This window comes from Panicum virgatum, chromosome 2K, assembly GCF_016808335.1.
Source record: "Panicum virgatum strain AP13 chromosome 2K, P.virgatum_v5, whole genome shotgun sequence".
NCBI lineage: Eukaryota > Viridiplantae > Streptophyta > Magnoliopsida > Poales > Poaceae > Panicum > Panicum virgatum.
Window position 1 is genome coordinate 52394156 of NC_053137.1, and position 139761 is coordinate 52533916.

A 139761-nucleotide genomic window follows, 5' to 3' on the forward strand; every position below is an offset into this window, starting at 1 on the left:
CTCCTGACCCCCCTGGGGAGGGGTGCCGATTCCTTCCCCCGGGAGAGGGGTCCGGTTACTATTCAGGGGTCCGGGACCCATGAGGGGTCCGGGACTTCCGCGGGGGTCCAGACTCCACGGGGGGTCCGGGGCCCCGGCTGTTCGGGCTGAGCGCCTGCCTCTTCCGAGACACACGGTGTTCCTGGACCTTTCCCAGCCGTGAGACAGGTCCGGAACCGTCGTCAGGAGAATAGGACTCCGGACCGCAGGGGTCCGACTGTTTGGACGTAGTCAAGGATAACTACAAGACCCTTGCCTAGACACAGCAAAAGGGAGTACCCCAGTCCTGGGGTACCGACACATGGGCATAACTTGGCCAGAGCCCATCTGTCACGGCAAGCAGCACGGGGATGAACACATCGGCCACTATGGAAATGGAATGAGATTCCAGTGGTAAAACAAAGCAAGAAAAGGAGGCTTACGAATTGTGAACCATCCGATCCGATCAGAGCTGCCGATCGAGTTGCAGAGAAGAATGAACATTTCAGTGCTGATGATTTCAGAGCTGTGCTGCTGACTCGTGAAGAGGAAGTAAGACTACTGACCGGCAGCAAAGGTTGGATGAGCAGCAAGGGCCGGCGGCGGCGCTGCTCCGGCAGACGGTGCCCGGCCACTGCAGCGCCAGCACGAAGTAGTCGAAGCCCGGCGTGGAGGCAGACGACGAGGAGGCGAGCAGAGCCGCCAACCAGAGCAGGAGGAGCACCGCCATTCGCTCACCCTTCAGCAGGCGCCGGCACGCAGATGCGTCTAGCACTCAGTAGTCCCTGAACATGCTTAATTCTCCAGTACCGTGATGCTACATTTGTTATGGCACTGCACTGGAATGCTGCAGGGATCATGGACACTGAAGAAAGTTCCACTGGAAGGTGGTAGTAGGGTCGTATGGACGAGCTCTGGAAGGTGCCTGAGTAGTGTGCACAGCTTACATCTGGTCCAATTGGTTAAGTCCATTCAGAAGATGCTGAGCACCTGATGCTTCCATGAACCTCTTCAATCTTGAGCCGTAAAGGCAGTGGCGGATCCAGAATTTTTTTGGGAGGCTGGGCAGAGAATAGCAGAAACTTATCATCCATTAACCAAAACAAACATTACAGCCTGGGCAGTATATAATATCATCGACTAGAAAGGCTAGTGTGCATATGTTAAGATGGATACTATATCACATAAATTGTCTCATTATGAATTTATATGGCACTAAAATTAATTATGCGTTATTACGCATGAGGAAAACTCAGTCCCACCAAGCCGTCCAAATGTGTGCTGCGCCTGTAATTTTAGAAGCAGAGAAACTATGCACATGTTCCGTTGGCCGTGGCGGCTGGCTGGTACTGATTTGCTGTGAGAGAAAAATACTGCGGGCTTGTTGGTGGCCAGTGATGATTCTGCTGCTAGCAATTAGCATAACAAAGTGTATACAGTTTTTATAAATACAAATATAAAAATAAATAAAGAAGCTGAGAATGCGCTTGGAACGGGCCCCAGCGCACAACGGGCCGTGTAGTCAAAGCGTCGTCACGCAAGGCATGTCCGCGTGTTTCCTGGCTGCTCGCAGCCAAATAAAAGCTGAGACCGCTGCCGCGGATTGAACAAGCGGAAGAGCCAAAGCCCGTTGGGCTTGCGCAGCACAGAACCGGGGCCCCGCACCGCCCCCAAATCATCACGCTGTGCTGCAGCCGAACGTTGGTCAAAGACGGGACGCGCTCTCTCTCTGCAGCTGCTGCTCGCCGGGCAGCAGCCAGTAATCGCTTCCTGGTCCCCCTCGCATGACACCGCCCCATTTGGCACTGATCAACCACCCACGAGCGCGATTTGCTGTGCCATCACCGCCAATGCCCAGTTCAGCACAGGGGTTATTTTCTAATGACCCCGTCCGTCCTCGTGTGTACGCGACTGCGCGTGCGTGCTGGTGCGGCCGCAGCGGCGGCGCCGCAGAGGGCAGAGCAGCGTGCAGATATGCATGCGGCCGTGCCGTGCCGTGCCGTGCGCTTTCCTCCTCGGCTCTGCGGTTCTTGAGACATTAGACAAGTGTCGGTACACCGCCGGATTAACCACCCACACCTAGGTTGGTTAATCTTTTGGTCGGCGTTTAGCGGTTAAGTGACCTTTAATCAAGGGACACGCTGTCCTCGGCCTTGCCTTTTTATTTTCTTTGGATTGCACTTGTGCAGCTAGTAACAATATGTCTACAGTATGCTGGCTTCAAAAAAAAATATGTCTATGCTACAAAATATCGTATTCCAAATACTCTCACACCAATCTGCTCTACACCTAAAATGACAAATTTGTGGGGAGAAAATAGTCAAATCAAGTTTTGAAAACCGACGAACAGCGATTTTTTTTACCACCGTTAGCTTCTTTTTTTTGCTAATACTACTCCTAAGCCTTGTTTGGTTAGGGGGTCAAAAAGTTTTTAACTTTTTTGCCCCTTTGATTCTTAATTAGAGGTATTAAATGAAGTCTAATTATAAAACAACCTCCACAATCGTAACACTGTAGCATGTGCTGTAGGTAATAAGGTCTTTGAATGCATGATTAGAAAATGATTAGAGACGACTATTGTAGCATCACTATAGCCAATCATGGTGTAATTTAGCTCATTAAATTCGTCTCGATAAATTACATTTTTTCGTAAAAAAGTTTTACAAATAAATTTTATTTAGTACTCCACATATGTTCGTCTTTTCATAAAAAAAATTTTTAAGATGAAAATCAAACATGGCCCTACATCGGGCACCCTCCATGGAGCCGGTACTGGCGTACTACACTGCAGGCGAGGCCCGTGCCCGTGCCCTCGAAAGGGCGGCAGCGGCTAGCAGCACGGAGCCGAGCTCCTCAGCCGCCCATCATTTCTCACCTTCCATGTCTTTTTTTTTTTGAAATATTATTCTCACCTTCCATGTCACACAAACCGCAAGAAAAAGGAGAGGCAAGAATCCAAAACACACATTCCCATCACACCACACCAGTACGCACCCCTCCATGGCAGGGCATGCACCACTTCCCATGCCATGCCCCGCCCCCACTCTCCTCCTCCTTTCCCTTGCTGCAGTCACAATCACAGCTGTCCAGTCAGTCGCCTCGCCAGCGTTCACAAGCGCGTTCACTCCCCTCCTGCTCTCTCCTTCCCTCCCAAACAGCTACTCGTAGTGCTAGCAGCTAGCAAGAGCTCAGGCATACAGCTCACTTCTATCCGAGCGCGTGGGGAGCTCACCGACGCCGAGGCAGGGGATTGCCGTTCCCGGGCACGCCAGCGGCAATGCTGGCGCGGGTGCTGCTCGTGCACCTCCTCCTCTTCATCCCCGCCGCGTCCGCGGCCGACCACCGCCACCGCCACTACCGGAGCAGGAGGGCGCTGCACGAGCCGCTGTTCCCTCTGGAGAGCACGCCCGCGCTGCCGCCGCCGCCGCCCGCGCCGTTCTTCCCGTTCTTGCCGGGCGCCGCGGCGCCCCCGGCGCCGCCGCTGACGCCGGAAGCCGGCTCCGCCTCCACCCCTGCCGCCGACGCCGGCGCGGGCGACGCGTCGTCGACGTCGCCGGCCAACATCTCGTCCCTGGCCGCGCTGCCCGTCTCCCGCTCCGCGCTGCTCCGGTCCTTCCTCTCCTCCCACCGCCTCCTCGCCGTCGTCGTCGCCGTCGCCGCCGTCACCGCGGCGGTGCTCGCGGCCGCGCTCGTGTACATCCTCGCCCGCCGCCGGCGCCGCCCCTCTCCCAAGGAGGAGCCTGCGGTGTACGCAAAGCCCTCCTCGCTCCCACCCGCCAACCCCGCGCTCTACGATGGCGCCGACCAGCGTGGCCGCGGCTCCACGGCCACCGTCTCCAGCACCAGCTCGCCGGAGCTTAGACCGATGCCGCCTCTGCCGAGGCAGTTCCAGCAGACGCGGATGAACTTGCCTTCAAGTTCAAAAGCCGTTCTTGACTCGGCAACAGGGGGCAAGCGGGCGCCAGAGGGTGCTCCACCGCCACCGCCGCCGCCGCCTCCCCCAATGCCACCGGTGAAAGATAACAGCGGCGCCCAAGCGGCAGCTGCTCCTCCGGCGCCGCCCCCGCCACTGCCGCGGGCCGGCAACGGCAGCGGCTGGCTGCCCCGGCGGCTCGCCGAGCGCCCAATGACCACGGTGATCAGGGCCTCGGCGGGCGCAGTTCATCCGGAGGAGTCTCCGGGGCGCGCGCCGTCAGAGAAAGACGCTGACTCGGACGCGGCCGCTTTGCCGAAGTTGAAGCCGTTGCACTGGGACAAGGTGCGCGCGAGCTCCGGCCGACCGACGGTGTGGGACCAGCTGAAGGCGAGCTCTTTCCGGTGAGGCCCTGTCGTCCTTGCACAGTAGCATTACTTGCACACCGTTGCCTCCATTGCATCTCACCTCTGTAACTTGTTAATGTGTTTAACTCCTTGTATGATAATAGAGTGAACGAAGAGATGATCGAGACATTGTTCGTCTCAAATTCAACAAGGCGATCGTCCAAGAGTGGAGGCAAGGGGCCAAATTCCAGTTTGTGCAGCCAGGAGAACAAGGTCCTGGACCCGAAGAAATCGCAGAACATCGCGATAATGCTAAGGGCGCTGAATGCGACAAAGGAAGAAGTGTGCAAGGCTCTCTTGGATGGTGAGTGAGTACACTGACATGAGAGAGTCCTCACAAACCTCTCACTGAGCGTCAATATAACTCTTTCTGACCATTGAGCTTCATGAGCATTTGCGTGTACTGCTGTTGTTGGAAGCAGGGCAGGCAGAGAGCCTTGGAACAGAGCTCTTGGAGATGCTGCTGAAGATGGCGCCTACCAGGGAGGAGGAGATCAAGCTGAAAGAATTTAGGGAGGATGCTCTGTGTAAGCTTGGCGCTGCCGAGAGCTTCCTCAAGGCAGTGCTTGCGGTACCATTCGCTTTCAAGAGAGTGGAAGCAATGCTCTACATCACTAACTTCGATTCAGAGGTTGACTACCTCAAGACCTCCTTCAAGACTCTTGAGGTACTGATACGGATAATGTCCAATCTTTTCCTGCAAAGTTCCATTTATAGCTTTGAATGAAATAATAGTACAAACCCATAACAATGGTTCTGAATTGAATTTTAGTACTGCTCTTCATTTATGTAAGGCTCTCTTTCTGATCATCTGCTGTCATACACCATGTAGCCATTGTAGTATGGTTTGTCCTGATGGGTAAATGAACATCTTGATGACAAAATTATCTATTTAGGAATTTCTCGCCAAAATCAAAATCTCATTCACATATGACAAGAGATGCCTGATGAAAACTCAGCCGTTACCCTGTTTCATTTTGAAATAAATCAGTCTGAACAAATTGCTAATATTCATTGCCATTTCAGGCAGCATGTGAAGAGCTAAGGGGCAGCAGGTTGTTCCACAAGATCTTGGACGCGGTGCTGAAGACTGGTAACCGCATGAACACAGGCACGAACCGCGGGAACGCACATGCCTTCAAACTTGATGCACTCCTCAAGCTAGCTGATGTGAAGGGTGCTGATGGCAAGACAACGCTGCTGCACTTTGTGGTCGAAGAAATCATCAAGTCTGAAGGAGCCAACATTCTAACCACTGGCCAACCAGCCGACCAGGCGAGTGCCCTTGCGGATGATCTGCAATGCAAGAAAGTGGGCCTGAAAATCGTGGCCAGCCTCGGCGGTGAGCTCAACAGCGTCAAGAAGGCAGCGGCGATGGACTCCGACACGCTGGCCAGCTGCGTCGCCAAGCTCTCCTCCGGGGTCAGCAAGATCAGCGAGGTCCTGCATCTAAGCCAGCACGTCGGCTCCCAAGACAGCTGCAGGCGGTTCCGCGCCTCCATCGGCGAGTTCCTGCACAAGGCCGAGGCTGAAATCACCGCGGTGCAGGCTCAGGAGGGCCGCGCCATCGCCCTCGTCAGGGAGACCACCGAGTTCTTCCACGGCGATTCGGCCAAGGAGGAAGGCCACCCGCTGAGGATCTTCATGGTGGTGCGCGACTTCCTCGCTGCCCTTGATCACGTCTGCAAGGACGTCGGGAAGATGAATGAGCGGGCGGCGACGGGTGGCTCGTCGCGGCTGGTGGAGAGCTCGAGCTCATCGCCGTAGCCGTTGGGGGTGCAGCATTGATAGCACCAGCAGCCTGAGCAAGAATCTGCATCTTGTTGTCTAGAAGAACATCAGTGCAGGCTCAGACGTAGGACCATACTAAATATTTTGTACTACCTGGAGAAGATAAATGTAGAGTGAAGCCTATATGTCCTGCATAATTAAGCATGATGAACATCATCCCTGCCAATGGCCTACCAAAGGTGAAAGTGGCATTGTACATGATTCCGCATGCTGGTAATTTTACTGTTGGATGGGAGCTTTTGACGAACTGATGATAAAGCTCAGTCTCACGATTAAAGTAGGTAGTACTGTTGCTAGCTCTTGAGAGTCCTGACATGATTCGTCCTTAAACCCTTCTCCCGTCTTTTCACATTGTTTAATTTTCTTTTTTTGAAAAAACACATTGTTTAATTTTCTCTTCATACTTTCTAATGCATGCTGAACACACTTTGCTGAAATGACCACAAAAGATGCATAAAATCATTTGATCATGGCCGTGTTTGGTTATTTTCGTGCACGTTTTTCGAGAAGAGAATCTTGTATGCATGGAGTACTAAATGAAGTCTATTTGCAAAACCTTTTCAGAGACGAGTGTAACTTTTCGCGATGAATCTAATGACGGTAATTAATTGATGATTTGCTACAGTGATGTTACAGTAATCATTCTCTAATCACACGGTCAAAGATCTCATTAGATTCGTCTCGCGATTTACACAGGGGGTTGTGGAGATGGTTTTGTAATTAGACTTTATTTAATACTCGTAATCAGTGGTCAAAGTAGGTTGAAATTTTTTTCACCCTGCAACCAAACACGGCCCATTACAAAGTGCTCTACCGACAAGAACGTTTGACAAAGCGATGATGCAAAAAGGCAGTTGGAAAAAGAAACGCATGGAACGGCCATTAGTACCTTTCGAGGGCAAATAATAAATAAATAAATAACATGAAGGTAGTGCTCTCTCAAAAGAACATTTTGAGTCTCGAGGAATATGTTATTGTACACTACGTATGGTCTCTTTAAAAAATCACAAATATTTATAAAAAGAAAAAAAAATCACATATGGTGCCATGGAGCTACAGACTACAGCTATGCCATTCTATTGCCGGCATGCTACTTATATCTGCTGATAGCTGCTGCTCAAATCATCACCAAATCCCCCGTTAACTGGTACGACAAGTGAGATATCAACTTTCAAGTAACAAACGTCGGAAACAAGTGGTTCAGCAGAAGGACTGACTAGTTACATAAACCCTCTGCTTCCATGCGCTCTAGTATGCGACGCGCCTCTTCTTCGGTCGAGGGAACAACATTGCGAATCTTCAATCCTTTTTTCAACAAGTCGCTACAGACCGTGAAGGTGAAGTGAAATGTGTTGGAGACCTGTTCGTTGGACAGCATTGTCAGCAACCAAACAAGCAAAAGGATTAGAAGTATAGTTGATGAAGCCAAATAGTCTAGCATCACTTAATGCAAATTGAGTGGAATTCTGGGATTACCTCACTTTTCCGAAGCTCAGGCCTTGTTACATGAGCAACAACTTCAACATTGACCAGGGGCTGCTCTGGATTGTCAAGCTGGGTATACAAGACACATGATTTGAATCGAAGAAAATCTCCTACATCCACCTGTGTAAGAACAGCAAAATGTTTAAACCTATCCTTCATTGAAATGTATTGTCAATTTTCAAATGGGCTAGATTTCGTATATGACAACACGAAGCATCAATATTTTTTTCTTGCAGGACAACATAGAATGTAGGTTGCGGTTAATACCAGTCAAATATGACAAAAGGGAAAAGTACTTCGCTAACTATAAAACTGATGGCCCAGTTGACACCAGATGGATTTGAATAACTGAGAACTAGCCAAAAAGAATAAGGCTTACTGGTTTTAAGAAGTCAACATGATCAACTTCAAGAAAACAAGGTCTCTGTCCAACAAAGGCATATGCAGTTGAGAAGGCAAGCTCAAAAGCTCGGTGCATCAAGAAACCACCAAATATCCTTCCATGCAAATTTCGTTGCTGAGGCTGGCAGACGAGAGAGTTCTCCAGGCGGGTATCCTTCAACAAGATGCTATCTCTATCAGCTAAAGCAGGCAGATCAGAGAAAACACGACCCTCTGCAAGTAATGCATTCAGCCTCTCAGCCTCAGCACGAAGCTTATGTATCCCATTCTCAAGCCCTCCCTTCTGTTCTTCTCTCTTCCTTTTTCTCATCTTATCACGTGCTTCTCTCTCACTAAATAGTTGCTTCTCTCTTTCAGTTTCAGGTGAAAGGCGGTTCACTGGAGCAGATTTTCCAGTCTTAGAATCGCGTGCAACAAATGTGAAGTTAGCAGTCAATGCAATTGGATCAGACTGATTATCACCATCTGTTGCAAGATATTTGCAAGTCAGGTAAAGAAAAATAGAACATAAAAATCAATCAAACATCATTGTCCAACCCAATAAATAAACATCTAGATCGACCATCTACTGAGTCATAATTTCCGATCAATAATACCTTGATCAACCTGAGTCACTTCAATCTGTATATCAATTGATGAACGGCCAACATAAGTAACAGCTCCAGCAATCTTCAAATCAGTGTCCACACGAATAGGCTTTTTTAGCTCCATTTTATCAACAGAAGCAGTCACAACCAAAAGGGGTCTTGTTGTGCTATCTTCATCAGAACAATGCTGCACATCAATCAAGTTTTGTCAAAAAGGCTACAAAAAGCATGAACAACACAAAGTGAAATGAATAAAAAAAATTGTACACCTTCCACCCATAGTTATCAGTATGTACCATATTCAATCAACTAGAAGTCTGAAACAATTGGCAGTAGGGAACACAAACACTTGACTAATCGGCATCAGTGAGCTAGCTATGGAAATGGAACGAGTGAACAGCGCATCATCTGTTGCTTCCACTACCATACTGGCAACATTGATTCGCTACCACAACTTCCTAATAAAAATATTTTTCTGGTAGCAATTTTGGCTGCCGTATTCACAGGAGTCATATTTCACAATTTTGGTAGCAATTAGCTAGTAACAAAACAGTTTGCAGGGTTCACCAGAATCATATCCATAGAACCAAGATACCAGTACCAAGACATCATAGACTCCAAAAATTATGGCTGCAGCTCACCGAGGCTATAAGTTATAACATGGTGCCAGTCCTCTTGTTCAGTCCATAAATTGTAACGAGCTTCAGGTTCATAGTTGAGCTAGATAATTCTACCATTTCCATGTCGATGCAACCAATCTCAGAAAGAAATTATAGCAATTACAGGGACATTGTGGAACTGGCGAATTGAACCATATCCATATACATTTTCAAGATTTGGAGCCAGGTAGTAGGACCCGATTCATCTAATGTTGTGAAGTACACCATGTAAAATTGGAAAACAAGTAAATCTCAGGATAGTTGCAGCGGCAGCCGGCAGGAGATTACCCTCTCACCGATCTCCACACCTATAATAGAAGATCGAAATGGGCGTCGCGTTACCTTGACGGCGATGGTGCCGGCGAGCGCGTCGAGGTCCTCGAGCAGCTTCCCGATGCGCACCTCGTTCCAGGGGTCCCGGTACTGCTCCCGGAGGATGTCGTCGGTGGCGAACTTGTACACGATGCTGGTCCGGCTCTGCGCGGGCGTCTTGACGAGCAGCTCCGTCGGCGCGCGCTGCTCCCCCGCGCCGGCGTCGGCGGCGTCGGCGGCGGCGCCGTTCCCCGCGTCCATCATCCGCTCGAAGATGCTGGAGCGCGCCTCCCAGAGCGCGTTGGTCACGGGCGAGTGGTACATCCCGGGCCACAGGCTGAGCGGCCTCCGCGCCGACTTGCCCGCGTCGATCGCCGCCCCGCCCCCCTCCCCCGATCCGCCGCCGCCGCCGTTCCCCAGGTGGGAGACCACCTTGATCGGGGAGTCCATGCCCGGCGGTGGTTCCTGACCCGGGGGATCTCCCGAGGCGCTCGACCGGGAACGGGGGCTTCCCGCGGACGGTTCGAGGACGAGGGGCGCGAAGGGTCTCGGGGGGATTCGCGAGGTGGCGCCGCGGCGGAGGGTTCTGGAGAGCAGCGACGTCGCTGTCAGGCGCGTCGTCATGGGTGGTGGTGGTACTTGGCGGATGCGGGGCTCCCTCCGGCCATGTGGGAGTGGGAGGGGGGTAGAAGAGGGGCAGGTGGGCCACGGCTTCCTCGCTGCGTCGCCTTGACCGCGGTCAGAAGCAGAGAGATCGCTTGGAGAGAGAGTGAATGAATTGGTCGATGCTGGTGCGGGCTAGTTTACCGCGCCGAAGAAGATCGGCCCAATCGGTCCACGAGATTGGAAGGGCCTATTACATACGCGGCCCATCAGGGTTGCCAGGCGGAAGAAGCGTTTTTTTTTTGAGAGGCACCCACAACTCACTCCAGAAACATTCTCCCGTGAAGCAAAAGGAGAATTTTACCCTACCAAAACAGAAAGAAGTTAAGAAGAGAATTTTATAGAAATGAGGCAAGAGGCTTGTGCCGTGTGTTGCTCGCCTGGAAAGCAACCGCCAACCGGAGGAAGAACCGGATCGCGGGGGAATCGTCCGACGCTGACCGCCTCGCCTCGCTTGGAGTCCGGGTCCGACCGCCGCGACCGGATAGTGCAGGCTGGTGCCTGGCCGCCGCCAACCAGTCGACAGCCGTGTACGTGCGTCGTCGCCGGCGTGCCGTGGCCAATGAGTGCACGGTTGTTTGTTGTGGGCGAGCGGACGGACGGACGTCGCAAAAGGAATCGCCACCCGTGCTACAGGATGCACATCTCGGCTTCCAAACAAATTTCATTTTGCTATAGACTACACAGAGCCCTTTCGATTTAGGAGTATATGAAGAGCCCTTTCGCTAGTGTACGGTGCGGGTCATTTCTGTCAACTGCTATGCCGAGCGCCCACAAGCATACATCCTTCAGACACGGCACGGCAGCGCTTCGGCGATCGGCGCCACACAGGCAGTCCACTTCGCAGACGCGACTAGCCAGCGAAGGCACGGCCATGGGTTCCCACACCGGCGGCGACGGCGAGCGGACAGCCGCCGGCGGTGGCAGCAGCCACGTGCTCCTCCTGCCGTACCCGAGCCAGGGCCACGTCCACCCGATGCTCCAGTTCGGCAAGCGCCTGGCGTTCCACGGCCTGCGCCCCACGCTGGCGGTCACCCGCTTCATCCTCGCCACCTGCGCGCCCGACGCCGCCGCGCTGGGCGGCGTCCGCCTCGCCGCCGTCTCGGACGGCTTCGACCGCGGCGGCTTCGGCGAGTGCGGCGACGTCACCGCCTACCTCGCCCGGCTCGAGGCCGCGGGCTCCGCGACGCTGGCGGAGCTCCTCCGGGACGAGGCCGCCGCCGGCCGCCCCGTCCGCGCGGTGGTCTACGACGCGTTCCTGCCGTGGGCGCGGGCCGTGGCCCAGCGCCACGGCGCCGCGGCCGCCGCCTTCTTCACGCAGCCGTGCGCCGTCAACGTCACCTACGGGCACGTTTGGCGCCGCCGGGTGGGCGTGCCGGCGGATAGGGGGATAGTCCGCCTGCCCGGGCTGCCGGCGCTCGAGCCGGAGGGCCTGCCGTGGTTCCTCAGGGTCGGCCCCGGCCCTTACCCTGCCTACTTCGAGCTGGTGATGCGCCAGTTCCAGGGCCTGGAGGAACCCGACGACGTGCTCGTCAATTCGGTCCACGAGCTGGAGCCCGAGGTGAGCTGCATGCTCTCTTCATCGGTTCATCCCTATCGCTGCTTGCTGCCGTCGTAGATGCTTCCAGATTCCAAACACACCATCGTTCTCAGATGCATCTTTCAGTGGTGGACTGGTAGTGTGGTTGGTAGTCGTCATCTCGAATTTCAGTACATAGTTACGATCAAATCTGTCATGATCTTATATCTTTTTTTTCCACTCAACTTGCACACTACTAGTAGAGTAGTAGTACGCACTTGCTGACTTGCATCTCATCGTCAGAACAAAATATGAGTCAACTTTCAATTGGTTGGCATCTTGTTGTGTATCCCGAGTTCAATTTTCAAGTCGCCCGTCACCTTCCTGACAGCTGGAGCTGTTGGATTATTACTCTTGTGCTTGCAACTTGGAAAAAAGAATCTCGTGGAGGAGGCTGGGCCAGCCATGTCGACGTTACGATGCATCTATCGTGCACTGACGCCGTGCGCGGCCTCTCGCAGGAGGCGGAGTACATGGCGTCGGCGTGGCGCGCCAAGACGGTCGGGCCGACGGTGCCGGCGTCCTACCTCGGCGACGGCCGCCTCCCGTCCGACACCAAGTACGGGCTCCACCTCTTCGAGCTGACCACCGCGCCGTGCGTGGCCTGGCTGGACGCGCGTCCGCCGCGCTCCGTGGTGTACGCCTCCTTCGGCAGCCTGTCGGACCTGGACCCGTCGGAGATGCGGGAGGTCGCGCGCGGCCTCCTCGACGCCGGGCGGCCGTTCCTCTGGGTGGTCCGCGCGTCGGAGGCCCACAAGCTGCCCGCCGGCTACGAGGAGGAGGCGGCCCGCGGCGGCGGGCTGGTGGTGTCGTGGTGCCCGCAGCTGGAGGTGCTGGCGCACCGCGCCGTGGGGTGCTTCCTGACCCACTGCGGGTGGAACTCGACGGCGGAGGCGCTGGTGGCCGGCGTGCCGATGGTGACCGTGCCGCAGTGGACGGACCAGCCCATGAACGCCAGGTACGTGGAGGCCGCGTGGCGCGTCGGCGTGCGGGTGCGGCCGGCGGCCGCCGACGGGCTCGTGCGGAGGGGCGAGGTGGCCGGGGGCATCCAGGAGGTGATGGGCGGCGAGAGGAGCGGCGAGTACAGGCGCAACGCCGCCGCGTGGATGGAAGAAGGCCAGGGCGGCGAGCAGGGAGGGCGGCAGCTCGGACAGGAACATCGCCGAGTTCGTGGCCAAGTACTCCAACTCCAAGTGATCAGATGATAGAGCAACACGTACGTATCTTTGGCCTGTATTGAAGAAGAGAGGGGACAAGACATTCTATCATGCCTGTCTATTCCACAATTATTATCTCTAATATGAGTTGATTTTCACGCTCGAGGCGAAGTCCAATTTAATTTCTCATTTCCAGTTCAATGGTGCCACAAGAGTTGCATGGAGTAATCGACCACATGACCCTAAATAAGAACTCTAACATTTCAACTTAGCACAGAGGATAGTAAAAGGTTTTAGTTTGACGGCAGAAAATGCGGTAACTTAAAATTCAACATCATATCTTCTAACAATTTGGACATCATGATATGCCCTAATCATCATCCCTCTAGCTCGATCATTATGACAGAATGACAAGTAAGCCTCCTTCAATCAAGTCTCAATTTCTTGATTTGAGCTAGCCCTCTTCTTGTTTGCTTTCACTTCATTCTTCTTACCTTCTTGTTTGATGGCTCAGCTGTGAAAAAAATTGCATGATCGGGCACAGCAACAATAAATATAGGACGAACATTGATATGATGAAAGGTTAACATACCGTTAGGCTTAGGCACATTGGACGACTCTATTTTATCATACACCATTTGAAGCAACTCCTTAATGGTAGCCTGGTTATCCTGAAAAGTTGAAAACAGGAAAGTTTAACTAAAATAGAAAAAATATTGTATTAGATAATTGGAAGAAAAACTCTGCACCTTATAAAGCACTTCTAACATTAGACAAGCAAAAAAATATCTAAACATTTGACCTTGTACACATTTGTCTAGAGGGCACAGAGGGTCACGTTTTGGCATGTATCTTTCGCATTTTGCAATACCAATAATCTGTTTTCAAGAATGCATTGCAGTATTGACACTTAGATCTACAAGATTCATGAACACAATTAGAAGAAAATGAATATGTTAACTTACTTCTCCAACTCCAAGCCATTCTCTCAGCACTTGCAACATTGTCCTAGCAGAAACACCATCCTTCATATTCCTACCAAAAGTTGCTAGATGGAGTCCAATAACTTTACCATCTCTAAACAAAGGAGCACCCCCTAAACCTCCGGCGACACCAAAGCTATAGACGATCTTTTCGTCAGTGGCGGATCCAGACTAGAAAGGGAGGGGGGGCTCAACTATACAATATTCATCTTCAACCTTGAGCTTTCTTCAATGGCAGGGGAAAAAATCAAGGGGGGGCTCCAATGGAGTTTCCGGGGGCAGGGGGCTCGAGCCCCCCCAGCCCCCCTGCTGGATCCGCCCCTGCTTTTCGTAGTACTCTTGGATGTCCTCCCATATATATATGCGTCGGTACTGTGCATGACAAAACAAAAGAAACATATATGTTTTCATGCAAGAACCATAAGTACGTGGAGTAAGTATAAAATGGCGACTAAATGGCTTCTGTTTTTCATTGTAGTGTATACTTACCTAATTCTTCCTGCGTAAATTCCCGGCTCCTTGATCAGAAACTGGACCAATATTCCATTTTTGTCAGGTAGGATTGGGGTGCTATATCCAAGTAGTGCGACCATGTCATCTTGCTTTATTTCATCAATAGAGAACTCTACACATGGGTACTCGGGCACATTACCCTTAAGTGAAAACAACAACAGATCACGTGCACCATCTCGGCAATGGATCTTCTCAACTGGGTAATCCCTATCCCCATGATAGAACCTGATCACTTCACCCATTTTCTTTTTCATAAATTTGTGGTCACAGGTGAGAGACAAGCTTCTCTTTTCACCTCTAAACACGAGGAAGGCTGTCCCGGTTTCAACAACATCCTTCTTAGCAGACACTCGGATGATCCTCACTACACTTCCACGGAATGGAATTGTTGATTCAACTAGTAGTTGTTTGTGTTCCTTTGTTGTCAAGCCGAATACTGTAAATTCACCTATGAAGTAACAGAATATCACTTCAACATAACAATCATAAGTGATATATCTAAGCCACCTCAGTTGGGTCAAACTTAAACAATAGGGTTGGGCTGGGTGTCTAGGTTGCATGTAAACCAACCGAAACAGTCTTGTCGCGCATGAGGCGTGAGCAAAGATATACGTACCACGTGAAGAAGAAGAAGAAGAAGAAGAAGAAGAAGAAGAAGAAGAAGAAGAAGAAGAAGAAGAAGAAGAAGAAGAAGAAGAAGAAGCACCAGCAGCAGCTCCTCCTTCCATGTGGCCGGCTTCTCCTCCGAAATAAGCTTCCAAGCTTTCAGTTCCACTCCTTTCCTCTTCTTGATGCCAACCACCAGCGATCTTTGCTGAGCGAAAATTTGTGTAATTTAAAATAAAATTTTAATAAGCAGTTAAATATGCTCTACCTGTCTACCGATTGTTGTATATTAATTGAGCTACCTTCTTTTCACCTCTTTATAGCTTACTAAAAGACTTGTGGAAGAATTAATATATAATTTTTCTAAATTGATGTCTATCTTCAGGGATATGCATTCTAAAACAGTCAGATTATGGCACTTCTCACAAAATTCTCCATTATGCATATCCCTGAATTTTGTGAGAAGTGCTATAATCACGGTAATAATTCATGTTTAGAACTAAACTTGCCTTGGAGTTGCTGCAGATTTTTCACCCTAGCTAGCTTTCAGTTTTAGGTAGTCACTGCCACTGCTCTGCATTAAGCCAAAAATAAGATTACTCAATATGAAGATCACCAAGAAAACAAGTACACTAACAAGTACACCAAGACAAGATCAACGACTTTTAATCTTTGACAACTGAACGCAAATTTACTTTTTGCATCATTATCTCAAGGATATATATAACTCATACGTGCATGTGAACAGAGAAATAAATTAAACGAAACTGACACATACTATGCAGGTAATAAATTGATTTGGGAGTGGCTACAATAATATTATTAGATATTTGCTACAAAAAAAACGAAGATATGATTCAAATCTACAAAACCACAATGGTTATTCATGAAGCTAATTTATTAAATACTAATACAAAAGTTCCAGATGGATGAGTGTACTGCTACTGCCTACTAGTATCATCTGACAAAGTTAGAACAGAAAAGTACTCATCATCAGAAACTGATTCAGATACCCAGCAGAACAAAGAAAAGAAAAAGGAAAGAACTGATTCAAACAAAGGGAAGTGTATATTTTGAAGTCAATAACTGTTCATTTGTGCGATGACTTACATGATCTTATATAATTATAACACTATTAGTTGGTCCATTCTGATTCTTTGTTGGATTGGATCATTTGAACAAGGTGGAAACTGGTGAGTGATGACCTAATTAATGTTCTTTTCAGGTTCGAAAACGTACATGGCAAAGACTGTGAAACAGGAAAATTGCAAACCATAACGAACCCCGCTAGAAATTCACCAGATCTAAAATGCATCAAACATGACCAAATCAAAAGCGCGAGCTTATGCAGTTCTCCTCCAAGACCCAAAATCCCGGTGAAACCGCGCCCCTAATAAACAAGATAAAAGACGCAATAACACCGCCATCCGCGTTTCCCCGAGAGGCGAGGGCAGATCCGGGAAAAGATCTATCTGGAGCAAAGATCCTGCCAGTGCTACTACTAGCGCGAACACAAGCATATTGTGCTGCGTGGACGCGTGCGTGTAGCCGCATACCTCTGGCCGATGCAGAGCTCGTAGAGCTTGCGGTGGTTACCCGTTGGAGAAGACGATGATGAAGACGAGCGCGACCTCGGCGTCGCAGAGCACGGAGAGCTCGGACGCCTTCCTGAGCAGGCTGTTACGGCGCTTGCCCAAGGCCGTAGATCTTGTTCTCGAACCGTTTCAGCTCAACCCGTCCCTCCCCATGGCGCTAGCAGCTTCATCCGCGCAAGCCTAGCTAGCTCCTCGATCCAGCGATGGAGAAAATCGAATCGAAGCGAAGGGGAAAGTGGAGAGGAGCCGTGCGAGGAGGGTCAGAGGGTGAGGGGAGGGCGGCGCTAAAGAGAAAAGCGAAAGCGGTGGCCGGGGTGAGGTTGAGAGGTTAGGGTTGCCATTCTCGGCAAAGTGGTAGGCAAGCGCGTAGCCCTAGAGGCGCCCGTGATAGCTCGTACGTACGCACACGCAACCTTTGCATTCAACCAACCTTTGCACTCGCAGCCCTAGAGTGCAGCTTGATAAGTTTCTTTTTTTTAAAAAAAAGAGTGCAGCTTGATATCAGTCTCTCTCTCTCTGTGTGTGTAGAATTTATCTCCTTTTTTTTGAAATGCATAATTTATCTCCTTCAGAAGAACAAAAGACATGTCTAACATGTAAAAAAATGTTTCATCGTTTGAAGGATACATGCTACTGATGTACATATATATGTTGGCCTGTTGGAGTTGGACAAGATGATAGCAGCAGTAGCGCGACGAGAAATGAAGAGCAGCTAGCTAGGTCAGTGAGAGATGGAAAATAAACTCGATTGCTAGATCGCATAGAGGGGTACCGGTGGTTAACGAGATAGCCAGCGGTTCGATATTAAGGCCGGAGCCGACCAAACTCACGATCAACCCCACGCCGGCGCGGGAACGAAGAGCACGGATGCAGACACCGGACACGCCATGGTCTGCCGGATAAAGACACACCCCGCCCGGAAAGGGGGAGGGCAAAACGTCAAACATCCAACGGAGTACGGACGCGCCGCTGCCGATCCAACAGGCCACGGCAGCGCGCGTCGCTTGCTCCTCCGTTGGCCATGACGGAGAGGCCACGCCAGGCACGCGCGAGAGGCCTGGCCTGCGTGTGCGTGGGACGTCGACGGCCGGGCCGGCCGGAGGGCGTGAAGGACGACAGCACGCGCGCACGCCCGCCGGTTCGCGCCGGCGCCGGCCGGGACTGCAACTGCAATCAATGGGCCGCTGCGGGCTGCGGCGATCAGTCAGCCGGCCCGGGCGCCGTGCCGCGCGCTGCATCACACGCAAAGCCTGTGCCGCGGCCCGCGGGCGGGGGCGCCGTGCCCCACCGGGCCACTGGCCATGCTGCGTGTGGCTTTGTAGGAGTAGTTTTGCTGTCTCTACAAGCAAAACTACTCCTACAAGATTAATTATTACACGTTCCTGCCGTGGGCAGATAGAGAGGTTGGGGAAGGGTTCATTGGAGGACAGAGTTAATTATTACAAGATTTTAATTGTAACTTCGTCTCTCATTTTTAATTTTGATAGTACAAAATTTAGGAAAAATCAAATTCTAGTGACATAGCATTTCCGATAGCTTTTCTAATGAAATTAGTTATAGGCATTTTCCACCGGACAATGTTGGTGTCTAACTAACTGTAAATAATGCGCGCACCTACCTTTTTAAACAACTTATACCCACAAAACCCAATGATTCAGGCATGTATCCGATCATCATTATTTGGAGTGCGCAATAGTTCAATAATACCTCCTTTTTTATTTGTAGAAGAGAATACATGGTAGCACTCCAATAACTTTAAAATTCTTGGACCCTTTAATATTCTTGAACAACCCCCAGGTGCCTTTTGCAGCCTCACAAGTACTGAAGATCTTCTCATGGTTCTTGGCTTCATCTTGTAACTAGAAACCTTGGCGCGGCTTTGCCGCGCCCTTTTGAATGTTGAGCCATTGTTTATGTGTCAATATGGCTTGATAGCCTGTATTAGATACTATTTTTAAGTAGAAATATGATAGCATATATAAATAGTAAGACTTAGAATATATACTCTGAACTATGTATTATCAGAACTATGTATTCTCTGTGTGCATAGCATATATGCTAAACCTCTATGGCAGGATCTCTACCATAGTTATCTCCAGTTATTCTCGCATTCAAACAATATGCTATTGCACTCATCCTAAGTTGACAGTAACTACTGAAATTATATGAATTGTGAACTAACCTAAGAAGACAAAGAATTGGATTTGAGCTGTGATTATGAGTTTAGGAGGCCCAACTTCTGTAAATTGCTCTAAATGCAAAGACAATGAGGTTTGTTATGACATCAAGAGCTTTTCTCCTGTATACAGAAGAGGTTTAGCTTCAGCCATCAATATGATGGTGTCACCTGATACAAATACATCATCAGTGGGAGATGGTAGTTCTGCAGAGGTGAACTATTCTAAGCTTCAGCGGTGGCATTTAACATGGCCAAGAAACTTATGGTTACATCGTTAGAAGTATGCTAACATCAGAATATGTCCCTAACAAAAAATTTAACAGGTTTAATCTGAGTCAACAGTTAAATTTATGTCTGAGAATTGTTACCTTAGGCAAGGATAGTAGCCTGAATATCTCTGATTCCTATTTACAGCTTTCATCAGTTAGATCTCCTTGTCAGCTGCATATATGGACACTTTCATTCTTGTTTTTGCAAAACTCTGAATATGGTTATTTGGTCAGTAATTGAAACAACTGCATAGGCAAATCATCGAGCACATGGTGTGCATGGTCCACAAGTGAGGTGTTGCTGAGCATCAGAATATGGAATGGGAGCGGGAGCAACCACCATCGTCTGTCCTCGACTGCACACGGAGCTCCAACTTAACAATTCCAAATCAATGTTGTTGTTATTGTCTCTAGGCAGTACACCACGGTCTCAACCAGTGTGGTGGCGATTTCAGATGAGATAGCAATGCCACCAATGTGACCGAAGCCACCAAATGGGATCCCCTGGAGGAGCACGGCGAGGCCGCTGTTGTGAAGACGGTGACGGGCTGAGGGACGGGGCTTCCGGGCTTGGCAACTCCTGCTCGTGGGGGCGCGTTTCTTGGCGGTTTCGGCCTCTCCTCTTCACAGCGGCGCCCGAGCCCCTCTGTCTCGCTCCTTGGGACCGCCCCTACAGCTTACTTCCGCTGTGGCGGCGGTGCGTCAGCGTACACCATGGGCACCGTGGTGTGGTCCTCCTCCAGGGCACCTTTCCGCCGCATGCTGCGGGGTATGGGAGCGACTGGCAATGGCATCGGGCCTGCCTGCTGCAACGAACTGTGGCCGCAACTACTCGTGCTGCTGCAGGGAGAGCGGCGGAGATGGTGGCTGGTACCGGCACGGCCACACGGCCGTCGCGACTACTGGAGGCGGGGGCGGGTGAGGCGCTGTTTGGACGGAAGGTCGCGTGGAACGGTCCAAAAGGTAAACTGAGGTAGGAAGCTTCGCAAATTCGGACTACGTGGCCTCACCAATGCTCAATTTTGGCCCGATGGCAGGGTCGGCTTTCATCTATTAGAGATGGTCCAGTACTGTTCATGAAAAGATCAAAACAAACAGTAGTTTTTTCATGGAAAAACTACGTATAAGGAAAAAATTAGCTATTAAATGATCCTCTAACTTTCATGTGTCTATTTACACAACTATTCCAGTAAGAGCTATCGGTTCTTCAATCAGTACCAGTTGCTTCATTCAATTTATTCTTAATACGTAGGTCTGGATTGACACACTCAAGTATCACGACACTATCATCTTTCTTTACTTCATCCTTAAAGAACTCGAGACATTCGTCTTTGGGCACGAACTCCACAAAAAATAACAAAGTATCATGTTCATCGTCCCCACTTCGCTAGAGCATCTTCGCAATTGGGTAATGTTGTTGTCCATGATATAACCTAATATACTCTCCATTTTTAACTTTCCCAAAATTATGCTCACATGTGAGAAACAAACTCTTTCTGTCACCACTGTACATAAGAAAACCTGTGCCGGTTCCAACAGCTTGCCCCTTACAACACTTTCTCGAAACGGCTGTGTAAATTCAACAAATGCTTTGTGTTCGTATTGTGTCATTCCATAAAAGAAACCTACATATGAGGGGGAGAATAATGATAATGTCTTTTAGGAAATACCATATCGTTATTTTCACTAGGAAATACCATATATCAGTGTTTGTTTTACGAAAGGTATCACATTAGTGTTAATAAGCTATCTACTATATTGACAAAAGAAAATACTATCCAGATTATTTTGGTGTAGCTCAGTTGGCTAGGCTGCCTTAAAAATTTAAATCAATGAATAACTTAATATATGACAAGACTGTTGCACTATTTAAATAGCTACCATATCATGATACTACTACACTACATGGCAATCTAGCCATCTCCTACTACACTACATGAAAATCTAGCATCTCCTACTGAAGACCTCTTATGCCATGGTATGGTAAGGGAGACACCCCTATTTATAGGACTTCATGGCTTATAATTTTTTGTCATGTGTCCATCTTTTATACACTTCCTACAACATATCTAACTCTAGAGTTTTTATCATGCTTGTCTAACTATACAAATATCTAGTTTCTAGAGTATTCTATATTTTACCATGAAGAATGGCAATCATGGTTAATGCATACTCTTTAATCTTATAGAAGCTTCTCACAACTATGCATTGCTATTTTCAACAGGACAGGACTCTCGAAGGTCACAAGACTAAGCCGAATACAACCACTAGCACATAGGACGTAGGGTGTTACATTTTTTTAGCGGCCCGAATATATTTAAATCTCCTTGTTCTCCTATCATCTCACCGACATGATTCTATTGCGTGTTACACCCATAGCAATTTTTAAAATAATATTATTTTAATAATTAATTGCTGAAAAAATTATAAAAATAGGGGCATGTCGGCTTCTGCACAACCGACAGGCCACCTATCGGCCAATGGACGGCCGATTAGCTCTTATCGGCTACTCAACAGCCGATAAACGCTGCCACGTTGGCAGCGTTCGCGGGCCCGTAAGCGAATGGAAGAAGACGATCGAACGTGCTTATCTGTTTGTTATTATCCGCATGTGTGCACCGGGACAGTAGGTGAAGGGTGGTCCCACAATTGCCAAACGAGGACGGTGATCGATCAGGAGGTATGCTTTTACAACATGTTGTGGCGAAGTTGAATGCGGGTGTCCGCTTCGGTAGGTACTAGCAGATAGAGTGTTTGGGGAGGGGTTCATTGGAGGACCGAGTTGGGGCTAGAGGCCAATGGCCAGGTGATGTTTACACGATACATGTATAGTTCAACTTCTTCTCTCATTCTTAATTTCGATAGCATAAAGTTGAGGAAAAAAACAAAATCTAGTATGACCTATAGCATTTCCGATAGCCTTGCTGAAATTACTTATTGACAGTTACTATCACCTGAGTCAATGTTGGCGCATAACTAACTGTATATACTATGCACATGCCCTTTCAAACAACAACTTATACTAGTCATCCAAAAAATTTGGGTTCAACCTTATACACACAAAACGCAATGATCCATGTATTGATCATTAATTCGAGTGTGCAACAGTGCAATATACCTCCTTTTTCTATTTGCAGAAGAGAGTACACGGGAGCGCTGCGTATCTCAACAAGAAAAGGTAACGATGCAAGTACATGCGAATGCGCTCCGGTCCATCACCCATCAGTTTGCTTGATGAGTTGTTATACACGAGTAGTGTTGCGTCCAAAACTTGATAGGAATTCCGAGATGTTGATATCCGAGGTCCCGCCTTCGCTCATGGACTTCTTCGCCTTTTCACTCCACTCCAGAGCTCTCATCCGAAACTCCTCGCGCATTTCCCCTTCCATCACCTCGCGCACGCGCCGCTCCACCTCCCCGCTCCTCACCACCCCTTGGGCGTCCGGCCGCACCCGCACGCCGACGCGCCACACGTCCTGGATGTACTTGGCGTTCGTCGTCTGGTCCGACCAGTTCGGCATCGCCACCATGGGCACGCCCGCGCTCAGCGCCTCCACCGTCGAGTTCCAGCCGCAGTGCGTCATGAAGCAGCCGACGGACGGGTGCGCTAGAACCTCCAGCTGCGGGCACCACGACACTATGAGCCCCCTGGCCTTGGCCTTGTCGGCGAAGCCCTCGGGCAGCTTGGCGGTCTCGGTGGCCCGGACCACCCACAGGAAGGGTTTGCCGCTGCCGTAGAGGCCCTCGGCTAGCTCGTTCATCTGGTCAGGACCCAGGGAGGCCATGCTACCGAAGGAGACGTACAGAACAGACCGTGGCAGCTGGGCGTCCAGCCACGCCTTGCATTCCGCAGTCACCGGAGTGTGGAGGTGGATGCCGTAGGACACGTCGTCCGGGAGGCGGTTGTCGAGGAACGCCGACGGGACGGTGGGGCCCACCATCTTGGCTCTCCACGTAGATGCCATGTAGTCTGCTTCCTGCAGTTCCAGGTCGTGGAACGAGTTGACGAGCACGTGATCGGCGTCGTCCAGCCCCAGGAACTGGTTCACCAGCAGCTCCCTGAACGACGGGGGGTAGCTAGCGTCGGTCAGGAACGTCGGCAGGTCGCCCACCTCGAGCCGGCACGACAGCCCGCCCAGGCCCCGCACGTCCTCCGCCCGCAGCAGCGGCGGCGGCGGCACGCGGCCGGCCCAGGCGTGCGCGTACAGGATGTCCACGGCGCACGTCTGCGTGAGGAACGCCGCGCACGCCGCACCGTACCGCCTCCCCACACGCCGCGCCCACGGCAGGAACGCGTCGTACACCACCACGTGCACCGGCCGGCCCCGCTCCGACTCCGAAGCGAGGAGCGCGTCCAGCGTCGCGGACCCGGCCGACTCGAGGCGCTCGTAGTAGGGGGCGCCCATCCCCCCGACCTCGTCGGGCCCGCCGCCGTCGCAGCCGTCGGAGAAGACGGCGACGTGCACCGAGCTCGGGGTCGGCCTGGTGGAGTTGGCGACGAAGCGGGTCGCCGCGAGGGTGCACCGGACGCCTCCGTGGCTGGCGAGCCGCTTGCCGAACTGGAGCAGCGGGTTGATGTGGCCCTGGACCGGGAACGGGACGAGGAGGACGTTGATGCTTGTTTGGTCCGAGCTCGCCGCCATGGCTATAGTAATGTGGCTGTCTGTGGGTGATAGCTTGGAATCCTGAAGTGCAACGGCGATGTTGTTGGGAAGTACGTGACTGCCGATCCGTCTCCATATATATATAGGCGTCCTGGAGCTTCGGCGACATTTAATCAGATGGGAAGCAAAGCCCAAGTGCCCAAGTGTTTCTATTGAAATCGGCGAAGAAGAATCACAGGATCGCGGTTGGAGAAAACGACAGGATCACAGGACGCACTACCTTGTTTTGTCGATTGCAGGTCGCCACTTCGCTCGGCAGCTTCCTTTGGATCACACGTCATTAATGACTTAAGCTTTCGTCGGGTGCATGAGTTTGTTGCTGTCAGCAGTGACATGCAAATTATGACGACGGCATCTCTCTTGGAGTGATTATATATTGAAATATGGGAGAACTAGCTTGCTCCATATATTTTTCAGATGTTTTTTTAGAGAATAGAGGCCACCAAAATCTCCATGCCCGCAGGCAAACCATTCCATAAGACTGGCCACAGCAGTGGCTTCAATGGATGCTTGAACCAGGAGAGAGAGAGTATTGAGGCATCGAGTCATCCACTGCAGCACCGATGCTTGAATTCAAAATAACAGGCATCGAGGCAGCATGTGGGTGCACCGAAGCTAGCAACAACTGAGTGGTGATGGATTGGTCTGATGAGTCGGCCCCACTATTATTCAGCATCGATGCTACCACTGTGTGCATTTTGGGTTTCACGGCATCGGCACAGGTGACATGGGCTCAGGTACTTTTAGCATCGGATGCAAGTGGGTCGAGATTGGGTCAACCAGTGACCGACTCAGCCTACCCATAAGTATTTATTTTGGATTTTGGGTTAGTCCAATCCATTGTAATATTTACACCAATGACCCAATGAGTCAACCCAAAACGAAATTCAGCAAAGTATCCACTGGCAGCTAAAGCAGGTATAGCTAACTGAATGCTGACTTCTAGTTGCCGGTGATCGAGTCGTAGTAGTCCTTGCATGCACGTTGCAATTGCATACGTACGGGAGCTAGCTTAGCTAGCTCGAGCTTTGCGTATGTGTCCGTAGGAGATGGACGAGGACGGGCCGGACGCGAGGATCGCGGACTACTTCGACGTGATCGCCGGGACGAGCACCGGCGAGCTGGTCACCGCCATGCCCACGGCGCCCAACAAGGAGGGTCGTCCGCTCTTCGCCGCCAAGGGCAAGGGCATCAACGACTTCTACCTCGAGCACTGCCCCCAAAATCTTCCGGCAGGTAAGGATCCATATCCATTCTGACAAACCCGGCTGCAGCTTGCCTGTCTCCTTGACGTGTACCCATCCGTATTCCCGCACACTTTCCATCCGTTCGCTCCCCTCCAGAGCTCAGCCAATATTTTTTTTACGGTCCCTAATCCTACGCCACGAGATTGTGGAGTCGCACTCCGTCATCCCGTCCGGCTATCCCAGATCAATTTTGGTTTCCTTGCCTTCGTCGAGCCGAGATCAACGAGGTGGGATAGAGAGCTGGGCGGTATATCGATTAAGGCATCATGATATCCAACCTTGCGGGGTTCGAATTGGCGATGCGGGAGCTTGGGACATCAACTGCCGCGAATAAAGATGACGGTCTAGCCTTGATGGACCTATTAATTATCAAGATTTGGAGCTTTCTCCCTCCATTAATTTCTGCTAACTCATGTAATTAGTTTGTGGTAAAAGAGAAGAAAAAACACGTTGACGGTTCCGTTATCCTGTGTTGTGGGATTAGGTACTGTAAAAAAACGGATGGCTGAGCTCTGGAGGGGAGAACGTATCTGTTCCACGGGGATACGGATGGGTACATGCGAAGGGGAGAGGCAAGCTGCGGCCGACGAACCCTTACTGCAGCGTCGAATCAAAATGGAGCAATACTAAAAAAAAAACTTCACCTGCGAGGGACAAGCCGCCCCACTGGCGGGCATGAACATAAGAAAAAGATCTTTCACGTAGGTCGAGAAAATTCTCGAACCCGCCCCACCCTTACACGGGGGCGCCGTAACCCATACCGTAACCCGTGTGAGAGCGGACCGGGATGAGCCGGGATCTATTTTCATGTGCTTTGACGTGTAGACAGACGAGAGATTTTTTTTAATCTCAGCCTGAAATTCGCTCCGACCGGAAGTCGAACCCAGGACCTGAGGAGTGCTACTGAGGTCACCTAACCAATCCGGCTAGGCACCCTTTTGCTAAATGGAGCAATACTCCCTCGCAGAAACAAGCGGCGGCGGCGATGAATTCGCTTCAGCGGCCGACAGCGTCCATGCCCAGGGAGGCGAGTCTGGTAGGGAAAACCGGCGGATCCACCATGGATCCGGGGATTGGGAGGGGCGGAGGCTCGAAATCGGGGCTGGACAGCGCCCACTGGCCGAGCGGATAGACGGTCCGCTTGACCACACGAGCCCCTGCGTGGCCCAACGGCATGGTGTGCGGGGAGGAAGGACGTCGCAAGCAGGGCCATCTGGAGGTGTCAGAGCTCGGACGAGCTACGACGTGTGGTGAGGACGGGCAGCTCCGGCAATGACAGGTTCGGTCGAGCAGCGGCGCCATCACTGTCGCCCCAACTGATTGGGTTTCCCGAGTGACCCAGGTCCTTTGGCACCAATTAACACCAGATTTTTGTGGGTCGGCCTGATGAGTTTTTACACTAAAATTAAAATTTTGGGTACTAGGTCATTGGATTAATCTAGTAAAATCTACATCATGAACTGTGGGTAGTCTAACAGGTCGGCATCAGGAGAGCAACTATACTCACATGCTGCTAGAGCATGCGCCACTTTAATTTGTTATGCAATAAAAAAACTCGATTTGTGAGGGCCAAGCCGTCCCCGCCCAAGTATTAACGTAAGAAGAATATCTTTCACGCAGGTCGAGAAAACCTAAGCGGTGTCGTAACATATACTGTAACCGTGTAAGAGCGGCCGAGGTGAACCAGAACCTATTTCCATATGCTTTGGCGTGTAGGTAGGTGATGAGATTTTTTAGGGTTAATTGGATCTTTGCCATTATAACTCTTCCGTATTTGAAGCGCGCCACTATTTCTTGAGTAGCTATGCCTGTGCCATTACAATTTCGCACTTGTTGGAGATAAGCCATTACACACCCTTTCGATGTGTTTATAAAAAAAATTTGGACCAAAATGCCCTCATTTTCAACCTCTGCTCCATGTAGAAGAACGAAATAGGACAAAACATCGGATAATGGCCTGACATTCGATTATATTGATAGTCCTCCCAATAAGCTAAATAAGCTATGGTACATCATATCTATGCACATTAAGTGCACCATGTGATACTAATACACCATTAAGTGCACCATGATCACGTGAGAGTCCTTCCACGACGCCATTGGACTTCACACAAATCCTCCTCAAGTTCACCGTGATACCAATATGCTTTAGGCACTGCCCACCTGTCATCCAAAATATTTTTATCCAATAATGTAGGTTAGGTTGTTGAATAAAATAGTTTTAAGTCAAAGACAAGTAGAAACGAGAAAATCGAATGAATATTACCTGTTTTTATCCGCCCCTCTAATGGAATCAAGTAGCAAAGGATTAACTGAGCTGTCATCGAACATATTTTTTAATCACAAGTTCACGGGCTGTAACACCTACCCAGTTATAACTGAAACATGAAAAGAAAAAAAATACCTTTCCGATGGTAATATGGAATTATTTGCTCCTTTTAAAGCGTCGACAACCTTCTGCCTTGAAAGGAAAGGAGTTACATCGCTTCCATCGTAAAAGTTCATTCCAACAAAACTCCCATCAAAATCAATAAGAGGGCCACCAATCCCAGCCTAGTACCAAAAAAAGGCAAATGTTACTGGATAACTTCAGTGGATGAATTGTGATTAAAGAGATAACTCAGATTCCAATGAAATTATTTAATACAGGTTACCATGTAAAAAACAGTAAGAGAGATTCACCACACTACCTTCTTAATTTTACAAGTGGAACAGCGAAGCTCTTTACAATTGAGTTCGCCCTTGTTACTGCTTTTGGCTTCACCCATTGTGGCCATCAATAGTCCATATATAGTGTCACGCCCTATAGCTGCTACCTTTTTAGCTGACACTTTCTTTCCATTAAAAATGTCTTCTGGTCGAACAGCACTGAAGCCTTTCTTGACACTGACAATAGCAATATTGTAGTGTAAATTATACATTTCCAATGTCCCATCACAACGTTGATTCGGTGGGAGAAACACCTCGATCTAAAGTGATTTAAGAGATATCAGCTAACCACAATATATAACTTAAAAGACCAAGAGTGATAGGAGTACCAACCCTCAAGTTTCCATCGATTTCATCTTCATTACTACGACTTCTAACTAAATTTGCAGAAGTCAAGACAACAGTGCGTGTGGCTTTGCTTCCATGCCACTTTATAAGCAACCCTGTGCAAGCAAAGGACCTCGAATAATCACCGTTGAAAGAAGCAAGTGAGACAACCCTACGGGATATATTTGTCACAACTTCCTTTCGAAGTTTCTCCCAGACACGCTCGAGATAATAATTGGGCGGAGCACCAAAAGGATACCCTTTCCAAGCACGTAATTCACCAAAACGGTCTTCAAATGTATTAAGCAACTCACCATTGCCTGATTAAAAACCAAGATCAGAAGTTAATTATAAAGAAGAGCACAAGGGACATCAGAAATGTAAAAACCAAAGAACTTACATTCAAGCACAAGTGGTGGTGGCATTGGATAGCCTAAGGATCTTAGCGTGTAACTAGTTTTCATGAATCCTGATGCAACAAGGTGATTAATATGAGTACTCCGAATGACAACGCATAATATTCTGCAGACTATGGTCAATAGGTAACATTTATAATGATGGCTTGCAAGATTATTCACACCTGAAGGGACCACACTTGATACACCTTCAGGCAACGAATAATCCCGATAGTGGAGTTCTTTAGGACTGCGATACAAAATGTTAGTGCCGTTCTCATAAATAAAACAGTCAAACTAACCAACAGCAAAAATGAAAGTACACCCACACATGAAACAACTCATACCAAAGGAATCAAGGTACAGGGGAAAAACGGCAATCACACTCATACGTATTCAGCAAAAGACATGACAGGAGTAAGCAGATTCATAAGCCACAAATATAAGTATTGCTAATATCATCTGAATGAATTGTTTTTGCTCTTTCTAATTTATACACACTAGCTTCAAATTAAGCATGGGTGCTAATTTAACAATAGGAGAGAGCACTGATGATGCAAGTCTGCACTAGGTCGGTAAAAAGAACCAATTTGTTTCCAGCCCACAAATTATAGAGTGAAAACCCCACAAGACTCCAACGCAACACCAGAAAAAGGGTAACAAATACAATTAAGTGGGGAAGATATAGCTCACAGATACTGGAACTGCCAAAGACATACTTGAGTATCTGAAACAACTCCAAGCATTCATAAAGTGATTTCAGCGATAGGAACTTGGCACATTTCCTATTCTCAAAACCTTCATGACAAAGATCAACGATCATCCCATGAAACCTCTCGTCATTTCCTACAAGTGGCCCTCCAAGTGCAGCCTAGAACAAAAGCAAAGTAGCATGGTTTATGAAGGGAAAATGCATTTTACTTGTGTGTATGAATGACACATTAGACCAAAGGTATCATTCATATGCAAATATTAGTTTAAAGCTTTCCATCATGCCAAAAAGTAAAAATTAATTAACAACAAACCTCTGTGAAATCTTCACTATCAGAATGGAAGATGTTGGGAGATTCATTAGACAGAGATACATGCATGGCCATAAAACTGCCTGAATTGAAGGCACGCCCAGCAGCTAGTACATGGCCATCAGGGCAGTCAGGTGATGCCTGAAGATCGAGATGTACAGGTTGGACATTTAGGTAGTCAATGGATGAGACAATAGCAATATCTTTATCATATAGTCCCAAGAGCCCATCGGTAGTTGTGTTATCAGGAAGGCGCACTTTAATCTAGTGATAAAAGCAGCAGATCAGAACAGAATGGCCAGGGTTAGCTTGAATAAACAAATCAAAATGGAAGACAATGATCAGCAGCACTAACCCTCAATTTATCATCTCTATTTCTTTTGTCATTGAATTCTCTAACCAAACATGCCGAAGTGACAAAACTTGTTACGTCTAATATAGATTTCCCATGTTGTAGAGCTATGCCAGAGCATGCAAACAACTTGTTTTCTTCTGCACAAAATCATGATTTAATTCATTAACAAGCGGAAGCAAGTTACCAAACTAAAAATTAGGAAAAATCATAGCATACCAGCACAATCACCATCAAACAAAGCAAGTGAAACAACACTGGATCGACAAAGTTCTTGGTCACATGCAGCTTCAAAACCAAATGGTTTCTCTTCAAAGGAAATTTTTGGAACTTCCCGATCGGGAAGCCTGCCAAATCGTTCCTCCTCAATAGTACATCGTTTCTTATGAAAATCAGCAATTGCTGCCAGACTCGCTTGTACTGGTTAACAGATATGGTACACTAAAAGTGTTAGTGTTCTATTAGAGCAACATGGGCACAGAAAAGGAAGAAGCAGCAAATTCAAAAGCAATTACTCACATTTCCACATTTTTCTTATGCTGCGGCTCGTGCCTTTTGGAAATGAGCGTTTTGGGCCATCACTCCCACCTGAAAGCTGGAGTTTGCTCCTACTTGTAATTCTCTGTTTCGTAGTTCTTAAGGTCCTTTGCGGTCCTGAAGCCATCCCCTTGTTCTTACTGTCCTTAGCAGTCCTGAAGCAGAGAGTAAATGCAAATGTTTAGTAAAGCTACTTAGGCTAACATTGATCATAAATAATGCCCCCAACATCAATTGGGAACATTTGCTAACTTTTATCTTCTTAGGCTCACTGATATTAAGCAGTGTGTAATTTGACAGAGAAAATATAGAAAATCTCATTACACTGGACTGGAGAAGATTTGCTCACACAAGATTATCATTTGCCCCATGCAAAAATATCACTGGAATCCAACCCACTCTCTCTCAACCTAGCACTCTGTCAAGCCGTTAGCACCTTCTTCCTACTGACAGATGAGAATTGACAACCACCAAACTTCTTCCTCCTCTACGGACAGATGAAAATCACTACCACTGCGTCTTGTTTCCCTAACTGTATTCCCTGCATGGCAACTATCCCCTTCCCTTCCAGGTCGTACCACCTGTGGAGGAGTGGCAGCAACAGCGACTCGGTGTGGGCACCTTAGTGGAGAGAGTGTGGAAGGAGAAGCAACGCAGGATTGGGGATGTGGTCATGCTGGTGAAAGGATTTTAGGAGATGAGTTAAAAGTTAATAGTGGAAAAGGAATAAAGGATCGATGACTAATCTACTGTACAATATGGGTTTGACGAGATGAGTTAAAATAGTTAATGGTAGGACAGAATTCATGTCTAGTCCGCTGGGGTACAAACTACATGAAAAAGATTTGAGTCAAATAATCATGCTGTGAGTAATAAAAAATGGTGCGGGTGCTAAGTACTCCCTACGTATTAAATTGTATTAAATTGTAAGTCATTTCAACTTTCTCGTGGAGTCAAAATATTTCAAATTTGACCAAGTTTATACAATAAAATACAAACATTTATGACAGCAAATAAATATCATTAGATTCTTCATTAAATATTGGTGCTATAAATTCTTGTAATATTTTCTATAATTTTGGTCAAACATAAAAATAGTTTGACTCTCCAAGAAAGTTGAAATGACTTTTTTGCGACCGTGTCCGAGCACGTTTTTCATTAAGAGAGAAGAAGTAAAGAGTTTTACAAGAGACAACTATGAACCACAATTCATGCGACCTAAAAAAAGAGGAAAAGAAGAGTCCAGAGCTGAAAAAAAAGAAAGAAAAAGTTGGACTGACTTATAATTTGAAACGGAGAGAAATATGATGATATGCGAGTAATTAAAAAATAATGGAGTGGGTGCGAAACCGTTCCATTTATGCGCTAGCAATTCGTCGAAAAATGTATAGAAAGTTCTCAAATAAAACCAGTACCAAAGAACTGATTCTTTGCATAAATGTAAAAGCACCTCCAGTTTAGTGAAATGGAAAATTATCAACAAGCGGTGCAAATATCAGCAGCCACCTCCTCGCAGCTAGTTAATTAATATTAGACTCGGAATAGAAACAGAACAGACCCATATTTGACTGGCCACACCCCCACACGGCAGCTACCGAAACCGGCGACCAGAGGGGGGTGAATGGGAGCCGATCAAAATTTCTTCGAAATTCGAATCGTCGACCTATATCCCAAAATCACCGCAAGCCCTCGAACCTAGGTCAGCGAAAATAGCTATGGACAAGCTATCTCGAAGCAGAAGACTCGGGTCACAACGCGGAAGCAAAAGAGCCAACACGATGCAAATCGCAGAAGTGAACTGCTGAGACCGGTCAGACCGGTTGCACAGACCGGTCAGACCGGTCGCTCCCAGACAGCCCGCCAACAAAGCTCCAAATGTCAAATCTTGAGCAAACGAAGTTCAAATCCAACGAAACTTGGAGGAAAGCTTCGCATCTACCCCATGAACATGTTCCCAAAAGATCTTTCCCAAAAGATTAACAGATCGTGAGAATTTAAGGAAAGATCAAAGAGAATTGGGGTTTTCTCAAGAACACAAAATCGCCAATTCGTGAGAACTCTCGATTCCAGTAGGTTTAGCACTTGGCTAGAAGGATTAGAATTGTCACAAAGAGTCCATCAAACCACGAATTCACGGGTTGGTCTCCTCCAAACAAGAAACATACCAAAAGAGGAGAATTAAACCCAAAACGCAAGAGAGAAGGGGAGGACGAGATGCTCAGCACACACAAGTGAATCTCAAACAAATTTCATCCATTAATCTCAGAGGAATTCACCTATACAAAGGCTAGAGCCATCCGCCCATCATCCACCCACTAGATTGAAGAGAATAGCTATAATCTAAACTCTCTTTGCGTTGGAGTCCTTGGCCCTAACCTAGAGCAGATGCTGGGAGAAGGAAAAACTCAGAGAAAACAAAAGACTCAAGAGACTCACCCTCCCACGGGCTGGTGGGGGTATTTATACCCGGCTGCTGCGGCCAGACCGGGCAGACCGGTCCAGGGGACCGGTCAGACCGGTCGGGTCTGCAGCAGCCCGCTGTACACCCTCGATCGACGGCGGAGTTTCTTTCTTCGACTCGAAGTCTTTGCTGCGATGCCGCCACGTCGACGAAGTACCGGTCCGCGGTTTTGGAGGGTCCGCGAAACCCGGGTAGGTGGCCGGTTTTGAGAAAACCGTCAAAACCTCACGCGCGGGAAGATTCCCGCCTCCACGCCGTGGCCCTAGACGCCGTTCCCGCCTCAGCCTTCTGACGGCCATAGACGCCGCCCGACGCCCGTCACCTCCTCGCCCGCAGCGAGGCCCTAGACGCCGTCAACGCCCGTCGCCTCCGCCAGTCCCGAGACCGACGCCCGTCACCTCCACGACTTGGCGTCTTCAACCGCCGTCCGCCTCCTTGGTTTTGTGGCGCAAACCAAGAAACCCGTCTTCCGTCGCCGCTTGCACCCTCGATCCAGGAGTGGACGCCACAGCTGCCGCCCGGTCCGAGCTCCGGTCCTGGCTGCCCTTCACCGCCGTCCACCGCACGGTCCATCGGCCACAGCACCTCCACGGCAGCTCCCCGTCGACACTCGACGCCCGTGTACCTGCAGTCCAAAGACCAAGCGCACGATCACACCGCACGGTTGACAATTCACTCATCACAAGCAGGATAGAGTACTCAACATTCCTCAAGTGCAGCAGCACACATGCATGCTGGAAAGGACAGATCGAAATCGCGACGAAACAAGGAGGAAAAGCCGTCATATATTCATGCTCCGTGAGTCCGTGAGCAACGACAACTACAACATCAAGCAACCTACTCGTAAACTAACACAGATACTTACATCGCTCAGGCGCAGCTAGCTTGTCCCCGATGGAGCAGGTGGCGGTTTTTTCTTTTTTATATTTAAAAAAAATAAAATTTCAAAAATATATGTCCGTTTTCAAATATTTCAAAAATATACCCTGGTCGCCCTCCCATAGGGCGACAGGCCCAATGTGTAATTTTTTTTTCAAATTTGCAACGAAGTCCCTGGAGAAAAAAAAAACAAGCCCTGTCGCCCGGCCCACGGGCGACCGCCGCTGGGCCCGGCCCACAGTCGCGGCAGGGGCCTGTCGCCCCCCCCCCCCCCCCCCCCCCCCCCGCGGGCGACCGGGGTCTCCCCCCTTATAAAAGCCCCAGCCCTCCCCTTCCCTCCTCATTTGAGCCCGAAAATTCCACCAAAAATCCAGAAAAAAAGAGAGGAGTGAGGAGAAGGAAAGCGGCGAAGCCCTACCGGATTCAGCACTTGTGATCTGCAGGTTAGTACATTTAGTTTAAATATTGTTATATTTAAGTACTACGTATTTAAATATGAGTAATTTAATTTAATTAGTGCTATAGTAGATCCATTTAAGTAGGAGTTCAATGATACTTTAGTTTGTAGTTACGTAGTAGTAAATTAGTTTAGAAAATTAGTTCTACGCATTTATTATTACAATTGCAGTGCTATTAGAGACATGTTTATAAATTAATTATGATTTAGAATAGAATTTGGCATATGCAGTATAGAATTCGAGAGTCATCACGTAGTTATGAATACTTATACGTTGTAGTTGAATTCCATACTTAGTTTTTACGGATTATTGAATAAGGTAGTGAAGTAAAGAGTATAACTCGATAAGTATTATGTGATATACAGATATGTCGAGCAAGATGCAGTTTCAAGTATTTTATGGTGAATACAATGTTATGTATGGGCCAAATGGAGTAGATCTTTCTGCCTTTAAGCGCACATCTAGCGGCATAGATAAACCTCTGGAAAGGAGTTTTGGTTCCATATGTAAGTGGCTGCAGCGTGGGTTCCATGTTGATCCGTTGACACATGTGATCACTGTCCAGTCTCTTGTTAATTGGGAGGTAGAAAGTGAATTATGGGAATTAATGATGATACACAGCACTGATGACTGGCAGAAGTACATGCAAGCAGCTCTAGAGCGTGGGTGGCCTCTGGCCATTCTTGTTCAAATCCGGGAGAAGACACAAAATGAAATCCAACATTGTGCAGATCAAGGAACTCCGAGTATTCGAACAGAGACCAATTATGTTGAGCAAGATGAGTCAGAAGAGACAGAGAACCAGAACATGGGACCACAGGGCCTTGCTGATGAGGGAGAGAGGATACATAGCATTGTGGACGAGATGGAGGCAGAAGACCAAACCGCAATAGAGATGGAAGAATATGAGGACTCATCTGATGACGAGCAGTACTCATTGCCAAAAGAGTGGAAAGAGCATGGTTTTGGCAGTCATGTCGCAGAAGATGTACGAAATCAGGAGTGGGAGTACAGAGGGAATGAGGTAGTGCAAGGTGCAACATATCCAAACATTGAAGCCGTAAAAGATGCTGTGAGACTATGGGCAATCTCATTGAAACGAGAATTCAGAGTCGTGAAGTCTGGCAGTAAAGAATATGAGGTGAAGTGTGTGAATGCTGGATGTCCATGGCGAGTACATGCATTCAAGGGAAAATGGAAGTCAAACTGGAAATGTTCCATTGTGACAGAGCACACTTGTTTGCTGTCAGAAGTTCTTCCCTCGCATCGCAATATATCATGCAACTTTGTTGCAAAGCAAATGTATGGGTTTATTATGGACAACCTAAATTATGAGCCAAAAATGATTATTCGACACATTGAGCAGACTTACCAGTACACCATCAGTTATTTGAAGGCATGGCGGGCTAAACAAAGGGTGTTCGAGATGCGGTTCGGCACATACGAGGCATCATATGATAACCTACCTCGTATGTTATCCCAGGTTGCTGCTAGAAATCCTGGAAGCTTTTATGACACATACCTTTTACCAGCCGTGACTAGGGGACAAAGAATTATGCAACGAGCCTTCTTTTGCATAGGTGCTTCTGTTAGAGCATTTCAGTTTTGTCTTCCGGTGATCTGCATTGATGGCACATTTTTGACTGGAATGTATAAAGGTCAGATACTCACCGCAATCGGTGTAGATTGCAACAACCAAATTGTTCCGCTCGCATTTGCATTTGTTGAGAATGAGAACATAGACAGTTGGTTTATGACATCGCGGTTGAGGCATATTGCCCCTGGAGAGTCAGGAGACAGTTTGGGCAGCGCCAGGAGTTTCCGGTGCCCACCGCGTTGGAGCATGTCAGTCGCCAGGACCACAGGTAATTATGAATTAACTTGGCTCATACATTCGTGTCGAATCTAACGATTCTTCGTAATCCACTTTGTAGGTTGTCAAGGAGTGGCTTGCCGTGCTCTGATGATTGGCTCACCAAGATCCAGCCGTGGGTGGACCAATGGGAACAGGCAGACGAGCTCTTGGTCCAACCAACAGGACCACACACAGACAGTTCCTTTAGGGCTTACCTCACCTGGTACTTACCCCGGACTCGGGCTCGTCTGGTTTTTGTTGACACTCACCCGCAGCCACACCAGGCGAGGCCTCAGGATGGCTATGGCCGGCACCACGTGGAGGCACTAGCTGGCGCGGTGAGTCTCTTGATCATATTTGCATATATATATATAATCATATTCATAAGATAATTCATGTGTTTGTAACTTTACTGAATTGATGCAGTTTCGGCTTTGCAACATGATGGAGACGGACTGCTCGACTTACCTGACGAGGGTACGTGCCGGATCCCCAATGACCCAGTTTGAGCAGATAGAGGCATGGTCGAGGCAGCGTGATCAGTTGCGTCAGGTAACGCACAACTTCGGAAGCCGTGTGCAGTACGAAGACAGCCACGGGTCGTCTCAGGCGTCGTCGTCGTTCCCGTGTCCGTCGACCATACACGGGCCGACGTCGCAGTTCTTCCCAAGTGCAGGTAACGTACATATCTCTTTAAAATTACATCAAGTGTTCCTACATATTTACTAATATCACATACAGGATACGATCCAGCTACTGCGTTCGGCCATACTGGAATGTTTAGAGGGACAGCACCAGTTGGCGGACCGTATCCAGGGATGGTACCGGGGCCACAGATACCGGCGTACACAGGTTAATTTATGTTTCGTATTTCGGTTTCTACATGTCATTACGAAATATACGAGCGTACGCTAACATCCACATTTTTTGCGTAGGATTCTACCCCGATGCGGGCGCCGGACCTTCTTCTTCCTCCTTTCGACCAGATAACGAGACATTCACCTTAGACGACTTCGACAGCTTGAGTCCAGAAGAGCCTGCCGCGCAAGGTGACCCCGATGTCTTGGGGTATTCACAGCTAGGAGGAGCACCACTTGGGATCTCTCAGCAGCAGACACCGCAGCCCCTTGCGCGTCCTGAGCGACAGGTGAGGTCTCCGGATGTTCTCACCTACTCCGAGGGACATGTCCGTGCCCAGCAGAGGGCTAAGAGGGTCCAACGCCCTAGGGGTGGTTAGATGTATATGATGTTTATTTGTAATGAGATAGCTGTGGACCGCTTATTTGTATCCGATGTTTATGATTGTGATAGGTTACTTGTCATTTGTTTTTATAGATATTATTTATGTGAACTTATTATGTTTGTGGGTTCCATAATGCTCGTGAAATAAGGGAAGTTCTTGCGATTTTTTTCCGTGATTTAATGAAGGACAAGTTACGTGCGGTAGGAGTTAGCGGCCGAGATCTTGCCGACGATGATGACGAATACACGCTCGAATAGCTCAAAATAAGTCCCTGCAAAAATAAAAGTCCGAGAAAAAAAAGGGGGGGCTGTCGCCCCCCCCAATGGGCGACAGGGCTTGTTTTTTTTTCTCCAGGGACTTCGTTGCAAATTTGAAAAAAAAAATTACACATTGGGCCTGTCGCCCTATGGGAGGGCGACCGGAGTATATTTTTGAAATATTTGAAAACGGACATATATTTTTGAAATTTTTTTTTAATATAAAAAAGAAAAAACCGCGAGCAGGTGAATCTCGATCGGGCCGGGGATGGACGGGATCGAGGCCCGAGGGGGATCGCTAGCGGTGAGATGCGCCTCCGATCGCGGAACGCCCCGTTCGATCCTCGTCGCGGGCCGGTGTCGCCGTGAACCGTCGTCGTCGTGGGGTCGGAGGCCGTGCGCATGAGCGAGGAGATGCCGAGACCGGCCTGATCGAGAGGGTTTAGGGCTTAGGTCTCGTGCGCTCCACCACCCCACGCCTATTAGACTGGTTCGGCGGGCCTCGGCTACCCAGTGGGCCCTGGGCTGGCCAGTATCAATGGGCTTTATTCCTCTGTAACACCCCGAGCTTGTTCCGGAGATCCTATACATTTTCTGAAAAAAAATTTCTTGCTCAGCTTTCGGTATTTGAGATTCGTACAAAACGGTCATAGCAGTTAGATCCACCCAAATCCTACCTTTCTTCCTCACCTTCTTCTCTGCCCAACATTCTCTCTCCCCTCGGGCGCCGGCCGCCCACCCTGCCCAGCCGCGCCCACCGCCTACTCTCACTCGCACCGCCGCTGCCAGCCGCCACGCGCCTTGCTGCGCACGTGCGACGCCCGCTGCACCGCAGCAAGATGAGAGTTCAACATTTTTTTCAATATTAATTTAATATTTTTGAAATACTAGTTCAATATTTTTAAATAATTTTGGTTCGATATTTTGAAATGTTAGTTTAATATTTTTTTCAATATTATAATGAGTCTTAGTAAATTTTATAGATGAGTTACTTAATCGTCTTCCACGAGGCGGCATAAAAGGACAGGCTTCAGATGTCATCGCTGACATGTGACCACGATGGGTCGGTCGGCCGATGGAAGCTGGGGAGAGCCGTCCTGTGCCTGGCTAGCCGCTTCCTTTAGCTCCACGCATTACGGATTGCGTGTGACGTCAGATCTTACATCATCCTGTCCAAGCTGTTCCTCAACTTTTAGTAACCAACTAACCACACAGCTTGTCAGGTTCTGCCGCAGGCGTTGGTGTTGTCAACTTACAATATATATACACTATCATTATTGAATACGTGCAGCAGTATTTACGTGACGGGCAAGCACATTAATTAGTCCACGAAATCACGTGCTTCAATCGATTTCTTACGCGCCAACGTGGCATATATAAAAGATTGCGTCCTCCATCTATCTCATCACTCAGTTCACAGTCACTCGATCGCTCAGCAAAATCTAGCTGACAGGACAGCGGCACCACTACAAGCTGCACGCACACAGCTGACCGAGCGAGCGGAGTAGATCGAACCAGCCACAACCATGGCCGACGGATCAGAGCAGAGCGTCCACGTCCTCCTGCTCCCGTACCCGAGCCAGGGCCACATCAACCCGATCCTCCAGTTCGGCAAGCGCCTCGCCGCGCGCCGCGGCGTCCGGTGCACGCTCGCCGCGACGCGGTTCGCGCTCAGCCAGAGCCAGCCTGCCACCGGCGACGCCGTCCGCGTCGCCGCCATCTCGGACGGCTGCGACCGCGGCGGCTTCGGCGAGGCCGGCGGCGTCGGCGCGTACCTGCGCCGGCTGGAGGCGGCCGGGTCCGAGACCCTGGACGCGCTCCTCCGGTCCGAGGCGGAGCGGGGCCGCCCCGTGCGCGTGCTCGTGTACGACGCGTTCCTGCCGTGGGCGCCGCGCGTCGCGCGGCGGCGCGGCGCGGCGGCCGCGGCGTTCTTCACGCAGCCGTGCGCGGTGGACGTGGCGTACGCGCACGCGTTCGCCGGGCGGATCCGGCCGCCGCTCGCCGACGACGGGGAGGTGGCGCTGGCGGAGCTGCCCGGGCTGCCGGCCGGGCTCAGGCCGGCCGATCTGCCGTCGTTTCTGGCCCAGCCCGGCGACTGCCCCGCGTACCTGGACCTGCTGGTGAACCAGTTCGACGGCCTGGACACGGCTGACCACGTCCTCGTCAACTCCTTCCACGAGCTGCAGCCACAGGTATGTCAAATGGATTCGCTAATCGAGTAGTAGAATTAATCCTGGATATGCCTATTAAGATTATCAACAAATCGATCGCCGTCATCTTTGCAAAAGGAATCGGATTACATGGCGTCCACGTGGAGAGCCAAGACAGTGGGTCCGACCGTGCCGTCGGCCTACCTTGACAACCGCTTGCCGGACGACACGTCCTACGGCTTCCACCTCTACACGCCGCTGACGGCGGCGACCAAGGCCTGGCTGGACGGCCGGCCCCCGCGCTCCGTGGTCTACGCCTCCTTCGGCAGCGTCTCGGCGCCCGCCGCCGTCCAGATGGCCGAGGTGGCGGAGGGCCTGTACAACTGCGGCAAGCCATTCCTGTGGGTGGTCAGGGCCTCCGAGGCCGCGAAGATCCCCGAGGACTTCGCAGGGAGGGCGAAGGAGCGGGGCCTCATCGTGACATGGAGCCCCCAGCTCGAGGTGCTAGCGCACCCGGCCGTGGGGTGCTTCGTGACGCACTGCTAGGGGTGGTAAAGGGCCTAACATTTTGAACTAGAAAATCTAAGGATCGGGCCCTAAAAGGGCCGGGCTCTAAACATATGTATTTTTGAACTAAAAATTTTAAGGGCTTTATTGGGCTGTGAAGAGGCCATTAGGGCCATGGCCCATTACCACCCCTACGCACTGCGGGTGGAACTCGACGACGGAGGCGCTGAGTGCCGGCGTGCCGATGGTGGCGATGCCGCAGTGGTCGGACCAGCCCATGAACGCCAAGTACATCGAGGATGTGTGGCGGGTGGGCGTGCGGGTGCGGCCCGACGAGGAGGGCGTGGTCAGGAAGGAGGAGGTGGAGAGGCGCGTCAGGGAGGTGATGGACGGCGAGAGGAGCTCGGAGTACCGGCGAAATGCTGCTGGGTGGAAGGAGAAGGCTAAAAGAGCTGTGAGCGAAGGTGGCAGCTCGGATAACAACATCGTCGAGTTTCTTGGCAAGCTAGGATTAGAAGTCTGAATGAGCCGTGTCCAAATTTTAAATTCTCAATCTTCTGATTTTTCGTCTGTCACCTTTCCCTATAGCTATGCATGTGTGGTCGTCAAATTAAAGTCTCGGTTGTTAGCAATGTGTAACATTTGAATGCAATAATAAATAAATGAAGAAAATATCAGGAAGCCTTGCGTACTAGTTAGGCCCGTCTTAATAGGGTTTCATAACATTAAATATCATCAATTTTGCTGACATGACAAAAAAGAGAAAATGATGGAGTTTCATAGGATGTGAGGAGAGTTTTATAACCATGAAACTCATCTAGCACAGTTACCTAGTTCTCAGTTAGTGTATTAGAGCAACATGGGCACAGAAAAAGAAGAAGCAGCAAGTTCAAAAGCAGCTACTCACATTTCTCGTTTCAACAAAAAAGTTACTCACATTTCAGAAATTTTCTCATACTGCGGCTCGTGCCTTTTGGAAATGAGCGTTTTGGGCCATCACTCCCACCTGAAAGCTGGAGTTTGCTCCTACTTGTAGTTCTCTGTTTCCTTCTTAAGGTCCTTTGCGGTCCTGAAGCCCCTGACTTGTTCTTACGGTTGTTAGCAGTCCTGAAGCAGCGAGTAAATGCAAAATTACTTTGACCCAATTTCTAGAAAGAAATAATAACATTTGCAATACCAAATTTGTATAACTGGATCCACTATGAAATATATATTAATAGTGCATATGTTGGATAGCATAGTTGGTGTAATATTTTTCTAAAAATTTGGTCAAAGTTAGTCAAATTTGATTTAGAACAAAGCTAATACGACATGTAAATAAAAACGGAGGGGAGTATGTTGCTATGCGGGTAATAAAAAAATAATGGAGTGGGTGCGAAACCGTTCCATTTATGTGCTAGCAATTTATGGAAAGATGCATAGAATGTTCTCAATGAAAACCAGTACCAAAGAGCTGATTCTTTGCATAAATGCAAAAGCACCTCCAGTTTAGTGAAATGGAAAATTATCAGCAAGCGGTGCAAATATCAGAAGCCACCTCCTCGCAGTTGGTTAATCAATATACGAGTGCAGTGCACGCGCTATTGCGCGCGTAAAATATTTTTTTGATTCCGTTTGGTGATATATTTTGTTTGGAGAAGGTATGTAAACAATAGTGTATATAAGTAGAGGTAGTACATATGTATTAGTGTACATAGAGATAGGAATACAAGGAGAGGTAGCGTAGGGAATGAAACTGAAGGAGGTCTACTGCTGTCTCTGCTGGTGTGCATCGCTAAATATGGTCTTATCATAGAGTTCACGATTCGAAATATATTACATAGTGCTAGTCTGGTAGCCATTAAGGTCAACAGTACACATATAGAGTAAGTTGATAGTAGTACATATAGGTCATACCGGTAATAGTAGCTAATATCTAGATTATCATTCATTTAAGATAAAGGTCTTCAGGTTTGATGCTTATGGTAGTTCATGATCTTCTAGCTGCCAACGTGATGCCTGTCATAATGAAGTAGAAAGATTAATTATTTGGAGTTAGATAAAAAGGGTTGTTGAATAGTAGTGTTAGGCTGTGAAGAGCTTATCAATACCGGTGCTAATTATTTTTTTGGAGTCTTAGGACTCTTAGATGACTTGTTTTTGTGCAATTCTGTTGATGTTCCTTCTGCTGATGGCCTACATAGAAATTGATTTTTTTTTTAAATTGGATAGAACAAAATAGTTTACATTGTAAATGGAAAGGACAGTTGATGTCTAATACCTTTTGGTTCCGACATGAAGTATTGAGTCGTCTTCTGATGAGTCACTGTCATTCTATTGACAGAGAGCAATTAAGTTTTATGTTTCTATATAATATGTCTACTACTGTAATTGAGTTTGAGAAAGCATACCTACCCTGTACATTCTTTGGTTGTGTCTAGTTTTTTCCTTGCTTCGCTTTTTGTTGCCTGTTCATCAACTCTTCTTTTTTTCCCCAGGAATTTGGACATGAAAAATTAGTATGTTAGTATCAGATTTCTAAATTAAGATACAGGTTTGATTAGATACATTATGACTACTTACTCAGCTGGAACACTTTTCAGGCGATTTTCAGGAGTGTTTGGATTGGCTGGTGGAGTTAACAGTGACATTTGATTGAATGGTAATGTTTTTTATGGTGATTGGATATTTGTGGGTTGATTGCTGGAATAGCGTTTGGTATAGTTAGGTCTGATAGCACTGGTAGACTGGTCAAGTGGGTGATTTGAGATTGGATGCTGCTTGCCATAAGCAGTGATGACAGATTTGACCTGATAGGATTTTTTTTCATTGCGAAAGCTGGTGTCTGTTATTGTAACAGTGAATGTGAATTTGGATAATGTGATCTGCATAATATCATTTGGTAGGCTGCTGGTGGACCTGTGGGATCGCATGACTGCTTCTACTGGTTTTCCAACTATACGGCGGCCAACTTCACCAAAGCTGATCATTTCAGCTTCTTCAGTTTCATCAGCAGCTATGAATGATAATTTGTATCTACGTTTAATATCAGATTGAATTCAACGGTTAGCAAGATTAGAAGTGACTTGTTACATACATTTGAATGACATGTTTTGTGTAAATTCTAGGAACTTACTTGTAGTCAAAGCTGGTGGTATCACATTCGAAACACTTGTAGCCTGGGCCATCAGGCTTACATGACTTGTGGCAGTATTTGCAAGATGGGAACCACCATACTTGGTTATCAAGCACCTGAGTTATTGTTACTGTGCACTGACAGCCACTTTCCTGTAACCATAGTTGTGTTTCAGAACATTATAGTTAGCTGTGAAAAAATATAGTAAGTTTATACTAATGTAATATTTGTTGTGTAGTAAGGGGGTACTGGAAACTCATATGGATCGATATCCTGCATTTGTTTGAGAGTGAGTAGTTCTGGTAAGACCTGAGGTTCTGGTTGCACTAATTGTTGATTAGGATCTCCAATTCTTTTGATCGATATGGGATGTCCTTGGAAACTATATACCATGGTGGATGTTATTTTTTTAACTATATTGAAAGTGCATAGAATGTGAATGGTAAGATATGAATATACCGATTTTGGAGCATCTGTGCTTCAGGTATATTAGGATTGAAATACCAATGACATGCAGAATGTCCTCCGAGATAAGGCTGACCTTAAAATTTTGGAAAATTAAAAAGGTACCTGAGTTAATATTGTTAATGTGAGTTATAAGTAGTATGTGCATTAATAAAGCTATTATATAGAGGTACCTTGGTAAATTTTCATTAGGCAGCCAACAAAAAGGATAACAATTGTGGCAGATTCTGTTTCACTGTTAATTGTATTAATATTGAATTGTCTTGCTTTCTGACCCCACAAAGCTACTTTCAGCTCTAAGCCACTACGATGATAGGCAATGATTAATATTAGATAATAACAACTTAAAATATCAGCATTTGTTTGTGGAAATGTATTCTTACTTTTCATCTTTTATGAGCAAGTCCCTCCGAAGGTTAGGTTTCTTCTGGTTGGAAAAGAATACCCATTCAGGTTCAGCGACTTGGATGAGAATGCCAATAACATCTGTAGACAAATATGAGGTATCACAAATTTGTAAAGATAGTTATTTGTATAGTGCAATGAAAATATATGTTTTAGTGCATTACCAAGAAATTTCTTGGTGTCGCCTATGTATGGTGGTAGGTCTTGAAAAGGTGTAAGTTTGTAGATATAATTTGGAAATGTAGCAGTGCTTGTAGTTGGATTGATTTTGGTGTGGCAAGTCAGCTCTAACATGTATGGACCTTCTATGGGCATATAAAAGTCTTTCGCATTGCAAACTCTGAAGCGATTGATCACATAAGTGTTGTTTTCCTGCAATACTGGACTATGTCTCTCAGCCTCAGTGGCTGGAATTTGAGCATAGATAGCATTTCCCTAAAAAATAAAGAAGCAGTGAGATTAGATTATATAGATGGTGGTGGTAATGTTTATATATGTACGATGGCTTTAGTTTGGTGATATAGTTACCTGTTCGTCAGCAAGGATTAAGTCAACATGCTGTAGTGGACCATCATCATTTTGACCTCTAAATTCCCATTTTCTGCAGACACGAACACAAATTGTTTTGTGTCTGTCTTTGGGTTGTAGAGTGGACAGTGGACTGAAAGTCATGTTGGCTACCTGCATGGAGAAAAAGAGAGAAATAATTATATATATTTGAAATGGATAGCAATAAAGATGCATTGTTAGATAATTATATGGAGGAAAAAATGCAATACCTTTCTATTCTAAATTTTTATTATCCAGTAGTAAAAGTTGTTTTTTAAATATGGCACATATTGTAACTTTATAATATATACAGAATAAAGTTATATATATTATAATAGTACCATTGATGTTTCATTTGTTTGTGCTTCTTGCTTCAATTGAAGTGATGACCTCTGGATAGACAATATTCTTTGTTGTGTCAGTACAGTTTCCATCATCATCCTCAATAAGTATTTTTAGTCCATTTTTGGAAGTAACCCTTGAGATAGCAACATATAATTGGCCATGTGTGAAAACAGGCTTTTTTAAATAAACTCCAACAGTTGTCAGTGTCTGTCCCTGGCTTTTGTTGATGGTCATAGCATAGCAAACTTTTATTGGAAATTGTCGTCGTTCAAGCACAAATGGCAATCTTGTGTTTTTTAGTGTTAATCTAATTCGAGGAATCAATACTGATCGACCTGTATGTGTTCCCGTCATTATCTTTGCCTCTAGTATCATAGCTCCCAAAGCTGTGATTATTAATCTTGTTCCATTGCACAAACCAATTGATTGATTTAGATTACGAAGTAACATTATTGGAACTCCTCTTTTCAGTTTCAGTTCATGAGCTGGAAAATTATTTCCATTTATTGAGTTTAGGAATTCCATTGGATAGAACAGATCATGTGACTCATGGGTATCAGGAGCTTTCGTTATTTTATCACAACTTAGATATTGTTTTTTCTTCACCTGGTAGAAGAGAAATGATATAAGAGTTCAATTCATCAACTAAATCATTTGTTGGAGTCAATATGGCACGACTTTGCAAATATGATATGTTGTCATAATTGGCCACCAAATCACCATAAACGGCATTGACGATGCAGGATATTTTATCTCCTGTGGGCATTAGTAAAAATTCATGAGGTATTTTAATCCATGTTGCTTCTGTTTCGCCTTCCTTTGCTGTTGCCTCTATTTTGCCTTCTCCTATATCCAAGATCCATTTGCTAAAAGCTGCCAATTCTCGTTGTGCGTTGTCATCTAAGTTTGGTGAGTGAAGCCTCATGTTTTTATTGAGAGTAAGAGTTGTAACATGGGCCCATAGAGGGGAATTTATTATTGCTGCATTTATTATCTGCGCTTTTGTTCCACCTTCAATAACTGGTAATATTTGTCGTATGTCACCTCCTAGGACAACTACTTTCCCTCCGAAGGGTATATTTTCTATTCCATTTGAATCATTAGAAAGCAGATCTCGAAAAGTTCTATCTAAAGTCTCAAGTGCTTTTCTATGTGTCATCAGGGCTTCATCCCAAATAACCAGTGATGTTTTCTGTATTAATTCTGCTAGCATAGTTCCTCGTTTAATATCGCAGACATCTCCATCTTCTAGATCACAAGGTATTTTAAATCTTGAATGAGCTGTACGTCCACCAGAAAGTAATAAAGATGCTACACCTGATGATGCTACAGTTAATACTATTTTTTGATGAGCTCGTATATACGATACTATGGCATTCCATAAATATGTTTTGCCAGTTCCACCATAACCTGAGACAAAGAAAAATCCAGGTTTGTCGTCTAGGACTGCATCAGTTATACTGTAAAACACATTTAATTGTTCGTTATTTAGACTTGCCATAAGCTGTTCAGATTCCAAGAGGAGTTCACTGGTGTTATATGACATTTCTTCTTCAATTAGACGATTGCCATATGTACAGCCTGAAAACCCTGTTATTTGAGGAAGATTGTGATCTCTTATTCTACTTCCATTTTTTAAGAATAGTGTTGATAAGTCATCCAGGAGATAGTTTCTAAGATCATGATCTGGTATTATATATTTTGAATTGCCTATTGTCTCTCTGAATTGATATTGTATATCATCAGCTAACAATCTCCAAACTTTCTCAAAAAATGCATATTCGTCGTTTATTTCACAGAAAAGAAGCATTGTGACAAATAGTTGTCTTAATTGAGGCGAGGTAGCCCAACTGGCGGCTTCATCAAAGGCATCGTACCATTCCTGGTCATTGCCAAGAAGGCCTCGAGCGTTGCAAGCTTCTTTAAATGTGAAATATAAAATACCATTATAAGTTCTCACATCTTCATAACTTTGAGCACCTTTGACAACCATTAGAAGCATTCTGAGGTAATACCGCTCACCTACTGATGGGTGAACATAATATAGTCTACCAATTTTCCCTCCTGATTGTCTAGGTTCCCATGATCTTGTGCTTGGTACCCAACGCCACTTTGAAGGAAATTCTAGATATGTAAGTTCTCTAGCCGTGGGATACCTTTGATTGGCAACAAACCATTCAGTTAGCATTGTTCTTCGGAGAAATTCACTATTAGCAATTTGTTCCATATCAGCATCAATATCATAAGTGATGTTATTTTCATCTGGTAAGTGGACAGGAAGCCGTTCTACCGATGGATAATGTCTATGAATATCAAAGCCAAAGATACGCCAGCATGCATCTTGTTCACAAATGTATCGGCAGTCTAAATATTCTCTAACCTCATTTCTTGTCTGTGTCTCCTCATCAACTGGAGTGTCGTCTCCATTTCTAAGACGTTGTATATATGCTTTACTGCAATCTGCTCCTTTGGTTACATATTTGAATAGATATTTAATAAAGATGCCTTTGTTGCACCACTCAACATTAATATGAGCTTGGAATTTTTTGAGTAGATACATGTTATATGGAACAACCCACTGATTATTTAATCTTGCTGAGCCTTTTTGAACGTAACGATCATTGTCTCGTCTTTTGTATAATGCAAAACTATTTTTATCTACAGATGTTTCTGGTTGGAAAGGTTTTGGAAAACCTTTTGAGCATTTTCCATTTTTCATGCAGGGAGCATTAGGGTTATACTGTCCACATGGGCCATGTATCATATGCTCTGCGACTAATGCATAGCCTAATGGATCTTCTTTTGGATTTGGTATTTCAGCGCTTATATACCGATCAATTAGATCTGGTGTTGGATGTGTTGTGTCTTCTGCAATCCAGAAAATTATATGTGCATGGGGAAGACCACGCTTCTGAAACTCAACTGTATGAAGAACTGTACCAATAAATTTGATCTATTAGTTTATTTTTTAGTATTATATAGTGTGATATAAAGGATAAGTGAAGGTATATACCTGCATGCACTGGTCCAAATGCTCTTCCAGATTTTATATCATCTAGAATCTCTTCAAGTTTCATATTGTAAACTCGAACAACTATATCTGCTCTGTCAGTTGCTTTTTGGCCTGGTTCAAGAATACCTAAAGAAATTTCTGGCCAATTTGAGTTGCAAGTAAAAGTTAGGAAGAAATCAGGTGGTCCAAATACGCGGCAGATAGCAATGCCATCATGATAATTCTGTATCATATATCGCCTGCCACCAGTATGTGATGCAGGTAGTATTGTTAATTTTCCCATTTCACTTCCATCTGTGCAGCCACGCCCTATAGCATCAGCTATACCTTGAAGATTTTCGATTCTTAGTCTAGCTTGATTTTTTATTATGTACCAAAGTCTATTTTCATCTATAGCAGCTCGTGCATCAACTTTTGCTTGGCTAGATAAAGCACCATAGCATAAGAATGGATTTGGTTGGTCTCGTCTATAATGGAGGACATAACGATAGTAATCTTGAAGAGTCATTGTTACACGACTATGTCTTTCTCTTGAATTAATGCCATTGTATAGAACTCCAACTTGAAAGCCACGTTCACCATAGGGAAATAATAAAGGATATTGTAATGCCATATAAGCTGGATGCAAAGCTGATATTTGGCGGAGGTGACCACCTCTAGTTTGTATGATGATATCTCGTTTGAATGTATCCAAAGAGAAATCTCCAGCAACAAGCATTGCTAAGTGGTCAGTAGATGGCAAGTTATATTGGATGGGATCACCTTCTTGGGCTCCTATGATTCTGATGACAAATTCTTCATCACCATGTTCTTGCAATCTATCCCTTGCGATTCTAAATTTTTTTACAAATGGATTATGTTCATCCAGCATTCTTGTCAAATTTTGAATGATCATTGGATCTAGAGGCTCTAAAGGCCTTTCATCTGGATGTAAAGCGCGTAGCCGATTTCTAGTTTCATTTGTAGTATCATAGATATATAATTGTATAAACTTTGGAGGACTTCCATCGGGAGGTAAAAGAGTTCCAATTCGATGATGAACTTGGCCATTAATTTTGAATACAGGAGGACCACGGCCATCATTCATGCTACGATCAATGTTTGCCCCCATAGAGGTGAAAGCAAATAAGCAGTTGTATTGTCGAATGTTTTTCATAAATTTTGTTGATCGGGGTCCACCATTGAATGCAGCTAAAGTAGCCAGAGGTTCTGGTCAAGAACGAAATGGTGGGATACTGATTCTGCCACTTTTGCAACATGAATTATATATGACACGATTTTCTCTACGTGATGAATCACATTTTACTCTTTCCTGGTACCAGAATATAGCGTGACAACACTGGCATTCATAGTCAGGAGATCCATAGTAAGATCTGTCAGCGTAAGAAACTGTGATAATGATAGATTAAGTAAAGAAAGAATATTAGTAAGTATCATTATAACAGTTAAATTTAATATACAATGTAAATTTATTTCGTGGTATGCCACATACCTTTCAATGCGTTTATATACTGTTCAGTGAAATGGTCATAATGTAGAGATATCCCACTGATAACATTACGGGCTAATAGCATGGCAAGCATATAGATGGTACATTCGAACGTGTAGGAAAGAATAAGAGTAAAATTGTTAGATGATTTATGATTTTAACGTGTTGATACTATTGTGTGGATTTAGTTAAGTTGCTCACCTGCTATAGCGAATCGCTGCTGATTAATATACTTTCGTCGTATACGACGGCACTCGGCAGGATCTGCTATTGTAGGTTTATATATTGCTGGTAGGCCTATGTAAGGTATTATATGAGATCAGTTCAAAAAATTTTATAATATGATGATTGTATATAGCAATTAGGTTTTTTGTGCACGTACTTTCAATTGGTTGGTGTCCAGATTTACGGCGAGAGGATTGGCCCTTGTGGAACGCTAGGAGGAAATTAGCTGTAGTTAGTATGATATTAGTTTAATCTAATTGATATTTAAGAATACAGGGGTGATGTGGACATACAGGTTTCTATGCTCTCATTTTCTGAACCCTCGTCTAATGGCTCCATTACTTATGGATATATATTTCCACACAAGCACATGTATGCATATGTGTGCATATAGTTGTTCCCTATGTAAGGATTGGCATCAGGAGACATATATAGTACGGAACAGGCAATAAGCAAATTAAAATAAAATAATATTATGAATGTAGCATTCAATAGTCACAAAAGAAGAGGGAAACATCATAACAAAAATTGTCAGCCAGATTGCAATCCTTGTTTATAGGAATTTTGTATCAGGTATAATATTTTTTAATATTAACTAAGTAGTAAACACATGTAGATAGTGGACACTGCCAAAAATTTATTGGTAGGAGTGAGAGCAAGTAATGAAAATTGTAGCATGGATGAACACAAAAAGAAAATTGTAGAGGTATTGGGCTTACCAAGTTGTAGACACTGTAGGCAACACCAGTTTCTTTTCACTTTTCTCTCACTGACAGTAACACTTTCTTCTTAACTGAGAAGCAATAATAAGAATTTAAGTTAACATTAGATATTATAATTGTTAATATGGAAACAGAATATTCAGAAGGAAAAGAAAATTTTTCTCCCAATATTATAGATCATTAAAGAGGAAGTAAATAGTAGTGGAACTACAAAAGAGTTAACAAATGTGTAAGAAAGAAGACAATATGTGAAGAAATTGCTACGCTAGTGGGAACCTCATTTGAATTAGGCCCAATTAATTTATTTGCAAGACTAAGGCTGTGTGGCCTAGAAGAAGAAAGACTTCTTATTTTTGTAAATTTCAGACCTGATAAATTTACTTTTAAAGTGCACATAACTAAGGGGAGTAGAGTTCCATGGCCGGTGCTACTGCGTTGGTGTGAAGCGCAAATACTATTGCAGGCTGATCCTATCCTCTCCGAGGTAATGGTGTAGGGGCATTGGTGGTAACAGGGGGACACAAGCAGGTGGCGAGTAGTAGGCATCGTACAGCACGTGCAGGTTTGCAAGCAAGTTCAAGCGGCTGTTAATTGATGCCAATGCGGGGTGGGCGGCGAGTTGCAGGCATTGTGCGAATGCCGCTTGCCGGCGAACAGCGGCTAATTTTCAGGCACCACCGACATGTATGTGTAGCAGCAACGTGTGTGGCGTGCGACGGTCTGCGAACGGCGCGCGACACACGGCGGCCGGCCGCCGTCGACCGGCGGCGGGGGTGCCGGCGACCAGCGGTAGCTTGCAGCCCGTGTCTGATGCTCTAACTTGGCTGTCGTTCTGCGTCAGGGAAGAGGCCAGCGAACTGGGGTTGACTGCTGTCGGACATTGCGCCCCCGTCCCCGCTCCGAATCTCTAGGCTCCGCAACTGACTCTGGTGCTCACACAGGTAGACACGCGCACATGGAGTAGGAAGCAAATGAACTCAGGCTAGGATTTGTAGAAAAGATTGGAAGGGGAAAAATAACAAACCGTAGGGGATGTGAAGGAAAAGAGCAAAACTTAGAAAGCGACAGCAAGGTGAAGGAATAAGCAGGTACCAAACAACAGATGGGGGGGCCATGAGAAAAGCGTTGAAATCCAGAAAGCGACGTGAAGGAAGAGGTACAGGAACCTTACCTCAGGCACCGTTTAGTTCCAAAAACAAAAAATTTTGCATGTCAAATCGACACTTTGACCAGATGTCGGGAGGGTTTTTCGGACACTAATTAAAAAACTAATTTCAGAACTCACTTGGAAACCGCGAGACGAATCTTTTAAGGCCTTTGACCGCATCATTAGCACATGTAGGGTTACTGTAGCACTTATAGCTAATCATGTACTAATTATGCTCGAAAGATTCGTCTCGTCGTGTACATCCTAACTGTGTAATTAGTTTTATTATTTAATTATATTTAGTACTTCATACATGTGTTCAAAGGGAATGTGAAAATTTTTGGGTGAAAATTTTTGGGAACTAAACGCACCCTCAGAAGCCAAGAATAGGAAGAGACGGAAGAGGGAGGAAGAAAGAGTAGTGCTACTTGGCTTTATCCATGGAGACCCACCGACGGAGGGGAACGGGAAACATCCAACCAACTAAAAGTCTGCACGTAAGCTTATGCTACAAGACAGTGTACGGGGATTATTTATTAACGGCAAGACATTTTTTATGATATGAGAGCAATGTTTTTTATGACATGAGAGCAATGTTGCTACTGTTTGATTTGCAGGATGCGGCGCTGATTTTTTAGCCAACGTGGCCCTATTGCCTGCTCGCCGACTTCCGGGGCATTAACATATAGAAATAAGACTCAAGACTAGACGGCATCGGCATGCAAGCCGAAACAGAACCATATTTGACTGGCCCCACGCGGCAGCTAGCAGTGCAGCACACATGCATGCTGCTGGAAAGGACAGATCGAAATCGTAACGAAACAAGGAGGAAAAGCCCTAAGATATGCATGCGTGTTAGCTTCGAGGAACTGCTCCGTGAGTCCGTGAGCAACTACAACTAGACCAGCAAGCAACCTACTCGCAGATACTTACATCCCGCAGCTAGATAGCTTGTCCCCGATGAAGCAGGTGAATCTCGATCGGGCCGGGGAGGGATGGATGGGATCGAGGCCTGAGGGGAATCGCTAGCGGTGAGATGCGCCCCCGATCGCAGATGCGGGCCGCCGTCGTCGTGACGCACGAGCGAGGAGATGCCGAGAGGGTTTACTAGGGCTCGTGCGCAGCGGTGGTTTTCTCCCCCAACCTTTTACGGACAGGTTCGGGCGGGCCTCGGCTACCCGCTGGGCCCTGGGTGGGCCAGCATTAGTTTCCTCCGTAACGCCCCGAGCTCAAAAAAAAAAAAAATTGACTCGCGGCAGCTACAAAATCCCACCCGATCACCTGATCATTACTCCCTTCTCCAGCATACGAAGACACGACAGAGTTCAGATGTCATCGCTGACGACCACGATGGGTCGGCTGATGGAAGCTCGGGAGAGCCGTCCTGCGTCTGGCTAGCCGCTCTCCTTGAGCGCCACGCCTAACGTGTGACGTTGTACCTTACTTCAGCATGTACCTGAACTTAGGTCCTGTTTGAAGAAATAATCAAAAGTTATTTTGAAGACTATTATTTAGTCCATGTAAATAACCATCAATGAAAATAGCTCTTGAACTTTTTGGATCCAAGGACTATTTGATCATTAATACACTTTTCTAATCATTTGATGATTTGATCCCCTTTACCTCTCTCTTGCTGCAGGATCTAGGATGTTATGCTGTGCTGTTGCCCTTGGTGTGGCTGTGGCTGTGGCTGTGGGCGCACTACTCTGCTGCTGCGCGCACGGTGCGGGCCACCTCCACGATGCCTAGCCGCGCAGACCACCGCCCCGATGTCGGTCCACCCCCCTATTTGTGCCGAGTTGCGCCGCCGCCCGCCAAGGCAGCTACGCGCGGCCGAGCTTGCCTTTGCCGCCCTCTTGCCTGCTCGCGCCACCTCGTCGTCGAGCGGGCCACGGTGGCCCGAAAGGGACGCGGCTGCGTTGGCGGAGGGAGGCGGTGGCGGGACAGATCCGGCGGCGGAGGCGGAGGCGGCAGGCAGGATCTGGCGGCCGACACAGCGGCACGGGTGGGGACGGCGGCGGTGCTGCTGGCGGAGAGATGCGGCTGGGTGTTGGATAGCATGTACCTGAACTTAGGTCCTGTTTGGAGAAACAATCAAAAATTATTTTAAAGGCTATTTTTTAGTCCATACAAATAATCATTAATAAAAATAGCTCTTGAGCTATTTGAATCCAAGGACTATTTGGCCATTAATGTACTTTTCCAATCATTTAATGATTTGATCCCCTTTACCTCTCTTGCTGCAGGATCTAGGATGTTATGCTGCGCTGTTGCCCTTGGTGAGGCTGTGGTTGTGGGCGCACTACTCTGCCGTTGTGCGAATGGTGCGGGCTACCTCCACGATGCCTGGCCGCGCAGACCACCGCCCTGTTGTCGGTCCGCCCCCTGCTTGTGCCGAGTTGCAGCGCCGCCCGCCATGGCAGCTACGCCGTCCGAGCTTGCCTTTGCCACACTCTTGCCTGTGCCGCCAGCTGCTCCGCGCCACCTCGCCGTCGAGCGGGCCACAGTGGCCCGAAAGGGAGGCGGCTGCGCTGGCGGAGGAATGCCGTGGCGGGACAAGAGGCGGCAGACAGGATCTGGCGGCCGGCGTAGCGGCATGGGTGGGAGGGGGAGGTGCTGCTGGGGGTGGGGGAGAGGTGTGGCTGGGTGGGGGGATGGCGAGCGCGAGACGAGCGCGCGAGGAGGGGGGAGACAACTTTTCATTGGAGTCCATCCAAAATAGCTCAAATAGCACCTCTTGAGAGATAGTTTTTTGGAATGAATTATTTCCAAATAGCTCTGACATAACATAGCTCTCCTGTTTCTTAGGCTATTGAAGGCTATTTGTGAGGGCTAAAAATATAAATCAAGAATCCAAACTGGGCCTTAGCTTTGGTGCTGCCGCAAGCGTTGGTGTTGCCAACTTACATTTGGCATCTGTTATTTCAAAAAATTAAAAATTGGGAGCTGCACCTATTGGGAATGCCGTCCTGAAAGTGAAAGTACAATAATATTATCGCTGCTGAACACTCAGCCTGAGCAGCTATTTACGTGACGGCCAAGCCACATTAGTCCACAAAATCACGCGCTCCAATCGATTTCTTACGCGCCAACGTGGTATATATAAAATATTGCGCACTCCATCTATCTCATCACTCAGTTCACAGCCTCGATCGCCTGCTCAACAAAATCTAGCTGACATTACTGTGGAGCAGCACTACTAGCTGCACGCACAGAGCTGAGCGAGCGACCAACCATGGCCGACGGATCAGAACAGAGCGTCCACGTCCTCCTGCTCCCGTACCCGAGCCAGGGCCACATCAACCCGATCCTCCAGTTCGGCAAGCGCCTCGCCGCGCGCCGCGGCGTCCGGTGCACGCTCGCCGCGACGCGGTTCGCGCTCAGCCAGAGCCAGCCTGCCACCGGCGACGCCGTCCGCGTCGCCGCCATCTCGGACGGCTGCGACCGCGGCGGCTTCGGCGAGGCCGGCGGCGTCGGCGCGTACCTGCGCCGGCTGGAGGCGGCCGGGTCCGAGACCCTGGACGCGCTCCTCCGGTCCGAGGCGGAGCGGGGCCGCCCCGTGCGCGTGCTCGTGTACGACGCGTTCCTGCCGTGGGCGCCGCGCGTCGCGCGGCGGCGCGGCGCGGCGGCCGCGGCGTTCTTCACGCAGCCGTGCGCGGTGAACGTGGCGTACGCGCACGCGTTCGCCGGGCGGATCCGGCCGCCGCTCGCCGACGACGGGGAGGTGGCGCTGGCGGAGCTGCCCGGGCTGCCGGCCGGGCTCAGGCCGGCCGATCTGCCGTCGTTTCTGGCCCAGCCCGGCGACTGCCCCGCGTACCTGGACCTGCTGGTGAACCAGTTCGACGGCCTGGACACGGCTGACCACGTCCTCGTCAACTCCTTCCACGAGCTGCAGCCACAGGTATGTCACTTGTCACTTGCTAATGGATTCGCTAATGGAGTAGTAGAATTAATCCTGGATATGCCTATTAAGGCCCTATTTAGTTTCCAAAATATTTTCTAAAATACCCGTCACATCGAATGTTCGTACACCTACATGAAATATTAAATACAGTTGAAAAACTAACTAATTACACAGTCAATGAGATGAATCTTTAAGTCTAATTAGTCTATAATTGAACATTATTTATCAAGTAACAACGAAATGTGCCACAGTACCAAAACCAATAATTTCTCACCAACTGGTCAACAAATTGATCGCCGTCATCTTTGCAAAAGGAATTGGATTACATGGCATCCACGTGGAGGGCCAAGACGGTGGGTCCAACCGTGCCGTCGGCCTACCTCGACAACCGCTTGCCGGACGACACCTCCTACGGCTTCCACCTCTACACGCCGCAGACGGCGGCGACCAAGGCCTGGCTGGACGGCTGGCCCCCGCGCTCCGTGGTCTACGCCTCATTCGGCAGCCTCTCGGCACCCACCGCCGTCCAGATGGCCGAGGTAGCGGAGGGCCTGTACAACTGCGGCAAGCCATTCCTGTGGGTGGTCAGAGCCTCCGAGGCCGCGAAGATCCCCGAGGACTTCGCCGGCAGGGCCAAGGCGCGGGGCCTCATCGTGACGTGGAGCCCCCAGCTCGAGGTGCTGGCGCACCCGGCCGTGGGGTGCTTCGTGACGCACTGCGGGTGGAACTCGACGACGGAGGCGCTGAGCGCCGGCGTGCCGATGGTGGCGATGCCGCAGTGGTCGGACCAGCCCATGAACGCCAAGTACATCGAGGACGTGTGGCGGGTGGGCGTGCGGGTGCGGCCCGACGAGGAGGGCCTGGTCAGGAAGGAGGAGGTGGAGAGATGCGTCAGGGATGTGATGCACGGCGAGAGGAGCAGGGAGTACCGGCGAAATGCTGCTGGGTGGAAGGAGAAGGCTAAAAGAGCTGTGAGCGAAGGTGGCAGCTCGGATAACAACATCGTCGAGTTTCTTGGCAAGCTAGGATTAGAAGTCTGAATGTGCCGGGCCCAAATTTTAAATTTTCAAAATCTTCTGATTTTTCGTCTGTCATCGTTCCCTATAGCTATGCATGTGTGTTGTGTGGTCGTGAAAGTCTCTGTTGTTGAAGCAATGTGTAACATTTGAATGCAATAATAAATAAATGAAGAAAATGTCAGGAAGCCTTAGTTAGCCGTGTGCCAGTGTCCCATGAACACATTTCCTTTAACGTACATCACAGTGAGCTTTTTTTTTTATTATTTTTGAGAAACACATCCAGTGAGCTAGGCTTCCTAAACCGAATGCGGAAAGACCTGGCGGAACAGTTGCTGGGCCAACTTCAGAAAACCTTCAAGCTAACGTCCACACACATATTGGGCTTGCTTTCTTTTCCTTGTTTCGTTTCAACCTCTCTTTTTTCTAACAAACAGTGTACGAAAGCTTGCAAGACGCCAGCCAAACAATTTTGTTTGGTGTTTCCCAGTTGACCCGTCTTTCACGATATTATAGTAACTCTTCTGTGCTCATGCTGCTTTAGAAAAATTGATTTTGTTTGGGGCTTTATTTGGTACCGGTTAATTTGAGCACATACTGCTTCTTCATTGTATATTATTATTAATGACATTATTGTCGGTGAACCTGAGAAAAATGAAAGGTTGCAAGGTACTCTCGGCAAATCTATTTATCGCGCGCGCAGAGAACACAGCTATTCTTCTTCCTCACTGAGCTGGCGGTAGCCGGAGTTCGGGTTGGCGGTTGCTAGGGTCCGGTGGCTACCGGCGACCTTAGAAGAGAGAGGGGTGGGGTGGTAGAGAAGACCAGTGGTGGTTGCGGGGCGGCCGCGGACGGTGGCGGGGACACCGCCGGTCACGGGCAGAGGTTTGACAACCGGTGGGCCAGGGATCGGGCGGGGCGCGGTGTTCAGTTGGCCGGGGGCAGCACCGGGTGGTGGATCCGATGGCGGGAGCTTCTGGAGACGGGGAAGACGGCCGGTGGCAGGAGCGTGCGGTGAGGTCTTCCGCAATTGAATCTCCCTGATTCGCATAAAACGATGAATAGATGCCGCCAGTACTCTAGTGTTTTTATATGTTCTAAACGATTTTTGGGCATTATTATGATCAAACCTTATAATAAAGGCTAAATTTCTGCTTCGGGACTGCAAAGACCCTGAGAAACAAGGGGCGGGTTGATTACACAAGAGGTGTGAGCAGGGAACAGAGAGCCATCAACAGCAGAAGGAACAAACTTGAATCCTCACTAGTTGAATGCCCGTGCGTTGCTACGGGTGATAAAAACAATACATAAAAAACAATATATTAAGTTACATATACCATGATATACAAGAATGGAATTTTTGCAAGTTTGATGTGTAACAGGTTGGTAAATAGTATTGAGCACGCTCGATTCCATACATTCATTAGAGATAGAACATACACATATATTAACAGAAAAAATTTGTACATGCAACTTGTATGTCCTTTTAAATCATGATATATAGATTAAAATCACTTCAAGGGTAGAAAAATGAAATCATGTTTGGAGAAGAGGCAGTGGGACTTCCACTCGTGCCAGCTGTGTGCGTGCCACAGCAATGCACTCCACTGATGAGCCGTTCGGTTAGCTCGCTCCGGGCTGGAACGGCTAGGAATCATTTCGACGCTATGTAATAAATTAATGAAGGAATAGTGCATCTTGGAATTATTCCGCACAACCGAACGAAGCCTTACCAGGCTTGAGAAATTGGCGAGCGCCAGACAACCAAGCTTCCGAACCTGGAAAAGGGACACGGCCCGGCCCAAAGTACTCTCCACTATTCATACGGTTGAAGATATATGTTTTTCCTATACGACACAGCTGATGAAGCAAAGCATATCACTGTATATCAATCAGCCAATAGTACTGACTCTTAAACTCTGTTATCCCTTCTCTAAAAGTGCCAAAGAACAATTGGAATATGAAAGAATCATGAGCCAGAATCAATTGCCCAAACCTGAGGGTAAATATATTAAAGGAATAGAAATGCAGAAGAAAAAAGATCCATAAGCTCCTAATTAATAATTTATGCTAACTTGATTCTGTGATTTACCTAGCCCCAAAGTAGAAATCTTTTCTTCTCTAGCACATACAGGTGATGAACCCAATGCTGACCACAACTTTGTTAACCCATTTATTATCACAACTCACAGAACCTCCACTGCTCCACACGGCTGTTGCTCTTAGCAGCTTGTAGTCATGGTAACCATGTCTGAACCTGGATGCCTTTGATGGACTGATCAATTAGATCGTAAAATGTAAAAACCTGAAATAGTGGAACAAAAATATATACAAATTAGAGATATCTGTAGATGGTGCTAGATCAGCACAATCCTGTGTAAATATTGATACATTGCCCACTGAATTGGCCAAGGAACTTTGAGTAGCCAATCAAGAATATCACAGAGTATATACCCCTAAACAAAGGTCAGTTGCCTACAATAAGTCGATAACTTGGTGACCGTCTTTGGAATCTACATGTATTGCACTCCCGGTCCAAATGCAAGCTAAAGAAGAATAATCTTCTATATAACACAACATGTTGATATATAATTGAAGAACAATGGTGAAGTTTTCCCTATTTTTTTATGCTTGGATTATATAACATGAGAAGTATTCATATAAAAAAAATACTTGCTGCTGTCAGGTAAGCTCATATGTTTATTCAAACAAATCATTTCTCATGCGAGAGTAATCAATTACTTTCCAACAACACACTAAAAACTTTTTGGGTATGAAAAAATAGCATCGATTTCCAAGAGCCCACTCCAATGATTCTGATAGCATCTTTAGCTTGGACAAATAAATATGATCAATAATTACTGAATTTAGCAAATTAAAAAAGGGATACAAAGACGCTCTGAATAGCTCTAGACTGTAGCAACGCACTGATACAACAACAACAGAGCAAGGGAGCAAGGATAAATGAAACTGGCCCAAGAAAGTGATGAGAAGATAATGTGGCAAGACCATCAGCACTGCAAACGCAGAATTCAAGGAATCTCTTCAATAATTGAGGCACAAAATAACCGACATGGAAGAAAACAAACTAAATGGTCTAGTTGGCAGGAGGAATCAATAGAGAAACAAACATCATATACAAAAAAGGATACAAAGACGCTCTGAATAGCTCTAAACTGTAGCATCACTGTTGCAAATCATGAGTTAAGTAGATTCATTAGAATCGTCTCGCGATTTACAACCCATCCATGCAAAAAGTTTTGTAAATAGACTTCATTTAGTACTTCAAATTAGCAAGATTTCTTTTCACTTTAATGCGTTTACGGCTTTTTTTGCGTTTACATATAAAGAACTAAACAGGGCCGTACATGTATAAATTGTTGGTCTACCATGACTTGATGAGCCGATCGACATGCACAGCCTGCAACGACTTGTCAGTGATCCATACATCCAACCAACCGGAAATTAAATTTCCCAGCGCGCACGATCCGGCATCAATGAGAGGGATCAAGCAGTTTTGGTTGCCCAACTATTCAATGCAGTCTATGCAGAAACGTACTAGAGCACGTGCCGGTGTCGCACTGCTCGTCCACACACGTGTGACCCGCTTGCTTATCCCGGATGCAATGGCAATGGGACTGGGAGGTCGAGGGATCCACAATTTTTCTTACAGAGCGCGCAGCCATGCTTTCTGCAACAAATATTTTTCTAAATTATAATTTTACAATTACTAATTGGAAGCTCTTTTTAAACCTCCACGTAAAGACACCTATGATTTTAAGTATTAAGTCTCCACGTAAAGACACCTATGATTTTAAGCAGACACTCTAAAAATAATAAAAAACCCTACAACTTCTCAAAAAAAAAATATTCGGCCATCAATCGAACAACTCTAATCGTAAAACCATTTGATCTGTTATCTTTTCTAATAAATTAACCACATCTGCTATAATGAAAATAGACTAAAGTAATCTACTAAACATTTATCTAAATTACACACATCCCCCATTATTAAAAAAATTCGAAAGTAACCCCTAATCTTCGTGTAAATTACCCACCTATGATATTATAAAATAATATAAATAACTAAATTTGCATATAAAATATTTAATTATGTCATTATTAAAAGTTAAAATAATTAACTCATAAATCTGAATCTAAACTATATAATTATAATAAAATATTAAAGTGTGACAATATAAAATTTCTAAATTACTATTTATATCATTATTAATATATTTTTTGTGTTATTGCTTATATAAAAATACTACCCACGATATGTGTCACCATGTATTCATGTATGATGGAAGAGATAAGATATCAATTCACAAACAAATGATTCAATTAAATATATATCAAACACACATGGATTAGAGGTGTTGTGCAAAATGAAATCAATTGTATTTAGATAATTGTAAATATGTATTTTAAAATATGTGTTAGAATATTTGGTAGATGAAATAGGGCGTGAGATAGATAATTATAATTATTAGCAATAAGTATTATTTTTATATTAATTCTAATTAGCCTATGCGTGAGCACGGGTTGATAGGCTAGTTATTAGAATCGAATTTAATTCCAGTCTCATAAAAATTGAGGTCGACCTACCATCTATCCAACAAAAGGATGCCATCATTTTTCAAACTTGATACACAATTAGTTGCCCGTCGTTGCTTACAGAGACCGCACTTGCACAATCTTATCATTAATCACAATAAATCATTCACTCTCCAGTCATTTTGTGACATCGACCACGCTCATACTATTAAGTCGCTGCAATGACAAGTAGAATCTAGGTTCTCGATGATCTACTCCCTCAGTTTCAAAATTTTAAATTATTTCAACTTTCTTGAAGAGTTAAACTATTTTTTGTTTGACTAAAATTATAGAAAAGGTTATAAAAATCTATAGCACCAAATAGATATACTATATGAGAGTATATTTAATGAAGAACCTAATGATGCTTATTTTGTATCACAAATGTTGTACTTTATTGTATAAATTTGATCAAACTTAAAATGTTTGGACTCTTCAAGAAATTTGGAACGACTTACAATTTAGAATGGATGGAGTATACAGCAAACCAACTGAGAATTTCCCACTAACAGCTCTCATCAAGGACATTAACCTTTAGCTAATAAATGAATGCAAGCAAGTACCCAAAATGCTCCATACTAAGCAAGTACTCATCCAAGTGCACCAAAGGTTTGCAACTTCATCCTCTCTTGTTTGATGGTCTTCATTCTTTGTTTCATGCTTCATAGTTAGAGAAATTTTTTATTTTTAGAAATAGTAAGAATGAGCACGATTTTTTTAATTTATGCATGGATTTGAGATGTATAGAAACCATTATTTGAATTTGGAGAAGGTATATTGGATAGTTTCAATGTGGATAATTTATATTGATTTTTTTCAAAAAAAAATTCTAATGGCATGCATGGTTAATTAGTTTGGTATTTGTTATGCATTTAGTTACATTATTTTGACACTCTAATGATGTAATTATTCGGGCTCATATGGAAACCATCAAGAAGTTAAAAAAATCTTTGTTTCGAATCATGAATATGTCGTTAACCTTAATCCAGCGGTGAAAACACTGCTATTCGGGGGCTAGCATCGATATCCACGATGCAGTGCGGTATATATGAGGACGCGGTAAAAGAGTACGGTCTTGGTCCCAATAATAAAATCCTCACCTTTGAGCGAGTTGAGAATGAAATTATCCGGACCAAGGCCATACTCCTTCATCGGGTTCTATTGTACCGCACTGTGCCGTGTATATCAATGCTAGCCCCGAATGTCAGTGTCATCACTGCAGGGTCAAGGTTAACGACATAGACATGTTTCGAAACAAACATTTTTTTTCTTCTCGATGGTTTTAGAGAAAGTGAGCCTGAAACAAAGCCGTGAACATTGATTGCGCATCCCTTATGGCGTGGAACGATGTGTTCGCGTTGAACTGAAGAGTGTCAAAATAATTATGATTTACAATTTATATTTTCATTTTAATTCTAATAATTTGGTCATTTTTTATATTTATTTGATTAGTGTACTGAAATTAGTTTTGTTTCTTAATGAGACATATAAATTTTATCGTGAATTTAACGTCGAGTTGCATGGTACTGATGATGATCGTGAGTTGATGGCTCGATATAATGCAAGACGTGAGGAGTCGGGGCTGGCGGAATATGACCGTTCCGTGTCAAGATTTAGCGAGAGTTCACGAGGCATCAGTCAAAAGATCTCATGATGAGTAGTTTGTATTAGGTAGCTAGCATGTAGTGTAATCTATATTTATTAATTTGGATTTTTATTTATCATGTTGTTTAATTTAAGCATGTTATGTGATGGATATTCGGACCTTTTGTATTTCAATGTGAAATTCGCAGAAATGGCTTTTGTATTTCATTATGTTATGTGCCAAATGATATGAATACAAGTAAAATAATATTGCTACTTAATACAAAATTGTAGATCGATAGACCGACAATGGATGTACGGCGACCGGTGCACCATGGCGTGGATTAATGGTCTAAAGTCTTTTCTCGATGCGGCGGAGGCCCACAAGTCATCGAAAGATTTCATGTGTTGTCCATGCCGCCTTTGTTATAATAAAAAGGAATACTCTAAGAGAAGCACTCTACACGCCCACATTTGTGAATAGGGCTTCATGGATAACTATACTCTTTGGAACAAGCACGGTGAACCTGCAGTTGTGATGCAAGACGGTGAAGGAGATGATGATAATAATATTGCAGACTGGGCTCACTTATATGAAGCGGAAGCCTTTGAAGATGAACCCATGGACGAGGCTGGAGAAAATGTAGCAGAAGACCAACCACCTGATGAATTAGGTCAGGTTCTAGTGGATTCACAAAGAGACAGTGAAACTTTGAAGGAGTCAAAGAAGTTTGAAAAGATGTTGGAGAATCACAAAAAATTATTGTATCCAGATTGCAAGCAAGGACTGAAAAAGTTGGGTACGACACTTGAAATGCTGCAATGGAAGGCAGCTAATGGTGTCATCAATAAGGGATTTGAGGAGCTACTAGGAATCATAAAGAACATGCTTCCAGAGGGGAATGAACTGCCCTCTACAACATACGAAACAAAGAAGGTCGTTTGCCCTCTTGGATTGGAGGTTCAGAAAATTCATGCGTGTCCTAACGATTGTATTCTCTATCGCGATGAATATGAGAAACTAGATGCTTGTCCTGTCTATGACGCGAAACAGTACAAGATCAGGCAAAATAATCCTGTTGATGTCGACGGGGAGCCCGTTAAGAAAAAAGTTCCCGCAAAGGTGATGTGGTATTTCCCAATAATATCATGTTTGAAGCACCTTTTCATAAATAAGGACCATGCTAAGTTGATGCGGTGGCACAAAGAAGACCGTAAGCAAGATCAGATGCTGAGACACCCCGCTGATGGGTCCCAGTGGAGAAATGTGGATAGAGAATTTCCAGATTTTGATATGGACCCAAGAAACATAAGGTTTGGTTTAAGTGCGGATGGAAGGAGTCCTTTCGGCGAGTGGGGCAGCAGTCATAGTACATGGCCTGTGACCCTATGTATATTTAACCTTCCTTCTTGGCTATGCATGAACCGGAAATACATGATGATGCCGGTGCTTATCCAAGGCCCGAAACAACCTGGCAATGACATTGACATTGACGTGTACCTAAGACCGCTGGCTATGCATCAAGGAACCAACCTCTACGGATACTACATATGTGAGCACATGCACTATTTTTGCAGATCAACCAAGAGGATGACACAAGAAGCATTCGAAGTACGTATAACATTAGTAACAAGTTCTTGCATCTAATTTCATGCGGGCACTAAATTAAAATATTGGTGTTCATTTGTACTTGATAGATTTGGAATATGAAAGAGAGCCTCATCGAATCGGAAAGAATCAGGGCAATTCAAGGACTCTGTGGATTTCTGTTGGATGAGGTGATAAATCCAAAAGGTGAATTTCATTTCGATCCAAGGATAAGTGTGGCTTGAGCTGAAAAAAAGAAACGCCGCAAGAATGATGACGATGACGATGATTAGAATTATTGAAGAGTTTGTTGGAAAAAAATTTATGAGCATTCATACTTGTAAATATTTTTTTAATCCCAAGCTAGTGCTCTTTTATTAGAACTAATTATAATATTTCAAGTTTATATAAATATAATGTGTATATAATTTTTTTATTTGCTCGATATACAAATACGAATTCTAGATACGCATACGAATACACAAACTGCTGCGAGTACGACTACTAATACTAATTAATTGAAATTGAAAAGAAAAGAGAACAAACATAAAGGCTCAAAAAGAAGAAGAAAAACTTCTTTTAGTACCGGTTAGTATCATCAACCAGTACTAAGATGTCTGGCCTAGCTACGTGGCCAGGCCAGCAGTTTAGTACCGGTTGGTGTTACCAACCGATACTAAACAGCCTGTTTAATATTGGGCGCCGTGACTGGTACTAAGTGCGCGTGCACTTAGTACTGGAGCAGCGGGACCGGTATAAACCGGGGTTCCCGACCGGTACTAAAGCCCTATTTTCTAGCAGTGTGCGTCCATAGACTGTGTACCACCCAGGAACAGAGACTTGCAACAGTAGCCAAGCTTTCGAAGATTTGTTCTACTTTTGGAAGACCTTGCCTTATATCACTAGATCTCGATTTTTCATATATAAACGTAACTAACCTTTGTAAAGGATTTTTCCATAATGACCATGAACAGTTGCTCCTATAGTGGCCAAATAAGGCTTAGCTGCTCTTAGAACAAAGGAGTCCATATTAACAATGAAAATTTGACCTGATTTTTTATGTGCGATTTAAATAGACATATATTTTCACAAATAAATTGTCCAATGTAAATTAACATTTCGTTAAAAAGGTAATCAGCCCACAATTGGAGGAAGAAAATGGGGGTTTCAATAGTTAGCAAGTGACTAGACATCCGAAAATTGCATAAGGGAAGCAATAATAACTTCGTAACGTTTTCAGTTAGGACTAGAGCTAACCGCCCCACTACTACTGACAGCCAGCTATAAATTGAGGCAAAGGCAACCCTGATATATACCCACGCGCAGTAAGCAAGATCCCTCGCTCGCGCTGCCGACAGCCAGTGGAAAATGGCGAGCTCAGACTCGGACACAAGCAGCATCCACGTGCTACTCCTTTCCTACCCGGCCCAGGGCCACATCAACCCGCTCCTCCAGCTCGGCAAGAGGCTCGCTGCCCACCGCGGCGTGCGCTGCACCCTCGCCGTGACCCGGTTCGTCCTCGGCCAGAGCAAGCCGCAGACCGGCGCGGTCCACGTCGCCGCCTTCACCGACGGCTGCGACACGGGCGGCTACGACGAGGTCGGCGACGCGGAGGCGTACCTCGCGCGGTTCGAGTCGGCGGGGTCGGCGTCGCTGGACGAGCTCCTCCGTGCTGAGTCCGCTGGAGGCCGGCCCGTGCGCGCCGTGGTGTACGACTCGTTCCTCATGTGGGCGCCGCGCGTGGCGCGCCGGCACGGCGCGGCGTGCGCGGCCTTCTTCACGCAGGCGTGCGTGGTGAACGTGGCGTACGCCCACGCGAGGGCCGGCCTGATGGACCTGCCGGTGGCGCCGGGCAAGCCCCTGCCGGAGCTGCCCGGCCTGCCGGCGGGGCTCGGGCCGGCCGACTTCCCGACGTTCCTCACGGAGCCCGACGGCGGCTGCCGCGCCTACCTTGACCTCGTGCTGCAGCAGTGCCAGGGGTTTGAGGTGGCAGACCACGTCCTCGTCAACTCGTTCTACGAGCTGGAGGTCAAGGTAATCATGCGAGTCCATGCCAGTGATCCCTAGCTCCCTGCATCTGTGCCAGTGTTCGATTTGCAGCTCGGATGCATGAGGTGCGGAAATTTGACAGGAAGCTGAGTACATGGCGTCGCGATGGGGTGCCAAGACGGTCGGGCCAACCGTGCCGTCGGCGTACCTCGACAACCGCCTCACGGACGACGTGTCCTACGGGTTCCACCTCCACACTCCGATGGCGGAGGAAAGCAAGGCCTGGCTCGACGCGAGGCCTCCGCGCTCCGTCGTGTACGTCTCCTTCGGCAGCCTCGCCACGCCCAGCGCTGGCCAAATGGCCGAGGTGGCGGAGGGGCTCGACAACAGTGGCAAGGATTTCTTGTGGGTTGTCAGGGCCTCGGAGACTTCCAAGTTACCTGGAGGTTTCGTCGACAAGGTGAAGGGGAGGGGCCTCCTCGTGACATGGAGCCCGCAGTTGGAGGTCCTAGCACACCCTGCGGTTGGATGCTTCGTGACGCACTGCGGTTGGAACTCGACGATGGAAGCGCTAGGCATTGGTGTGCCAATGTTGGCAATGCCACAATGGTCGGATCAGCCAACAAACGCCAAGTACATTGAGCATGTTTGGCAAGTGGGAGTGAAGCTGCAACCTGACGCGGAAGGTGCTGTGAGGAAGGCAGAGGTGGAGAGGTGCGTCAGGCAGGTGATGGAAGGAGAAAGGAGCGAGGAATACAGGAAGAATGCTGCAGGATTGAGCGAGAAGGCGAAAAAAGCCATGAGTGAAGGTGGCAGCTCGGACAGTAACATCGTAGAGTTCCTCAGCAAGATCCGATTCAAGTGATTATGGCAGTACATAATTTTCAAAAAAAAATGGCAGCAGTACATAAACATATGGGGAAATAGAAGATCATCATAGCTGTGATGTCTGATGGCCAGTACACCGACACATAGTGCCATGCAATAAATCCTTAATTTGTTGTCACATCGATCTGCTTAAACTGCTTTTTCTTGAGAGATCACCTCAATAAAATGTTCCATTGCCACATCTATAAAGATTCTGCTAATTTTGGAGAAATGAGATGTAAAAAAGTATGGAAAAGTTCACCAACATCAATTTTGCATCAAATGGTACATGATGCAAACAAGAGTCATCAGATTCCTGGTCGGGTCACAAACATGCTACACAATCATGAAACATACATTTCCACCTGATATTCGGATCAGGATGGCCTTCAGTCCATCAAAGAACCTATATATATATATATATATATATATATATATATATATATATATATGTTGAACTAAAGCTCCACAAGGCCAAAACTACCAATCAGTACAAGGCAAATGTATTAGAACTACTGTACTTGTTTACTACCGCGATTAGAGCCCACCCTAAATCCCTAGTGTTACTAATGCACAAATGTTACAAGATCTTACAACAAGCAGGTAGTGGAACAATGTTTCCAGGGTGCAAGCAAGGCTTCACTGTCCTGTTGGATATGTACCTCTGGTGAAACATCCAGGATTTTCGTTTTGGTTTGCAGTCAGGTGCTCGGAGCTGAACTTGGTATCTTGAATTGCTTCTTTACATAATGAGAGGCCTCTGAATCATTTCTATGACACAGAACCCTAAGCAGAGTTTTAGAGTCGGTTCCAAATTTGCTTTTGCCCCCTTGAGTAACTTCTCGTAGGTCATCGATGAGCACACGTGTCTGCAAAAATATGTGGAACACCGTAACGATAATATTCAAATATGTAAAGGTCTACCTTGCCTTAATCACATAGCCCTCTTATATAGAATTACTGCCAATTTCCTATGAAAATGCAATCAATCTTAACATTGTTTTGATCAACCCCCCCCCCCAACACACACACACAAAAAAAAACTTGCTTGAATGAGCATACTGGGCCCCAAAGGACATGGCCACTAGAGGTAGGGACCTGAAGTCATGGCTAAACGCTAGGTCCTAGCACCAAGCCTACATTCTGTTTGCTATTTCTCTATCCTGAGAACATAATCCAAACTTTACCTCTTGCTTGATCAAGTTTATTACAGGCCGTACACGCGAGACCAAGTTCTCAACAGTTCCCCGAGGTAGTCCATCTCCACCAGCTATGAAAAATTCCTACAGCAAGCAGATGACTATTTAGGTACAGTTTATTGTTCGGCCAACAAAGACAGCAAAAACAGTATTCAATCATGTCCAGAAAAAATTAAAAAACCACCAGGCATAAAATGGTGCCACTGTTCTGAAATCCCTTGAGAAAATAAATCACAACAAAGACATATAAAGTTTGCAAGTGATATAACCTTCAGGGTTTCAAGATCATCCTCCAAAAGAGGTGCATCGTTTGGAGAGAACACACGTGTAGAACCTCCATCCAGTATCACACGAAGTAGGCCATCCTGCCAATCAAGAGAACTTTAAGCAATGTAGTCCCTAATTAGCTAGGAAACTCCGTCCTCAAATTAGAAGCTGAAGTGATTACCAGGGATGCTTGCAAAAGCCCTGTAACCACACGATCCCTCAGTTGCTCCACAATGACTTCACAAAGTTGATTAAGGACCTGAAATTGAGTCATAGCATTAAAAAAGTAGCAGAAACCTACTAAGAAGCAGATTTTTGTTCTACTGTTAACCACACGTAACAAATAAACTAGTCCAGGTTTTTGAGGTAACAACTTATGCTTCACATTTTAGCCAGAATGTTAGATATAAACTAGTTAGATATAAACTAGTCCCAACTAAGTACATTACCCTCGTTAAGGATATGTACAAGGATGCGACGACGTTTGTCCGGACATGTGATGGCAACACCACTGACTTTCCTATTAACATAGGCCTACACCAGGGGTCAGCATTGAGCCCTTATTTATTTGCTTTAGTGATGGATGAGTCACAAGGGATATACAAGGTGAGATCCCTTGGTGTATGCTCTTTGCTGATGATGTGGTGCTAGTTGACGAGAGTAGGGCAGGAGTTAATAGGAAGTTAGAGCTGTGGAGACGCACGTTAGAGTCGAAAGGGTTCAGACTTAGTAAGACCAAGACCGAGTACATGATGTGCGATTTCAGCGCGACTAGGCATGAGGGGGGAGACGTTAGTCTAGATGGGCAAGTGGTGGTCCAGAAGGATACATTTCGGTATTTAGGATCGGTGCTACAAAAGGATGGCGACATTGATAAAGATGTTAGGCATAGAATTTCAGCTGGCTGGTTGAAATGGCGGCAAGCTTCTGGCATTCTTTGTGACAAGAGGGTGCCACAAAAGCTAAAAGGCAAATTCTATAGGACAGCAATTCGTCCGGCGATGTTATACGGTGCTGAATGTTGGCCTACAAAAAGGCGACATGTCCAGCAACTGACTGTAGCAGAGATGCGGATGTTGCGGTGGTTTTGCGGGCACACAAGGAGGGATAGAGTCCGGAACGAAGTTATTCGGGATAGGGTCAGGGTGGCACCAATTGAGGAGAAACTAACCCAGCATCGGCTGAGATGGTTTGGACATATCCAACGAAGGCCTCCTGAGGCGCCGGTGCATAATGGGGTTCTTGAGCGGGTCGATAATGTAAAGAGGGGTAGAGGTAGACCTAATCTGACGTGGGATGAGTCGGTTAACAAAGATCTTAAGGATTGGAATATTTCTAAAGAGATAGCTTTGGATAGGAGCGCTTGGAGACTAGCTATCAATGTGCCTGAACCTTGAACTTATTTCTTTCGGGTTTCATCTCTAGCCTACCCCAACTTGCTTGGGGAAAAAAGGCTATGTTGTTGTTGTTGTTGTTAGATATAACTCGTAGAGAAACAAACTCATTATTTTTTCTTCTTCTTTAACAGAATAAGCAACAGACAAATATGGACACATCATTGCATTCAGTCAAACATGGCATTTTGCATGCTTGGGGTGCACTTGTTAAGGCCCATATGTTATCTAGGCTCATAGTGGCCCATACCCTAGCTACATATATGTCCACCTAGGACTAATGGAGATTATTACTTGTCTAATCATCCAAAGGTAACATGGAATCAGAGCATGGTTTAGGGTTAGGGTTAGGACTAATCTAATCCCTACCCCCGATCCATTTTTTCACCCCGTCGGGTTCCTCTGTTTTGCCGCCGTCGCGGCTCGTCCATCGCGCCACCCGTCGCGGCGCCTCTGCTCTGCCGCCTCTGCCGCCGTCGCGGCCCGTCCTGCGCCGCCTTTCGCGGCCCATCTCCTGCCGCCCGTCGCGGCCTCTTCTGCGACGCCGCCATCGCGGCCTCCTCTCCAACACCGCCCGTCGCGGTCTCCTCTGCTCGCTGCTGTTGCGGGAGTTCAATCAGGCTATCTTCATCAGACACCGCTGCTGCAGACTACCGTGACTTTTCCTCTGTGAGCAGAATTTTCATTTCTTGTTACTGGTACTGGTCTTTGCTATTATTGGACATATACCAGCATGTCGCATCCTACTGCTATCACCATCCTTGTGCAGCTTGATGGCTCAAATTATAGAGAATGGGCTTTTTGTGTTGAGACAGTGCTTGGTGGATATGGTCTTGTCTCACATCTTACTGGCACCAAACCAGTTGCTGCAGCTGATGGTTCTAATGCTAGTACAGTCACTACTTGGGTTAATGATGATGGCAGGGTCAAGACTGCAATCGTCACAAGTGTTAAACCATCATTGATGATGAGTCTTCAGCCCTTTGCAACAGCTAAGGAGATGTGGGATTATCTAAAGAACAGATTTGTTCATGTTAGTGGTGCTCATCTGCATACTCTGATGCAAGGTCTTCGTGGGCTTCAGCAAGATGACATGACCATTGATGACTATTACAGTGCTTTTGATCGTTTCATGGGACCAGTGCTATCTATGGTTCCTTCATCTACTGTAGATTATGATGGGTGCTCCAAGAAGAACAAGTTCATTGACCAGTTCATGATGTATAAGTTTGTTATGGGACTAAGGTCTGAATATGAGCCTGTTCGTGCGCAGCTTCTCAATAGATCTTCCACTCCATCCTTATCAGAGGTTCTATCCTCATTGACTGCTGAAGAGGCTCGACTTCGTTCATTGCCATCTGCTCCTTCAGTGTTGGCACCTCAGAGTGTTCTTGCCGCTGCTCCACAGGTCTCGTGCGTCTGATACTTCCACTCTTTGTGAACATTGTAAGAAGAATACTCACAGTTCAGAGCACTGTTTCGCTAAGTATCCTGAGAAGCTAGCTGAGTTCCGTGCTCGTCGTGCGGCTCGTGGCCGTGGTACATCTAATCCTCCTCGGGGCTGTGTCTATTGCTGCTGCTTCACCTGTTCATGCTCCTCAGTCCTCTTGGGTCCTTGATTCATGCGCTTCTTTCCACGTGACTTCTGATAAATCTCAGTTGGTTAATTGCCAAGCAGTCCATAATGGTGCTTCTGTTCAGACAGCGGATGGTACATCTTGTCCTATTACTTCTCATGGTTCACTTTCTACACCACACTTTTCTGTACCCAATGTTTCATTTGTACCTCAGCTATCCATGAATCTTCTTTCAGTAGGACAGATTACCGATCAGAATTGTTTTATTGGATTTGATGACTTATCTTGTTTTGTTCAGGATCGTCGAACCGGGAGGGTGATTGGGACTGGCCAGCGCCGTAGAGGTTCCTCTAGCCTCTATGTTTTGGACACATTGAGTCTTCCTACTTCCGCTACCTCTACAGCTCATGTGTCATCTGTTGCATCATCATCTGCACCTTTTGCCATGTGGCATCATCGCCTCGGTCATCTATGTGGATCTCGTTTGTCGACCTTAATAAGTAGTGGTTGTCTAGGCAACACTTATGTCGAGTCTAGTTTTCAGTGCAAGGGATGTAAACTGGGAAAACAAATACAACTTCCATATTCTTCTAGTACATCTCATTCAGCTCGACCTTCTGATCTTATTCATTCTGATGTATGAGGTAAAGCACCTTTTCCCACCAAGGGTGGTCATGAGTATTATGTTATTTTTATTGATGATCACTCTTGATATACTTGGATTTACTTTATGAAACATCGCTCCCAGTTGTGTTCCATTTACCAGAATTTTGCTCGTATGGTGCATACTCAGTTTTCCACTTCTATTAAAGTGTTTCGTTCTGATTCTGGTGGCGAGTACATATATGATGCACTTTGCCAATTTTTGGCCTCTGAGGGTACTCTTCCTCAGCTTTCATGTTCTGGAGCTCATGCTCGGAATGGGGTTGCTGAGCGCAAGCATCGCCATCTCATTGAGACTGCTCGTACCCTTTTGATTTCCTCATTTGTTCCTTCTCATTTTTGGGGTGAGGCTATTTCTACCGCTGCTTATCTCATAAATAGACAACCGTCTTCCGCACTGTCTGGAAAATGTCCTGGTGAAGTTCTATTTGGTACTCCACCTCGCTATGATCTTCGGGTTTTTGGTTGCACTTGTTATGTCTTGCTTGCCCCTCGTGAGCGGACTAAGTTGACTGCTCAGTCCGTTGAGTGCGTGTTTCTGGGGTATAGTCTTGAACATAAGGGTTATCGTTGTTACGATCCTTCCTCTCGTCGTATGCGTATTTCTCGTAATGTGATCTTTGATAAGAATCGCCCTTTCTTTTATAATTCTTCCACTCCATCTTCAGGCCTGTTTGGGACCGTGACCCACAAAATCGCGACGCTTATAAGCCATAAGCGAGCCAGAGCACGCTTCTGCGATTTTGCCGCGCGTAGTTCAATGTTCCGCGTTTTGCTGCGGTGGCGGCGGGCAAAAGCGCGTTAAACGCAACCCGTTCGGCGGGATTGTTCTGCTTCTTCTGCTCAAAAGCATCGCCGACGCCGAACCAAACAGGCCCTTCATCTTCCCCCACAGAGTCCACTAGCTTTCTGTGTCTTCCTCCACCTATTCCATCGCCTTCATGTCCACCACAGCATTCATGTCCTCCACAGCATTCATGTCCTCCACAGCCTTCATGTCCACCACAGCCTCCATCACCTCCACCCGCTAACCTCCCGTCACACAAGTTTACACAAGTTTACAGTTCTTCCATCTGATTCTCCTTCGGCCAGTCCTGATACTCCTGTTTTAGATGCATCTGACACTACTGATGAGTCTCATTCTATTTCTCATGAGTCACAGGTTGGTCCGCGATATAATCTACGGGATCATGCTGCTATTGCTCCTCCTGATAAATTGGGTTTTCCCATGTAAGTGCTGCCCTTGCTGTTGCTGAACCTTCCACTTACAAGGAAGCATCTGGTATTCTAGAGTGGCAGAATGCTATGTCAGAGGAGCTTGCTGCACTTGATCGGACAGGTACTTGGGAAATTATTCATTTGCCATCACATGTTGTACCTATTACATGTAAATGAGTGTTCAAAATCAAGATCAAATCAGATGGATCCCTTGAGAGGTATAAAGCTCGTCTTGTTGCTCGCGGTTTTCAGCAAACTCAGGGGAGGGACTATGAGGAGACTTTTGCACCCGTTGCACATATGACTACCGTTCGTACTATGATTGCAGTAGCTGCCAGTCGTTCCTGGACTATCTCTCAGATGGATGTCAAGAATGCTTTTCTTCATGGTGAATTACATGAGGAAGTTTATATGCACCCACCTCCAGGTGTTGATGTCCCTTCAGGACAGGTTTGTCGTCTTCGTCGTGCTCTCTATGGCCTCAAACAAACTCTCAGTGCTTGGTATGAGTGTTTTGTCTCCGTGATAACAGAAGCTGGTTTTTCACCTAGTCCTCATGACCCGGCTTTATTTATTCATACTTCTTCACGTGGCCGTACCCTGCTTCTTCTCTATGTTTGATGATATGTTGATCACGGATGATGATGCCGAGCATATTTCCTTGGTCAAGAGGCACCTTAGTCAACAATTTCATATGACTGATTTGGGTCCCCTCAGTTATTTCTTGGGCATTGAGGTTTCACGATCTGACAAGGGGTATTACATTTCTCAATCTAAATACATTCAAGATATGATTGCTCGATCTGGTATTACTGATACTTGGACAGCTGCCACTCCTATGGATATTCACTTACAGCTTCGTCCTACGGATGGTACCCCTCTCGAAGATCCTGCTCGATACCGCCATATTGTTGGTAGTCTAGTATATCTCACAGTCACAAGGCCTGATATTGCTCACGTTGTTCATATTTTGAGTCAGTTTGTGAGTGGTCCAACTTCAGTTCATTTTGGACATTTGCTTCGTGTACTGCGATACTTACGTGGGACATCCTCTCGGAGTTTATTCTATGCTCATGACAACTCACTTCAGCTTCATGCTTATTCAGACTCCACTTGGGCCAGTGATCCAACAGATCGCCGTTCTGTCTCTAGTTATTGCATTCTTCTTGGTTCTTCTCCTCTTGCTTGGAAGTCCAAGAAGCAAGCTGTTGTCTCCCGCTCTAGTACAGAGGCAGAACTTAGAGCACTTGCCACTACTACAGCTGAGATTGTATGGATTCGATGGCTATGCTGATTTTGGAGTTTCTTGTGATACCCCAACACCTCTTCTTTGTGATAACACTAGAGCCATTCAGATTGCTAATGATCCTGTGAAACATGAACTTACAAAGCACATTGGTGTTGATGCTGCCTTTACACGGTCTCATTGTCATCAGAAAACTATTGCTCTTGAGTATGTTTCATCAGAGCAGCAACTTGCTGATTTTTTTCACTAAAGCGCAAACTCGAGAACATCATCGTCTTCATTTGCTCAAACTCAATGCTTCAGATCCGCCTTGAGTTTGAGGGGGGTGTTAAGGCCCATATGTTATCTAGGCCCATAGTGGCCCATACCCTGGCTACATATATGTCCACCTAGGACTCATGGAGATTATTACTTGTCTAATCATCCAAAGGTAACAGCACTCACATGTTAAATACCTACAAATTGTTCTAGTTAAAGTAGCATTTCAATAGTTAAACATGATTTTTTTTATTTATTTTTTTTGCATGTTTACAGGTTTCAAGTTTGACAGGAACGTACAAAAATACCAGTGAAAGTGAATTCCATGAAAATCTAGTCAGCTGATCAAAATAATTGAACAGATAAAAGTGAGACACATTACAGCTCTTAAATATTTTTTTCAATTTTATGTATATGAAAGTTTGTCAACATACCAAATCAAGCACTTCCGTTATGGTTTCCAATCGAGCTTGGGGAACACTATTTCTGTATAAATTGTCAATAAATGGCTGCTGCAGGTCCCAGAATATAACCTTCATCCCTACGAAGAAAAAAAAAGATGTGCGTATTAATACCAAATAGCAATAAGCTTCCACAAAAACACTGCTTTACATATTTCCTTACCAGTAAATTCACATAAGCGATCAATAGCACAATTGATTTCTCTTCTGCTGCCATCAAATTGATTTTTCTGATTGGGGACAGCACTCTTTGATTTTTCACTTGTTGATCGTCCTGGCATATAAATTACAAGCATATAGGATTAGCTTTAATCAACAAGGACTGGACTGGAAGATCAAGCGATTCAGGAAAGTGGTACAGTTATCAAGAGATAAATTGCATGAAACTATTATAAGAAAAGAGAGAACTCACTGATATTAATGTTTTCAGTTTTCTTCCGAGCCCACCTCTCATTAATGCTGTCCTCCAACTTACTCAACTGGCTGATACCATACTGCATAAAAAAAGTACTTCTGGTTAGAAAACTGTGACAAAAATAGAGCTTAATACAATAAACAGGGAAAGTGTTTGAATAATTAAAAAAATGATGGATGGTCTACCGATGTAAATGTTGGAAAAAGCATAAACATTGCTGACACCATGACGGAGTGCAATAGTGCATGGTATTAGAATGCTCGCTCAGTTGCAGGCAGCATTGTATAAGTTACAAAACCAGGATATTAGTGATTATGCAACATATTAATCGTAGCTATATTTAAAAGGGAAATAACACCAGAGTAGGAACCATGTAATATATGGCTGATTATAAATGCATATTTAACATGAACACAATATTCTACGCCCTAGGTGTAGCGGTTATTCTACAGCTAGCAGTCAAATTACTGACCAAACTGACCAGAAATTACTGAACCGAACCACCATATCACTGAATTGCACTCAATAAAAAGGGGTATTAGTAATCGTGCATAGTAGTTATTACCAAAAATTTGTTCAATTTTTAGTTAGGTGAAGCTACACCTAGGGTGTAGAATAGCACATGGGGAATACCAGTGTAGAATAGCACATGTGGAATACAATATAAGAACATACTCCCTCCGTCCCAAATTATTAATCGTTTTGGCTTTTCTAGATACATAGATTTTGCTATGCACCTAGACATAATATATATCGAGGTGCATAGCAAAAACTATGCACCTAAAAAAGCCAAAACGACTAATAATTTGGGACGGAGGGAGTAATTATTGACTGAATTACAGAAATGCTTCTCCAGTTCTATGGTAAACAAGAAACTGAACTATGGTAAACAAGGAGCTCACATATAAATTGTTCTAAATAATCGTGAGCTACGGTTGATAAGAAACTGAACTATGGTAAATAAGGAACTCACATATAGACTGTTAAGCCGTACACAAAGCTTTGGAATTGTAAGCTGAGTAATTTCAGCTGCTTTTCTCTCATCAACTGTTTTAACTTCTTGGACCTCCTTCTTTACAAAAGCCTTGATTCCAAGCTCCTTTTTATGTCGAGTAAGAACAGGAACCGGTGGAACTAAATCTTCTTTATCAACTGCAAGCAGACAAAGGGTTTGAAATCAGAAAAGGGTTAAACTATAAACAATATTTCTCTAATCATACTGAAAAGTACATGTCTATCTGCACTTGTACAGTAAATATTATTGAGCAAGACATACACAGGACAATATCTGCCTTAGACAACAAGAAAAACCATGGTAGAAGAAAAGAAATTACTGATAGCAGTATGAACATATAAACAAAAAGAATTTATCTAGAGAAAAGAACATGGTTGTTCAAACCTAGGGCGGCAGTAACAAGCTGTGTATAAACTTGGAATGCCTTGTCGAGACCACGCCAGAGACTATTTAATTCTCCATCTCGCATGGGCACTTTAAATGCAAAAAACTGATCTGTAGTCTGCAATATAGTTTGTAAGGAATCAGTGTTTTGCTCCTTAGAGAAGGGTTCAAAACAGTTTATGAACAGCTCAATCAACAAGAGAAAATTGATACAGCAGTTGAGTTTGCTAAGAAGGAAAGAACATGGAGAGATATTCATCGAGTCTAGGTACAGTAAGTTCCCTATGATAGTTACTGTTAAGTCATGTTTTTTACCCAAAAAAAAACACGGAAGGTAAACTACAGTTAACACCTATAAATTTAGTTGGAGGCTTGGAGCACTCTGCACCCACTTGGGGGACCACATGTAAAATCAGCAGAAAGTAAGCAGTAAAACAAAAAAAAACACATGTAAAATGTTGATAAAAAAGATGATTTCAAATAACGTTAACACTCAAATGCATGTTCTTGTATATATATCAAACCGAAATAGTATTGTTCATATATTGAGAAGATCCTAATTACATGTGACTGAAATTTTGCAATTTTTCAGTCACGTTTTTTTAACCACACATAAACATCTAATGACACACATGGTATTATGTGATTGAGAAATTGATACACAAATTTCAGACAGCTGAGAATTAGAAAAGTTGTAATTTATGCTCAACATTACTTATTTATTTATTTTTAGGATGATATGCCATGCTTGGGGTTGCCATGGTACTTTAGCACCATGACTATAGTATCAGCAGCAGCTTTCTATATATTTTAGAAACTTTAGTTGCTTGCCCTTAAGTTAAGAGTGTTTGTTAGGGACATATAGATCAGATTTGTTATATTCTCTTGATATGGTACGGCAGGCTCTATAAATAGAAGACCAGCCACTGTTGCTGCAGTAATGACCCAAGCTACAGAGCCATGCAAGCACGAAGCCAGTAATGACAAAGAACCTTAGTACTAACTTGTTGTGCATGGTACAAGGATATATAAATGGTGCAGCAGGAAAGGATGCAAGAAGACTTTACAATGCCCTCAAAGGAAGAAAAAAATAGCAAACGACTAGCCTATAAGTAGGTGCTCCTTAGAATTATAGCCCAAACTTCTCATATTTCACCTACACAGCTACACTCATGCCGTGGCATGGGAATATATCCAGACAGCCTTTTGTTAATACATTAATAGTTTCAAAGCTTCTTGAACATTGAACTCCGGGGAATCATTGGAACTCCTATCCCCGATTCAGGTTCAAAATACGGCACCTTCTTAGAACAAATCCCAAAGGAAGTCTCCCACCGTGGTCGAGTTTTTTTTAATACATTAATAGTTAAGCTATAGCTCAACAAACATACTCTTTCACATGAATCAACATTTTTTACAACGCAGCATTGCAAACTAAATATCATTAAAAACTACAAAGTGCAAATGAAATAATTATCAGATTATGGCATAAAAGAGAAGTTCCATTTGAATCAATAACAACCTTTAGCATGTCAGGAGAAAGTGTTGAAAGAAATTTCTGAGAAATAGGAATAAAAGAAGCACCTCTTCTATGATTCTATAAACTTCTACAATAGAACTGCCATGGCGTTGTTGAGGTGATATAGGGTCCCAAACCTGTACCGTAAAATTTAGAATAGATAGGAACACAGAAAACAACAATTGTAATTTACAAGTACCAAATACTGCTTGGAAGTGAAGATAACACAGTAGAGACAAACATGACAGAAATGCAAGTACCAGATCCCTAAAGAAACTAATAGGCACAAAAGTGCAATCATATATGTTTGAAAATAAAACTAGACCAAGTTACCAGTTGTATAGGTTAAAGAAATCCCTACTTCAATTTTGGACTCTGGACCTAGTCATAATTGGATTGGCCATGTCTTCTGGCAGAAATACAGAACTCAGAACAAAACACATGCAGTTCAACTGAAAAACTACATGTGCAGAAGCACTTGTGTGTTTAGTATATTTCAATATACACCTTAGAGTCTTAACAGCTTCAACTATCACCAATGATATTATATAGTCCCTATTTGAAGCATAAAGCTGACACTTAGCAGATATGTTTTTACTTTGTAGAACTACATCTAGAACTAACAAATAAGCTGAAAGATACTTCTGAGGATATAATAACTCAAGTATTTCAAATCACATGGTGAATGGTTGGACTAGCAAGAAGACAGTTACAAGAAAACTTTATTTAAAAAATGTGTTACCTCTTGGTCGGCAGCCCTTTTAATCCAAGTTTCAATTCTCTCAAGTTGCCCGTTCACCCAACGCAAAACTAATGTTCCAGATTTATTTTCAATCTATTGAAACAAAGGGGGGAAATTAGGATAAACAACAGAATACTAACAATGGACTTCAAGACATAAGAAATTTTCTCTACTTCACTACACAGCACACAGTGGTTGACAAAATGAAGAAGAAGAAGAAGAAGAAGAAGAAGAAGAAGAAGAAGAAGAGTGTCTCATGTCAAAACAAACACATGCTTGGTTTGCACTTTTCTAAGTTTTAGTACTCGAGGAAGGTTGAGATGACCTGATATGGAGCTATCTTTTGTCTGCATATGCTGTCCAAACCATCATCTCCAGCAACAGAAGCCATCACAGACATTATGTATTGCTCCAAAGCATCAGCCGCGGGAAATACAGAAACCACGTCCTCCGTAAGATGCTCAGCATGTTCAAGGAATGGTCTCTAGCAAAACACTTCTATGTAAGTATGCAGAATCACAAAGTTACAAACCCTCGGCCTTTTATAAGATATGCCAGATATAACCTACCAATTTATTTCCATAAAGTTTATGGATGAGTGAAGCAGAAACAACTGCTGCCTGTGGATGCCATTTTGACAAAACAGGTGTAAAAATGGTTGTATCTTTCTTCAGAAGTTTCTTTGTCTCCTCTGCTAGAGTGGCCAAAACAGGTTCATGTGTTGTGTCTGCTTTGAACTCTACAGAATGTGCCATCTGAGGAAAATAGTAGAATGTTTCATTGACCAATGTACTTGTAACAGGTTCTCTTACGAAAAAATGAAATAGTATATGTTTCATTGATCAATCTAACATCTCCAGCTGCGAACAATCTTGCCCACACTGGCAATAATATAGAATTATGGCTACCTTAAAGTCAATGTGGTCAAACAGATAGCGACGAGCCGATGAAATACCAAAAGAAATGTATAGGTGTGGTGGTACTTGATAAAATTTGAGGTTTCACAATATTAGAAAACATAAGTGTGGGAATGATCTATAATCATCTTAGGTAGGTGAGGGGATAGAAACTATAAGTACACTACTGATGTAATAATGGCAGATGCAAACAAAGGTCACCTTCAAGAAAGCACTTTTGACTGAAGAAGTGATGTAACGGTCGATCTGATCCCTGTCGGGAGACTCCAGCGCCTGATGCACAAAAGCAAATGGTCTCATGAAATATGAATTCTACATGTACACATAGTGAAGACAGTTCTGCTCTCCATATTCTTCAGTGAATGTATTTACATGAAATTGTTACCATATATTGCCAAAGTTAAAAAGCAATAACTGCGGTTAGAAACAAAGGTAAAGTATAAGCACCTTGTCATTTTCTTCACCAAGGATCCGCCTCGTAAGCATTGCCACTGTCACAACATCGGCCATCAAGCTGGGACCCTGTAAATGTAAATACAATCTTAATGTGGGGAAATAATGACCTATCGTTCCAAGCAGATTAGCATATGCCACATGCTGGAGTCTGAATAAAGATTAGCAACATACATGGAGAAAATGGAGGGTTAAGAGAAAGCATGTGGTAAAACTTATGCATACGAGGCGAAAACTATGAAAAATAAAAGAGGCCAAGATGAAAAGAGATCAAGATGACAAGTTCAATAAGAGCCATGACAGAACTATGAGATGGAATTTACTAATAGACTGAAATCAACATATTTGATATCATAGAAATGCAATCATATTTAACTTAGCTATCAGTAATGACGATGTCCAACTTAATGCACCTGTGCATTGCACATTCAGTAGCAACTAACAAATGGACAGAAGACTACAGGATGTGGATGTGGGACATGTTACAAAAACATCTTCAGGACAGCTTCCAAATAGTAAAGATGTATTTTCCATGGCATAACTGCCCATGCAAGCAGTGTAGCACAAGATCAAAACAAGAGGTTGGAAAACAAACCTCTGAGAAGTGTTGATGATAATCATTTAATTTCTTGTCTACCCATTTCTGAACTGGAGACAGGAAAGACTGGAAAAATGAAAAATCTTGATAGCCACCCTCAGCATCAACAGAACTACGCAGGCTTTTCAAGTGTAGTCTTTCTTGTGGACCACGCTGTTCTTTCAAAGGTATCTTCCTCAAATGGTCAATTACAGCTTTCAGAAGTCCTTGCTCACCTGTAAAAACAAACTGTATTGCAAAATGTACATTTCATTATCATACTCTTATGGAGCCAACCAGTTTCAAGGATCAAACTGTAGCACAGTATAGAACAGGACTTTGAAGGAAATCTAGTGTCCAGAAAGAAAAGAAAGAAAGAAAAGGGACAAGATGTTAATATAGGCTGAATTCATTGAGCAGTTCACGGACATTAATCATCAGAAACTAAATAATTGATTTCCTTTGTAAAGATATTTAGGCCCGAAACACAGAGTGAGGAAAACACTATTTCCATAAATGTAGCCTTAATTGAGACATCTTCATCATAATTCACCTGTCGAAATAATACCCATGCATAGCATGTATCATGAACTGTCTCTGTGATTCCTAGTATCCGCCACGTTGACTTCAAGAGCTCAAGGATTTCTTCCACCTCCTGGTAGATTAAAGCAAAAAAACGTATGAGAATTATCATGGCTAATGGTGAAATTATTTAGTCGAAAAATGCAAACACGGATATGAAGTAGTGACCTCTGTAAGTTTTCCCTCATCCAAGATGTCAAAAACACTGCCAAGCATCTTCTCATACAATGCTACATTCAGATGGTATCCATCAGCCCAGTGACAAACCTCACCAGTAAGATCACCACGTGCAGGCCTTTCAGATAGGGAAGTGGCAACTTCTCTCAGTGATCTTAGGCATTCTGTACGTTGAACCTCCGCAGCAGATGGTGGCAAGGACTAGCAAAAATACATCAGGATAATCTCATTTAATGGAGTGTCCATGCAAGGGTTATAAAATGTCAAACATAAAACTTTCATCAAGTAGGATTAAAACCTCAGATTCTTCAATCTTTCTAAAAAGGTTCCTTAGCTCATTGACTTTTCGACCTAACTCCCCAAATCCAACAACTGGATGATTTATAAGGCCTTCCTCCAGCATGTTTAACTAAGGAGAGAGAAAAAATCAAATGAAGCATATAATGTTATGAGATGCAGCTATAGATCAAGGTCATCAGAAACAACTGCCCAACAGAATGGTTAACCTGTCTCTTCTGCCAACGAAGGTATGCTTTCATGTCAGAAAATTCAGCTCTGGATATGCAGCACAGTAGTTCCAACGGAATCAAAATATTGTCCATCCGTTTTCCAACTTTGCCAACCATAGCATTTAGTAATCCTTGTCTAGTTCGAATATCCATGGACTCCGTTATCTATCCAAAATAAATAGGGGGAGAAGGGAGTCAAACAGATGTAAAATTAGCACGTTTAAAAGCTTTAAGAAACCTGAACTCACCTAGATACAGCACAGGGAGCTGTAGCCTAAAACTTAACAAGTTATCCTTTATAAACTTTCAAGTGACAGATGCCAACTACCAGAAGTTATCCATTCTCTTAAAATTTTGAATAGCAAATCAAGCACTAGATTGGATTAGACAAAATTAGCAGTTCCAATATATTCAGCAATTTTCCTCAAGAAGTGTTCTGGTAACCTACTCAAGAAGCAGGTGTTTATCTTGTTTGACTAAAGAGGCAAATATTTTCTTCATCATTATTTATGGATAAAGTAGAAGAAATAAAAATGAACAAACATGCTTTGACCAATTTACACTTCAAAAAATATTGGTCAGACTACAAATCTCTTCATAAATATGGCGCAACACTAAAAATAAATTTTGAAGGTACAGGTAATCAAATGTAGTAATATGATTTAAATTGAGTGGCTTAATTAGTTTAGAATTTAGAATATCAGAGGACACAAAGGTTAAAATGAAATGTGGCCTGCTAAGCTTAGGAACAGAAAGTTAGGTCATCATACCTCAAGTTGGGCTCGCATGGTTTCGAGTAAACCAACCAAACCAGGTTGCCGCTGACTGTGGGTATCAACACTTTCACTCTTACTACGACCTAGTTTCCTCATTAATCTGTGCCTCTTCTCTTTCTTCTTTTCTTTCTGAGGAACAATAAGCCCCCTACATGGTCACATGGACCAAGAATAGGCAGGTTCTATCATACTCCAGGAAGATGTGTGAACGGAAAAAATGTGTGGGTGCAGAGAGAAGCACAGGAGTACCCTGAAGCGCCAGCAGCAGCAACAAGAATCTCGTATGCTGTCTCACGAAGATCATCATCCGTGATACCTGAAAAGGTAGCATAGCTGCCAATAACATTCTAGCTCAAAGTTGGACAAGGATAAAAAGTAACTGACAAATAACGGCCTAGGTATCCTAATCACTTAAGTGAACTTGATTAGGTAATACAAAAAAGGAAACTAAACTAAGAAATAGCACATGACTGGCATGCTACTAGAAAATCACCAACAAAATACCCGAATGCAAATAGAGTAGATGGAATGATCATCACACTGTGTAATTCCACCAGCATGAAGATTATCTAAATTCTAAAGGAACAAAAGACAGCACTCTTTATCTGTTATTGAACAAGTAATATCAAAAACTTGTTACCTGTTTCAAATAGTGGTAAACGCAGTGATAAATCACTAGCATCAGTTTGATGTCTTCTAGAAGCCCTTCGGCTATCAAATTCATCCTCATCATCCTCAAAGTCTTCAATGTCATCTATGGTTAATTCCTTCTCGCTTGGAGAATCAAAAGATTGTGACTTTGTTAAGTTAGTAGCTGTGACTGGGGATGACACAGTAACTGGCTCTGATTCCACTACTGGTGGCGGTATCACAACTGGGGATGGTGCAGTGGCAGGGACAGGGGGTGGTTCCCTTGTTGGCGCAGGTCCTGAATATTCTGGTTTTGTAAGCAAATAAAACTCTTCTGCAGCTCCAGTGTTATTCTGGCAAAAAAAAAAAGATATTTAGGCATATGGATGCCATAGTGCATAGCATTTATGCATGAGATTTTTTTACATCAAAATTGGGGAGACAGAAAAATCGAAACGTTCAGATGAGATGAATTATAATGGAAAGTAACTCAAATGGAAAATCTATCGACAAAATGCAACAAAACTTTTCAGACCAAAATATTTCCAAGAAAAGAAGATACAAATCAACTCACCACATATGGATAGTCAAGGCTATCATGAAAAAGGCGGATGGCGTCTCCAAGATCAAGAGGTTCACCTACACTATCAAAGCAGTGTCAGACCAGATAAAGGAACAAAACAAAACAAAGGAATTCTGATGAAGCTATATTTCACCTTTCTTAGCGCAATTGAGGACATAATCAACACTGACTTGATCTATATCTACATCATCCAAAGAGATTGCACCAGGTGGCATTACAACTTTCTTGATCAAGTTGCCAGAAAGAATGTAGTTGAGTAATACTTGGCGGTCACGGCGATATCGTTGCAGCAGCTCTATAGCATTTTCTCTGGTTAAATCAAAACATAAAACAGTCATTTCACAACTGGATGTAACATTTTTAAATGGAAGAGGCTTATTCTGTAGCAACCCTTACTCGTCCATATTGTATGCAGGGGACACAGCAATCTGAGTTACAATACCCTGATCGAAGTGCTACCAATTGCTTGTAACCAGCATAGCTGCACTGGGGGAAAACAACGATTAACTACTATTACATCAAACAAACAAACGTACAACTTGATAACTGGAGATATGCAACATGCATTTACAAAAATAAGTTGCACCGTTGATGCAGTACTGTATTTGTGTAAAAAAAAAAGACGGCCAGTGAACTGGAAATCTCATAGAGTGACTGGTGGATATGATTTTGTGAGTCCATATTTACTTTTTGCCATACTGTAGATGGAAACTGAGTTAATCCATATGAAATTTCAGGCTGAACAGTACAGCACAAACAAGTACGAACCCTCACCAAACACGCCGGACATTCAACATCATGACTCGGAAACCAATCACAGCTCTCAGGACACACTCGATCCAGCCAAATTTTGCGGCAAAGCAGTAAGACGCTGCCCACCGCGCAACTTTGGAGCCAAAATGAGATTAAACACACAATGCCAAACTAATCCGCATCCCCCCCGGCTCCGACAAGCAGATAACCCCCCACTGCCCAGTTCACACACCAGCCAGCGCTCCATTCCAGACAACCCACGCAAGCAGGCAGGCGCGCGTGCGCGCCCCGCGGGTTAAGCGACGGACGCCGAAGCAGCGAGCCCGCGGCTGCCCGAACCCGCGGCACATCCACCCGGCCGCGCTCGCGCCCGCCACTAGAAACTACAGGGCGGCGCCAGTGGCCAGCGCGCCTCCAATGAGCGACGGGGGGCGCAGCGCTGGATCTGGACGGAGAGAGCGAAACACGAGGCGGGCTGGCGGGGGTACCTGCACGCGAGGCGGAGATCTGGACGCGGCCGCCGCCTGGTCGCTGCGGAGCGGGGAGCAGGTGGAGCGCGGCAGTGGTGGTGGTGGTGGTGGTGGGGATGCGGCCGCGCGCGCGAGAAGAGCCCCGACCGAGGTGGGCGAGAGGCCGCGAGCCGGAGGAGTCGATCGGACGGGCAGAGAAAGTGAGAGGAGGTGAGCTGGCGCCTGGCGGACGCGGATCGGTGTGGATTTGGGATGCGCGAAGGCACGGCACCGCCCGGGCACGGAGCGCGACATTCTCCGGCTACGAGGCAGCAGGCCGGCGCAGCGCAGGCACGCGCAGCGCAACGGGGAGTTTTTTATTTTTATATTTTTTATTTTCGTTTTTTACAAAAAATATTTTTTCGATTTGGAAATTTACAGGAATATATCCCGGCCGCCCGGCAACGGGGCGGCAGGAGCATTTCTGAAAAAAATTTCGCGCTAATTTTTGCAATTTAGCCCTTTTCGCGAAAGAATTTCACATATGTGCTCTTTTTTAACTTTTTGCAGAAATAGACTCTATGAGTCGGCGCCATAATATGTGGAGCTGAGATAACACGTCTTGGCGCCACAGATCACGGCGCCGAGGTGCCACGCACGCACAAACAATTTAGTGAATCTTCGAACTTGTCTTTAATATTTTCGGATCTTTTCATGAGACTATAATACTGTGAACCACACATCAAATATAACGGTAATAATTAAAAACTAAAAACTGCATTACACAATGTAAACCATAGGAATTACATCATAATACAACGTCAATGAAACACACATCAGACATGTAGTGGCATGGCAGAACCCGTTGCAACTACGGTAAACAGATTCTGAACTAAACTAACATGCCTTAGGTAATTTAAAAAACACAACAAACACAACGATACAGCATGTCACTAGCACTAGGTAGTCCTAGTAGCCATACCCCCACGTAGCAAACTGCGTTGAGTCTTCTCCGCAGTATCCACCCATTGCAGGTGGTGCAGATGGGGGTGCCGGAGGGGCAGGGCCCTTCTTCTTGGGACTGCTTTGAAGGTGAGCTGGTGTGGTTGCCGTGTTATCACATCTTTTTTGAAATGGTGAAAGGGCACTGCTATTGGGCTGTCGTCTTTTGTCACGTTTGTCTGGGCAAACAATGCGACATATGGGAAACCCGTGATCGCCGTGCTGAGCAGTGGTAACCTGTGATCTCGTACTCGCAGCTAGATACATTATACATTATGGTCCCTATTTTGGGCTATACGAGCGTGTCACGAAGTTTACTCTGTATGCGGTAATCGTCATCATCGTCGGCGGGATCTCGGCCGATAACTCCTCCCGCACCTAACTTGTCCTTCATTAAATCACGGGAAAAACCTTATATAGGGTTGGGGGGCCGGTCGCCCCGCAGGCGGGCGGCCAGGGCCCGCCGCTCCTCTGCCGGCCGACCGGCCGCCCGGCTGCCGGGCGGCCGGTCGGCCAGGTCCCGGCAGCGGGGCGGCCGGTCGGCCAGGTCCCGGCAGCGGGGCGGCCGGGGTATATTCATGTAAATTTCGAACACGAAAATATATTTTTGTAAAAAACAAAAATAAAAAAAAACCGCCGCGCAACGGCGCAAGTGTGCTTGGATCTGTCGGTGGGCCGGGCCTCGCCGTTGCGGGCCGCTCTGCGTGTAGAAATTCTTCTTCGAGCGAGATACCGTGTGTAGATTTGGGCCCAAATCGGCAGGGTGCAAAGGTTGAGGAGGGTTGGGTCGTTGGGAGTAGACGAGTAGTACCCTCTCACTCGCACTCGCACTCGCACTCGCAGCCTAGCTTTTTTTTCTTCCAATGATCGCAGCCGAGCCTTGAAGGCGAGAACTGAAACCTTTGCTCAAAACAAAAAAGAGAACTGAAACCTGCAAGCGCGTTCTAGAGGCCCCTTGACCGATCAGCGAGCGAAACGCCGCAACTGTGGTCAAAGGGGAGGGATGGGAGGCAGACCCACGTCGGTCAGACGCTGAAACGGAGAGCTGAAGGAAGGAAGAAAGCTCAGCTGTCGGTATGCGTCTGTTCTCCCTTGCACGGTTCTCCTTCTTAGGCCTGATGATGTGGAGACCCACCCAAGTTCGTGGGTTTTCAAAAAAAAAATTATAATATCCGTCACATCGAATCTTTCGACATATGCATAAAGCATTAAATATAGTTAAAAAAAATAACTAATTACACTGTCTAACTATTTTATTCGAGATGAATATTTTAAGCTTAATTAGTCCATAATTAGACATTAATTATTAAATAACAACGAAATGTGCTACAATACAAAAACACAAACTTTTTCGCAAACTAAACACGGCCCAACTCAAGGAATCACAGGATGAGTGAGGTTAAAACAACCGTGGTGGATAATTTGAGCTGCAGAGATAGGTTGTTGCGTTGGCTGGAGGCTCGTACCGGTAGGTTGGCGACGGGGACCTGAACTTTACTGCTCCGCTGCCTTTGCAAGCATCAGGTTCAGGGACCAGCGGTCTCAGCAGCACCCCGTCGCGCTCACGCACAGCCAGCAGCGTATGTCCCACAAGGCCGCAACCGATCAGACCAACGGGAGCAAAGCACCGAGAGTGAACGCGTGCGTGCCAATCACCTTTTTTGTCGTGGCTGAATTGACCGCGTGCGCGGGGGTCGTCTGCTGTAAGATGCCCATTTTTCTGTCAGTGTGAGTGTGTACGCGGTGAACCCAGAAAAGGCACAGGCACTGAAGAAGCGCGCAGCACACAACTGCCCAAGTCCAAGCTTCCTTTGCAGCGCTTGTGGGTGGGGGTGGACGTGGAGGAGCACTGACAGGGATCGGCAGATCGATGCGCGCCTGGAGTTGGACTAGGTTCTGTCTGTGCGATCGATGAGGATTCGCGCAGGAAACAATAGACAAAGTTAAAAGATGCAGAGGCAGGCTGTACGTGCTCCGTGCCTTGGCGATTGGCGTGTGAAAAGGGGCGTGCACTAGCAGTAACCTTTCTGTTGCGAGGTGTGTGATGGATCGCAAAGCAGCTTTAAGCTCGACGTGTGATCCATCTACAATCTATGGCTAGCTGTAACTTTTGGAAGCATCACCGTGGCACTCCCCGCCTTTTGCTGTTTTGCACTTGCTCACCCGGTCGACCAAACGAACTTGGAACAAAAAAATCTAGCATAGGATGCAGAAAAGGTTCAGTGCTAGTATGAGCGTGAGCCGGTAGCCTGCAACTGCAACGCAACCAGTACAGTGTTCGTATAGCAGGGGATTTTTATCAGCACCACTGCCCCCCGCGGGTTGCTAGAGAATGCTTTTTTTCAAGATCTAAAATAGATTCGACGAGCCGTCAGCTGAATTATCATGGCACGTGTTTCCAGGCGTAACCTTGTGCAGCACGAGGCCACTTCACTGAGGCAGCACGCCGAGTCCACTGTTAGTCGCGGTTGCCGCGATAGACTACGATCGCGCGCGGGGCACCCGATGTTTTGGAACCAAAAAAACATCGGCGTCAGAATTTAGCGTGTGGGGTTCAGGTTCGTGATCGATGTGCGTCGCCTTCGCCTTTTTTGTGCTTCTTCATACCGGCGACGTTGAGAGCCACGGCCGCCAACCATCTTCCTGTGCTGCCTGGCCAAAGGACAAAAGCTGAGGGGAAAGGGAGGAAACCCACGCGCATGTGCGACTGCGTCTCGCGCATATGTTATGTCGCCACCAGACGAGTATGTAAATATGTAAAAAAAAAAAAAGCTCATGCAGAACTGGAGAAATAATAGTTTGGGTCAGTCAGTCCAAAATTCTCTGACATGGGAGGACAAATATGCTGTGTCCCCCACCTGTAACGACGACCCCTGCAGCTGCATACTAGTAGTAACATGGGAGGATAAACACGGCCTAGGACAAATTTTTACACCTAAACATCTAAACACCCAACTTCAACGATGATAAATTTAGGTCAGTTCGAGATTGAAGTCCCAGTTGAGTAGACAACCTGCGTTGATTGGAGCATGTGTTTCTAGCCATTGCATGATTTTTTTTTATAAATAACCTAGCGTGCAGCTGATAACGGCACAAGGAATCACAGTAACTATCTCAGTTCTTCAAGCAACAAACCAAATGTTCACTGATGAAAAAAAGTAAAAAGTATGTCGCGTCTTTCTTATTTGTCACGGCCTTTTCTATTATATATCTCCTAAAATTTATAAGATTATATAAATATTACTTCCATAACTATATAATTTTTTAGACTTTATGATATACATTTGTATGAAATATAGTAGTTAAAATCACATATCGAAGACAGGTAAAAACACAATACTGTTTATGTTTAGCGGAGGGATTTCATTTCCGAACGGCTGCAAAAAAAAGAATCGGTCTAGTATTTTAGCCATATAAATTAGTTCACTTTTCCTTTAATGTAAATGGGCCTCATGGTTTTGACAGCAAACGTAAGTAGTATAAAAAAAGGCAAACGATTAAAATATGCCGCATTGGGATGAATTTTTTAACGCAAAAAGAAAAGGGGCAGCAAAGTCACGGAATTATTCCCCCACGGGTGAAAAATAGAAAAATCAAGAGCCGAAGAAGACTGCCAAACGTGTGCTCACTTCCTCTAGCAGTCGTCGTCCCCGATGATGATAAGCAGGGGGTGGTGGAGCACTCCAACCTAATAAGTGAGCTTCCAGGTCGAGGAGAGGGACCGCCGGAGGAAAACTTCGGAGGCGCCCGGCTTCCAAGATACCCACTAGCTCCCTGCCTCCCACCGCGTTCTTTTCCCCCTTGTCTGGTGCTAGAAAGATGCGATTTTTTGGCTCTGGGGCCACTTGTTCTTCTGATTCTTACGTTGCGGGCACCCCCTTGGCTTCTCGTCTGGTGTCTGTTTTCTCGTGGTGAGGAACTCTCTATCTTCCTTCGTGGGGATAAGTGTGTTTCCCCCCATTTTCCCTAGAAATTTATTTAATGTTTGTTCGATTTGCTGCTCTTCGTTAGGATCACATGTGTGGAAGACGTAAATATGTGCTAATTCTGTTGATCCTTTTCTGTAGTTTGAGGTGATATTTGGCTCATCCTTTGGTGCCTTTGGAGGGTGGGCGAGAGGTCTCGATTCCAAAATCTGCAAGCGTCTTCTGTGTATGGGTCTGGTAGCCGCCCTGTAGGAGACCTGTATGGACGAATTTGGGGGCGATCCCTAGTCTATCTGTCAAGCAGCCAAAGTGATTTTCGTGTGAGCCAAAGCTAGGGGAGATGCAGAAATTGATGAGGAGACAGTAGAGGGGCTTGTTGGACTCTGCAAGGACTTGCTAAGCTTTTGTCCTTCTTGTGATCTAGAGGCCTGATATTTTTCCATCAGCTGAGCCGTATTTGCCGAAGTGCACAGATAGAGGGGTTTATTGGAGTAAGCAAGAACAAGGCATCCCAATTTTGGGATTCGTCACAATATCTTCAGAGTGAACAAGTAAGGAACCATTTGATCCTGAGACATGGAGAAGCAATCCAGCATGCGGCATGGTCCGCTAGAAAAACTGAAGAGCTTCCGGGGGATAGAGAAGCAGAGAAGCTTTAAGTTCTTGTCCATGGAGAAGCAGCACAGCTTCAAAAGGAACAAGGACAGCCCTGGGAAGCGGGGTGACACTGCACTCCACCTTGCGGCGAGGGCTGGCAGTGTTGCCCATGTCCAGAAGATCCTTGTGGAGTGCGACCCAGAACTAGTGGTGGAGTTAGCTGCCCGTCAGAATCAGGACGGTGAGACTGCACTGTATGTGTCTGCTGAAAAGGGGCATGTTGAGGTTGTCTGTGAGATTTTGAAGGCTTGTGATGTGCAGTCAGCAGGGCTCAAGGCCAGCAACAGCTTCGATGCATTCCATATTGCAGCAAAGCAGGGCCATCTGGGTTAGTTCTCTTTCCTCTATCATTGAATTTGGTCCCAATGAATACTACCTGAAAGTCATCTAGTTGAGGATTTGGCTAGTCTGAATTGAAATTCTTTAATATCTGAATTCACTGGCTTATACAGGCAGTTCTATCTGATCTTTCATATATTTGTTCATTTGTGCTTGCAGTTGGTATGTTATAAAAATTGACTTGTATCTCATTGACTCCTGCAAATCTCTATGCTCATGAAGGGACATTTTCCCTAATTTATTTCTCAACAACATGGAGTATTAAATCATTTCCATGCTAACTGCCTTCTGCAACAAATTGGCTGATAAATTTAGTTGGCTGATTTATTCTAGGTTCCAACCTACCATGTCTGTCTTTCTTGGTTTTGCAGACAAATTGATGATTTATGATGAGTTACAATTTCCAAAAATCTTGCTTAAAGAATTGTTTATTACTTTGCATGTCTAGAACAATGGAGCAGCATTCCCCATGAAATATAATTTACCTGGACTTAGATCTAGCGATAAAATAGCACTTCCTCCTACTTGTTTGCTCAGCTACAAACCTTAAAAAAATCAATGAGGCTGTGTAATTTCAAATATTTGAGTTGTTATGCTGTCGTGGGGAGCAAAGTTGTCGTTTTACTCAGAGTGTTTTATTTAATCATATATTTCCAAAACGTTTCTATTCATTTGATCTTTAAGAAGAAAAAAAACATATTTATATCAGTTCAATTTATCTGCCTTGCAGATGTTTTGAAGGAGCTGCTGCAAGCCTTTCCCTCATTAGCTATGACAACAAATTCTGTAAATGCCACTGCTTTGGACACTGCTGCAACTCAGGGCCACATTGATATTGTTAATCTTTTCCTAGAAACAGATGCAAGCCTTGCTAGGATTGCAAGAAATAATGGCAAAACAGTTTTGCATTCAGCAGCAAGAATAGGCCATGTGGAGGTGGTCACTGCACTGTTGAATAAGGATCCAGGGATTAGTTTCAGAACAGATAAAAAGGGACAGACAGCGCTACACATGGCTTCAAAAGGCCAGAATGCTGAAATTCTGCTCGAGTTGTTGAAGCCTGATGTCTCAGTTATCCATGTGGAAGACAGCAAGGGGAACAGACCATTGCATGTTGCAACTCGGAAGGGGAACACCATTGTAAGTATCTTATCTAAGAAAATCTTCTGATTTGTGCCCCTGTTATTTATTGTTGAAGTTATGTTGCTCAGGAGTCAGGGCAAGTAGTAAAATGAAGTTACTTGCATTCATGCGATATTGTTTGCTTAATAGTTATAGTATCCAATGTTTTCTAAATAAGAAGAATCCGCATCTTTTCCAGGAATCAAAGAAAACTTAAGTTCAGGGTATTACTAAAAAAAGGAAATGCTTTCTTCCTTGAAACTTTTAAAAAGGAACAATTTCTAAGCAGTTTTGGATTGAATATTGCTCGATCTTAATAATAGCATGGTATTAACATCAAACAACAAACTACTAACTTGTAATGTATCTGAAATTTGTTTGTTCCCTACAGATGGTCCAGACCCTAATATCAGTTGAAGGGATTGAAATCAATGCAGTTAATAGAGCTGGAGAGACTGCTTTTGCTATTGCAGAGAAACAAGGTAATGAAGAGCTTATTAACATCCTTAGAGAGGTTGGTGGAGTAACTTCAAAAGAGCAAGTGAATCCTCCTAATCCAGCAAAGCAGCTCAAGCAGACTGTCAGTGATATCAGGCATGATGTTCAGTCACAGATCAAGCAAACACACCAGACCAAGATGCAATTCCAAAAAATCAAGAAGAGAATCCAAAAGCTTCACATTGGTGGGCTAAACAACGCCATCAACTCCAATACTGTAGTTGCAGTGCTTATTGCCACTGTTGCCTTTGCAGCCATATTCCAACTCCCTGGTAATTTTCTGGAGAATATGAAAGACGCACCAGATCCAGACATGACCTTGGGGCAAGCTTTGGTAGCCAGCAATCCAGCCTTTATAATCTTCTTGGTCTTTGACGCCTTGGCTCTCTTCATCTCCCTTGCTGTTGTCATTGTTCAGACATCTCTAATTGTCGTAGAACAGAAGGCAAAGAAGAAGATGGTCTTTGTGATAAACAAGTTGATGTGGCTCGCATGCCTATGCATCTCGGCAGCCTTCATAGCACTGACCTACGTTGTCGTGGGCCGAAATGATGAGTGGTTGGCTTGGTGTACCATGGCGATTGGCACTGTCATCATGGTGGCCACTCTCGGTTCCATGTGTTATTGCATTGTTGCTCACAGGATGGAAGAGAAGAACATGAGGAAAATTAGGAGGACCTCCACAAGCCAGTCATGGTCCGTATCAATTGACTCGGAAACGGAGCTTATGAACAGTGAATATAAGAAGATGTACGCCCTTTAGGGTGCCATCCTTGCTTATCATCGAGTCCTGTATATATGTACCCATTTGCCAGAGACTACTCCATGGCACTAAGTGGGATTGACTAGAACTATATTTAGGCCTAGAACATGGCACCTGTATGTAACTGCAGTCAGCAGCCTCCTTCCATGAGCAGAGGGGTGAATTCCAGGTGATAGGAGTAGCCACTTTTTGTAGGCAAATATGACTATTTGCCAAGCAAGATGTTTATCTTATATGCTTATTATTACTGTGATGGAAATTAAAACCATGAAATTGTATCAGTATAGTAGAATAGTATGAGATAAGTTGCCCTTATGTCAAAAGTCATGCAGTAATAGATGCCCATATGATGCAGCATGAGACTGGAGTAAACTGAGGCCAAAAACAATGATCACAAATGACCTTTTGGACTTGGACTGGAGAAAACTGGGGCAGCCATATGTAATATGTTGATTGTTTTTAACTTTTTTGACCTCTATAATAAAAAAACTTTGTTGACCGTCATGATTATGCGGCATTTGCAGCCGTTCTGTCAAATCAAATGGACATTCCTATGAAGCTGTTATTTCTGGGTTAAGATATGACCGGAAAATCATTGAAATTAACGCTCTTTCCATGGAAAACAAGCAGATATTTTAGAATATTGTCGGCTCTCCAGCATCTTCATCTCTGAAGCTTGATGTTGCGTTTCCAGCCTGCTGACCGCCGTGTTCTCGGTGGCACTCTACAAGTACAGATGCTTGAAGCTCACCCCGCTGTTTGATCCGCCGTAGTTACGTCGAGCGACTGAACACTGCGCCGCACAGGATGACTTGTCGGATTGGCAGTTGGACCTGATCACCTCAGTCCCCGCAATCATTCAGCCAGACGTCGGCAGACGATTCCGCTTACTGCAAAGCAACGGGCGTCAGCTTGATGGTCACGAAGAACGGAGGGAGAACATCTCGTGGATAGGAGAAATTGAACGGTTCCATGGTTCAGCGTTGCTGACTCGTGTAACTGTCTCCGGTGCCTGGTTCCACTTCCACCAGGTGTTAGTAGTCAATCTTGGTGCTTCTGTTACGGTACATGAGAATGAGATACTGACAAGACCGAAATTCAGAAACTTCTATGGAAAGTGAAGTCCCGGCTAAGATGCAGACGAAACCATGGGTTGACAACTGGAAGAGTTTGCGTAGGGTAAGAGGAGTGTGGTGCACAAGTTGCTATCTTCTTTTTCACTAAAGGTTCAAAGGGTCTATTCCGTGGACTCTAAACCAATTGCTTCCGTGTTCGAGATAAAAAAAACAATTGCTTCTAATATTTCAAGTCCTTGCAGATTAGGAGTTGTATTTTTACTATTACGTGAATGAATTAACTTCTTGGGTGCCAAAACATTTTGTGTGATAATATATATGGTTCTCAACTTGACATTATGCATTTAGGGCATGGTGAATTTTTTCTTTTTGAAAACTCAGGGATTTAACCAATGGTGAACTCTGTATCACAATCACAAGAACATGATTAGTGAATAACTTTCGTGTTACACTAGAAACCTGGCGCGGCTTTGCCGCGCCCTCGGTGTGGCTTAGCCAGTGTTATGCGGTGGTAAAATATTAAGCATCATAGTACATATTACATATGCCATAGGGCAAACAACTGTTGTTTCTCAGACATGATCACAATAGCTTGGGGAACCCAGTTAGTGGGCCCTCGGCCCCAGACACACTGATTTTTAAAACAGTTTCTTAGAAGTCGGAACTCTCTGATGATGGATTGAAAGCCACCTGATCACCACAATCCAAGTTGTGTCCAGAGTGCTCAGGGCCAACTGTTGGTAATGAGATACCATAGTTGTGATTCCTGGTGAACATCAACAAGCGGATCCAAGATTATCAACAAAGTGACATATCAATTTGACCTGTAAACAGGAATAGTGCCTCTGCCATAGTACTCATTGCAATCATGAGAGTAGCTCTGACTGGGGCTCAATTCATGGTTGTAGCAAAGCCCCCAAGCCATTGCACCACCATGTGATTCACTATATCCATCTGATAGAAGACATAGTTACAGTACTTATCAGAAGCTACTTGGTAAAAAATCAGATTAATGTGCAGAATATTCCAAATTAGGCATCGTGGCTATCTCTTTCTGAGATTTATGGAATCGGGTGATAGATTGCTGGGTATCAGGAAACTGTTCGGAGGGAAGTTTCTATAGCTAATGAAAATTTTCTATAGCTAATATGATGATTTGGGAAACTCTGTTAGCTTAGAATAATTAGAGACAATTTCAGATTAGATATGGTACCACTTAAATTATTTTTTTCAATTAAATGACAGCCGAATAAGATCTTGTGGAGATTTATATGACTGAATGGGCAATAGAACAAACCTAGCAAAGCAAAAAATGTGTGTTGTATTGTCATTTCATCAAATAGTAAACAAGCATGGAAGCAGATGAGGAGTTTGACACTTCAATCAATATGGGTTGATTACATAGATGAAATGAAATTTAGCTAACATATAAGTACTACTTGAAGAATGGGGTTCACTACAGCAATTTCAGCATACAGTTTTCTATACTAGATAGCATTTTGGATCATAGTTTGGGGAAGCAGAAGCAATATGGTTTAGAAAGGCATACCTGTTACAGGAAGCTGGGATCACTTTGGATCTCGGTAAGTGGCCGGCGGAGAGGCGTGAACGAGGCGGTCGCCGGTCGGCACAACAATGTGAAGGTTGGCGTCGCCGGCCCCGTTGACGAAGACGGCGGGGTTGGCGTGGCCGTCGGCTGCGTCACCTGCGATGAGATCAAACGTCTAGGCCCTCGTGTTTCTCTTTGTATTGTATACCAGATCGAGCGTATGGGGAAGGAACTTCTGTGTGAATTCAAGAAGTTGTGCGTTAGAGGTGCGGTCTTGTGGAAGGCGAAGTGTATCTGAGATTTGTGGAAGAACTGTGGTGGAAAAGGATACCGGAGCAACGGAAGATATTTAGCTTGTGTTCCGGCTTGCCGTCGGCACGGCTCCTCCTCCGCTCGGGAAGTTTCTAGCGATTCAGAAGAGGAAGCGTCGCGAGTTTCCTTGCTGGAGTACTAAGCACGTTCAGAAAGATTCTTGTCTCCAATATGTGCGTTCAGGAAGCTAACCTATATACGCTTGCTTTTCTCCAGCCGTTGCTTGAGAATCTAATGGACCAAAATTGTTGTAGACGTGGCGCTACATGGGATCGATTTTCACCCAAGTGCAGGGTCAAGTTTCGTCTATTAAAGATGTATTTCCATAAATAACTAAATAGTGTAAGTTATCAAAAAAAAAAACTAAATAGCGTAATACTGCAAGTTCATTCCAACAAGTGTATTTGCATATATTGGGTGGAAATGGATGTTACCCTCTCTGCATTCCATCCTGAAACAAGAATGACCATTCTACTCTTATCAGCTGAAAGCCTGAAACCACTGTCCTCACTTCTTTGCACGGCTTCCAAGCTTTGGCCTCTGCTCCTCCTCTCCTGTTCTCCTCCTTCCCTTCAGTATTGCATCGGTGGGACTGGCATCCTTACGGATAGCAGGCACAGAGCCGGTAGCAGCTCTGCTCCTCCCTTTCAGTGCTGCTGTAGCCTGCACATTGTCCGGGTTTGCAGCGGGTGGGCATGATAGTCTCCTGGCGGTGCCACCATTAACCTTCTTATCCTTTGCACCAACTGAAGAATCATTCAACCGAGGTTTTGTCGTGGTTTCTGTAACGTTCTTCGATGCCTTGTCCAGTCTGACATCATTCTTGACTGCTTTTGATGGTTGAGATTTGCTGCCTGAAGTTTTCTTGGATGCTTTGGTGGCTGTAGTAGTAGTAGTTGGAGCTGCAGGAATTGAATTGTGCTGCCTATTCGTCAGAGATGTATAGCTGGACCTCTTATCTATTTTGTAAGCTGAATCCTGCTCTTTAGATGGTGCAGCAGCTTCTCTGTTGAGGTTTTTCTTTGATGACGAAGAGCTGGGCCTTGCTTTTGGAGTCACAGACCTGGTGGAGCTGGAGGTAGGCGATCCAGACGATGTTGATGCACTTGTAGCATGAGGCTTGCTTGAGAACTGTTCAAGTTTCACAATATCACAGTAAGATCAGGGAAAAAAGAACTCCACATTTTTCTTGTCTTTTTTTACAAAAAAAAAGAAATTGTACTTAAAATATCAAATGTTTCCCTTTTGGCTTGGATATGATTGGAGAAAACATGGTATTAGATCAGCAGATATTTGCTGAACATGTTACTGCATCAGCTTCTCAAAAGATTAGGTGGTTATTAGTGGAATGTTTGATTGAGTAGTTCAGCTTGGTGACAGTTGAACTACTTCGTCATTTACATGTAAAGGGAAAGGTATAAGTGCAACATTCATCATACCCTTGAAGTTCTGACTGGCTGAAGGATAGGCAGCTCCTTTTGAAAAATCATCTGGGAGGAGTTGGCTTCCATCTCAAGGGAGGGAAATAGTGGTGTCGCTGGAGGAGTCTTGAGCCTGAAATGAACTGCTATGTTTGACAATGGAAATGAAACGATTGATGCATTTGGGTATCATTAAAATTAGGGATCTCTATGTATTTACCAATCATAGTCATGCTTTTCACCATCTGGCAGGAGGTAATCCCTTTTCCCTGAAGGAAGCTTAAACATGCGACCATCTCCTATATTCAGTCAAAGAAGCAACCCACACTCATCAGAGGGTCTGTTATGGAAAGCTAATTGGTAGCATATTTTCTTGACGCTTTTTAAGAATGTTCCAAAGCACTCAATCAGAACTTTTCTTCATAAATGACATGATTATGCATCCATCTTCTGTTGCTTTAGCCTCAACAATACAGGAAATATGACATGATTATGCATCCATCCAGCATGAACAGGTGAATCCATGGATGGCTCGAAAAAGTAAACTCTCACCTTGAACAGCTTCAAACTCCACTGAGAACATTGGTTCAAGGAGGTTCACATCCCTCTCTTTCTCATGCTTGTACAGCTCACCAAACAGAACCAAGCTCTCATCTTCATCTCTCCGAACTGGGACCGCAAGCGCACCCTTTGCCTTGCCAGTGAATCTCTTCACGCGATCCATCTTCAGGGGGCACAGATCGTTAATCACAAGGCCTGAACAATCCACAAAGGCTCTTAGACGCTGGGAGAGCAGGTGCATATATCACCATCTTGGAATGAGGTTGCCGGAATACTCTAGGGACCAAATTCGTGCCGGCAATGCTGAAACCATCCTTGGAGCTCCACACGATGTTAACAAATGTAAGAGATGTGTTGGTGAAAGGGACAGGTATACATGCAAACGAATGGACATTGTCAGCTTCGATGATTCATATGGTGCGATGTTCTTTTCTCCTTGGCCTCCATATGGCACGAATGAGTTTTCTTCAGTCTTGGCCTTAGCCTGAATGACATCCATCTCTTACCTTTTTCCATATGGCGTTTTGGTAGAGCGCATGTTGCGTCAGATTCAGAAATCAGAACTATGGCATCAATTGAACAGGAGCTGGAAGGTTCGTCACCTCTGAATCTCTTCTCTCCTTGACGCCTTCCCTTCGTGGTAGGGTTGACCTTCAGCTCTGAGCCGAAACGGCGGCCGTGCAGCTTCTCCACTCCCGGTCTGCTCGCGCCTTCATCTCGGTCGGTGGCTAAGAGTTGTCCACGCTGCTCACCACGACAGCGTGCACCTGCATCTCCCAGATCATAGATTTCAACTTCTCCTTTAGCTCCTCCACGAATGGCCCATCGATGTCCTGGATTGCGCTTGCGCAGTTGCGCCTAAAACCGTCAGGAAGCCTGACGCGGTGACGCCCCGATGCCACGGACCATTGTGCTGCGTCCGTACACACACGCTCAGGGACCCAGCTCTTCCTTATCTCCCACAGGGAAATCGCCTTCTCCGGCAGCCCTCCGGCGTCAGCTAGGGGCCGTGCGGCGGCGGCCATGGCGGGCGCGCGCCGGGAACGGGAAAGGGGGGGGGGGGGGGGGGGGCGGCACGCCACGCCCAGGGTCAGGGGCAGAATTGATTCGCTGGGCAGTTTTGCATAATAGCCCCTATATGCGGTAGGTATCTCGTCTTCCGGAGGGAAGTTTCGTTGCGCTCCCTGCGGTGGTACCAGCCGGCCACCCTTTGTGACGAGCTGAACTCTTCTCTGCCGGCGACGGTATCACCTCGCCGGTGAAGGGGTTCTGCAGGACTGACATGAACAATCGAAATGAGAAATCTTTGGCTGTGACACTCGTAAATTTCTTGGATATATGCTCAGACCTTGGAGGACCAATCAATTCAGCCGCTCCAGATCTGAACAAATCTGCAGAGACTTCTGCTGAACTCGCTAGCAAATCAGATGGTCGAACCACATCAAGAACTCAAGGTGCAGAGAGAACGACACCATACGCCCAGAAGCAATATGCGTATCACAGTTCCCATTTCTAATTGCAGCAATATGCGTATCACAGTTCCCATTTCTAATTGCAGCAGTGTCCACAAGGTCGCTCCGACTGGCATCCAGATGACACGAAGTGCACAGAAAGGATGAGATTAAAATAACACAGTTTGGTTTGTTCATTCTGTTCATTATTACGCTATCCATCTTCACTTATTCCCACTTGGCCACAAGTGGAGCTAAACATTACTACTTCGTGCTTGCTCTAGAATCATTACATTCAGTGAACACTCTGCCTGCGACAGTGCAATTCACAAACTCTCCTGCAAGGCTGCAACATTTGGCTCTTAGCAGATTCAATCATTGGGAAGCCATGAACTAAGTTTGCGCCTTCCCACTCTTCAACTCGTATGCCTGCCTGATTGCATCCCAGAACGCAGGCACCGCCTCAGAATCAGGAACTTCTTTGAAGGATGGGAGATAGTTTAGGTCCACTATGACATGGTCTCCGGTGCCCTCCTGAACCTTCAAAGCCAAAGAACACTCACTCAACAGGTATCTTGATACAATGCAACTTTCAGATGTCCAATTTTACAAACTCTAATTAGTGTACCACTGTACCAGGAACCATAATGGTTTGTAGCTGTACTGTACAACAAAGGGCCAGAGGATACTTACGACAACATCGAATCCAAAAATCGTTAGTCCAAGCAATCCCTTCAGAAATTTTGCAGCCTCTTCTACTAAATCAGCATCCACTGATTTGCTGTCTCGCATGCTCGCTTGCAGTTGCTGCTCCTTAGTAGCCACCGGAAGAGTCTTCAAACTGGCAGAAGCCAAATTGAAGCATAGTTCAGTGTCAGGCTCGGAACAGTGACTGATAATGAAGCAGTCCAACAATTATTATATGTGTAATGTCTAAAGGGTACCTATTAAATGTAAGAGGTTCTCCTCCTGATGATGACTTCAGAAAACTTGCATTAGGCATTGAATTCCTAATCGCATGGAAAACTTTGTCTCCAATTACATAAAATTTAAAAATCTTGGATCCATGATCGACATATTCCTGAAAATATTCTTGAGCAGGTCACTTACTGAAAGCTACATTGCGAAAGAAAGACTTAACCAGAAGGAAGAAAATTCAAGAAAGGGAGCAATGTTACACTACCTGTAGCACCGCTGGAAGAGGCACACCAAGGTTGCTAAGTTCTTCAATTTGAAAAACTAATGCCTGCACACAGCAAAAACTGTGATTCAGCAGCGCGAGAAGTAAAGGCAAACTCGGAATTTAGAAGGTTGGAATTAATGCGGTGGCACATGTGAATGCTTAATTTTCTTCATGGAACTGGTGATAAGAGGTGATGATTCAGAAAAATTATTTCATATATGGTCCAAAATGTCAAAGAATAAAAATACAATGACAAAAGGCAAACCATATTGTGGGCATCAGCAACTCCGCAAGCTACTTGTGGTTTCACAATGAGTGGGAATGACAAATTAGCTTCTGCTAGATGCTTATCTAATTCACCATCATGAAAGTTATCAACCTGTTTTAAAAAATGGCTAGTCAGGCAAATGATAGCACTAAACATTCAAACTAGGGGCCAATAACTTAAAATGGTAGCCATATTAAAATGACCTTCAAAGAATATGGTGCTCGAAGTTTTGGCTTTCCTTCAGTGCCAAGTTCTTTTAATCGGACTAGGATATTTTGGATTTGAAGACGATCAAGCAACGGGTAAATATTTTTAAATGGATCGATGATGCAAAAATCAGGGTGCTCTTCCACAAACCTGCTCAACACAGAAGGATATAGTGAAACAGAATAATGAAGTTTTTCATAGAAGGAAATATTAATGCACAAAACTTCACTTTTCTAGGCTCATGTACAGAACTAACATCATACAGGATTATTCACAGTTAAACTCCATTTTGCCTCATATGTTTGGAAACAAGTTATATGCCAAGGCATAGGCAATCTCTGCTCCAGATTGGTCAGTGCACAAAGAATTGGGCTATGGAGTTCAAGTTTCTTTGCAGTACTCTGGTGAGTAGGGATTTAACAGTGTTCTGGAAAACAATTTCAGAAAGCTGACTTCCTCTGATAGTCAAATCAATCTGTTGGTTACAGAAAGTTGGTAGGCCAAAGGTAGCTCACCAGAAATTATGTAGAAATAATAGGGCAACAGCAATTATATATTATGCCAAACAACCATTGCCATAGCATAATTACTGGGGTAAGCATTAGAAAATATTTACATGCACACCCACGAATAGTTCCTTCAAATCTAGGTAGGGCCTAGTGATTTACCTTATGATTTCAGACATTCCTGCAGAAAATGAAATGCCTTTTGGAAAATCAGTGGAGCAGTTTGGATCAATCTTGACAATCTCATCAGTTATTTTGTGGAGGACCATATCAACTTCTTGCAATTGTGAACTTAGAGGAAGTTCGAATGAAAGAGGAACAAAGATAAGACTGTGCTTACTAGGATATATGGGAAATGCTCCTCTCTGTAAGCAAGATGAAAAGCGCATGATGTTCTAGATGATATACAACACTTAGTTGTTAATATTCAAAAACAAACTGTAGAAACTTGCCCTTGCAAAGTCCACCTCGCGGGATTGTTTCATTACATACCCAATCACCAGAACAGATGAGCCACCTATTTCCTAAGTCAAAGAAATGGACACGTTTCAAATTAAATGCACTCTATGGTTTCGGAAAAATGTGTATAAGTAGAAAGTGGCAAGGACAAATTTACTATTTTTATCAAAGTAGCCAAAGTGAGAAGCAACTCCTGAAGCATTCCGACATTTAAAACCCCAGGAACTTCATTACCTGGACCAGAGAAGAATATCAGTTCCCATCAACCCTTCACTAGGGCAAATCGTTCAATATATAATACAGTGCATCACTGCATACATATCCTGAGCAAAATCCTAATAGAAAATGCTCAAACAGCATGAAAATAAAACCTGCCATTTCAGTTCAAGCATATGCTTACCTACAGAAACAACTTTCCAGTTGTGATTCTGAAGCTCAGAAATTAAACCTTTGTGAGCTCTTGAAGTGGCATAAAAACAAGAACTTGTTTGACTCCATTCCAACATTGACTCGTTTGGAGAACAATTCCCGCTTTTTACAAGAAGTGGCATGCATCCAAAGGAGTGTGAACTTGCGACCTTTTCAAGAAAGCCTGACTAATAGAAGGAAATAGGGGGAATGTGTGAGCATAATTTTCTTTTGATCTTCTAGTTGGCATGGACATTTTGACAGTTCGGAAATCTTTCTACTGAAGCAACTAACCAATGCATGTCGTAACGGTAAAAAATTCAAAGGCAATGTCCAAAGAATACCCATTGCTTAAAAAATCAATAACAATAATCATGAAGGATTAATTGAAGATTCTATTTGGGTATTTGATGGAAAACTTGACATGATTTATCACGCGCTTGGTTTTATAGTACATACGCTAGAGACATGGGGCCATGTGTAAAGCTTATTGAAGTATGTGTCAGTTATAAGAAATCTAACAGGAATTTTGCCCCTAGGCTCTAGATCACCAGTAATAAACTGTCTTTCCATAAGAAGTGGCAGCTTTCTCATTCTTATTAGTGCCATTCTCTGAAGCACAGCAAGCTGAAGTGCCCCATAGATGTTGGAAGATGTATTGATATGAATTTGTGAGACAACTTCAAAGGGATGTAATTAAAGCACCTCATTAATCGACATGCTCTCCACATAGCAGATTGCCTGAAAAAAGATAAGGAGGATACCATTAGCTGTATATTCATTCCACAAGTTGATAGCGCACTGCAATCACGTTACAATGACATAAGCAACAAAAAAAAAAGCCATACTATGTGCAAGGAATGTGTGCTCATTATATGAATATATCAAGGGATAGTGTTGAAAGTACCACGTTTAGATGTAAAAAACTAGTCTGCCCTATTGCCCATCGCCTGATCGGTTTATGAACTCTTAACTGCAATGATCCACCGACAGCAAGTATTTGAACAGTTGGGCTAAATTTAGTCTTGAATAGAGCAACCAACCATTCCATCAATCACAAGAAGTTGTACTCCCCTAAATGGAGCCCAGATATCAAGGGAAACTAATACTAGTAGATTATAGGAAACATACAAGCATGACATCAGCGAACAGGAAAAAAATGGAAAAGATTGCGCCTTTAGCCAACTTCCTGGGACAATCTATCAGCGAGAGCATTTCCTCGAACAGTACGGCAGATCACGAATTAAGTCACTCATCAGGTCATACCACTGTCAGGTTGGAGTAGCGCAATCGCCGCAGAAGCACCTCCGCCCCGGGCCGCAGAGCTGCCGCTTCCCCCCCCCCCCCCCCCCCCCGGTGGCGGAGGGCTCGAGGAGGAGGGAGGCATCCAGCACAAGCCGTACGGGCCGCCCCATGGCCATGGCTTCGGGGAGGGAGATGCCAACGGCTGGGCCGGTTGTGCTCGGCGTTGGCACTTAGGGGGACTGGACCTGTAGCCGCGGGGCATGGGAAAGGGAAAGCTTGAGCAGCGGGCCCAGGTGCCGGTGCCACGGGTGGGCCCCACGGGCGCATGGATGGCACCTGGCGGGAGGAAGGCGAACAGATGTGCGGCGCAGTTGCAGCAAACATTTTCAACTCCCCTTTGAACACATGTATGAAGCACTAAATATAATTAAATAACAAAACTAATTACATAATTTGGATGTACACGGCGAGACGAATCTTTTGAGCCTAATTAGGGCATGATTAGCCATAAATGCTACAGTAACCCACATGTGCTAATGATGCGGTCAAAGACCTCAAAAAATTCGTCTTGCGGTTTCCAAGTGAGTTCTGAAATTAGTTTTTTAATTAGTGTTCGAAAAACCCTCCCGACATCTGGTCAAACACTGATGTGACACCCAAATTTTTTTGATTTTGGGAACTAACGCCCCCTTAGGAAATCAGGCTAGACTTAAAAAAAAAGGAAATCAGGCTAGAAATAAAAAAATCAGGCTAGAGTAGGTTTCAACTGGCAGGGGATCAGATTCGTTGTCTTTTAGGAAAACAAATTAAATGTGTTCTCTTGAATACAGAAACTGTTCTGGGCCTGTAGAAAAGTTCGCTGGTCTGTGCCGTGGTAATACAAGTTCGGTGATGTGTCAAAAACTCAAAATGCAGTCAGCCATGTTAGCACAGTTTTTCATTAAGCCATCAGCCCATCAGCGAAAAGCTAATCACTTCCTGCATTTTGCATGCTTCGCAGCAACTGCTACATCTCACTCGCCATTTTTACTCAGCCGATCGATCTTCTGTACAGGATGTGCTCGCGTCACAAAGCCACCACCATGCCCTGCGGATTTGAGATTTCTACGCGCCTCTGACGCACGCAAACAGGCGCATGCTGCTGAACCTCCGGGACCTGGACAGGCCGCGCCACCCGTCGTCGACCGCCGGCGGGAGCGGCTCGTCCCGGGTGCCCTCAGGCAGTGCTCGGTCACCCTCGCCGCGGGAGAAACCGAGCACGCCGGCAGGCGAATCCGCGGCGAACCGGCAGCTCTGACTCCGGCAACGGTAGGCGCCGCCGGCGAAGCGCCCCTCCTGCCCCGACGTCGGAGGAGCGCCGGCGGAGGAGAGGCGCTCGTAGTCCACCGCCTTCTTCGCCAGCCTCCGCTTCTTGATTGCGCCGCAGACGAACGGGATAATCCCCTCCATGCTCATGTTGCAACGATCTGCACCGACCCCGAGCAGCAGAGATCGATGTTGCTGGAGATTTATTTTTTTCCCCCGGAGAAGCAGAGCCGGCAAAGCTAAGAGATCTTACTCTTCTGTTCTTCTTAAAGAAACAGAAGGAACATGAGATTCAGTAGATGGCTCGATTCTTGACGGTTTGCTGTTGGGATGAAATGAAGTGGCACTGCGAGGATTCTTATAGGAAACCGGCACCAGATCACGCATGATGTCAGAGTTTGCATTGACTTCCCGTTAGCCGCTGATTGAGCATGTAGGCATCTCTGGGATTTTATATTGTTTGCATGAGTACCATTGAGATGTGTTCATATGTCCGCATCTGCAAATTGGATCTGCATGCATGTGAAGGGTCCACTGGTTCAGTTTGTATGTTTCGCCTACGTTAACTAATCGAGAAAAACAAAAGGAAAAGGTAAACTGAAACAGATGCTTCACATGCACCTGCAATCATCTCGGTAGTGATGAACATGTCTTTGCCCAACGGCCAATTCCAACTGATTTCACTGGACCAACTGCATCTAACATGGAGCCATGGAGGGGAAGCAACATGACCGTCATGACTCATGAGGTATTATTCGTTCATTTGTGTAAACTGTAGAGGCCGTTATGTCCCCATCCCCTGTCTTCAAGATTGCATTGCGTACCTGCAAAGTATTGAGTTCTTTTCAATTCAGTTATTTCAAAAAAAAAAGGCTCCTGGTGTTGTTGCTACTTTGAGGGTTGTTTTGTCTAGGCTGGCTGTTTAGCTTCAGGGTTTACTGGTTTCAAAACGCTTTTCACCTTGCTCAGGTTCTTTTGATCGTTGGTTAGGTTCCAACGATGGAGAAAAAAAACCATGTATCTCAGTCTTTAAAAAGATGGGGGTTTGGCCCTATACTCTAAAAAAAATTAGGCTAGCATGGAGAAAATAATTTGTAAAACTGATAAATTAGCCTAGATAAAAAGATAATTTCTTGTATATACTTTTCCGTAACGTCTGTTCAAAACAAGTTCCTTGGTTTATGGCTCTATGCCACGCACGGTAAGTATAGTAAGTATACGATTCCAATTGGGAATGTCTATACCACACCCGGGAATTTTTTTCCCTTCTCCACACCCGAATTTTTTTTTACCATCGGATGAAGATCTGACGGTGGTGGATCTTCCTTGCACTGTTCATCTTCAACCTCCAACCTCCTCCTTCCTCAGCACCGGCGCCCCGGCCGCCGCCCTGCTTCCCCAGTCGGCTGCCGGCGCTGGGCTCCGGCGAGACCCTCCCGCCGCCGCCGCCGCCACATGGCCGTCGTCGCCCCTGCCCCAGCCTGACCCAACCGGCCTCCTCCACCGCCCGGTCGACGGCGCCGCCGCCGCCGGCCTCACCGCCCCGCCCCGCGCCCGCCACCACCACCGGGTCGGCCTGCCACCCCCGGCCTTCCTTCTAAGTCCGGCCATGGAGATCGCCGGAGCCCAAACTCAAACCCGGAACCCCAACCCAACCCGAACCCTAACCTGACCGGAGATCTTGCCGGAGATGGAGAAGAAGAAGCTCGCCGGAGATCGGGATTTCCCCTTCCAAAAATCAGGACTCACGGAATTCGAGTGCAGAGGATGGGAGAAATGCTCGGGTGCCATTTAGCTTTCCCGATTCCAATTAGCTAATTCCCCTTTCCAGGTCTATAACTACTACGGAGTAGTCCATAATGAACATTCATGTAAACAATGTCAAGTTTTATGTCCCTTGTTTAATTTCTTCCCTGCATGCATATACATGTCCAGACGTCAGCCATCAGTTCCTTCCATATCTTGCCATCAGCGAGAAGCTAAGATTAATTAAATGATGCATCGTGTTACACTTCACCGATTTTCTTGGAGATCTCTCCTGTAGTAAGGACAAGTTGTGCTCGCGGTACATGCCATGCACGCCCGCACGATCGGTAAAAGTTCCGTCACTTTCACATTCTTTCATTGGAATAAAAAACTATACAATATTATCCGAAACAAAAATATCATCGGTATTACGGTAATTTCAAAAATAAAAATATACGATAGAGAGAACACATCGATAATGATCGAAATAATATTTTGAAAAATTATAAATATATCAAACAAGAGAGCTCAACACTAACCATATGACTTGACTAATTTCATATGCAAGTACTGGTGGTTAAGATATTAATCCAAGTATTCATCCATCCATGACATGTGTCTCGTTTCATAATACAAAAAAAAGTAGACATTATAATCTCGCCATCCACGAAACTATAGTCCCATGAATTGAGATCACTAGATTGTGATTTTGGGTTAGGATAAATGAGTCATGACTCTCTAAAAATAAAGATACGACATTCTAAAATATAATTAGCAGGGTGTGCTAGTATTGTACGTGAATACGATATTTCTATCTATAAAATATGAGAATACCGCAAAAATACGATATTTCTCGAAAATGATAGGAAGACCCTTAAATCATTTTCGTTTTCACCTTCATTTCATTTTCTTTTACCATTTTCGTTTTTTATTTTCTATATTGTTTTCATTTTTGTTTAGCCTTAAAGCCGATAAAATCTCGAAAACGATCATTGAAAATCAAAAACTATCATTTTCGTTTTCTTCCCTAGATGCGGGGGCGACGAGGCACCGCGGGGAGAGGGAATGCACCATCAAGGAGAATGGGGGAGCTTCGGAGGGGGACGAGCACCAATGACAAATGGGCTTGGGGAAGTCGTAAATTGTGGATGGGGTTGTTGCTGCCGCGGATGTGGTTGACAGAAGGTGTTAGAATAAATGGGCTAAAAGCCTATTAAAAATGATCAATAAATTCCAAGACACATTGTTCTGGTGTGCAAACCCACAGCCGGGTGGCGTAGTGCACCCGCCTAAACCTAGAGGGTGAGTACTCGGGGGTTAGCTAGAATTAGCCCAATCTCGATGAAAGAACGCGATGAACACAACAGGTTTAGAGTGGTTCGGGCCGCCGGAGCGTAATACCCTACGTCCACTGTGTGTTGTATTGCTTGCGCTCTCAAGAGGTTGAGAATGGGATTGTTCGGCGTGAAACCGAGCTTGTGTTGTGCCTTGGCATGTCTGAAGCTGACATTATGGCATTGCAGGCGACGAAGATCTTATTTCTGAATTTTCTCGCTCTGTCCGTGGGAATTTTCCGTCCGGCATAGCCATGCCTTGTCTTGTCGAAACGGCGCCAGGGTGTAGCTTGCGGCGTTGCCTGCAGCGTAGCTGAACGGGCCGTGTAGCTTGCGGCGTAGGCGGTATGATGAAAAGGTGCCGTGCCGTCATATCCATTTAATGCGGCAAACGGGCTCTGCACGGATGCGGCGCATGCGGCTGTACTGTGCACCTCGGTAATACGCTGTCTACAGTGAGGCCTGACAAAGGCTGCCCCGCGTGCCGCGGTGGCAGAGCACGCCTCAACCAGCCGCATTGAATGCGGTCGGTGGGCGAGTCTTCCAGCGGAAGACTCGCGCCCGCGCCTGCGCCTGTGGGACACGTGGCGACCCCCGGACCCCGCCCCGGCGGTATGTTGGTTCTACGTGCGTGGGGGGTCCGGACGGACGCGGGGAGATCCCGGACCCCTATGGGGGGCATAGGGGTCCGAGCCCTCGGCTGTTGGCGCGGAGTTTCCCCTCCTCAGGGACACGTGTCGTCACCGGACCCGTCCCATAGTGGGGGGCGGGTCCGGGGCCGTTGGCCCGGTGAGGTAAGAGCTTGACCCATGGGGCCCGGCTGCTCCGCCCCTTATGGCGTAGTTACGGATGACTACGCGAGTCCTGCCTTGCTGCAGTAGGAGTGGGTATCCCTACTACAGGGTACCGACACACATGATTTTGGGGTAGTTATAATTGTAATGGCACCGCATTGAAAGTTGAGAAGGGTGTTGTCATTTTGGATTACCATTTGATGACTATTAACTGACCCGTGGTTAGTGACTAGTAACGGACATTTCAATGACAGAGAGTTACTAGCTTTCATGGCATTAAGCTAGACAGTCAAAGGTCTTTCATGGTGCCTTTTGATGGCATTAACTCGGGCAGCCAAAGGTCACGCCTGGGGGCTATAAAGAGGCATCATTTCTCTGTCTTCCATACATACACGACACAAAGCTTCACCGTTGTGCTGCGTTCTTGCTGCCCCGTTCCGATTCTTGCGCGCACGAGCACCGGAAGAGTAGGCCTCCGAAACGCTGTTCGTGAGTTCGTCTGCTCGGGTGAGGACGGCAATCACGTTTTTGGGGAGTGTCGGCGTTGGCACGACTACTCACTTTTGTTCCCGGTGGCGACGTCATCTCCTTCCTGTTCGGGCGACGGCGCGGCACGACTTCTTCCCGGCGCTAGGCGAACGAGCGTGATCGTCACTGCAACATCTCTGCACTGCATCGAGCGGGATGACTACAACAACAAAGTACCATGTCGCTTTTGGGTGCTTTCGACTCTGCCACTGGGTATGCTAATCTTATGCTCAAAGTTGCAAACTTTGTGATTAGCGTAAACACTGTGATCGACATGTTTTATTTGAGAGTTTTCACATGTCTTGTTTTGCTGGTTAGCACTGGTTTTATATTCATGATGACTTTGATGATGAATTCCTTTGATAATCACATATATGATATTATGATCATGCATTTTTTGTTTGCGCACGCTTATGAAATAAATTAAACATAAAATTGGCTAGATTTCTAACAGAAGGTGTGGCCGTCTCCGAGTGGCCCAACTCAACATGGAGATGGCGCTTGACGGGAGGGGCGGCACCTCGGCGCGATGTAAAAAGGCGGCGTCTCGGAATGACGAGAGGATGACTTCGATGGGATGACAGTGCAACGGGACAGTGGGTCGACGACTTCGATTGGATGACAGCGCAATAGGACAGTGGGTCGTCCGCGCGGCATGGCACTGAGAGGAATGGAAGGACGCTAGGCGAGGGGGAGGACGCCTAGCTAGAGTGCCGCGGCCGTGGCGAGGAGAACTGTCAGAGGAGTGGGGGGTGTGAGGCGCGGGGATGGGAGACGGAGCGGGGAGGAGTGGGCGTTGGAGACATCGATGAGATGGCCCACGGATGAGATGTGAAGTTAGCAGATACACACGGACCGGGTCAAATATCGCACCAATGTCTAACATCGTTCTTTTTTTTTATTGTGGTAGACATAGACGATCAATCAAAATATAGTTGGACGGTGGATTCGTAGCATCACCAATTGTCAAATTTTATGGTCCAGTATTTTAAAAAATTCCAGTACAGTCCTTGCAGCTAAATTTTCAAAGCATTTTGAGGGCCCACAACATGAAAAGGTTGTTGAGCGAGAGTGCGGGTAGACCTGGGCATCCTCCGGGCCGGGTCGGTCCAAAAAAAGCCCGTCGTCGCCCCCGCCCTGGCCTGACCCAACAGGCCTCCTCCACCGCCCGGCCGACGGCGCCGCTGCCACCGGCCTCACCGCCTCGCGCCCGCCGCCACCACCGGGCTGGCCTGCCACCCCCGGCCTTCCTTCTAAGTCCGGCCATGGAGATCGCCGGAGCCCAAACTCAAACCCGGAACCCCAACCCCAACCCTGAACCCTAACCTGACCGGAGATCTTGCCGGAGATGGAGAAGAAGAAGCTCACCGGAGATCGTGATTTCCCCTTCCAAAAATCAGGACTCACGGAATTCGAGCGCAGAGGATGGGAGAAATGCTCGGGTGCCATTTTGCTTTCCCGATTCCAATTAGCTAATTCCCCTTTCCAGGTCTATAACTACTACGGAGTAGTCCATAATGAACATTCATGTAAACAATGTCAAGTTTTATGTCCCTTGTTTAATTTCTTCCCTGCATGCATATACATGTCAAGACGTCAGCCATCAGTTCCTTCCTTATCTTGCCATCAGCGAGAAGCTAAGATTAATTAAATGATGCATCGTGTTACACTTCACCGATTTTCTTGGAGATCTCTCCTGTAGTAAGTACAAGTTGTGCTCGCGGTACATGCCATGCACGCCCGCACGATCGGTAAAAGTTCCGTCACTTTCACATTCTTTCATTGGAATAAAAAACTATACAATATTATCCGAAGCAAAAATATCATCGGTATTACGGTAATTTCAAAAATAAAAATATATGATAGAGAGAACACATCGATAATGATCAAAACGATTTTTTGAAAAATTATAAATATATCAAACAAGAGAGCTCAACACTAACCATATGACTTGACTAATTTCATATGCAAGTACTGGTGGTTAAGATATTAATCCAAGTATTCATCCATCCATGACATGTGTCTCGTTTCATAATACAAAAAAATTAGACATTATAATCTCGCCATCCATGAAACTATAGTCCCATGAATTGAGATCACTAGATTGTGATTTTGGGTTAGGATAAATGAGTCATGACTCTCTAAAAATAAAGATACGACATTCTAAAATATAATTAGCAGGGTGTGCTAGTATTGTACGTGAATACGATATTTCTATCTATAAAATATGAGAATACCGCAAAAATACGATATTTCTCGAAAATGATAGGAAGACCCTTAAATCATTTCCGTTTTCACTTTCATTTTCTTTTACCATTTTCGTTTTCTATTTTCTATATTGTTTTCATTTTTGTTTAGCCTTAAAGCCGATAAAATCTCGAAAACGATCATTGAAAATCAAAAAACTACAATTTTCGTTTTCTTCCCTAGATGCGGGGGCGACGAGGCACCGCGGGGAGAGGGAATGCACCATCAAGGAGAATGGGGGAGCTTCGGAGGGGGACGAGCACCAATGACAAATGGGCTTGGGGAAGTCGTAAATCGTGGATGGGGTTGTTGCTGCCGCGGATGTGTTGACAGAAGGTGTTAGAATAAATGGGCCAAAAGCCTATTAAAAATAATCAATAAATCCCAAGACACGTGATTTTGGGGTAGTTATAATTGTAACGGCACCGCATTGAAAGTTGAGAAGGGTGTTGTCATTTTGGATTACCATTTGATGACTATTAACTGACCCGTGGTTAGTGACTAGTAACGGACATTTCAATGTCAGAGAGTTACTAGCTTTCATGGCATCAAGCTAGACAGTCAAAGGTCTTTCATGGTGCTTTTTGATGGCATTAACTCAGGCAGCCAAAGGTCACGCCTTGGGTCTATAAAGAGGCATCCTTTCTCTGTCTTCCATACATACACGACACAAAGCTTCACCGTTGTGCTGCATTCCTGCTGCCCTGTTCCGGTTCTTGCGCCCACGAGCACCGGAAGAGTAGGCCTCCGAAACGCTGTTGTCCGTGAGTTCGTCTGCTCGGGTGAGGACGGCAATCACGTTTTTGGGGAGTGTCGGCGGTGGCACGACTACTCGCTTTTGTTCCCGGTGGCGACGTCATCTCCTTACTGTTCGGGCGACGGCGCGGCACGACTTCTTCCCGGCGCTAGGCGAACAAGCGTTATCATCACTGCAACATCTCTGCACTGCATCGATCGGGACGACTACAACAACAAAGCACCATGTCGCCTTCGGGTGCTTTCGGCTCTGCCACTGAGTATGCTAATCTTATTCTCAAAATTGCAATCTTTGTGATTAGCGTAAACACTGTGATCGACATGTTTTATTTGAGAGTTTTCACATGTCTTGTTTTGCTGGTTAGCACTAGTTTTATATTCATGATGACTTTGATGATGAATTCTTTTGATAAGCACATATATGATATTATGATCATGTATTTTTTGTTTGCGTCATATTTATAGAATAAATTAAACATAAAATTGCCTAGATTTTAACAGAAGGTGTGGCCGTCTCCGAGTGGCCCAACTCAACATGGAGATGGCGCTTGACGGGAGGGGCGGCCCCTCGGCGCGATGTAAAAAGGCGGCGTCTCGGAATGACGAGAGGATGACTTCGATGGGATGACAGTGCAACGGGACAGTGGGTCGACGACTTCGATTGGATGACAGCGCAATAGGACAGTGGGTCGTCCGACGCTCCGCGCGGCATGGCACTGAGAGGAGTGGAAGGACGCTAGGCGAGGGGGAGGACGCCTAGCTAGAGTGCCGCGGCCGGGCGTGAGAGGATGTGGGAGGGCCGTGGCGAGGAGAACTGTCAGAGGAGTGGGGGGTGTGAGGCGCGGGGATGGGAGACGGAGCGGGGAGGAGTGGGCGGCGGAGACATCGATGAGATGGCCCACGGATGAGATGTGAAGTTAGCAGATACACACGGACCGGGTCAAATATCGCACCAATGTCTAACATCGTTCTTTTTTTTATTGTGGTAGACATAGACGATCAATCAAAATATAGTTGGACGGTGTATTCGTAGCATCACCAATTGTCAAATTTTATGGTCCAGTATTTTAAAAAATTCCAGTACAGTCCTTGCAGCTAAATTTTCAAAGCATTTTGAGGGCCCACAACATGAAAAGGTTGTCGAGCGAGAGTGCGGGACAGAACAAACAAATAGATAGAATGGTGCAGCTATTGGTCCTTGCTTCATGTCTCCCCATATGGGCCTTGGTGCTAAGTACTGGGCCTCCGAACCCACTTTCCTGTCTTACGAGATAATGCATGACTCGAAGTGGGGGTTTTAATAATAAAAAAACAGTATTTAAATCTAGCAACGGGGCGGGCCGGATTGTTTAGGTCAAGTCCTTTTGCTCCTAGTTTTTTTAGATTTCGTATTCCGGTGCCGGCGTCACAGGAAGCTCTTCCTTGCCTTGTTGGTGCTTCACTTCGGCGCCGCGCGACGAACTTGTGGAGGTGGGGTTTTATTCATCTGCGAACCCACCCTCACGAGTCCAGGTCCGCTACGGCGGCATTGCCGGCCTTTTGCTTCAAAGTTGCAGAGCAGGCTGCGAGATTCATGAAGTAGGGGAGGTTGGGATGGTCTTCGACAGCGAGCGGTGGTCCAAGAGTTGAAGAGCTTGGGGGTGCGGCCCCGATCGATGGGCGATCGTCGATGGCTCCATCCCGTCCTTCGGGGCTGGTGTCTACTTCGACTTCTCTCAAAGTCAGCGTGCGATGATGTTCTTCCAACTTGGGATTGTGCTCGGCATCTTCCTCAGTGGCGGCGGCCAGAAGGGGGATTTCAGGCGCATTCGGATTGCAAAGGATCTAAGGACCTGGATGTATTTTTCCTTTTCTTTAAGATCCTTTGCATAGTTGGCTGGAACAATTGTCTCTGTATTCTTACCATATGTTTCTATATCTGTACGTGTACTTGTATGTTTTTCTTATCTAGAAATGCAGATACCTATTAACAAAAAAAAAACTTGCTACGCTCATGGCCACCCCCATCGATCTGTTTTTCCAATTACCACGGGTAGGACTGACGATCGATGCCAGGCTTTATTTTTGGGGTCGCGCGTCGCACACACGCATGAACCCGTGCAAGTACGATACCGTGCGTGCTAATCACGCGCATCGATCGATACGGTGTCCTTGCGAGATACATCATACATCATGCATGTACCATCACAACCAATGTGTGTTGTTAAGGTGACGACGCCGTTCACCGGCCGCGGCTCTGGCTACGTACTCTGCTGGGTAGCATGGTAGGAGTAGGAGAGATGGTCGACCCGGATCGCGTCTATACATCTCTCCCGACAAAGAACACACGCAAAAAAGAAAAGTACCTTACGTACGTAATAACAACGACCGGCAACATCGCTGAAGAAAAATAACCTTCAGCGCTGTTAATAGGATACATTATTTCTGCAAAAAAATTCATCGGAATAAAAAATATAAAAACTTTCAAAAAAAAATAGAGCTGCTAGAATGCGAAAATTATAGCAGCAGCGGTTGCCCTTCCGCAGCTCTCACCACAACGTAGTACACACGTACGAGAAGAGCTACTCCAGCGCATGGAGAACGAGTTTGCGGTTTGCCTTCCCTTCCATTATTTGAGTTGAGTTGAGCTAGTGGCGATCGAGCTCGTCACCCTCTCCATCCGTCGCCGATGGGATATGCCGGCGAAGCCACCCGCCGGTTCTCTCCTTCCATCAGACCAAGCTACTAAGCTAGAGATGAATTGAGGAGGTACACTGGCTATATATTCGTCGCTTGCCCTTTTATTTATATGGTGAAAATTTGATAATTAATACTAAAATTTTATTTTGGTGTGGGTGCACTGAGCTCTGTATAGCTCCGCCCCTGAGACGACGCTTGGTCAAAGCAAGCAAGAGCATGGTGACTCGAACAAAAGTAACACCCCCAAGTGCCATCCACTGGTTAATAAATTCATTCACCCATTCACATTTTGCGCAACCATTTGGAGCAGAGGCTGATTTGGGTACCGGATCCCAGCCAATCGAAACGCCAAATCGCACGGAACAGAAAACACGATCCTCAAGCAACCAGGGACGAGAGGTTCGGCTAGCTTACAGCTGTCTTCGATGAGAAGCAGCCTGAGAGCAACTTTAAAAGACTCTATATCCATCTCAATTGTTAGTAATAGAGATTGATAGAAAAATATCCTCTAAAAGCTTCTTGGAGTGGTTATTTAAATACAGTTATTATCTATTTTGGATTTCTTGCTAGCCAAAGATAAATAGTAAAAATGTCTCTAGGGTGTAAACAAGATATAGAAAAACTAATGGAGAGTGAGCATATATAAAAAATAATTTTTATTTAGATGACTCTCCAAAAGATGACTTGGATAATAAAATTTAAAAAGACTCTTGGACATGCTCTGACGAGGTAGTCATAGTCAGCTCGACTGCTCGAGCCCTCGCCGGCGGCCCTGCCATCAGGCTCTACCTCCCAGCACCTAGGCACCTAGCATGACGCAACAAGATCAGAGCGGAAATGCAGCGCCGGGGCCCGGCCGCAGCAGCGGCGCAGTGGTGAGGGCGTCGTGGCGAAGTCGGCTCCGGCGGCGAGTTCGAGAGGGCAGCGTCGCGATGTCAGCGGTGCTGGGAGATCTCATTAGAGATTAGAGGTTGTTTGGTTTTAGAGACTAAACTTTAGACTATGTTAAATTAAAAAGAATTTTAATTTTTATTAGTATTAAATGAAGTCTGATTACAAAACTAACTATAGAACCCTGAACTCTGGGGCTAAACTGCGAGACGAATCTGATAAGGTATATTAATCCATAATTAGAGAATGGTTACTGTACATTACTGTAGCAAATCATGGATTAATTAGGCCCATTAGACTCGTATCGCAAATTAGCACCTATCTGTCAAAAAAAAATTGTAAATAAATTTTATTTGATACTCATAAACAGTAAGATTTCTTTTGATGTGATACGGGCTAAAAAAAGATCCTCTAACCAAACATCACCTTAATTGTTACGGTAGTGAAAGGTCACATCAAATTTTATCCGACTTGGCTCTTTTTATTGTGATATTTATTTAGAGAAAAAGAAAACAAAATATGTATGTACGACGAGATCTCATTTGTTGCATTTGTTCTAGTATGCAACATTCCATATGGCAATGAATATTTTTTTGAAGGGGCTATGGCAGTGAGTCTATGACCATGCAAAATTTGTGGTTTTAGATCCGATGCCACGGTTCCCAGAGCATAAGGGGCTTTGCGGCGACGGCTGGTGGCGTGACTTGTCCTGCTTTCACATGTTTTATTCGCTTGGGCTCGTGAACACCGTCAGGTTGTCTTTCCTCCTGTGATCGATGCCATGGCACATTCATGTGTTTTACGCATTTGACACACTAATATAAAATAAAAAGGCTAACACACGGCTTAGAACGAAGAGAACATGCTGTTCCTTTTTGAGATGACACGAGTTTGAGGACGAATTTAGCCGCTGTCCTCCAGCTTCTGGAGCAGCGCCCCGCGCAGGCCGTCGTGGTCCTGCAGCGCGGCGGCGCCGGCGGGCAGGTTCACGAGCACGTCCTGCGTGGTCACGCCGTGCGCGCAGCTCACGCAGGCGTGCTGCACCTGCAGCTCCAGCGACCGGAGAGCGCCCATCAGCCACGCCGGCGCGTGGCGCGCGCCGCTCGTCACGCGCACCACGGCCGCGTCGCGCCCCACCTTCCGCACGTACAACTCCCCGCCGACGGCCGCCGCGTCCGCGTCTCCGCCGGCGCTGGCCGGCTCCCACCTCGCCACGGCGGCGTGGTGCTGCCTCGCGTCGGCCTCGAGCCGCGCCACGCGGGCGCGGAGCTCGGCGATGTACCGCGCCGCGTCGGCGAGCAGGGAGGCCTTGTCCATGCGCGACACGGTGGGCACGGCGGCGCGGAGCTCGCAGAACCGGCGGTTCAGCTTCTCGCGGCGTTGCCGCTCGGACTCCACGTGGCTGGCGGCCGCGGTCCCCGCGACGGGGCGCGGCCCGGGCTTCCGGCCCCGCCGCTTCGCCGGCGCCGGTGCCGGTGCCGAGGGGCTCGGGAGGGGCAGCTTGGAGAGCTCCGAGTCTGCCGGGGAGAGCACGCTGCCCGCGGGCGCCGGCGTCGGCGTCTCCCCCAGGTAGTAGGCGCCAACGTCATGGTTCTCGTTGCCGCCCGCCGCCGCGGCATCGGCCAGCAGCCACTGCTCCGGGACTTCGAAGGACGGTAGCTCGAGAATCGTGCATGACGCCGCCTCGGAGAAGGAGAGAGGCGCGGGTCTGGAGGAGTAGGATGGGGAGAGATGCTCCTCATCCATGGCGTCGCTCCTCGCACGTTCCGCCGCGACACTACTGCTGATGAAGGTGGCAGAGATTGCAAATGGTGATCATGAGGTTTTATACCGTGATCGCTGATCAGCTTAATTTCATCTAGAAGGCGGAGACGCCTATGCTAATGCCGACTCAGCTCCATGCACCCAACGCGTCCAATCATCTACCGGCTTTGACGCTCTCGCTCGCGTAGTTCCGAACAGCAGCGTTGAGCCGTTGATGCTGTTCGAGTTGCAGTGGCCGGAGTACTAGATAAAGTATATCAACCGAAATAAATTGCAGGACATGGGCGGATACGGGATACCATCCGTGCGTCCTGTAGCTTCGCTCTGGTACTCCAGGCATTGGTACGAGAAAATTGCATACTTAGAACTCCAAACATCGCTTCGCAGTTCTGCCATTTCTAATATTGACATCGTAAAATTAGGACTCCAAACATGTTCAACTTGATTGTACTGCCATTATATGTATTTTCTCTCTTCTCTGATTTCTTTTTCATGTATTTGGGATGTGACTTGACCCTTTTGCCCCTATAGCCTGGACCTGATGGACTTCAACCCAATCTTTCTTCTCTGATGACGGCGATAGCGCCGCCGCCTCTCCCGGCCGTCCATCCCGCGTAAACCTTTGCCCGCACCTGCCCCCTCCCCGATCCCCACCTCCACCACCATCGTCATCCTCTAGCACCCGCACACCCTTCGCCACAATCCACACTGCCCCTTTGATCCTCGAGCGCTCCCTCTCCAACCTCTACCTCCTCCCTAGCACGCTGCCTCCACCTCCTCCCGAAGCCAATGCCTACGAAGGCGGAGCCTGTCCAGGCCAGGGGCTAGGGCTGGCCGGCTGGCTCGTGCAGGGGCCAGTGCCTGCAGCGTAGAGCCTGTCACGGTGAGGGGCTAGGGCAGGCTGCAGGCGGTGGGGGCTGCATGCCATCCATGGACGCGCCGCCGGCTCCTCGCAAACAGGAGAGAAAAGCGACGCTCGGGAAGAGACTCGATAGGGAGAAACGGGTAGTAGGGGCAAAAGGGTCAATTCACATCCTAAATACATGAAAAAGAAATTAGAGAAGAGAGGAAATAGACCTAATGGCAGTATAATCAAGTTGCACATATTTGGAGTCCCAATTTTACGATATCAATGTTAGGAATGGTAAACTGCGAAGTCCGATGTTTGAAGTCCTAAATATGCAATTTTCTCATCCGGTACAAGCTGTGCAGCTCAATGGTCGAATGACACCGACATGTCCGAATCAAACTGTTGGGGACACCTGACGTGGCAGTCGTGCGTACATGTCAGTTTAATTTCACGGTACCCTCCACAGATTAACGTCACAGACATATAATGTGTGTTTGTAGAATTAGAGCAAAGCCAAAAACTCGAAACTGAAATAAAAATGACAAAAAATATGCAAGTCAAAACAAAAATTCACTTTATCTTGCCTTTTCCCTACCATTTCCATGTTTTTCCATATTCTTACCAATAATTACCAGCGGTAATTTTCTAAATTTTTCTCATAATTCATTCCCAGTGGAAATTTTATAGAAATTTCATTATATTCTCACTAAATAAGTTGTTATGTAGGTAAAGGTGATGATATAGCAAAGTAATCTATAAAGATAGAGAAATGATTGAGTTCATTGAGATGAAACTGGGTATACATTGGATAAGGCTATGAAATGTACAAACTGGATTAATTTCATCAAAATAAGGATGTAGCTAGATGTGCTACTTCTTACCGAATTGTAGGTTGTTAGGGTTTCCTCCACCCGCCTCCATTTCCATCCCTAACCAAGTAGGTGAAGAAATTAAATTGTTGGTGCAATTAGACTCATCACTTTATCTAGATTTTAGGAACATGCTCTCAGCATTTCGGGAAGTCTATTCCACAAGCACTAGCAAGGCTATACTTCCATTTTATTTTCAACAATGACACAATTAGTAGCGGGAATATATCAGGTGCAAACCAATCTATTCGTGGAAACTATGCAAACTTCAATCTGAGCCACCGGATCAAACATCCAAGGGGAGGGCGCAGGGGAAGTGGGAGGGGGGATTTGTAAAAATATGATTACCTAATCTAAGGGCGGGTGGTTAATTGTAAAGTTATTCTCTTCTCATGCCTCTTGGATGTTGATCCGGTGGCCCAGATTGAAGTTTGCATAGTTTTTATGAAGAGGTTGGTTTGCACCAGATATGTTCCCATTAGTAGCATATATACTTGTTCTGTGCGGTGGCTATTGAGCATATCCGGCTATAGATTAGCCCAAATGGCTTGGTAGTTAACATTGCCCTTTGTTTCCATGTGAAATTGACAATTTTTACTTCCTTTTCAGTTAGATCGGACCAATCAACACTTGGAAGAGGAAGATATTCACAAAAGAAAAGCCACACCAAAGGTAGAACATTGAAAAAATCTGCAATCCGTGATTCAGGATTTGAGGGCTCTCCCTTGAGGTTTGGGAACCGTTGGGCTACAAACGTGTAGTTTCAGACACAAAACTCTTACCTAGACATGCACTTGACGACACCTCAAGTTGGAAACTGAAATTATTGTACATATAAGATAATCAAAGTGTTTGTATTGTTATGCCTGAAATTGCATTTCCAATATATGGACATGTTATTGTTTTCCTTGCTACAAAGAGTACCCTGCTGTTTAGAGAAGTATGTAAGTACACAAATTTAATTTTCTTTCCTCTTATCTGCAGCTTTGGAACCAAAACGAACTAAGCAATTAGATTTGTGCATTGAGTTGTTGTTCTAGGGATACATGTTCAGATATCTGGTGATTTGTGTCTACTATTTCTTAAATGAACTGATGATTTTTATTCATAAATACCAGTTCAGATAGTAAACATGTTTTAAATGTGATTGCTTAGATTAGCCAGACATATTTTGCTGAATTAGTGGGTTGAAAGTTCAGTTTGTTTATAGGTCTGAATTATGAATTGAAGATGAGCTGAGAGATTTTATGCTCTGACTATGAACTCTAGCTTCTTTCTAACCACATGAAAATTCTGTGATCTGAAACTCTGAACATATTCTCACAATGAGAACTATTTTTTGGATTTATTTTCAATTAGGTGGATCAAGCATCAAGCTTTTGGGATCTTTTTTGTCCATCCAGGTGACCCCATTATTGTTACCAGTTTGATGGAGACAATCCAGTAGATCATAATTGTTTGCTTCTGGGTAAATTAAATTTTATTCTACTTTCAATCTTATATATTTTATCTGATATCGCAACCTTATTTGGAATCTGTTTGACTAATCTGTTTTGGGAGAAATACAACTGCACAGTTTTTAATTCTAAGTTGAACTATTTTCATTTAATAGACCAAGTTAATTTTTTAAACAACAAATCTTTGGTTGTGCATGCTCACGACAATGACCGCCAAGTGTACTGCCCATGAATAGGATGTGGAGCTGAAGCTGATGGTTTGATCATGATTGCTCTATAATGGACGAGTGAACCACCATGAATAGTTCTTGAAGGAAGCGGCTGCACCTTATGAAGGAAATAATCGTCTGTCTATGCTTTAGTTTACACCGGTGCGAACTGTTAGACAGAATGACATAGGGGAGTATCACTAGCTAGAGCCAACTTGTCGCGGGGGGGCATCAAGGGAGCATGATGCCCTCCTCTATTGCTTTGATGGGTTCAGTGCAGGATGTGTCTCCTCATATATATCTGCAGATTGTTAAGGATGAAAGGTTCAAGCTCTTCATGAAGATAAGAAAGATGCCCAGCTAGCACATTCTGAGCATAACAATTATATTGGCATATCCTACCTGTAGAAGTTGATTTGAAATCTCTATAATTTTTTCTTCAAGGACAGCCATCTGCATATTGAACCCATCCCTGCTATTGGCTTTAGTTTTTGTTTCCCTTTATTTTCATACATGCATCCTGTATCCTCATTCTCACTGTTGATGTCAATCTAGGCAATTCTAAAGTTAAGGTTAATTTTTGAATGATTTTTGTTAATTAGCACCATCAATCTTCTATTCAAATTAAATCAAGTGTGTAGCAAGGTAAAAATCTATTCCAATTAACATGCCGCTTGCTCTGCGACCCTAAAATTGGGACAATGGAGAAACCGTGCAAACACTAATTGTTTGGAAATTAACTACCGTAAAATTTAGTTTTCACCCTTTTGTATTTTTGATGGAATGTTTAGCAGGTTGTAAAAATTAAAAGGAAATAAACTACCTAATGTTTGAACATCTAAGAATTCAAGATTTAAGGATTGATACATCATATGCTTACTAGTCGAGTTTGGTTTTATCCTATGATTAGCACTCACACTTAATTTCAACCCTTATATTGGTTCAATAATCCATCTATGGTTGTATGGTAAGATGAGATTTTACACTTATTTTTTCACCCATAGCGACGTACATGTATTTTACTAGTAACTTATCAGAAACAAAATCAACATTTGATACATTAACTTGGGTTCAATACATTATCGAATGAAAAGTTATCTTAGGTTTCAGTGTGGCATGATAACATTGAATTTACTGAACTAGTTTATCCTTATCAGGCCTAGCTAGTGTAATTTTTGAACCATCACATGGCGTAATTCGATGGTGTAATGCACAAATTGAGCTAGCAGTTGATCTCTGCATGGTACGTTAGTCGTGCACGCGTGGACCGTACACTATATGTATGAGTGAAAGGAACTACTATAGCAGTATAGACCTAACTAGATGGAGTGAAAGGAACTACTAGCAGTGTAGACCTAGCTTTTTTTTTTGAGAGGGTGTAGACCTAGCTAGACGGACATTCCTTGCTTGCTGCAAAAATCAGAAAAGCAGACCGTGTTTTTTAACATGAGATTTAATTCAAAGATTATTGTACCCTACTCTTTCCGTCATAAAATACAAGTCATTCTAGAAATTTAAGGACATGTTAAAAAAAAGTAAAATGACCGTGTTTATTTCTATTTATAACTCATATTTGACAGCATTTGATTCTTACATGTATATATATATGCACTTTCTGAATAGGGTAAATAACTTACAGTATTTTCTAGGATAAATAGGGAATATTTTTTAATTTCTTAGGGTATTATTCATGATACCTTTAGATCACTTTACCAGTGTATCGTACGCTCACTCTCGCTTTCGCTGAAACTTAGTTGTGCGTGTAGCCATCCGTCATATACATTGCATGCACCCTTGGCGTTTTTGCAACTCTGTCAGTCAGCCCAGCTGGGCTGCCCCGGCCAGCCAGGCGGAGGAGGCCATCAACGACGACGACGCGTCGACGGCGCGCGCCCTCCGTTGAGGTCAAGGTGACCCCAGCCGACGACTGCTGATTGTCGATAGGGGCACGGGCGGACGGCAATAGGCGCATAGGTAGAGACAACGAAACGAGCTTGGTTCAGTTAGCTTTTGCTGTATATTGTTGTTTGGACGGCATCTTGCAATGTAGACGACGTGGAGACGACTACCCTCGAGTGCTACCAATTTTAAAAATCGGAATACTTATGCAGTACTCCCTCCGTTCCAAAATATAGGTCGCTTTGACTTTTCTAAATTCATAGTGTTTGATATGTACTTAGATATAATATATGTCTAAGTACATAACAAAATATATGAATCTAAAAAAATCAAAACGATCTACATTTGGAGCGGAGGGAGTATCTCACAAGCGCGCGCTAGCTTGCACTGTAGGAACACGGATTCATGGGCTAGTTTTCTTAATGTCTAACGCACGGTTCTCCGTTCTAATTTTGTTTTATCCATTCCGATCCCCCCGAAGTAACCCCATGTCGGAGGCCGCAAAATGTAAATGTTACATTACATGTGGGTAATAATCTTAAAAATGTGGGTAATAATCTTTGATAAAAAATAATAAATGGAGGTCTACATTTAGTCTTAAAAGGAGAGCCATCCAACTTTCTTAAAATGGGAAGTCTAATCCCACAAGATTTTTTTAAAAGGGAAGTTGTTATATTTACCTTAAAAATAATTTGAGGGTTCAATGCTAAGGAAGTACTACGTGAAAATACGAAAAAGTAACTTCATAGTATATTAACACTAGAAAAATAACTATATTCTCATGCGTGCCTTTATTAAGAAAACTATGAAAGTGAAGAAAAAAATAATATTGTAGTATATAAATTTTAGGAAAACAACACATTTTTGGTTCGAGACAGAAAGTAACTTGCCAATATATATGACAGAGGAAGTAAGGTTTGTTTTTCAAAAAAGTAACTTCACTACTTTAAGCAAAACATTATCATGCGGGATCTTAATTATTTTGACGCTCTTGTTAAAATAAACATAATTGTATAATCAAATTTGATTTGGATGTATAGTTTGTAGAACTATTGGTTTTTTAAGTCGAGATCGATATGCATGTGCTCGTCACGGTGCAACATATGGATGGTGGGGGTAGGGGGGCGTTATCTGGAGAGCCCTCTCCCTGTAGTTAGACGTCGTTATCTGGAGAGCTCTCTCCCTGTACTTCGATCCGATCCCTCTCGTGTAATCTTTTAACGAGAGCTACATTTAAGTTATTGTTCAGATGAAGAGAATCCATGAAACATTTCATGTGCCCAGATACTGTTATTACCGACTAGCTAGGTACCAGGCTAGCATTGCCTATTTGGTACTATTTTCGTCGTCACGGGCTTGTATGGAAGCAAATCACTACGTGCAGGGGCAACGTGACCGTGCCTAGCTACCTCCGTTATTTAGTGTCCGAGTCTCAGCGCATCATCTGATTACAACTCCGGCGATGCAGACAAGGCGGCAGGCGGACGAGATGAATATGTATGAAGCCATGAGGATAAGTATAGAATTAATTAATAGAATAATAGCATGCTGCGGTAAAGCATGCTATTATTTCAAGAAAAATAAATAGCAAATTTCACATAATTTAGATGAAACTAGGGCCTGTTTGGCAGAGCTTCGGCTCCTCCAAAAACAGCTCCGGTTTTGGCTCTTTTGGTGGAGCGGGAGCCGTTTTGGAAAATATTTGGCAAAATGACATCACCTATTAGATTGAGGTTGTGAAATATCTAAATTGTCCTTCCCTATATTTTTCTTTTATCTTTTCTTTTTTTTCTTTATTTTACTTTTTCCTCTCCTTTTCTTTTTCCGTTCTTCTTCTTTTTTTCCTCCTCTCCTCCTTATCCAATCGTCCACCTTCCTCTGACCTCTCGTCCGCTCCGCCTCCAGATCTCCGCCTGCGCCGCCGCCTCCCGGCCTTCGCCCGCGCCGCCGGCTCCCCCTGGCCCCTTCCCGCGGCTGCCGCCGGCATCCTCCATTCTAGCCCCGCAAGCCGCGTCCCTGCAACCGCCGTTGGCTAGCCACCACCTCCCCGCGAGCCGTGCCCCAGCGGCCGCCGCCGGCCCCTGGCTCCCCCCCCACCCAGGTGCGCGCCCTTGTGACAACCACCGCCGACCACCTCTACCCGCGGGTCGTGTCCTGGCAGGCCCCACTTGGGGGTAGGGCTGGGAAAGGGCGAGGAGGAGTCGCGCGAAGCCGGCCGGAGCCACTATTTTCTAGCTCCACCTCGTCCAATCCGCTCCAGTGAGCGCGATTTCAGGGGCTCCACGGAGCTCCATGGTTGGAGCCATCGCCGAAAACATCGTTTGAGAGGGCTCCAGAAGAAGCTAGTTTTGGAGCCAGTGCCAGAGCCCTCCCAAACAGGCCCATATATCCCTGATCGCAACTTGCAATGGCCATCATCTTAGTCACCCGTAGCGGATCCAGCATTTTGCCGCCCGGTCTTCATAGCTGCTGCAAGATGGATCTCGCCTTATTGATGAATAAAATATTTTAATATCAGGATAAGACATTTAGCGATGCTGTTCAGCGTTATAAAACAGCCAATAGCTAGTTAAATGAAAAAAAAAGTATAGCGATAAAGAGCAAATATAGGTATATATCTTACTCAATAAGCTGTGGCAGGAGATATCAAACGCTAATATAGCCAACCATTTAAACACTGATTACATGCATTATTTGTAGCACACTGTCAGATAAGTTTGAACCCATCATTTCAAGGGGCTTGTGTTGGTAGCAGTCTTCTCAGTTTGATGATGAGGCCAGTGCGGATTTTTTTTTGAAAAACAGTGCGAAGTAATACAAATAGAAACCGTTAATCCGAGCTATTATGTATAGCTAGCATCTACGTACTAGCTCAATTAGGCAGTACACTTAGACCGGTTAAGGCTATCTGCACTTGTCATCCTCTATTTCTATCCTATAAAAAATAATATTATATTCTGATCATCGAGATTCTCTTTTGTTTTCACTTTCTTCTGCACCCATCAATCCTCTATATCTGTACTCTATACAAACTACTAGGAGGTGGGACCCACACATCAGGTTTTTATCTCTATTTTTCCCTCACCCGACTCTCTTTCTCTTATTGGGAGCGAATATTTTGAGATTTTATCTCATTGGCCGCCAAGATAAATCCAGTTTGGTGCAGTGAGTGTGGAAGCAAAAGGGAGAAAACAATGACAACCATGGGTTGACTACAATATCGTTGGCGGGCTAATTCCTCTAGTTATTGGTGAATTGGTGGTGGGTGCGAGTGGGGGCTCCTATACCCATCTGGAAGTTGGATAACAGACATATCTATAAAGCCCATTATACAAATCGTTGTGTCGCACGGTCCATTAAAGTCTCACAACGCCAATGCCCCGCTGGCCCTCTCCATTATCTGAATCATGCAAGCACATGCAGTAAGCATGTGAAGCTTGCACGTCGCCACTAGTTGTAAGGTGCAGGTGCTGGTAGATGTTCTTTCATTTTTTTCTTTTTAAGCTGCATCAATAAGTAACACTTTCACTAAACCGCTACGGTCAATATTTTAAAATACATGATTCAACATTCATTCAAACTTAATACAATATTTCTTATGAACTAGTTAAACATTTTATATGAAAATGTTGAAACCATATGTACGAAATGTTGAACATGTGTATACTCAAAAGTTGCAATAGTATAATTCGAATGTTGATTTTTTAGAAAAATAAAATTAATTAAAATACATGCATATGCGGTCTTGTTTTGTTGCATAAATTCCAAATAGCATCATGCTTCAAACGGAATCCAAAATATATTTACGGTTTGAAAGAAAAATAGGATTAAAGTTTTGAATCTAAATGGAATCCACGTCCACCCACCAACGTCCAGCCATGCACACTTCGGAGGCGGAGGCGCACATGCGCTCATCACTGCTCCCCAATTGCACCAATCTTATCGTTCAATACACTTTGCACGGATGTCAAACACTAGAAGTTCAATGGTCTTCTTATTTTCCGGAAGATGTATAGGATTCTTGCGTGCGAGTACAACAAGTGGCTTTCCGATCCAGTGGGCTCGCTCCGTCAGTGGGCTGTGATTATTTCTCTCTTTCACCTAATTTCTTTCTTGCTCAGCCAGGCATTGCTCTTTCTTCGCCAATCGAGTACGGCTTAGCTGTGCTGGGCGTCGTCGTCGATCTCGATCTTTCTCTAGCTTCCGTCCTTCGGTCCTTCGGCTGTGTTTGGTTAGAAAATGATGGAATTTTTTTTTCCAGTTTTGATCACTAATTTAGAATATCAAATGAAGTCTAATTACAAAACCAGTTCCACAATCCCCGTGTAAATCGCGAGACGAATTTAATGAGGTCTTTGACCGCGCGATTAGAGGATGGCTACTGTAGCATCACTGTAGCAAATCATCAATTAATTACCGTCATTAGATTCGTCTCGAAAAGTTACACTCATCCCTAAAAAGGTTTTGCAAATAGACTTCATTTAGTACTCCATGCGGACATTTGTCTTTTTGTGAAATTGTGATTTAATGGGTAACCAAACATGGTCAGAGGGGTTTTGTTTTTTTTTTTGAAAGGACATGTCATCTTCTTGTACGATGTGATCACTGCTGGAAACCAAACCATTCAATTGGGGGATGGGGTAGCGAGTTTGATATTTTTTTTTCTCCATTCAAGAAAATAGAAAAAACATCACCCGCAATCTGTCTATATTTTCTTGAGAAAAAAATGTAGATGTAACTAAACATGCATGTTTGTGCTGAAGAACTTCTGTTCGATCAAACGAACACTGCAATGCTCAGCCGGATCCAGATGTGAGATGGCCCAAACATTTTTTTTTGTAGGTCATGCATGCAAAGGGGAACAAGCTAAACCCACCACACATCCAACTTTAGTTTTCTTCCGGGCGATGTTCGATCAGTAACTGGTTTCAATCATGCACATCCAGAATAATGTACTAGTTAAACTTTCACACAACAATTCATACTTTCAACTCAAACATTGCAAATGTCAAATAAATGATGCTACTAGAAAAGGAACGTTCCACAACCAGTGAACGTTTCCTCACTACCACTCCATAATTATCGCCGCAACGGTGTGGATAACTTTATAAAGCATCTCAAGAGCTTCTTCAAATCACATTAACTAAATCCTATTTAACTAGTCATTTAACTATCCATTTAACTATCCAAAGGTGAGAAATCCAATAACTTCTTCATCCATCCTCTAATCCACTCCATCCCTTCCCCACTGACAAATTGGCTACCACTCGATCCATGGATTCCCCATGGCCGCGCCGGGGAGGAGCACGCCGCCACCTCCACCATGGCCGCGCCGCGGAGCTTGCGGCGGCCGCCGGGGGGTGCCGAGCCGGGGAGCTCGCGCTCGGGGGGCCGCGCTAGGAGGAGGCACGCCGCCGCCTCCGCCATGGCCGCGCACACCCCGCCAGCGCCGAAGCGGACGGCCGCCGCCGCCGCCGAACGGGAAGACGAGGCGGGGAAGAGAGATGAGGCACGGCCGACCCGTCCCTACTCTCGCTCCCGCCGGTCGACGCCGCGGACAGGAAGCCGGAGCAGCGGGCCGCGGGGCCGCACAGCGAGGCCCGCGACTGGGAGAGCCGGGAACTTGCGTCGGGGATGGGGTCCGCGCCGATAGGAGTCACACCGCCGCCATGGCCGCGCCGGGGAGCTCGCGCCGAGGGGGAGCCACGTTGGGGAGCACTCGCAGGGGGAGCCACGCCGGGGAGCTCGCGCGCGGGGAGGAGCCACGCCGCCGCCGCCGCCGCGCACAGCGCACTCCCCGCCGGCGCCGCTGCCGAACGGGAAGACGAGGCGGGGAAGAGAGGCGAGGCGCGACGAAGGAGGGGCGAATCGGAGGCAAGGGCGCGGCGCGCGAGGTGAGATGGCGAGGAAGGCGAGTATGCAAAGATGCCGACCGCGAGGGCCGGGATGGCAAATTCGTTGGCGAGGGGAGTACTATCAAGAGGCTGTTGGATGCTGATTTTAGAGAAGTTTATCTATTTTTATCTATTTAACTACTTTTACATTGTTTCTTGGAGATGCTCTAATAGAGGTAAATGCATTCTACCAAGGATACATACACATGTTGTCTATTCTTTTTTTTAGGGCAACACATATTGTCTATTCTGATCACAGTGTGTTGAACATTATTAAACGTGTTGTTAGAGCGCCACTTTTTCTGACGGAACGCCTGTTCGGGAGGGTTCCGGTTCCTCCAAAAATGACTCCGGCTCTAGTTTCATTAGTAGAGCGGCTTTACTAGTAGAGCTAAAGTTGTTTTAAAAAAATATTTGGCAAAATGATTTCTCCATTCCGGCTTTGCTTCCATCGAGGTGAAAATCATCCATGAACTTGGTGAAGCCACGATTGTGTGGCTTCACCATGCTAGTGGAAGCCGGAAACAGCTTGGTGGTCAGCTTCACCGCTGAAGCCGGTCCAAAAAAAACATGTTTGAGAGGGCAGCTGAAGATGGAGCTGCTTTTGACGCTTCCCAGACACGCCCTGACTAAATCTTGCAACCCCGTAAAAACTTTAAATGAACCCGTAATATCTGATGTGACATATTTACTCCTATCGAGGAATATATTAGTGGAGGCCACAAGAGGGCAACCTTTGCCCACAACCGCAATTACCGCTATGATTCTGCATTCCTTTTTTCAGGTTGTGACTTCCGAGAAATGACTGTGTAGATCTCGAATTTGAAAAAGTGGCATATGAGTTTCTCCTAGAAACTTTTACACTCCTTATCTACTACCTGCAATTGGGGGCGAAAGCTATACGCGGTTTTTTGCTTAGGTATAAAAGACAATCGTTGTTTTGAAGTATAGAATAGATAGATGATCAATCAAAATAGTCGGGCGATGGATTCATCATATATAGCATTACCAATTGTCAAACTTTATAGTCCGTTATTCCGAAAAAAAATCAGCAAATCTGGTTGTGGAAACATTTTGAAACATTTTGAGGGCCCATAACATGGAAGGAAAGTTTGTTGGGTGAGACAGATCGCATACCCGACAGCCCAGTCATCTTCTCCTTGCACACGGAAATCCTATCCATCTTCTGGAAAAAAAATTTTCTAATTATCTTCTGATGTTTGAGATTAGTGCAAGTTCCGTCCGCCGCCGTACGATCTTCCATGTTGTGGCGATAGACTTCTTCTTTTCGGTTCTGATTTCCCGTTCTGTTCCAATCTGAAGCTCATCTTCCTCGGGGCATCGAGGAGGCGACCACGCGGTTCGCTGCCGCATGCTCGTTCCCCGCACCGCCTCCCTACCCCTCGCGAAGTCCTCCAATCCCCACCACCCGCGACTCCACCTCGTACCGCGCATCCGTCGCTGGATCCGAGCCCCTCCGCTGCCGCGCGACACAATGGCATTCTCCTTTGCATCTACGGTGTCGAATCCATTCTAGACGCCGGCTGCATCGAATCATTCCGGAGACCGACGGGGTCGAACCCCTTCCAGACGCTGGTGGCTCCGAACCCCTACCAGAAGCTGGCCCCGGCCATGATGCAGGCGCTGTCGTTGGTCGTCCTCGTCCTTGCCCTTCAGGTTCAGGTTCCAGCAGCCGCAATAGCAGGCGACGCCTGCGGCGCAGCCCTTTCCCCTGTTGCTTGCTCACATTGGTGTACGCTATATTCCGGTCTAACTCGTTGCTCATTCCACTTCTGGGTTGTCAAGAATTCGAGTGCAGAGGCTGGGTTAGTTTTTTTGGCTGCAAATTTCTTCATAAACCTCATGGTTGTGCTATTCTCTCTCGTGCAAGTGACTCTGAGATTTGATTCGCATCTTCTTGCTTTTCTGTGCATTCTTTGTAAGATTTGACCGACTTTAGTTTTATTTGTGTAGCTTCTTCGATTCGTTTGTTGTTTTGATGATGGCTCCTGCGAGTTCAATTGGATTCTACTCGAGCCATGGGTGAGAGTAGTAGTCTCCCAAGTGACGGATGCTTGGAGTTCTCGTTCTGTCCCAAGTGGCACATGAGAACTTCCATGATGAGGTTTGTTTACACTATGTTTCTTGGCGGAATTGATATGTGATGCATTCTTTTTTTACTATTGATCTATTAGTAACCTGTATTGGTATTGTACACCATAATAATAGGGGGAAATGTTGTGTTAATGCCATTACAGTCACAGCCTCCTAAATTACAGGTTTCATGTGTCCATTGCTTAAAGGGAAAAAGTACTACTAGAGCATATTTGGCCTCTGAAACTATATGCCTCATAATTGGGACTTGGGTTCAGATGTATTAGCAACAGATTCAACAACTTTTATAATTGTATTATTACTCTTCTTTTAAACTTTATATAGGCTTATTAACATTTGTAGCACTGATTGCAAAATCATATACCAATTCACTTCAAATTCACTTCAAATAAATCAACATTTCTCCTGCAACATTTGAACAATTTTAATGTGCACTTAGCAACAGGTTCAACTACTTTTATAATTGTATGATTTTATCTCACCGTTCTTATTGCAAAATCATATAACAATTTATTTCAAATAAATCAACATTGTGGTCAAGGCGTTTCAACATTTCTCCTACAACATTTCAACAATTTAATGTGTACTTTGCAACAGGTTCAACAACTTTTATAATTGTATCTTACTGTTCTTATTGCAAAATCATATAACAATTTACTTCAAATAAATCAACATTTTGGTCAAGGCATTTCAACATTTCCCCTGCAACATTTTAACATTTCTCCAGTAACATTTCAACAATTTTCATTTGTACTTAACAACATTTCAACAAAGTCTGAAATGCCAAATTTTCATTTGTACTTAACAACAAGTTCAACAACTTTCAAAAGTATACCAGCAATTCTTTATTGCTAAATCAACATTTTTGTAAACATGTTCCAACAATTTTTTAACATTATATTTATATTATTTATTGTATATAATGTGGCTTTTTTCCTAACAGGGGACTATTATTGTTACATCATAATATCTTTGGATTAAGAGGACTACTATATGTTACATCTTCTTGTCACTACACTAATAGTGTTCTTTTCATTAATACTGAAAATTTCGTTGCATTCAGCTACAATTCGAACGGGACTACTCCGCCGCGGTTCTATAATTCAGATTTAAAGTTTGTAAACTTTGAATTAAGATTTCAAGTTACGTCTCCTTCTCATGTTTGTAAACTTTGAAATTAAGATTTGAAGTTACGTCTTCTTGTCAAGTCCCCACCCGTTACTTTCCCCCTTCTAACCACATGTCCCCGCAAAAAATTCTTAAGCTTGCTTTGTATTTATTACGTTTCGTTGTTTCCAATCAATGTGCACGGAAAAAAAAGTCAAGCACGCCAAAAAAAAATCAAGCACGCAAAAAAAAAGTCAAGCACGCACGTGGTACCTAAAGTTGGATGATTACAGAGCAGAACGGAACAGGAACTGAGCGTGCGCGTGGTGGGCTATAGAAGCGTTCTGCGGGCTTAATGGGCTTTGAAGATACAACTCTTAACCATCTTTCGGAAGGGATATAGGACAACCCCCCCCCGCACGCGGCTTTTCCGAAGACAGGCCGCGAATACCCATTGACCCGCCGTCCAAGCTCAAAGCAAATCCAAGATCCACCAAGCACCTATCTGCCTAGCACAAGAACCCGACCACCTACTCCCAAAAAAAAAACGACCACCATGCTGCCTCTCACTGCTGCCATTCCGATCCCGCCGGCACCTGTAGAAGGCAGAAGCTCTGGTCAATGATCCCGCTGGCGCTGCAGGTTCGCTCTATGCCGTTGCTGCTGAGAAAGGCTTTGTCTCAATAATTACAATTTACAAGTAGAAATAGGTTCCGGTTGATCTTGAGATGTGATATAACCAAGTAACTCAATAAGTTTGTATCTTCTGAACCTTAAACCGGTAGGACTCCAAAATACAGTTTACCTCTTTGGTTTGTGAATTGTCATGAATATTTGTGCTATGTATCAGCTACTGTGAAATCTGGTGTTTGGAGGCGTGTGCTATATCATGGATTTATATGGATTTCTTTGTGCGACAGAAGTAGCTAGTTACCATTTCACAAGCTGCTGGCTGATTTAATTTGAGATTCTGGTGCATGTCTATTTGGTATAGTTTATTGTGAGCACTAAGAATGAAAGTCCTATATATAGGAGAAGAGCATATGTTAGTGTGTTAAAGCGTGCAAATTTCCTATTAGCTAGACCCGTGATGCTATATATGCAGGAGCCGCTGATTGAGCATGTATGAGTTTCTTCTTAACAAGTGTGCATGCATATGGATATATATAGATCCAACTCTCCTTTCCCCCCTCTTCGTGTTTGGTGGCGCTGCGGTGTCCATCGCGATTGCGGACGTGTGGCACAAGGGCTCGCGTAGCCTAGCTGCTTGCGGGTGCAACGCCGCATCCTCTCCACGTGCATGGGCCCCTTATAACTTTAATTTATTCCCCCTCCCTCCTCCTTAATTCGGAAACAGTTCCTTTAACTTTGGTCCCTTTGCATTTAGATCCCTGACGTGTAGGACCACGTGTCAGTGACCTCTCTCTCTCATCCATGAAAGCAGCGGCAATAGCATTGCCTGGCGAAAGAAGGGATGGAGGGAGATGCTTCCCTGACGCATACATGCCTTCCAGTTGTGCCAGGTGCCCCTCTACCACACCGGGCGGCACCAACAAACGACGGCAATCAGCAGTAGCTCTTGCAACCGCAGAAGCCTAAGGTGGCCACTCGTGAGTAGCAAGATCTAGATAGAGGACGCTCGCCCCTGAGGAAGGAGAGGAAGCGGTAGCACCAGTTGGAGGGAGCGTAGGTGGTGGTGATGGGAATGGGGACGCTGGAGCGCCTTCCACGAAGGCGCCAGGTAGGGAGGGGAAAGGAGTGGCTGACAGGGAGGGGAAACAAGTAGAAGGTGATTCTCCTCACCTGCCCTAGCAGTCGTAATTCCTGCTCGCGATGGTGGCCGATCTGCTGTAGCCTGCAGTGGCAGATCAACACACTCCATGATGAGACGGGCAAGCAAGGAATGATGCCTCACCATTGAACATGTAAGGTATAGTGCGCACATATCCTCTCGCTTGTTCTTTTTAAAGGGCTCTAATTTAATTCAATATCAACATATATACATGGTAAAAGTAGCATTGTTTTTTTAGGTGAAAGTGTCGCTACAATGTGTGTATGGGTGTGGGTTGGGCTGCCAAACACTAGTAGAATATTGTGTACCTACTATTGGTTTTCCAAGCTTGTTTTTGCTCCAACATTGCACGATAAAAATAGGAGCAGTACCCAGAATGTTGATTACCATGCCTCTTTGGGCCCAAGTGATGCAAATCTGATGTCAAATTGTGGATGCTTATAGAATTTTGTGTATTGTCATAACTTAAGTTTTTTCCCCTGTTAACGCGGTTAAATGGTTGGGAGTTTTCATCATTAAAAATGGCACAAAAATTAAATCTAAATCATTTGGATCCCAAACTTTAGGAACCTGAACTTGTTGCAATTTTTAGTAGCAGTTTACTGTCCTCACCGATTTTAGCTTACAGGCATGCAATGCTTTAAATCTTTTCAACTAATAGGTAGTTGCAATTTTGGTAACATCTTTCATAAGCATGCAATCATTATCTTTGTTCAATATAGGTGTAAGGTTTGAATAATTTACAAAAAGAAAACCATCACCAAAGTGTGGTGGACGCCTGACTCCTGTCGGAGTTGTGTGATGATGAGTTTTAGTATATTTCAGCACTTTGCATTAGAGAAATATGATCTTACTTAACTTTAGCTAAATGTCAGTTGTATATAGCCTTCAGACTGATTTACCTGAAATATGGACATTCAGGGCTAGCCCTACTGAATTTGTTGTCCTGTTTAAATTTGCCAAATATCATAAGACACTGAATGGTAACCAGATCTGGATAACTGGGATATCTTTAGAAATTCAATTAAGGATAACATTGGAGACTGAGGAGTCAGAAGGTACATCAATCATACAGTGACTCCATTTAAATTATTGAGCAATCAGTTTACATTTGTTTGCCCCAACATAGCGAACACTATCCACATTTTTGTTGCCTATTGTATATTGCTAATTAAATCATTCAATGTTTTTCAGGTGCATGGGTGCGATGATAACTGGGATATAAGTGATCTATATGCTGCTAATCTGACACAGTCTACAGTCGACTCGGACTGAGGGACGCAAGGTGACATATGCTAGATAAATTTTATTATTTGATGCTTCTGGAATCTGACCAGCGACTGGATCTAATCATTAATTTCAGACTTCCAGTCTTGGTTTCATTTCAGCCTAGCACCTGCTAGCCGCTGGAAAAAACACTCAAGGCATGCTACTTATCTGTTATCTACTAATAAGTCCAGAACTATTGTGCATTTGTACATTCATATATAGTAGTGCTACTTCTTTAGAGAAGTAGCATGTCTCATTTTAGAGTTTGGCACGGGGTCCTAATTTTTTCGGCCCGGCCCTGTCTAAATCCTGTACCACGGAAATACTCCAAATGCCGCAACGTACAGTCCGGTTTTGACTGCTGAGCCATATCATTGATGACAGTCTTGATCTATATATGTTTGTATCTGATTCATAGATTTAATGTTTTTTGGTAGGTTTTGTCCGAGAGTCTGCAGAAGGTGAAAGGAAGATCATATACTTATAATTTGGAGATTAAATCTATTGCTGCTTCTATATATCTTTATATGGCCCCAGCCTTTCTTTGGTGTAAAGCGCCCCATAGGGAATTAGGTAAATCAGCCAGCAGATTCATTTCCAATAGTATAGGTTGGCAATCAAACAACATGTGCAGCCACTTTCATAGTTTACATGTTGGCCACTATTTTAGGCCTTACATTGATTATTAGACCAAAGACCTTTCAGTCTGATTTCTATTGAAAACCATCCTTACAATGATTATTATAGGAGAAGCTAACCAACGTGTTCCTGTGTTAGGATTCAGTTGAGCTTTATTTGCATTTATTCTTGCTTAATGCTTAGTGACACATGGATGCTTCATTGCTCAGTATATCTTTTGCCATGATATTGACAAAAATTTGAGGTGCTATATTATTTGTCTCGTGTTCCTGAAATCGGCTGCTTCTAAACCCTTTTTTTTGACAGTTCATCAGGTCCCTTGCGGATTTACTTAATTCATATATTGTTTAACCAGTGTACTGTACTATTAAGATTGTCACTTTGGAGCTACCAAATTATATGCTAAACTATAACGAAGTTCATGTCATCCATGCGCAAAACTATCGGTTGCATAGCTGATTTCATTTTTTACACCAATTTTCAGGCTTTTATAGCTGTTCTGGAAAACATATCGAATACCTGGCCCTGATTGATATCCTTGTAAGTGCCAATATTTTTATATCAAGATAAACCTTATTATGGTTTAATATCCTCTTTCTCTGTGTTATATCACTAGCAAGTATCTGTGTTTTCACTTTTTCGGGCGGAAAATATTCAGTCTTGTTTTCCAAAGATGTTGATATGATGTCTATATAGATTGCTTGTGTACATACTGAATGGAAAGCAAATAGATTGTGCGATGCAATTTAACTGCTGCTTTATTTGATGCTTTAGTATAGCTATATGCATTTCTTCAGTTGCATCCTGCACATTCCATCTACGTTTTATTTATTATGGTCATGACATGGCGTGAAAAGCTATAGCACGCTAATGTTCTAGTTCGTGAAGTACAAAACCTTGTCACATGCAGCTGCAGTTCCTTTGTGCTACTATTTATCTGCTCATTCCACGTTACTTTCGTCGTCAGATGCAAATGGAAAAAATGTTCAAGAGTCGGACTAATGCCACAATAAATAGGGCCCATTAAGGATCCGATCCAGCATGACACTAATCTTTTGATATCGACGCCAAGCCTCGATCGATCGTCCGAGCTAGGCAGGGCAAACAACACGACCCCGCCGAGATCCGATCTCCCTGTCGTCCTCCATCTCCATATGGCGTCTCCACCGCGCAGCCGGACGCCCCCGTCCTCGCGCGCGGCAGCCACGCCGTCGCCCTACAGCCACACCGACGACGATCATCCTCCGAGCTAGCCCTACTTCTCCCCCCGGCTCGCCGTTGTTCTCGTATCCGTCGCCGCCTTATTCCCCCATCTCACCGGTTTATTATCACCCCGTCTCACCGGTTTATTCCCCCACCTCTACGCCTTATTCCCCAACCTCGCCGGGAGGCTTGCGGTGGCTGTGGCCCAGCTTCTCTCCCACCTCGACGCTGGACGTGCCGCGGACGCCGTCCCCGACCTCGCCGGGTTACGACGGTATCCCCAGGTCGCCGAGCGGTGGCCCCAACCCCAACTCGCCGTTTTATAGCCCGAGCATACACCGGGAGCGGGAGCGCACACCCCAACCCCCGGCGTCGCCCGAGTATTGCTACGGCTGTTCGACGCCGCTGGAAGATTGCTGCTGCCCGGAGGCCAGGACTGCGCCGCCGCGCAGTGAGACGGCGGCGGCGGAACACGTCATCCATCACCCCCGCGCTCGCCGGCGTTTTAGGGCAGCTAGCCCATTAGCATCGATACATCCATCGTACAACTAGCTAGCTAGCTTTAATTTGGTTGGAATGTCGCAGGTTGCATTGTGGGGCTTTCAAGTTTCAGTTGCCTTGGAAATTGTACTGGAAACTGGATCATGCATGGCTCTTATTTTTTATGTATTCTTCCCGGCGATGTGATAGGCTTGTATGAACAATAGACAGTTTCTCCAGTTTGGTTTGTGAATTGTGATTTGTGATGGATAGATGCTTAATTCTGTCAGGAGTGAGTAGCGCTCCGCTGAGCTCATCAGGAATTCAGGAGTAGGTTCATCTGTCAAACACCATCTCCATCAGAGCAAGGATATAACCCCGTAGCAACATGCCCCTGTTCACATTTCTCGCTCTCTTTTCTTAACAGTCCCTATGTTCAGTTCTCGTTTGAATTTTGTATCTGCAAACTATGCTATGAATTCAGAATTCTGAAACTCTCATTCTCTCAACCTGAGTCCCCAGTCCCAACGTACCTTCGGCTCTATGTGAATCGTAGAACGCAGGCCGGACTATTCTGTTCTTTACCCCCTCTTTTCGGGGTTATATTGAAGCCCAAGTAGATCCGGCTCGCCATGTCCGGTCGTCTGCTAGGCGGTTTTTTTTTATATTTAAAAAAATTAAAATTTCAAAAATATATGTCCGTTTTGGAAAATTTCAAAAATATACCCCGGTCGCCCTATGGGGGGCGACAGGACTCAAATGTAATTTTTTTCTTCTTCAAATTTGCAACAAAGTCCCTGGAGAAAAAAAAGAGGGGGCCTGTCGCCCCCCCAACGGGCGACAGGCCCCTGTCGCCCACCCCAGGGGCTCAAATATACCAGTGGGCCCAGCCTACAGGCGCCAGGGGGCCGGTCGCCCCTCCCGCGGGCGACTGGGGGGGCCTGTCGCCCCCCCAGAGGGCGACCGGGTCAGCCCTCCCTATATAAGGCCTCCCCCCTCATTCCTTTCTCATTTGAC

At 45.4% G+C, this 139761-nt stretch overlaps 13 protein-coding genes, 5 long non-coding RNA genes and 3 pseudogenes across 29 annotated transcripts; 10 read left to right on the forward strand and 11 right to left on the reverse strand.

Annotated features, from left to right (window-relative positions):
- Nucleotides 1–3014: 3014 nt before the first annotated feature.
- LOC120684282 (formin-like protein 15) lies at nt 3015–6425 on the forward strand. Its single transcript, XM_039966186.1, has 4 exons — nt 3015–4335; nt 4443–4642; nt 4761–5005; nt 5365–6425. Exons 1-4 carry the CDS (start codon nt 3296–3298, stop codon nt 6103–6105), a joined length of 2226 nt encoding a protein of 741 aa, XP_039822120.1. The 5' UTR covers nt 3015–3295; the 3' UTR covers nt 6106–6425.
- Nucleotides 6426–7023: 598 nt separating this feature from the next.
- On the reverse strand, nt 7024–10273 carry LOC120684313 (acyl-coenzyme A thioesterase 9, mitochondrial-like). The gene is made up of 5 exons (XM_039966191.1): nt 9605–10273; nt 8613–8790; nt 7994–8481; nt 7606–7734; nt 7024–7489 (listed from the first exon to the last, which is right to left on the reverse strand). The coding sequence occupies exons 1-5, from the start codon at nt 10196–10198 to the stop codon at nt 7346–7348; spliced, it is 1533 nt and encodes a 510-aa protein (XP_039822125.1). The 5' UTR covers nt 10199–10273; the 3' UTR covers nt 7024–7345.
- A 720-nt stretch (nt 10274–10993) lies between these two features.
- LOC120684298 lies at nt 10994–13138 on the forward strand (annotated as a pseudogene).
- Nucleotides 13122–16992, reverse strand: LOC120684325. Of its 2 annotated transcripts, none has more exons than XR_005679245.1 (5): nt 15086–15142; nt 14446–14917; nt 13939–14328; nt 13566–13644; nt 13122–13487 (listed from the first exon to the last, which is right to left on the reverse strand). XR_005679245.1 is itself a non-coding variant. In XM_039966199.1 (5 exons), exons 2-3 carry the CDS (start codon nt 15195–15197, stop codon nt 14151–14153), a joined length of 930 nt encoding a protein of 309 aa, XP_039822133.1. In that variant the 5' UTR covers nt 15198–15649; nt 16632–16992; the 3' UTR covers nt 13122–13487; nt 13566–13644; nt 13939–14150. The 2 variants fall into 2 exon arrangements, 1 of the variants encoding a protein (XP_039822133.1); XM_039966199.1 differs by adding an exon at nt 16632–16992 and having other exon boundaries at nt 14446–15649.
- Nucleotides 16993–22172: 5180 nt separating this feature from the next.
- On the reverse strand, nt 22173–23812 carry LOC120684340 (UDP-glucosyltransferase UGT13248-like). Its single transcript, XM_039966210.1, has one exon. It carries the CDS (start codon nt 23759–23761, stop codon nt 22361–22363), a length of 1401 nt encoding a protein of 466 aa, XP_039822144.1. The 5' UTR covers nt 23762–23812; the 3' UTR covers nt 22173–22360.
- A 3479-nt stretch (nt 23813–27291) lies between these two features.
- LOC120695435 lies at nt 27292–30363 on the reverse strand (annotated as a pseudogene).
- Nucleotides 30364–38922: 8559 nt separating this feature from the next.
- On the forward strand, nt 38923–40872 carry LOC120684360 (UDP-glucosyltransferase UGT13248-like). Its single transcript, XM_039966225.1, has 3 exons — nt 38923–39716; nt 39813–40207; nt 40374–40872. Exons 1-3 carry the CDS (start codon nt 39051–39053, stop codon nt 40702–40704), a joined length of 1392 nt encoding a protein of 463 aa, XP_039822159.1. The 5' UTR covers nt 38923–39050; the 3' UTR covers nt 40705–40872.
- Nucleotides 40873–41748: 876 nt separating this feature from the next.
- Nucleotides 41749–43515, forward strand: LOC120684368. The gene is made up of 2 exons (XR_005679263.1): nt 41749–41945; nt 42764–43515. It is a non-coding gene; the product is annotated as an uncharacterized LOC120684368 (long non-coding RNA).
- A 1551-nt stretch (nt 43516–45066) lies between these two features.
- LOC120695436 (ATP-dependent DNA helicase PIF1-like) lies at nt 45067–45792 on the reverse strand. The gene is made up of 2 exons (XM_039978684.1): nt 45781–45792; nt 45067–45666 (listed from the first exon to the last, which is right to left on the reverse strand). The coding sequence occupies exons 1-2, from the start codon at nt 45790–45792 to the stop codon at nt 45067–45069; spliced, it is 612 nt and encodes a 203-aa protein (XP_039834618.1).
- An 8978-nt stretch (nt 45793–54770) lies between these two features.
- On the forward strand, nt 54771–56770 carry LOC120684350 (UDP-glucosyltransferase UGT13248-like). Its single transcript, XM_039966219.1, has 2 exons — nt 54771–55557; nt 55875–56770. The coding sequence occupies exons 1-2, from the start codon at nt 54892–54894 to the stop codon at nt 56598–56600; spliced, it is 1392 nt and encodes a 463-aa protein (XP_039822153.1). The 5' UTR covers nt 54771–54891; the 3' UTR covers nt 56601–56770.
- A 1613-nt stretch (nt 56771–58383) lies between these two features.
- Nucleotides 58384–59713, reverse strand: LOC120684374. Its single transcript, XR_005679269.1, has 2 exons — nt 58669–59713; nt 58384–58572 (listed from the first exon to the last, which is right to left on the reverse strand). It is a non-coding gene; the product is annotated as an uncharacterized LOC120684374 (long non-coding RNA).
- Nucleotides 59714–65664: 5951 nt separating this feature from the next.
- LOC120684395 (UDP-glucosyltransferase UGT13248-like) lies at nt 65665–67432 on the forward strand. The gene is made up of 2 exons (XM_039966268.1): nt 65665–66378; nt 66476–67432. The coding sequence occupies exons 1-2, from the start codon at nt 65713–65715 to the stop codon at nt 67196–67198; spliced, it is 1389 nt and encodes a 462-aa protein (XP_039822202.1). The 5' UTR covers nt 65665–65712; the 3' UTR covers nt 67199–67432.
- A 22-nt stretch (nt 67433–67454) lies between these two features.
- Nucleotides 67455–86256, reverse strand: LOC120684378 (protein unc-13 homolog). 3 transcript variants are annotated; one of them, XR_005679270.1, is made up of 28 exons: nt 86004–86205; nt 85159–85243; nt 84896–85071; nt 84754–84818; nt 84190–84532; nt 83799–83865; nt 83544–83697; nt 82771–82938; nt 82563–82673; nt 82256–82465; nt 82059–82160; nt 81524–81754; nt 80923–80997; nt 80677–80748; nt 80128–80313; nt 79884–80042; nt 79559–79651; nt 78882–78953; nt 77298–77415; nt 76872–77050; nt 75896–75977; nt 75647–75757; nt 75457–75563; nt 68848–68925; nt 68669–68764; nt 68388–68483; nt 67685–68069; nt 67455–67606 (listed from the first exon to the last, which is right to left on the reverse strand). XR_005679270.1 is itself a non-coding variant. In XM_039966247.1 (27 exons), exons 2-27 carry the CDS (start codon nt 85164–85166, stop codon nt 67902–67904), a joined length of 3327 nt encoding a protein of 1108 aa, XP_039822181.1. In that variant the 5' UTR covers nt 85167–85243; nt 86004–86256; the 3' UTR covers nt 67656–67901. The 3 variants fall into 3 exon arrangements, 2 of the variants coding, with proteins under 2 accessions (XP_039822181.1, XP_039822191.1); XM_039966247.1 differs by lacking the exon at nt 67455–67606 and having other exon boundaries at nt 67656–68069; nt 86004–86256; XM_039966257.1 differs by lacking the exon at nt 67455–67606 and having other exon boundaries at nt 67656–68069; nt 85159–85248; nt 86004–86170.
- A 4279-nt stretch (nt 86257–90535) lies between these two features.
- On the forward strand, nt 90536–94594 carry LOC120684403 (ankyrin repeat-containing protein At5g02620-like). Of its 3 annotated transcripts, none has more exons than XM_039966274.1 (4): nt 90536–90877; nt 91034–91877; nt 92619–93028; nt 93402–94594. In XM_039966274.1, the coding sequence occupies exons 2-4, from the start codon at nt 91469–91471 to the stop codon at nt 94269–94271; spliced, it is 1689 nt and encodes a 562-aa protein (XP_039822208.1). In that variant the 5' UTR covers nt 90536–90877; nt 91034–91468; the 3' UTR covers nt 94272–94594. The 3 variants fall into 3 exon arrangements, with proteins under 3 accessions (XP_039822208.1, XP_039822214.1, XP_039822218.1); XM_039966280.1 differs by having other exon boundaries at nt 90580–90911; XM_039966284.1 differs by having other exon boundaries at nt 90580–90877; nt 90978–91877.
- A 1180-nt stretch (nt 94595–95774) lies between these two features.
- Nucleotides 95775–100252, reverse strand: LOC120684436 (putative protein TPRXL). 6 transcript variants are annotated; one of them, XM_039966322.1, is made up of 7 exons: nt 99793–100251; nt 99182–99385; nt 98850–98928; nt 98648–98762; nt 97228–98339; nt 96897–97131; nt 95775–96301 (listed from the first exon to the last, which is right to left on the reverse strand). In XM_039966322.1, exons 2-5 carry the CDS (start codon nt 99351–99353, stop codon nt 97716–97718), a joined length of 990 nt encoding a protein of 329 aa, XP_039822256.1. In that variant the 5' UTR covers nt 99354–99385; nt 99793–100251; the 3' UTR covers nt 95775–96301; nt 96897–97131; nt 97228–97715. The 6 variants fall into 6 exon arrangements, with proteins under 6 accessions (XP_039822256.1, XP_039822260.1, XP_039822245.1 ...); XM_039966326.1 differs by having other exon boundaries at nt 98648–98772; nt 99182–100252; XM_039966311.1 differs by having other exon boundaries at nt 96897–97052; nt 97643–98339; nt 99182–100251.
- A 531-nt stretch (nt 100253–100783) lies between these two features.
- LOC120684425 lies at nt 100784–105229 on the reverse strand (annotated as a pseudogene). Its single transcript, XR_005679293.1, has 12 exons — nt 104939–105229; nt 104378–104413; nt 103665–103860; nt 103422–103498; nt 103258–103329; nt 102968–103170; nt 102296–102449; nt 102090–102203; nt 101825–101887; nt 101586–101722; nt 101335–101482; nt 100784–101181 (listed from the first exon to the last, which is right to left on the reverse strand). The product of XR_005679293.1 is annotated as an inositol-tetrakisphosphate 1-kinase 6-like (transcript).
- Nucleotides 101084–102413, forward strand: LOC120684478. Its single transcript, XR_005679314.1, has 2 exons — nt 101084–101211; nt 101281–102413. It is a non-coding gene; the product is annotated as an uncharacterized LOC120684478 (long non-coding RNA).
- Nucleotides 105230–106021: 792 nt separating the features above from the next.
- LOC120696121 lies at nt 106022–106630 on the reverse strand. Its single transcript, XM_039979268.1, has one exon. The coding sequence runs from the start codon at nt 106370–106372 to the stop codon at nt 106022–106024; it is 351 nt and encodes a 116-aa protein (XP_039835202.1). The 5' UTR covers nt 106373–106630.
- An 11470-nt stretch (nt 106631–118100) lies between these two features.
- Nucleotides 118101–118943, reverse strand: LOC120696122 (transcription factor MYC2-like). The gene has a single exon (XM_039979269.1). The coding sequence runs from the start codon at nt 118941–118943 to the stop codon at nt 118101–118103; it is 843 nt and encodes a 280-aa protein (XP_039835203.1).
- Nucleotides 118944–131462: 12519 nt separating this feature from the next.
- On the forward strand, nt 131463–133464 carry LOC120684485. Its single transcript, XR_005679320.1, has 2 exons — nt 131463–132264; nt 133198–133464. It is a non-coding gene; the product is annotated as an uncharacterized LOC120684485 (long non-coding RNA).
- A 1541-nt stretch (nt 133465–135005) lies between these two features.
- LOC120696123 lies at nt 135006–137816 on the forward strand. The gene is made up of 4 exons (XR_005684020.1): nt 135006–135291; nt 136348–136438; nt 136860–136995; nt 137546–137816. It is a non-coding gene; the product is annotated as an uncharacterized LOC120696123 (long non-coding RNA).
- Nucleotides 137817–139761: the final 1945 nt, after the last annotated feature.

Coding starts and splice junctions, on each gene's coding strand:
- LOC120684282 (XM_039966186.1), top strand. CDS start 3,296: ATGCTGGCGCGGGTGCTGCTCGTGCACCTCCTCCTCTTCATCCCCGCC. Junction 4,643..4,760: donor GTGCAAGGCTCTCTTGGATG/GTGAGTGAGTAC, acceptor TGTTGGAAGCAG/GGCAGGCAGAGAGCCTTGGA. Junction 5,006..5,364: donor CCTCCTTCAAGACTCTTGAG/GTACTGATACGG, acceptor TTGCCATTTCAG/GCAGCATGTGAAGAGCTAAG.
- LOC120684403 (XM_039966274.1), top strand. CDS start 91,469: ATGGAGAAGCAATCCAGCATGCGGCATGGTCCGCTAGAAAAACTGAAG. Junction 91,878..92,618: donor AGCAAAGCAGGGCCATCTGG/GTTAGTTCTCTT, acceptor TCTGCCTTGCAG/ATGTTTTGAAGGAGCTGCTG. Junction 93,029..93,401: donor CTCGGAAGGGGAACACCATT/GTAAGTATCTTA, acceptor TGTTCCCTACAG/ATGGTCCAGACCCTAATATC.
- LOC120684360 (XM_039966225.1), top strand. CDS start 39,051: ATGGCCGACGGATCAGAGCAGAGCGTCCACGTCCTCCTGCTCCCGTAC. Junction 39,717..39,812: donor TCCACGAGCTGCAGCCACAG/GTATGTCAAATG, acceptor TCTTTGCAAAAG/GAATCGGATTACATGGCGTC. Junction 40,208..40,373: donor CCGGCCGTGGGGTGCTTCGT/GACGCACTGCTA, acceptor CATTACCACCCC/TACGCACTGCGGGTGGAACT.
- LOC120684340 (XM_039966210.1), bottom strand. CDS start 23,761: ATGGCGGCGAGCTCGGACCAAACAAGCATCAACGTCCTCCTCGTCCCG.
- LOC120684378 (XM_039966247.1), bottom strand. Junction 82,939..83,543: donor CCATGCGAGCCCAACTTGAG/GTATGATGACCT, acceptor TATTTTGGATAG/ATAACGGAGTCCATGGATAT. Junction 78,954..79,558: donor AAAGGGCTGCCGACCAAGAG/GTAACACATTTT, acceptor TTTACGGTACAG/GTTTGGGACCCTATATCACC.
- LOC120696122 (XM_039979269.1), bottom strand. CDS start 118,943: ATGGATGAGGAGCATCTCTCCCCATCCTACTCCTCCAGACCCGCGCCT.
- LOC120684395 (XM_039966268.1), top strand. CDS start 65,713: ATGGCGAGCTCAGACTCGGACACAAGCAGCATCCACGTGCTACTCCTT. Junction 66,379..66,475: donor TCTACGAGCTGGAGGTCAAG/GTAATCATGCGA, acceptor GAAATTTGACAG/GAAGCTGAGTACATGGCGTC.
- LOC120684350 (XM_039966219.1), top strand. CDS start 54,892: ATGGCCGACGGATCAGAACAGAGCGTCCACGTCCTCCTGCTCCCGTAC. Junction 55,558..55,874: donor TCCACGAGCTGCAGCCACAG/GTATGTCACTTG, acceptor TCTTTGCAAAAG/GAATTGGATTACATGGCATC.
- LOC120696121 (XM_039979268.1), bottom strand. CDS start 106,372: ATGAGCATGGAGGGGATTATCCCGTTCGTCTGCGGCGCAATCAAGAAG.
- LOC120684325 (XM_039966199.1), bottom strand. CDS start 15,197: ATGGAAGGAGGAGCTGCTGCTGGTGCTTCTTCTTCTTCTTCTTCTTCT. Junction 14,329..14,445: donor ATTTACGCAGGAAGAATTAG/GTAAGTATACAC, acceptor TGTCATGCACAG/TACCGACGCATATATATATG.
- LOC120684436 (XM_039966311.1), bottom strand. CDS start 99,431: ATGCACCTGCTCTCCCAGCGTCTAAGAGCCTTTGTGGATTGTTCAGGC. Junction 98,763..98,849: donor GAAAAGCATGACTATGATTG/GTAAATACATAG, acceptor AGTTCATTTCAG/GCTCAAGACTCCTCCAGCGA. Junction 98,340..98,647: donor AGCCAGTCAGAACTTCAAGG/GTATGATGAATG, acceptor AAACTTGAACAG/TTCTCAAGCAAGCCTCATGC.
- LOC120684313 (XM_039966191.1), bottom strand. CDS start 10,198: ATGACGACGCGCCTGACAGCGACGTCGCTGCTCTCCAGAACCCTCCGC. Junction 7,735..7,993: donor ATGTTGACTTCTTAAAACCA/GTAAGCCTTATT, acceptor GTTCTTACACAG/GTGGATGTAGGAGATTTTCT. Junction 7,490..7,605: donor CTGAGCTTCGGAAAAGTGAG/GTAATCCCAGAA, acceptor TCCAACGAACAG/GTCTCCAACACATTTCACTT.